General features: G+C 42.5%; 2 protein-coding genes across 11 annotated transcripts in view; both read left to right on the top strand.

Moving 5' to 3' along the window:
- Positions 1–59104, top strand: part of UNC13B (unc-13 homolog B) — a 138484-nt gene extending 79380 nt beyond the window's left edge. Inside the window, exons 1-33 of one of the 10 annotated variants that reach the window (XM_070431275.1) lie at positions 7231–7564; positions 16496–19018; positions 24840–24862; positions 27171–27217; positions 29463–29541; positions 31934–32008; positions 32516–32735; positions 35005–35232; positions 35846–35987; positions 37725–37894; positions 38350–38465; positions 38771–38934; positions 41603–41753; positions 44565–44633; positions 46007–46096; positions 46424–46552; positions 48017–48141; positions 48768–48853; positions 50085–50211; positions 50461–50557; positions 50779–50922; positions 51235–51312; positions 51827–51904; positions 52143–52231; positions 52474–52626; positions 52737–52860; positions 52969–53025; positions 53300–53380; positions 54317–54464; positions 55951–56007; positions 56924–57016; positions 57197–57356; positions 57521–59104. In XM_070431275.1, the coding sequence (XP_070287376.1) occupies positions 16732–19018; positions 24840–24862; positions 27171–27217; positions 29463–29541; positions 31934–32008; positions 32516–32735; positions 35005–35232; positions 35846–35987; positions 37725–37894; positions 38350–38465; positions 38771–38934; positions 41603–41753; positions 44565–44633; positions 46007–46096; positions 46424–46552; positions 48017–48141; positions 48768–48853; positions 50085–50211; positions 50461–50557; positions 50779–50922; positions 51235–51312; positions 51827–51904; positions 52143–52231; positions 52474–52626; positions 52737–52860; positions 52969–53025; positions 53300–53380; positions 54317–54464; positions 55951–56007; positions 56924–57016; positions 57197–57356; positions 57521–57806 (5973 nt within the window). In that variant the 5' untranslated portion in view covers positions 7231–7564; positions 16496–16731 and the 3' untranslated portion in view covers positions 57807–59104. Of the gene's footprint in view, positions 1–7230; positions 7565–16495; positions 19019–24839; positions 24863–27170; positions 27218–29462; positions 29542–31933; positions 32009–32515; positions 32736–35004; positions 35233–35845; positions 35988–37724; positions 37895–38349; positions 38466–38770; positions 38935–41602; positions 41754–44564; positions 44634–46006; positions 46097–46423; positions 46553–48013; positions 48142–48767; positions 48854–50084; positions 50212–50460; positions 50558–50778; positions 50923–51234; positions 51313–51826; positions 51905–52142; positions 52232–52473; positions 52627–52736; positions 53026–53299; positions 53381–54316; positions 54465–55950; positions 56008–56923; positions 57017–57196; positions 57357–57520 lie in introns of those variants that run through there. The other 9 variants (XM_070431273.1, XM_070431270.1, XM_070431272.1 and 6 more) reach the window with 9 other exon arrangements.
- Positions 59105–61835: 2731 nt separating this feature from the next.
- Positions 61836–142778, top strand: LOC139021080 (phospholipid-transporting ATPase FetA-like). Its single transcript, XM_070431269.1, has 30 exons — positions 61836–61875; positions 72810–72853; positions 73235–73279; positions 83226–83306; positions 85156–85214; positions 89902–90015; positions 91059–91157; positions 93276–93337; positions 96416–96488; positions 96808–96878; positions 97916–97998; positions 99138–99296; positions 101327–101415; positions 112469–112665; positions 117704–117912; positions 119715–119758; positions 122032–122197; positions 127386–127574; positions 128188–128303; positions 132000–132164; positions 132632–132743; positions 133941–134046; positions 134432–134579; positions 135105–135288; positions 136652–136875; positions 138583–138666; positions 140229–140474; positions 140650–140791; positions 141551–141681; positions 141782–142778. The coding sequence occupies exons 2-30, from the start codon at positions 72826–72828 to the stop codon at positions 141965–141967; spliced, it is 3612 nt and encodes a 1203-aa protein (XP_070287370.1). The 5' UTR covers positions 61836–61875; positions 72810–72825; the 3' UTR covers positions 141968–142778.
- Positions 142779–143814: the final 1036 nt, after the last annotated feature.

The raw sequence follows: 143814 nt of genomic DNA, 5'->3' as shown, positions 1-143814 counted from the left end.
AGGAAGGTAGCAGATACTGGCAGCAGACCTTAGTTCCAGCTGGCAGTATTTTCTGGACAAGTATCAGTAAGGAAAGGTACTTAATAAACTCTTATGGAATAAATCTGATTGATGCCTCAGCAAGCAAAGCAGCCCTTCTTTCTACTACTTTCTCTAACTCCTACTGCTTGTTTGACCATCCAACCAACGTGAACATTTGATACTGGCTGGGAAGGAACTTTTTGTCTGTGAGAGAAAATCCTTTTGCCAGAATTATCCAAAAGGAAGCAACTAACATAATTACTCCATTTTAAATGAAGCCAACTAATAAGTGGGAACCACTGGTTGCTGTTGGGGCTATTTGTAAGACATTTTCTTCTTATTTGAGAGGTAATAGGCCAGAGGGGAGATAGAAATAGATAACAGTTAAATATTTATATACTCCCACCACCCCCTCAGACACTTTCTTCAGTCTTTATTCTCATTTTTCTCTGTAGCATTCCATAGTGTTTTTTTTAAAAACTCCCTACTTATAACTTCCTATTTTCTTGGCTTCCATTATTCTAGATTCTCCCAATTTTCTTCTTTCTTCCTTTGTCTACCTCCTTTCCTTCCTGTCTCTGTTTCTTCTTTCTGCAATCTTCTCCTCAGGCATCTCTTTTAATCTCAAATCTGCTTCTCCCTCAGCCTCTAATCCAGAACATTTAACTGAGCATCCACTGTAAGGCCAGTACTGTGGGTGATCCTGGCTTGTGATAGGCAGCAATAGACTTCCAATTAGCCTTTCTAAGCAGATGATTCCATATCCATACTTCCAACCCTTCCCTTTGACCTTAGGCTCTATCCTTTATGTCTAGTTATCTACTAGTTATTTTTCACCACAATTTTCCAATGTTTGAAATTTCCCTTCTGGGTCTATTCCTCTTCCTTTGTTCTGTATTTGTATTAAAATCACCATCATTCTGCTAGTCACCCACTCAAAAGCTTGGTGTCATTCTTCCCGTCTCTCTCGCCTCCCACATTGGATCATTTGCCAGATATTGCTCTTTTTGTCTCTGTGACTTCTTTTATCTGTCTCATCTTCTCTGTTCCCCTCTTTACTGGTTAGATTATAGTATTAGCCTTCCAGGGGTTTCCTTGCTTTTATATTTTTCTTGGAATTCATTGAATATACCACTGCCAGGTTATCTTCCTGAAACAGAGCACTAGCCATGGCTATCAGTTATGCTCAGAGCTCAACTTAGATGTCACATCCTTTAAAGCCTTTCCCAGAGTCTCCAGGTAGAGATAGATACTCGTTTTTATATTTTTCTATAGCATTTCATATACAGTTCATTTTGGTGTTTATCATATTGTCCTAGAATTGGGTGAGCATGCCCTCAAGATTATGTATTTCTTAAAAGAATATAAATACTGTATGATTCCTTTTATATGAAGTTCAGAAATAGGCAAAAGTAATCTGTGGTGTCAGACTTCAGGATAGTGATTACCTTTGGCGGAGGGGGCTGATAGTGACTAGATATGAGCACAAGGGGGCTTCTGGAATTCTGATAACATTCTGTTCTTGATCTGTATTCTGTTTATACTGGTGTACTTTTGATTTGTGTACTTTTCTGTATGTATGTTATAATTCAATAAAAATTTTAAATAAATGCTAAATGAAAATAGCATGGAAATACAGAATAGGGACTGTGTCTATTTAACTTTATATCCCGATGCCTGGCACCTAGCAAGCTCACATAACAGATTGTGAGTGAATGAACAGAATGAAAATTTCTTCTCAAAAAAACTTTGATTTTTCTTTCCACTGGTAGTTAAGTTATAGTCTCAACGTTTTTAGCCTGATATCCATTACCACCCATGACTTGGCCCAACCTACTTCTCTAACCTTGTTAACCCTGAGGCTATATTGTATGGTCAGAAGAAGTTGGGCCTTGGAATCAGCCAGAGACTGATGTTGAAATATGGCTTCACCACTTACTAGCTGTGTTACCTTAGGCATAAACAAGTTATCCAGTCTCTTAGAAACTTAGTTTTCTCATTTCTAAATAGGATATCATTTTCTTCCATGATGGGATATAGGTTAAATAAGATAATATATGTAGAACAGGGCCTGGCATATTGATAGCATTCAGTAAATGTTAATTTTCTTTTCTTTCCAACACATACCTTCTTTTTTCTCTTTTTCATATTTTTGCTCATCCTGTATCATTTGCCTTGAATGAATTTTCTTCCCTTCAGTTTCCACATATCTAAATATTACTTATCCTCAGTATCAAGCTCAGATACCACTTCTTTCACAGAACCTTCCCTGATTCCCTTCCAAGCTAGCACCTTGAAAGCTGGAAATATTTTCCTCTCTCAAATTCTTACATTTCATCTGTGTCTCTTATGATACATGCATATTAGTCACTCACTCTAACCTTTAGGAGTTGCTGAAGGGCTGCTCTCTCACTCCAGGCCCAAAGAATAGATAGGCGCTCTAATTGGGCTGTAATGCTAGAGGCAGGATCCCTGTCAGTTGGAATAAACCAGGGCATGAGAAGGCAGGTTGAGAAAACTTCTTAGAGCCTTTGATATTCTTTTTAGTACCTCATCTTGGGAGAAATTCCTCTGTCCTGTCAAGGATGTGGAACAAGGGATCAAATTGCAAACTGCTTGACCTGTTTTTTGAATTGGTCTAGGTCTCTCTCCTGGCTCATGGAAGTTGAGTGCTTCCCTTTCTCCCCACCATGATTCCCTGTTACCCTGTCAGAAATGCCTACTAAGGATGGGTCTCCCTTAGGTCCTTTTCTCCCCCTTCTAACATTAGCTAGCTTCATATAACTCAGTGCCTCATACCAGATATTCTTGAGTATATGGAGGATACTATATGTTGGCTATGGACATATTTTGAAAAGCTTATAGAAACAGATCCTACACCAGGAGAATTGTCTAGATTTGGGTTTACAACTGAAGGAGATATTTGATCAATATTAAGCCAGTTAGAATATAGTCTCCTTATAGTACAGAAGGTTCACTTTCCCCATGAAATTTAAAATTTTTGATTCCCATTAGAGAATCCTTAGCATATGGGCCCTTGGCTTCCTCGGGTTATAGAAACTGGGGCAAGGCCAATGAATTTTATGGATTGGACTGGGATATGTATAAGCAGACACTAGTTCAGGATCAGCCTTAGTCCTAAATCTGGGAGCTGTGACTTTTGACCAGTTTTATGTGAGAGGAGGGGTAACTTGCAGACTGCTTTGATCATGAGTTTTTAATCATTTGACTTTGGGATGGAAATGGGGCCATAGCCTTTAGAGGTACAGGCTAGAAACGTAACTGAATAACCGGGCAGTCCTGAGGACTTTATCAGCTCTTTATGTTCAAGTTTTTGCTAATAGGGGTGGTGCTTGACCTGATTGTAGGACTGAAATTTGTCAGCAATTTGAGTCTCCTTAGGCCTACCTTGCAGCTTGTCAGGTCTGATTTAGGCTGTGTAGCAGCTATGTCTTAGCACATCAGTAAAGTCAGCCATCTCTGCCAGGCTCATCACTCCCCTAGGGTGGCATGTTCCTGAGGGAGGAAGGAGAATCATCTTCCATTGCCCATCATTCTCTGCTGCATATACTTTTTGAGTAGTTTATGGAGGGCATAATTCTACAGGGGAAAAAAAGATTTTTCTCATCCACCAGAACAAATCATTTTCCTCATGAAATAGGTCCCAGCTATGTGACCACATGTCAGCCTCTTCATGTTGCTTCTGGCTTCACTTAGTGGTAGGGAAGGAAAAGAGTCAAAGCTCACTCCTACATAAGTGGACTTGGGTTCCACCTATCATTTCCACCCCTATGTGTCATTGTCAACATTGGGAGATAAGGTAGGCACCTACTGGTCCTAACCCAGCCACTCTCTAGCAGTGACACCTGAAAAGGCAGGCCAGGTGCGGAGCAGGCACATTCTTTGCTTCCGGAACAGTTGTTTCTGGTCCCAGGGAGACTTTGTACGAGAGGGAAAATTGTGGTTGGTGAGTTCCTCCTCCAGTATCCTTGTGACACCACTCAAATCTTTAGCTGAGGATGAATTCTGTGCGCCAGGTGGTCTGACTAACCCATCCATTCGGTTCCCCTTTAGAGCTCCTGCAGCTCTGAACCTTCCCACAACTCTGTGTGAGTGTCAGTGTCTCATATTGAATTTCCATCTTGACTCATCTGTCTCTAGGCAAAGATCCTTGAAAAGATTTAAATTGGGAACCAGACCTTGAGATGCCTGTTCGGAGCATTTCACAGCTTCTGGATAAATGCTTTTTCCTTCTTAACCCAATCTGTCCTTCCAGTTCTGCCCAGCTACTGGTTTGAGGAAGCTTCCCAAGTGAGGTGGGTGCTTGTGCTATTTCTTACCTCAAAAAAAGCACCCCCATCCTTTTAGCCTGCCCAGGATTCCCAAGAGCCAGATCCGCTGTGACCAGGGGGCTGCATTGTCGCTCACACAGTTCAGGAAACATAAATCGTGTGTCTATCCCAAAAGGCTAGTCCACTGAGGAGGTCTGATAGTCCTATGGTCATAGGATGTCTGCTCCTCTGTGGGCCCTGTTGAATGGTGGCAGAAGGAGTCGTACTTGTTTACCAGAGCTTACACTGACTGCTATTCCCACTTTCCCACTTATTCTCCTTTTTGCTTTTGCTGAAATATGGGAAGGTGGAAATATACAAAGATAATTTATGGTCAAAGTCATGACTATAACTAGAGAGAGAAGATTTATTGTGCCTCATGTCCTAACCTAAACACATCTTTTGCTGCCTGAGCCTTTGTTTGTCTGGAAACCCCAAGCTGCTTAGAAGATGTCTGGGGAGGCAGATGAACAAGACAGGGTCACATTAGCCTCTGGTATAGCATCTAGAGGCCTCAGCCAGGTCCTGGAGCCACTGGCGATGAGGCAGAAAGAATTAGTTTTTTGGGGGGCATTGTCCTAGCTCTGAGGATCTTCCCCAGTCTTAAGGTTTAAACTTCTCCTCAGTCTAGGAAGCCCAGATGCAAATCTAGTAATGACAACCCTCTGTTCTGGGCTCTTTATGAGTGGCTGCAGGATTGAGGAGGGAATTCTGATTTAATCAGTCTTCCCTACATTTCTTGTTTTAAACCCTTTACCTTTTTCTCCAGGCTGAAGTATGGGAAGCTCCACAATAAATTGGCTGTGACTTCCACAGAAATTTGACAGTTTTCAAGGTTTCTTTTTTCCTTTCTGTATTTAGATGTGGCTGAAGTTGCACTGTCAATCCTTATCTCTTCTGTCATCCAGCCAACTCCTGACTGGGTTAGGAGGTATTTGCTCTGCTGTCAGCGTTGGCTGTATAATGAGGTCGATAGTTAAGAAATGTGTTGTTAGCATGTCTTGGAATCTAAATTTTCTTCCCTGGTTGAGGGGGAAGCGATGTTATTGGAAGAAGGCAGTAGGGAGGCAAATGTTGGCTCTGGAATAAACGCTTTCTCCTCAGGATCTTGGCTAAGCCAAGGAAATCATTCTTAATTTAAAAGCTTGTTTTATCTACCATATAGGGCTGCCTGTTCTGCAGTGACAGATTCTAGGGTGGCCCCCATAGACTGACTACCTAATTCCTGGATAATAGGGCTGTGCTCTGTTGTGGATTGTTATGAGGAATGTTGCAGGGCAGCAGAAGTAGCAAGACTGGAGAGCCTAGTTTGGGTGAATCAAACTTGCCCATCTGCGGGTTGCCTCAGAAAGAGTGGATCTTTTCTCATTACGACAGGCTCAGAGGAGGTAGACTAGACTAGGAGTGCTTCACTGGTTGGTTATTGGCTGATTGGAACTCTATACTGAGAATTTTTAAGTTCTCTGGCCTCAAACTGTGTTTCTCCTCTTCTGTGGTTGCAGATCAGAAAGGGTTGTCATGTATGTCATATATGTGGCTTATGTTTGTGGCTTATGTTCAGCATCATGTTGCAGTGAACACCTTGAGTGCTCTTTGAAGATAAGGACATTCAATTTTCTGATGAATACTAACCAGAATTGTTGAATTATTAGGAATTAGGGCCACGTGAGAGCCACCAGACTAGCAAGTCTCTAGGGAGTCAAGGATGCTACTGGCAAAGGACTGGGAAATTTGGGATCGTGATACCAGGGCAGCCGTGGGCAAACTACGGCCCGTTTGAAATGAATAAAACTAAAAAAAAAAAGACCGTACCCTTTTATGTAATGATGTTTACTTTGAATTTATATTAGTTCACACAAACACTCCATCCATGCTTTTGTCCCGGCCCTCCGGTCCAGTTTAAGAACCCATTGTGGCCCTCGAGTCAAAAAGTTGGCCCACCCCTGTACCAGGGCCTTGAACCTTAGACAGCTTTTGGTCAGTATGATATCACTTTAGGTTGCTTGGTTCCTAATTCTGGATTCTAAAACAGTCTGTGGTCGTGACTTTCGCAGTAGAGGGTCCATCTCAGCCCACCCAGTGTCACCTACTTTTCTCTAATCATCACCTTGGCATAGCCTAGAGACATTCTTGTTTTCTAGTTGCTTCTCTTGCTGTGGCTGCTCAGGAAGAACTGGACTAGGTATCTAGTCTGAGAACATGATTCTATTTGACGTTAACTGCACTTGGGTACTTTACCTATTCACCAAATGCAGACAGCAGATTATATTCATACAAAAATAAACAAACAAAACAAAAACCTTCCAATCAAACAATAAAACCTAGAGCTTGTCTCAGCAGAAGGGAAAACTCCCTTTGTATTATGCTCCGCAGCTTCTTGCTATGTTCTGTCTTTCCTCTGAAACTGGGAGCTCCTCAGAGTATAGGCCTCCTTCTGTGTCTTTATATCCTATAGCCCAGACATGAGAGAGGTGAATAGGCAGGGGAGAAGAAAGGAGGGGGGAGAAAAATGAAGGGAAGAAATGGGGGAGGGGAGAGAGTAAGATCTATATTTAGCGAGAGGGAGAGACACTCACACAGGGTGCGTGAGTGAGCTTGCTGGTGAGGTCTGTGTGTGTGTGAGTGTGCTGGGGAAGGGGGTGTGTGCTCCAGGAATGTGTGAGGAGGGCTGGTGCCCTATGGGAGGTTGCAGGCAGGAAGCAGCTGGAGAGGAGGAGGAGCAGCAGCAGGAGCAGGGGAGCTGCCCTGCTTTCTGTCTCAGTCTCAAAGCCCGGAATTGATTGAGTTAGAATTCCACATCCAGTTGAAGTTTGGCTGCTATTGCTGAAGCAGGCTGGTCGTCAGAATCCCCCTCAGCGGAGAGGTGTGGACCAGATTGGATTCCTAGATTTGTAGTCAGCAAGATTCTGCCCAGCCTTTCAATGAGAGGATTTCTCTGCTGGGCATTGTTCCTATCGTCAACTTTGCACTGTGGAGCCAGCCAGCTGGGTGCAACTGAGAATAACAGCTCCTTGGCTCTGTTTGTCGGTTGGGCAAACAGCCGTGCTGTGGCTTAGAAAGTTCATCCTGTGGCTTCTCTGTCAAACCAAGGAGTACTTCTGAATGGATTTCCTCTTACGGACAGCACTTGCATTCTAAAACTTGAGTATTTGTGGTTTTAATGTGTTGGTTTTTAAAATTTCCTTAACTCTTCTTTTGGTTGCAACAGCAAGGTAAGTGGTATCAAGTGTATGACTGACTCTGAATGATAAGCAGGGACAAAAGCAAAGCATTTGTGGGTGGGATAAGGAACAGCTACATTAATTATATAACTGAGCCAACTTGCCGGTGGGAGGTCATTATAATGAGTGAGAAATAGCATATTCAGCACTGAGGATAGAATCTTCACGTGTGCATGTTTATGTGCTGATAATCTGACCATCCATTCTTCCTTGGTACTCTTCTATACGTATATAAATAACCCATCTACCCCTCTGGATGTATGCATACGCGTATACAGATAATCTGTTTCTCCCTCTTGATACGTTCATATGTTTATAGCTAATCTGTTCATTCCTCTCTGTGTGTATATACATATAGACAACTCATTCATTCATCTTATATGAATATACACAAGCCATCTCTCCTTCCATGTGCATACACATATAGATAGCTGTCTCTTTATCTTATGCATGTTTGCACATAGTAACTTTCCTATTCTTGTGTATATTTCCTGTGCCTGTGTATATTTAAAACCTTTCCGTTTTCTGTATGCTGTCCTCCTGTCAAATGTATTAATTTTTTCCTTTCATGTGTGCATATGCCATATAAACAGAAAAGTCATCTTGAGTGTTTTTAGTCTTGAGTGTGTGTACACTTGCATAATAGATAATCTGTCCATTTGTGTCATGAATATGTGGTGAAAAGAGCACTAACTTTATAGACTGAAGACCCATTTTAAATCCTAGTCAAAGTGACCTTTTCTCTCCCACCTCACAGGGTTGTTGTGATGATAAAATAGGAACCATATAAACTGTAATACTAAACAAATATAATTCTACTATTGTTATGTGTCCCTCTAGTGTGAATTGTGTAGGATAGCACACCTTTGACCCAGCTCCATTGAGATTATGCTCTTATCTGTGAGACTAGGGGTAGCTTCTGTTGAAGTAATTAGGTTTATCCTATGGTTTTGCCCAGAGAATTGGGAAGAAGGAAGCTACAAAGTGTCTAGAAAGGGTCAGGTTGAGAGAGAGAAAAGGTCTCATCCTCTGCAGGTTGGGGTTTTAACATTTCATTCTTTGTGGCTTTGAAAAGGATTGAACCTGTCACAAAATGGAAATAAGCTGCTTCTAGCTGGTATCAAAGTGATCAGGTAAAAGGAGGAGTGAAAGAACAGAGCATTCTGCTGCCCCTGTGACGAGTCTGCTCTTTGCAGTGAGCATCTGCTGTCAGGTTTTTGAAGGCTCTCCAGAGTGTACTCTGCCCCATCCTTCTCGACCTGTGCTGTTCAACATGGTAGCTGTTGGCCACATGTGACTGTTGAATACTTGTAGGGTGGCTAATCTAAATTGACATGTGCTGTATATGTAAGATACATACCAGACTTCAAGGACTCAGTGTGAAAAAAGGAATGCAAATATCAAAATTAAGAAAAATGCTTTGATAGCCAAACAAAACTATTACTCCATAGGCTATATCACAATGTAGTATTCTCCTCCTAGCTGGTTTGGCTCAGTAGATTAGAGCATCGGCCTGAGGACTGAAAGGTCCTGGGTTTGATTCCAGTCAAGGGCACATGCCAGGGTTGCAGGCTCAATCCCCAGTAGGAGGCGTGCAGGAAGCAGCCAATCAATGATTCTCTCTCATCATTGATGTTTCTATCTCTCTCTCCCTTCCTCTCTGAAATCAATAAAAAATATATTTTAAAAAAACAACAACAATGTAGTATTCTCTAAAGGACTCTTCTAACATTTTCTAATTTTGTGTTTTGGTTCCTTTTACTCAGTGGCAAGATTTTTTTGTTGGTTTGTTTTGAGTATCCTATGTGCCAGGCACTGTTTTGGGTGCTAGGAAAATAGCAGTGAATAAAACAGAATGCCTGCTCTCATTCTAGGATGGAGAGGTGGGGGAGAGACCATGAATAAACAAGCAAACAAATATATGATCAATCAGGTGGTAATGAGGTAATAAGTTCTATGAAGAAACTATTGCAGAGTAAGGTGATAGATAATGTAGGATTTTTTTTGTGGGGGGTGGGGGCTGGTTCCTGCTCATGTGGTTTCTTCAGTCTGTTCACAAGAGCCATGAGGTAATAAGGAAAAAAGAGAGTGTGATAAGTGCTTAAGAAAATACTATTTTGACACATGTTAAAGATAGTAAGGCAGACTTTATTCAGGGGGATTACTACATTAGGGTATTGTAATAGAGCACAGAGATTGAGCCTAACTCTGAATACAAGGAAAAGTGGAAATTTATAGCCAAGAACAGGGGTGAGAGTAAGTGGAGACTCTGAGAATAGGAGAGTCTGGCTAAACTTATTTGACAGGATTTTTTGCTGGAGGTTGGCTAGGGTGGGAGATAAGGAATTTGGTCAGATATCAAAGGTGGGGAGTTTTCACTAAACTGACCGAGGAAGATTCTTGCTAAAATTGGACTAAACAGAGCCCAAGGACAGGGGCCTGGTTAGAAAGGGGACTCAGCAACCTGACTCGTTTGGTCAAAGGAGAGTCTTTGTCATGAGTATCAGAGTCTGGGTGCGTGTGTATTTATGGTTTGTTATACTCTTTGGTATAATAAACCTTGGTGCTGCTGAAAGGGAGGCCTGGGCAGGCCACAGACTCCCCAGTTCTCCTAACTAACTGTCACTCAGTCTTCATTCTGAGGTCCTCATATGCCAACTCCCTGAAGTCTGCCTCCTCTCTCGTGCTACTGAACATTACTCAAGGTTCTCTCTTGGATACAATGCTTGAGGTTTTCTTTCCTTTACAGTGTCTAACTTTTGGCCTATAAAGGGGGTTCCTCCTAAAGCTGGTGAGGAGGGATGATAAATCCTAGGAGCTACCATCCTTTGACCTTGCTCTGCATTTGATCGAGGGCAGTGATGGCGAACCTTTTGAGTTCGGCGTGTCAGCATTTTGAAAAACCCTAACTTAACTCTGGTGCCGTGTCACATATAGAAATTTTTTGATATTTGCAACCATAGTAAAACAAAGATTTATATTTTTGATATTTATTTTACATATTTAAATGCCATTTAACAAAGAAAAATCAACCAAAAAAATGAGTTCACGTGTCACCTCTGACATGCGTGTCATAGGTTCGCCATCACTGATCTAGGGCATTCTTTTATTCCATTTGATTAACCTCATGCTTCATACCTTGTGACCCTGATAATTTTTTCTGACAATATTCTCTGTAAGCATTGACTTTTTCTCAAAGGTTAGCATCCATTCCCATGGACCCCTACCTGCTGTGGCCCTAGAAATCCGTTCCTCCCCTTGGCCCTGGTCTAATAGCACATTTTGTTAGAATGTTGTCCCAATAGGCCAAGGTTGTGGGTTTGATCCCTAGTTAGGGCACATATAATAATCAATCAATGAACGCATAAGTAAAAATTTAAAAATTAATTTCTTCTACTATATTAGCCATATAACATAATTGGTAAATGGCCTGGGGATATATGACCCCTGGGGAGTAAGGGGGCTCAGAGCCTTCAGAGCTTCACACAAAGTGAGAGGCTGCTTGATATGCACAGAGTCCTGGCTGTTCCCAGTGGTTCCCCAGTAGTTTTCTCCAAGCCAGGATTTGGGTCAGAAGCAATTTTACAAGGAATATTCACATTTTAATCACATTTATTTGATAAGTCAGAAAGTAGTAAAAGAAGCAGCTCTTTCAGAAAACTGAAGGGCGTTTGCTCCTTGACTTTGAGTAGGCTGAAGCTGATGCAGTGAGCTTTAAGGGGTTTACTCCTTCCCATGGTACTTAGCGTTCTATCATTGAAGCTTTACTTCTTTTGATTAATTCATTTTGTTTTTAAAATATATATTTATTTATATTGCTTTCAGAGAGGAAAGGAGAGGGAGAGAGAGATAGAAACATCAATGATGAGAGAAAGTCATTGATTAGCTGCCTCCTTGCACACCCCACACTGGGAATCGAGCCCATAACCCGGCATGTGCCCTGACCAGGAATTGAACTGTGATCTCCTGTTCATAGGCTGACACTCAACTACTGAGCCACGCTAGCCGGCCTCATTTTGTTTTGATGTGTTCCCTTTTCAAACACAGATATTCCTTGAAAGGTGTGCTTTATTTTTCTTAGCCTTAGACATTCCTTAGGGAAAGATTGCAGAAAGGTATTATATTTGAGAGTATATGTGTAAGATTTGGAGAGTGGATAGGCCAACAGGATAGAGCAGAGTGATAGCACTGGATAGGTAATAGAGGAAACTAAGGGCCAGGTTTGAACTGGTTGGACCCCAAGGCTTCCTTATCCCATAAGCTCAAATATTACTTGTCTGTGGCCTTCCCTGTCCTTCCCTGTCCAGGTTTTACTGGGCCTCTCTCTGCCTTCACATTATTCATCCCTATAACTACATGCTTTTATTTACTTTTTTACACATTCTATTATAACATGTATCACTTTATTTTGTGATTGTCTATATGCCTATCTCTTGCTCCAAACCTTAATATATTAGAGAACAAGAACTATGCCTTATATCCCTGGCACATAGCTTAGTGCCTGGCACATTGATTGAATTGAATTAGAGATCAAATTGTCCTTCTCTTCCTTTGGCCCCTGTTATTTCATTCCTATGGACAGTAGTAGCAAAGAGAGGATGGGGAAGGAGATGGCCTTGAATTAGGCCTCCTGACCCTGAGGCTTGCCCCTTCAGTCCATCTGGGCTTTTGGTATCCTATTGGGTTCTGAGCAGAGTGGTTGATCCTCTGGGCATCACATTGGGCTCTGTCCCCTGCTTCAGAACTTAAATATCTGAATAACTGAGTGGATTTTGTGCCTTTAGGAAACCTGTATCCCCAGGAGGTGGTTTGCTTTTTTTAAAAAATTTCTTTATTGATTAAGGTTCAGGAGGTGATTTTTAAGTTCAGAGTTCATCCAGGCACAGTGACTACCAACGCAAAAGAAGTTGTGAAGGGTTTTGTTTGTTTGTTTAATATGGAAGCAAAGTTCTTTGTTTGGGGCTGGGAGAAGTTGCTATGGCAGCTGTAGTTGGAAATTTCCTATTTGTCAGTAACATAGGAAACCAAGCAGCTTTGCCTTCAGTTCTTTAGGAGGCCATAGGAAAGGGCTCTGAATACATGGCTGTGCCATTTGCCCCTGTGTGGCTGGCCAGCAAGTACTGTAGGCACTGAACTCTTGGAGGGCTCACCTGGCAAGATGTGCAGGAAGTTAGGCCAAGACTATCTATTCTAGAGTACTGATCTGAGGGGCAGGAGCAGATAGGCCCAAAGTTAACCTGGCCTGCACGGAAGCAATAGCAGGCGAGTCAGCTTCATTTTTGTTCCTGAGAAAATGCCTCATCTGGATGAAAGTGAGGCTGACTTGGAGGACCTGGAAATGAGTTCTGGGCCTTACAAGCATTAGAAAGGAAAAGCTTGCTTCCTGTAGCCATTGTCCCTTACTCATACTTTCAGTTTGCCTGAGGGAGGATGGCAAACCTCTTGTCACCGGAATGTTTTGCTCCTCCTTTTTCTTATCTTAAAGGCAAAAAAAAAAAAAACTTCTAGAAGGAAGCAAGACTACCAAAGGATGTCACTCTAATGGTCGGATTCCAGGCACTGCTGTAGATTGTTATTATAAGTGACTGGGAAAGGTAGGGGGCTGGGTCTGGAATAGAAGTCATGGTTCACTCTAATTATACTATTTAGATGGTTGCATGCTTGGCTTAGATATTAGTTTCACTGCTTCTTTGTCTCAGGGACTTGCCATGTCAGTAATAATAACACTGCAGTTCTTTATTGTTTACCAATTACCAGCTTCACATTTTAGCTTTATAACATTCCTACTTTCCCCTTTACAGATAACGAATCTAAGACACAGATAGGTCAAATGTTTAATCAAAGGTCACTGGTGAAGGAAGACCCAAACTTAAGTCTTCTGATTCTCAGTCTAGTAGCACTTGCTCATGGCATCATGTGGTTATGCACAGAGCTTTCATCTTGGTTCAGTAAGCAATCTTTCTCCTTGAGATAAACTTGAAAGGCTAATTACCAGCTCCAGCCCTTCTAGGGCCAGGGTGCTAATACCTTGCACAGTTGGGGAGAAAAGAAAGGAGTGGCTTTAGAAATGTAAATTTTGTACCTGTTGGAGGAGAAAAGGAGTAATTTTACAAGTCAGTACTAGAATTGAGGACTTTGCTGCTTAGGCAGCTGGACACTAAGCCCAAGACCCAGGAGTTCTTGTGAATATGGAGCATCTCCTCTCTCACACACAGACTAGATTGAGTTGGCCAGATTAGGGGTCTGGCTGACTCAGACCCTTGAGACGTTGGAGTAAAGCAATAATGCCTGCAAAGCAACTATTAGCTTGGCAGGTGTGGCCCAGTGGATGAGCAATCCACTCAGGAACCAGGAGGTCATGTTCGATTCTTGGTTGGGGCACATGTCTGGGTTATGGGCGTGATCCCCAGTAGGGGGCATGCAGGAGGCAGCCAATCAATGATTCTCTCTCACCATTGATGTTTCTATCTCTTTCTCTCTCTCCCTTTCTCTCTGAAATAAATAAAAATATATTTTAAAAAATTAAAAAGCCCTACCCGGTTTGGCTCAGTGGTTAGAGCATCTGCCTGCAGACCAAAAGGTCCCGGATTCGATTCCGGTCAAGGACACATACCTTGGTTGCAGGCTCCTCCCTGGCCCGAGCCAAGGTCCGGGCTCATGCAGGAGGCAACCGATCAATGTGTTTCTCTCACATCAATGTTTCTCTCTGTCTTTCCCTCTTTCTCCTACTCTCCCTAAAAATCAATGGAAAAATATCCTCGGGTGGGGATTAACCAAAATAAATAAGTAAGTAAAAAGAAAGGCAATAATTAGGTCTTTCAAATGCCTTAGCAGTGGTTCTCAACCTTCTGGCCCTTTAAATACAGTTCCTCATGTTGTGACCCAACCATAAAATTATTTTCGTTGCTACTTCATAACTGTAATGTTACTATTGTTATGAATGGTAATGTAAATATCTGATATGCAGGATGGTCTTAGGCGACCCCTGTGAAAGGGTCGTTCGACCACCAAAGGGGTCTCGACCCACAGGTTGAGAACCGCTGCCTTAGAGGCTGGGTAGAGTTCTTAGATGGGGAATTCCTAGATGAAGTAGAGTTTTTAGGTGAGCTAGAAAGGGAAGAAATGAAATGGGAATTAATCTAGTTTCTGTTTCTTGATTCTTGGCCTAGTTATTTCCAGTAAAAAGAGTCAGCTTCATCTTTATCCCAAATCTTGTGACTCATCCTTCTGGTTCTTCCTAGTCTGGGAGGCACAGTGCTTTTAACTTTTAGGCCCATAGACCATAGATGGCTGCCTTTCCTGAAAATGAATTGCAGTGGGAACTGCAAGTTTGTTTTCTTTTCTTTTTTTTAATTCTTACCCAAGGATATTTTTTTCACTGATTTTTCAGAGAGTGGAAGGGAGAGAGAGAGGAAGAGAGAGAGAGAAAGAGAAAGAGAGAGATTATTGGTTGCCCTCTGCTCACACCTTGACTTGGGCTGGGATCGAACCTGCAATGAGGTACATGCCCTTGACTGGGAATCGAACCCACAACCCTTTGGTCCAAGGGCCTGCACTCTAACCACTGAGCAAATCTGGCCAGGGCAGTCAGTTTGTTTTTTCACATGCTGTTTTCCATTTTGGGGGTTAACTTGAGTACTGGAAAAAGAATAGGAGGCAAGGGTTTAAAAGATTTAGAAATCCCGATCAAATCTAGAAATTGGGGAAACTATCTCTGGTTTTACCCTTCCCAGGATGACCCAGCAGAGCCAGAGTATTGGCAGTTCCATGTCTGCCTGGGCTCTCTGCTTTCCCCTTTGTACTTTCCACTCAGCTCCTTCCCTATATTGTACATTTCCAGTAAAAAGAGAATGGATGCCCACCTCACATAAGGCAATAGTCAATTTCAGCCTCTGTAGTACAGGTGCCAATAGCTTAGGTTGTAGGGGCAAGACTGGTGGCAGGACAGTCTTTTTGGAGAACAGCAAAGCACTGTGGAGCCCTCTGTGATATAATCAACTCTCCACCTGCCCTTCACAGGCCAATCAGAGTGCTAAACCAACCCTCTTGTTACTCAAGAAAATCACTTCCCCTGGTGTTCTAAAGAAGGCATTAGACCAGATGCTCTGTGGGCCAGGCGAGCCAAACCTGTGTATTGATTAGGCTGCACCAAGCCCTTAGAGACTATTAAATGGAGTTCAGAACTCCAGCTAAGCTTGAGCCTCTTTCATCCCCACCTGTGAGCCCATCATATATGTGCCTTTGGCCATCTGGCCCTCTAATCCAAACATGCTAAATGCCTCCTGAGTCTGGATAGTAAGTATGCCCACACTGTGCTACCTTATTCTAGAACTAGGTATAGAAAACATTTTTTCCCTTCCAAGTTTTAAATACTTGCCACAGTCCTTTCTCCAGTGAAGGGTTGCTGTCACTTTGTGCTATAAGTTCTTGTGAATATAGAGCATCAGCACGGGCAGGAGTGAACCTTGAGTAGCTGAGCCTTCACCAGAACAACCAACTAAGAAAAAAGAAAAATAACATTCTACATCTTGTCTTTGTCATTCATTCACTGTGTATGTGACTTGAGCTTTGGTAGTTAAGCATCTATTTGTTCATTCCTGAGCCAGACCCTTGTGTTGAATTTTATAAAGATTCAGTTACTCATTGACCTCACCCCCACCTACTTCCCAGGAGTTTGTCTCAATCCTTGTGCCTTTGGGTACTTACACAAGGGCTTGATTCAGTTTTATATCAATACTCTGATAAAAAGCCAAGGAAAGAGAACTGATTGCCTATAGCCTTTAAGACCAGCATGGGGAGACAAGTCAGGGTTGACTTCCAGTCTTAGAGGGTAATATTCTTATTCCTGCTTGACAGTTTGATTCAGGTTAAAAGTATCCTGCTGCTTTCTGACCTGAGTGCACTATTTTCCTTTTTCACTAGCTGCAGGATAAGAGTCAAGCCAGGATCCCAGGGGCATGTGCCAGGTTTGGAGACCACACATGGGACCAATCCAGGCAACACTGTGGGCTAAGCCCAAGGCATCAGCCAGCAATTATTGCTAGAAGTAGCCTGAAAAGAGCAGGACAGGGTATTGCCTTCCAAGACAATCTCTAGTAAGCAACCTGATCAGAAATAAGAGGAAGAAACAGAGAATCCCTCAAGCCCAGAGGGAGAAAATGAAGCGATTGTTGCAAGAGTCAGAGGAAGAAATCATGGTCACCTTGGGACCCTCCTCCAGGACTTCCCCAGATAAAGCTAAGGCAGAGACCATGTGTGGCATCAAGAGCAAGTCCTCAGGACCTGCTGAATCCTTACCAGAGGACAGCTCCTTGCCCCCTTGCTGTGGGTCAACAGCCTCAGCCATTAGTGGGGATAGAGAGGGGGGCCTGGCCCAGTGTAGCAGCTTTGGACAGGAGGCCAGCAGCCCGCTTCCTCTGGGCTCCACAGCCTGTGCCTCAGGGTCTGGCTCTCAGGACCTCTCATCTGCCAGCATTATCACCAGCTGTCAAGAACCCTCAGAAGGGAATCAAGCCAAGTTCCTTTTGTCCAGGGGCCAAGGCTGGAGCCTTCAACAACAAGAACCTTTGGGGGATGTAGTGGACTACATAATCAGAGAGCTGCAAGGCATCAGTCGTCTCCAAACTGAGATTGCTGAGCTGCAGCAGCACTTGAGCCAAGTCCAGGGTTCGGTGGATGAAGTCTCTAGCTGTGTAGACTCAGTTCTGAGTGGAATAGGCTCGCAGGTGGGCAGCAGCTCCCTTGCGAAGGTGTGTGCAGGAGGAAAGGCCCAGGAGCCCCAGGTGGAAAGGCTTCATGAGGAAGCCATTCTGTATCTGTATGGACTTCCTGAGCAAGATGGGGAAAATACCTTGGAGCTGGTGCACAGCTTCCTGGCCAAGCATGTCTGTGTCAATGGCATGCAGTGCAATAGGTACATCAAAGAGGCTTATAGGACAGGCAGTGCCCAGGCCCCCAGGCCCACTGTTGTGAAGCTTGCCCATGTAGAGCACAGAGACTTCATCCTGCAGAAATCCATACTCTTGCAAAGTGCAGGGGTCCGGATTGCCACCAAAGAAGAACCAACCTGGCTACAGTGCTTTGGGGAATGCAGTAAGTATTCCCCAAAGGAGTCTCTATCGTTTTTGCAGCAACAGCTTCAGGATCATAATTCAAGTTACTTAATCCCAGACAAACCAGTTCTTCATGTCGAAAGAGAAGATAGAGGACCCTTGAATGGAGCATATCAAATGAGGACCCAGAATCAGCTTAGAGAACCCTTGATCCCTGAGCAGCAAAGCCTTTGCTTCCCACCCAAGGACAATGTAGCAAAGCCAAGTGATTTGTCTAAACCAGAGGATGAAGTAAAAGGAACACCAGAAACATCCCAAGTCATCAGTGGCAGCTGTGGTGAACTGACACAGAGAGAGGCTTCTCTGTCTGCCCTTCGTCAGTTAGAGGAACCTTCCCTAGTGTTAATCTCAAAAGAGGAGGATTCTGGGAAATCCCAGGTTTTCACACCATGTAGTCAAGGACTTGAAGCATGTGAAGTAGCAAAAAGAGAAAACAACTACAGTGATAAACGTGAAGACAGCAGCTGCCTGTCACTGTCTGGGTTGCTGAAGACAGAGGACAAGCTCCTGGCCTGTGAAGCCGGACTTGATATTCTGAGCTCAAAGCAGCTAGAGGACCTTTTGACAGACAAGTCCAGAAGGTTTGCAACTATGAGCTGTGACAGCATGATGGAGCAAATTATCATAGGGCCCGAGACTCTCAGTGGCATGGTTCCTATTGACTTGAATGAAGAGGAGGAATGTGCTGCTCAAGTCCTTAAAGATGTCTTTGAAAAGTCCTCTTGTGGTGTGGGTGGCTCGCAGGAGGATGAAGATATAGAAATTAAGTTTTATACAAGTAAACTGGGCCGAGCAATTCACCACTTCCGTTCAGCTCTGCAGGGAGTGTTTCAGAAGCTGGAGAACAGTGGGTCAGTCAGTCCTGAGGACCTGGAAAGCAATGAGAGTTGTTCCCAGTCAGAGAACAGTGATAGACTTCTTGGGACAACGAGTTCAGGGGGTGCCCAGGATTTCTCTGTGGAGAGCCCTGGGAGCCAGGGGAGTGAGAGCTTGCTCAGTGTGGTCTCTGGCAGAGTGGGCATCTCCACACAGGGAGACCAAACCTCTCAGGATCCCGGCAACTTCTCTCTGGCTTCTCATAACTCACCTCTTGCATATTCATTGCCAGGTTTGACTCTGGCTCCGGGTCTGGAAAGTGAAACGTGTCCCAGGCCTGAATCTCCCAAGCAGGGCAGACTAAGCTTAGAGCAAGTGTGTGCAGAGACCATCTACCTCAACAAGTGCATCAACAATTTTAAAAATGTTCTAAGAGAGAAAAGACTGAGGCAGAAAAAGCTTTTGCATGATCTGGTCCAGAAGGCAAACCATCTCTCGGTAGAAGACATGCACCCAGGTATTCCGAGTCTCTATTTAATGGGGCTGCAGCTGGGTATGGGCTCTCTGTGGCCAGCATAAGACTTAGCGTGGTGGTGAGTTTCACAAGGTGAAGGGGGAGGTTCACAGCTTGAATCAGTGTAAATTACTTGAGTATAAATTTTAAACTAATCCTGTGGGAATTAGAGTGAAAGAGGGTTCTAAAAGCAACAGGAAAGAAGTTTCTGTCCCTAAGGAACTTCCTATATAGCAGTGGGGTGTGTGTGTGTGTGTATGTGTGTGTGTGTGGCTTTAGAAAGTACCTTTTCAAAAGAGGGAGGAACATTTGGGCAGAATTAGTTTGCAGCTTTAGAACTTTTAGGATATTCCAGAGTAAAGTAGGTGCAGAGTAAGAAGCAGGAGTGGAGGGTGAGGCATATTGACTCACAGGCACTAGAGGGGCTAACGCAATGCTACGTTGCATTTAAAAATTATTCTTATTTCTTGCTGAGATAAGATTGCCATTTCCCCAGCAGCTGATGGGGCTTCTGCACGTTGTAGGCCACTCTGGGAATTTCCGCTATCCCCACCTGCCTCCTTCCTGGTTCTGGACTTGACAACATAGAACCTTATTTACAACTTGGAACTGTCCAGAAACTGTTCATAGTGCTGACCTAAGGGCCTGACTCTGCCCTCCCCAGGCCATGTTTCCATTCTTCCATCTCCAGCTAAAGGCTGCTCACCTAAGAACCAGAAAATTGAATGGTTTTGACTACAAGGAATACGAGAACTTTTTCTAGGCAGTATGGAGATATGTAGCTTTAAAATTACCTCTCCCAGTCAAATTTAAATTGACCCAAAGAGCATACACTGCATTCATCCAGTTTTAAATATAAATGGAGTTGTCCTTTTATGCATATAACCTGATTAATCTTTCTAAAGCAAAATTAAAATTATGAAACATATTGTGTTGGTGAGGGAATAGGTACTCACACATTGCTCGTGGGATGGGACTGTAAATTGGTATAACCCAAGGAAGGCAGTTGGAAATTTATCAGAATTGTATGTACCCTTTGAGCCCCAATATCATTTCCAGGAATATACCCTGCAGGTATATTTTCACCTGTGAAAGGGATGTATGTTCTAGGTTGTTTCTGAAGCATTGTTTTTAATAGCAAAGATTGAACACAACCTAAAACTGGTCATTAAGAAAGACTGGTTAAATAACTTACTGGCATGTCCAAGCAATGGGCTACAGTAACATGTAGCTATAAAAAGAATAAGGTAGCTTTTTACTGAAATAGAAAGATATCTAAGATAAATTGACATGTGATTAAAACAAGGTACAGAACAGTATGTCTAAGATGTCCAAAGTTGTATAAATAGGAATGGGAAAGAGTACACATCCAAACCCATAGTGTCTGTTTGTATATGTATAGAATATGTAACAAAGATACAAAAAAAACTGATGCACAATTTCCTGTGGGAAAAGGTATTAGGTGAAAAACTAATGGGATGAGAAAATTCTTCATTAATATCTTTTAATATTCTTTTAGATTTTGAGTCCAGTGGTTGTAATATCAAGTCATAAAATTAAATTAAAAATAAAAATTTTAAATCATGTCACTTTCCTTTCAAATATCCCTAGGGCTGCTCCTTAGAGTTTATCCAAAAGTCTAAATTCCTTCTCTTAGCATTCCAGACCTCTACAACTAGTCTCTAGTTTGCATTTCCAGGCTATCTCCCATAGTCCCACTCTACTCCACCCTAAAGGAAACTTTGCTGTTGTTCAAATTTGCCTTGTACTTTCTGTTCTCAGTATATTCACTTATACATGCTTCCTTCTATCCTAAGGAGCTGTGTTCATCATATCAGCCTAGCAAAATGTACTCTATTTCCTTTCTGAATGGTATTTTATTGTATGTACATATACCACATTTTGTTTATCCACTAATTTATTGATGGGCACTTGGGTTACTTCCATCTTTTGGCTATTGTGAATAATGCTGCTATGAATATGAGTGTGCACATATTTGTTTGAGTTCTTGCTTTCATTTATTTGGGTATATACCCAGAAATGAATTGCTGGATTATATAGTAATTGATTTTTTGAGGCATGGCCATATTGTTTTCCAGTGGGCGTACCATCTTACATTCCCACCAACAGTGCACAAAGGTTCCACTTGATCCATATCCTTGCCAACATTTGTTACTTCCTGCTGGAGTGTTGGGTTTTTTGTTTGTTTGTTTGTTTTTTGTAATAGCCGTTATAACGAAGTAGAGTGCAAAAGTTTTAAGTGAAGTTTTGATGAAGTTCAATTTATCTATTTTTTCTTATATTGATTCTGCTTTTGGTTTCATAGCTAAGAAACCATTGTCTAATCCAAGGTCATAGAGATTTACTCTTATGTTTTTTTCTAAAGGTTTTATAGTGTTAGCTCTTACATTTAAGTGTATGGTCCAATTTGAGTTAATTTTTGTAGATTGTGTGAATAGGGGTGCAACTTCACTTGTTTGCATGTGGATATCTAGTTATCTCAGCCCCATTTTCTGGAAAAGACTGTTCTTTCCCCCATTGAATGGTCTTAGTACCCTTGTCAAAAATCAACTGACCATAAATGTAAGAGTTTGTTTCTGGATTCCAATTCTATTCCATTGATCTTTTGACTATCCTTATGCCTCAGTTCCTTCTTTTGGAAACACTTCCTTCACTGTTCTCAGTCTTGGTTCTCCCCCATCATTATTGACTGTTCCTCCTCATCTTTCCCAACCTTGTAGTATTCAGTCCTCACTACTTTTTTAAAAATTCATACTTGTTTCCTAGGTAATCTCTTCCAATCTTATGAGTTTCATAAGCATTTCCAGATTTATATATCTGGCCCAGAATCTTCATGAACACCAGATTCCACATCTACTTAACATCCCATTTGGATGAACATAGGCATTACATATTTGACATAACCCAAATCAAACTCCTGCTCCTGCTCCTCAAGTCCTTACCAAACCTGTTTTTGTGTACTTGTCCTTAACAGTAAATGGCAGCTCCATCTCTGCAGCTGCTTGTGCCCAAATCTACAGTCATTCATGACTTCTTTTCTCTCACAACTAACATACAATCAATTAATAAATTCTGCCTGCTTTATCTTTTTTTAAAAAATCCTGAATTTTACCACATTTCTGTCTTTACCACTGTCATCCTTGTCTAAGCCACCATTTTCTTTCATCTAGAATAGATGATTGCAGTAGTCTAACTGGTCTCCCTACTCCTACCCTTATTCTTCTACAGTCTGTTCTCCCCACAGCAGAGTAATGAGTCAGATCATATCACTTCTCTGCTCACAGCCTTCCAATGATTTTTCTGTCTCACTCAGAATGAAAGACACAGTGTTTATAAGGGCCTATAGAGCCCTATTGGAACCGGCACTCTCGCACACTTGCTTCGCACCAATTATGCTTGAACCTTAGGCTTTGCATTTACTGCATGTTCTCTGACTGGAATAATTTCCTCCTAGAATTCTGAATAGCTTCTGTACTCATTTCCTTCAGGTCTCTGCTTAGATGTCATTTTATCAATGAGGCCTTCCTATAACCTTTTGTGAAATTTTAATAGCACTGTAACATGATCACAGGGGACATTATCTTTGCCTCTAACCTGCAGTTTTTAGCAGAGCCCCTATCACACATGATATGGAACCAGAATGCCTGGTTTGAATTTGCCTTTTTCACTTGCTGTGACTTTAAGCAAGTTTTTTAAACCTCTCGGATCTTCAGTTTAACAAAAATGTTGAGATACTAATAGTATTTACCCAGGAGAGTTGTTATGAGAAATAAATGAACTTATTTAAATAAAATGCCAGTTACATAATATGTTCACATAGTGTTAGCTATTATCGTCATCTTCACCACCATTATTAATTGTCTGCTCCTCCTATTAGAGTAGAAATTCTCAAGATCAGGGAGTTTGTTTCATTCATTGCGGCATCGCTGGTGCCTAGCGTGCAGTATGTTCTCAGTAAGTATTTGTTGAAGAAAGGAATCCCCGCAATAACCCTGGAGGTAGCTGTTCTTATCTACGTATTACAGATTAGGAAATGCAGGCTTAAATAAATCAGTGCCTCAAGTCTTTTGACTCCCAAGTACAAGGAAGTTAAGATATATATATATATAAAATTCTTGCTCTCAAGAAATTAACAGCGTATAAAGGGAGACATTTGTACAGATAATTACAATGAAGCAGTACTAGCAACATACTGCTATAGAAGTGTGCATTTAAAAGTGTGGGTACCAAGGGCACGTGATGGAAAGGAAGATAAAGAAACTTTTACAGAGGCATTTAACATTTGACCTAAGTCTTAAGAATTAAGTCTGCATCTACCCAGTAGATGTGAGAGGGCAGATCAGGGGAGCCTTGATGGCCTTGTCAGCAGATTGGATTTTATTCTTTAGGCATACTGGGAAACTCCGGGAAGAACCAAAGGACACAAAGTAACTTTGACGTGGTAAAATGTATTTAAGATAGTGGAGGAGGACAGAAACCTTTCCAATTTGAGTCACATGGTCAATTAAAGTGTTCCTTGACTAATTGTCTTTTCAAAGGGAACAACAGAGTGCTAAAAAAAAACCTACCACACACACACAAAAAAACCAAAACAAAACAAAGGAAACAGCAATGGAGTGCTTTCCTAGAGGTAGGGAATAGATGTAGAGGAGACGTGTTCCCTCCGCCCCCAATCCAGGAAGTGTCTTTTTCATCTCACTCACCTTCCTGTAGCTGCACTGTTCTGGAGGATTCCAGTTCCTGAGTTGATTCTTCTGTCAGGTGACATGACCCATTTGGTCATCAGAATGGCTTGAAAAATTGGGAACATATGAATTAGTTTCTATGATTCTCCCTTCTACTTGTTATGTAACACCAGTGAGTCTTTAAAGGGAAGGGAAAAGAAAGTAGAGGGGAGCTAATGGGCCCAGGTGGTTGGACTTTCTGTAGAGAAGAAAGTCTATGTGTGGCCTATCTATGTGTGGCCTAGAAGCCAATGTAGTCTCTGAAGAATTACCTCTGAACTTTATACTTCCTCTATTGTGGCTTACTTGGATCCTTCTGGAAGCATTCATTTCCTTTGGAATATTGTTCTATATTTGATAAATAATCAGACCTGAGATTGAAGTCATAGTTTTATCATCCAGATCATGGTGACGTTGGTTAGGGCAGTGGTCAGTTGATAACCTCAGTCTATAGCCATTGAGCATCCTGGTTCTGGCCTTAACTCCAGGCCCTAACATGGCCTAGCTTACCTTAGATTCTGAGAAAATAGGCTAGGGCTTGCTGGGCAAATGCATGGCCAGCTCTGCTTTAAAATGGAAAGGGCTCAGCCACCAGGCCTTTGGGGTTTGAGGACTTACCCAGGTCCAGAGTGAGCTCATATACCTTCTGAGGAAGGAACAAACTCAGTCTGTGCTCAGCCAGCTCAGATGGCCTGTTGGAGTGGCCCTTGGCAACAGAGCTGGTCTGGTGGCCCTGGTGGCCCTGATCCTGCATGCAGGCTACTTTGGAAAGGGCAAAGGAGGTACATTCGTTATATCTACGAATGTACCTCCTGTAGGTCCTTTGTCTAGACTAGAATCCCCAGGCAGACTTTGTCCTTTGGTTTAAGTAGCCAAACCTGGTATGTCCTACATTATAAAAGCAGGGACCAGCAATATAAGATTCTGGGAGCTGGGCTTTGTGAACTGCCCAGTTCAGAGCACCTCTCCCTCTCCTCCATGTCCCTTGAGGGTTGCTGGCATTTTCTTTGGGTTCCCTGCTATAGGACTGAACCTACTAACCGCTCTGCCCTTTTTTTCTGCTCTTTCTCTCCTTGCAGAAGGAAAGCGAGGAGCCCTTCAGGTTGTGTGTCTGGCCTTTTGGGGCCTTTTTGTTGTCTATTCTCTACCCCTCTCTCCTGGCCCTGGGTGTTTGTGTGTGTGCGCCGAGTGTACATGATCTGTGCCTCTGAGCTTTGGCTGGGCAGATAGTCTGTTTTCCCTAAAAGCAGTGTGGGTGCATGCTCCGTGCTTGTGTGTGCTCCTGCAGACATCCCTGGAGCACGGTGTGAGAATCTGTGTGCCAGCATGGTGCACATTCAATGTGGCATGTGTGTGCTTATATTTGTACTCAGTTTGACTCCCCAGATTGCCCTCCTCCTCTCCTACTTTGTGTGTCCATTTTCTACTTGTTGCTGTGCCTGGCATATGCTGTAAACCCTCTCTGAGCCCAGCATGCATATACTCTTTGTATTTGAGAGCAGGTGTTGCTGCAGGCATTTTGTTCCTCTTGCCTGTGGCCCTAAGTGTGAATGTGCTTCTGAGCAGATTTGCTGGCCTCTTGTGAGCACAAGCTTCCATAGACCTATGATGTGGTTCCCTTATGCCATGTGAATGCATACTATACTAATGCTCTGTGCCTGCAAGCACTGGTTCTTGAAGACTGAGAGGGTTTTCTTTGTCTATGATTTGGGCCCTAGTGAACACTGAGTCCTCCCCAAAAGGGTGCGCACAGGTGCTATAGCCCTCTACAGAGCAGGATCCACACTCACCTTGTTTCCCTCAGGCACAAGTTATATCTACGAATGTACCTCCTGTAGGTCCTTTGTCTAGATCTCCTTTCACTCCCCTGACCCTCCTTCAGTGCCCTGTGTGTGCATGCTGTTTGCTGTGTCTGCAGGCTTCTGCAGACCCACTGTATCCCTAAGCACAAGAAATGTGTATGATCTGAGCCGGTGAACCCTGGCTCCCAAAGACTCTTTGTGACTTTGTTTCCTTAAGCCCAGTGCTTTCTGGCAAGCATTTAATTCTAGGTAGGACATAAAAATCTGCTCAGTACAGCAATTGTTTTTTCAAAGGGAATAGAAGTTCTGGTTGGTAGGACCTGGGGACTTAGGGATGGCCATCACTCACAAAACAACCTTAGGAGACTTGCTTCAGCCACTTCTGGCTGCCTTTTGGGTTTGGCCCTTTCTTTACCAGTATCCTACCCACAGGCCAGGGCAGGAGGCAGATAGGCTTGACGAGGGCACAGACAACCTGCGAAGAGTCCTAAATCCAAAGTTCATTTTGAGCTGACCTAAGGTAGTTCTTGCCAGCTTTTACATCATCCATTAACCTGTCATACCTCTCCCTTTTCTACTCTGTCTTGCCTCATTCAATCTATAACTTCTCACATCTTTAGCACTCCCCAAACTTCACCCCCTGTCCAGAGCAACTTACTTGTGCCTCCCTTGTACTGGAGCTCATGTGCTCCGGGATAGTTAGTGAGAGCCCAGGTCTCAGGTGGCAGGGTAGTTGGTGGTGGTGGAGGGGAACAAGGTAGGGCAGGAAGCCCCAGACCTACTCGCACTGGGTCCTTTGAGCCTAAACAGTATTTGCCATTGGTTCTCAGGAGAGCCCTGGCAGCTTTGGAACTCTGTACACTGCCTGAAGGATTTGCTTTGGGTATTTTGGTGCAGAAACCTTTAAAAATTGTTTTCAACCTGTTTCTTCCTTGAATTATTTGGTACCTCAATGTTCAACTTCTCATCAGAGAACTCATAAAATTTACCAGAGTGATAACCCAAGTGTCTAACTTGTCTTGGATACTCTGGTAATATAGAACTTATCAAATGTTGAGTGAACTCAGTGTCAATGAGTTCAGGCTTCAAGGAACCTAAGCCAAGTCAAGTCACAAGATGAGAGGAATTTAGAAAGACCAGGTTGACTGTGGCAGCCAAAGGAATTTAGTAATATAACTGGAAGAAGACCAGATTCTATATGAAGTTGTCTTTTTGCTTCAGTGAGGCCTGGAAGCCTAAATGGATCCTTTTCCCAGCTTTGGTTACTGTTACATATACTAATGGGTTGTGTGGGGGGGGGGATATAAATTCTGGCAGCTCTCACAGTCCCAGTAGACTTTAGCCCAAAGATTTCAGTGAGCTTGGTCTTGTATCCTTCCTATTCATCCGGGAGAGGGGAGATGAAGTACTGCTCATTTCAGCAGCCTGCTTGTTGCCTTTGGCTCATCAGGGCATTGGCCTAGACATCAGGCTAGCTATGTCACCACATGGTGTATGTGACCTACACTCCTCTGAGCCTCCTGCTTTACTGCTCACTGCCTTACCAAAGAAAGATGGCAGTCTCCTTTCTTTCCTAGGATCTAACTTTTTTTCTATCTGTTTTTAAAGATTCCAGATGATGGCGACTCCTCTTTGCCCCAGTGGCTCCCAGAAGGGTAAGTGTTTCTTGTAAGGTTTCCGTGGATCTTGTATAGACCCTAATGCTGCTTTTAGCTTTTCCCCTGGGAAGTAGGAGAAACAACTTCATACGCTTGATCCTTGGGAAGGAAGATGTTCCACTGTAGGGATTGATTGGTTCTCTGGGTCAGAGGAGAGAACTCTGCAAACTGATTACTGAGAGGCAGAAGAAGAGAGAGCTTTACCAAGTGGTTCCCTGGAGCAGGGGAGGGGGCTTGAGGGCTCCCCCATTCTTGCCTGTGGAATTTCTGATCCATTGCATAGGGGTGATTACTCTAGGTAGAAGATAGCAGTAGCTGATTAGATTTCTCCCTGGGCTCTGTCCTGCTTTAGCTGTTGTGAGTCACCTACTTGTTCCATTTCACTCTAGTCAAGACATAAGTAGCATCCCTTATGAGCTCTGTGTGTTCGTCTGTGCTTCTTATCTGGGAGTTTCAAACCCATGTGACTGCAGCAGAGAGTCATTTTAAACTGCTCAACTGCTGCTTGTTCTTAAGAGAGAAAATAATTTAAGTGCTTCTCTACCTCCACTTCCCCCACATGTACTGCCAATTCATTATTTGTCAGGATCTTTCTTCTCTCCCACAAAGACCTTCTGACATTAGAATTCTCAGTGGCTGCCTCCTCTCCCTCATGACCAGAGGAGAAAAAAGATCAGATCATAATTTTATCTATTACATTTTTATGTGCTCCTTTTCCTTGTGATTTGTCTTTTAAATCAAGAGTTAATCATGTGAATGAACCACCCTTCTTTCGTCAAAAACTCATCTATGTTGCAAAAAACTTCATGTCTTAAATGGTCTATATTATAGTTTTTAGAATTAGCCACAAACTCGTGGCACTAGTTGTTTCTTCAACAGCCCTTCTTCAGGGCTTTAGCTTTTTCCCTCTAATAATTGTAAAATACATACATGCCAATGGAACATACCCAAGCTATTTTTAAAGGGAACCATGCAATGATTTTCTAAATGCCTCCCTATTGTTGTCTTTCCTTCCTTCAGCTCAGTCCTTGGAAGCTGCCACAAGTTTAGAACTTCCCTGGGTCTGGTAGTCTCATTGAAAACAAAGTTCACTGCCTGTACTCAAGAAGCGACTTTATTAGAAATCAACATATCAGGTTGCCTGTTCCAACTCCTGGCCTTGACCCAAATTGTGGCTCCATTTAAAAAAAAATTTTTTGGGGCCTTTATTGCTGGCGGTACCTTCTTATTCTTCTGAGATATACCTCTTTTCAGACTAGTTGTGGTGTACAACCCAGCCACCCCACATTTCCCACCTCATTGCTCTCATTAAAACCAAGTGCATGAGTTCTTTTCATTGAGACTAAGAATGGCAGCTTCCAAAAGGTCAGTGAAATACTGTAGTTCATCCCCCTCATGTTATAGAAGTAATACCAAGACCCCAAAAGAGGAAGGAATTTTGGCAGAGGACATGTAGAGAGTTAGTAGAAGAGTTTGGGATAAAATCTGGCTTATCTCAATGTGAAAATGGTGTTCTTTGGAGAACATCCTTTGTATTTTTGTTGGATATTGTTATGGAAGAACAGACAAAGAACAATAAAGTTAATAAATATAGAAAAAATATAAAAATTTTAGAAATCTCCAGCTATAATTTTTTCTTGGTCCCTGTTGATATGTCCATAGGGATAGACCGGACACTCTGAGTTCTTTTCCTGTTTCCTTCCTAAATGGTCTTTTAGAAGTCTCCATCCCACCTCCCCTGCCTCCACTTTATGATGTGGGCTCCTTTTTCCATGGAGACCCTTTTTCCTCAGGATGGAGACGATCTCCTTGTACATGTCATTATTTGGTAGTCTTGCTCACCTAGGCAGCAGCTCTTCTGTAGAGCTATTCCTATGGGTTCTGTTCTAGCACAGGCCAAGAAAGGCTTATTTTGGGGGAGCAGTGTCTCTGGCCTGAATGTAGAGAATAGCCCTCTTAACCATCAGTTCCCATCTTGCCTTATGGAGCATAAGGTCCTTCAGATAAACAGAGTTGCCTGTCACTATGGGATAAAAGATCTCTAGGTCCTTGGCTAAAACCATAGAAGGAGACAGGTAAGTACACTCTGAGAGCAGATTCCATTGCTCATCATCCCATGGCTTTATTTCCCTCACTTCCTGTCTTCCTTACCCCCCTTGAAAGCACATCTTCCTCCGGGGAAAAGGTGAGCAAGGAAAATGGACAGGACTAAAGGTTCTGACATATTTTCTTCCCTCCTCAGGCCAGCAGGAGGTCTCTATGGCATTGACAGCATGCCAGATCTACGCAGAAAGAAGCCACTGCCACTTGTCAGCGATCTGGTGAGTGAAACTCTTGTGCAGGCTTAGGCTGTATCCTCGGGGTAGCCCCCATTGGACCTTGGCAAGCTATCAAAACTGGTAGTGGTCCATTTAGTGACAAGTATTGGTCTGAAGAGCAGTCATTTTTTAATTTTTATTGATTTCAGAGAGAGGAAGGGAGAGGGAGAGAGAGATAGAAAACTCAATGATAAGAGAAAATCATCTATTGGCTATCTCCTGCATGTCCCCTACTGGGGATCGAGCCCATAACCTGGGCATGTGCCCTGACCAGGAATTGAACCATGATCTCCTGGTTCATGGGTCGACACATCCACTGAGCCACACCAGCCTGGCAGAAGACCAATCATTTAAAGACTTACTGAGACTTAGTGATGGCTTCAGTGAGACTTTGTTTTACCTCACTCCCTATAGAACCTGAGGTTCTTCATGAGCTCAAGCTCCCACCTGGAACATTTAAGGCTTAGGCCCTCAAAGCTGGGCTCTGTGGTTATATTCTAGGTATCTAGTTCTTCTAGGTATCTCTATAGCCTTTTTTTGATGACTTAGAATGGAAACTGCCTCTAGCTCCAACCTAGATCATTGAGCTTGGCATGTGATGAGCATGGCTGGTACAACTTCTTGGAGGTCAAGTGGCAGTCTCCTCCCAAGACATAGACTTTCTAGACTATCTCTGTGCCCCTAGTTCTTCTTAGTGTCTGTCACTGAGAGGTAATGATAAAAATTTGTAGAATTGAATTGAAATGGGCTTAGGAGTTAAAGCTGATCTCAGGACCTCCAGGATGATCAGAAATTCTCATTTTGGGTTGTACGTCCTGAGGCAGGATTAGCTCAAGGAATTTTCCATAACAGAGTGGATAGTGGAGATAGAGTGGAGTACAGGCTCTCCCAGAGCTCTGAAACTAGATGTTCAGTAAGACTTTTACCCTTTTTCTTGTTACCATGTCTGCTCCTCTTTTCCTCTCCCTATTCAGTCTGTTTTTCTGTCCACCTCTTTTCTCGTTTCTCCTCCATTCTCTGCTATTTTTCCACCCACGAGTTTCTTTCTCTTTAGTTGGCTGAATGGAGCTGTCCTTTGCTATTTTCTCTTAATCATTTTTTCTTTCCTACTATTGTGTATCTTCTTGTTTCTTTTTTTCTTCCTTTCAAATGCACCTCTTCTCCCACCAACTCTTCATCAAGCTGGTTGGATGAAGATACGTTCTGATGCTATCTCTTCTTAATTACAGTCTTTCATTGTCTTCTTTCTCCCCTTTTTCCTCTTCTTTCTTTCTTTTCTCCCTATTTTTTCTCATTCTCTACTCCCTCTTGCCCACCACCTCCTCTTTGCTTAACTGTTTGGATAGCAGCGTCTCATTCAGTTCTTATTTTCCCTCCTCCATCTTTTAATCTTTCCTATATTTCACTTTCTGGCATAACTCTTCTAATAGAAGCTCTAGGCCTTACACCCAGGCTACCTGTTGAATTGAAGACAATTCCATTGGATAGAGGCAGAGAGTTTTGGAATGTGTTTCCTACATTGGATATAGAGAAGAACCTCTCAGTTGCCTCTGAAGGTGTTTTGTTTTTTTTTTGTTTTTTTAATGCCCTTGGGGTAGCTTTAACATCATGTTGTTCCTTTTTCTGCTTTCCTCTGCACAGGCAATGGTGAGTGTCTCCAGAGCCCCTTTCTAACCACTATTAAGAATCTATATTTCAAACCACCCGGCCCCTCCTAACTGTTCTTCCTGCTTAGACTAATATTTGTATTCTGTCTGCCCAGTGTCCACTACGTTAGGGAAACCATGTGCCTCTTCATGGGCTGCCCCTAATGCTTGGGCTTGGCATACATGAGGCCCCTCTATGCAAGGGACAGGCTAGCAGGGTGCAGCCCTAGTTCTCATACTTACCCCCTTGCCCTGCTTGATTTGGCTGAGGGTACATTGCCCCGTTTACTTTCGTAGTTCCCTGCTCATTTGAGCTGCTGACATCTAAAGCCACCTGGGGTTGTGTGGGCATGATGTGGTACCAGGGGATAGATGATAGCATGGAATCGTTCTCAGGGATGGCTCTTGAATGTAACTCTGACAGAGTTGTGTGTTTATTCTATTCTTAATGACCTACTTCCTACTGTAATTCTAAACTTTTCATTTTTCTTTGCCTTTCTATAAACAAGGGGTAAGATACCTTTGGATGATAGGTACCCTGAGAGAAGTGCTTTTCTAATATTGTTTGAACAGTCCTCTGAGGGCCTTGGGTTTTGGATCTTAACCTGGGATGCTGTTATCTATTACCCATGGGTAAAAATAGAAGACAGTAAGTTACAGTCAGTTTGCTTTGATCACTGAAACTCCCTTCCCAGGACTTTGCCAGTCCTTGGTGGGAGCGAGGACTGACAGTAGGTCTTCCCTTACAGTCATTGGTCCAGTCCCGGAAGGCAGGGATTACTTCTGCAATGGCTACCCGTACCTCTTTCAAGGATGAAGAGCTGGTAAGTGACCCCTGGGCTTTCATGAATCCACTGGCCTAAAGATCTAGCCATCCACTGGTGATCACCTCTGTAGCCGTACGAATTGAGAACTCAACAGTGTAGGGCATACGTCGTTAATGGAAAAGATAGATAGCACTGGGTCTCAGTCTTCCACACTGGGAAAGGCGAGGGACCAGACCAGGGGTAAGCCCAAGTCTCATGTGGGAGTATGGACCACTGAACTCGGGGTATTATAGTGGGTCTAGAACCCTATGTTTCCCAAGAAACCTTGAATGCTGGGGCAAGGCTCAGAATCAGTATTCAGGTCAGACCTGTCTTTCATGACCTGGAGCACACAACATATGGGGGCTTCTTTCTGCCAGGCTGGACTATGCACTGCATCATTCTAGAGCATCTTCTCTACTACCAGAGGGGAAACCATGGTCTTGATTGCCCTACAAGGTCTCATTCTGGTATCTCCCAGCAGAGACCTAAAGTCACTGGTGGGTAATGGTATGTATCTTTCAGAAATCCCATGTGTATAAGAAAACCCTGCAGGCCTTAATCTACCCCATCTCGTGCACCACACCCCACAACTTTGAGGTCTGGACTGCCACTACCCCGACCTACTGCTACGAGTGCGAAGGCCTGCTCTGGGGCATTGCCCGGCAGGGCATGCGCTGCAGCGAGTGTGGAGTCAAGTGCCATGAGAAGTGCCAGGACCTGCTCAACGCCGACTGCCTACAGCGTGAGTGCTCTTGTGGGATGAGGGGTGGGGAGCACGGGCGGCAGGGCCTCTCCAGAGTAATCTGTCAAACAAGAGCTAGGATGGCTGGACGTCATTCCTCCCGCCTACCTCATTCTGAAGCTCTTTCCTTTTCAGAGAATGTAGAGTCCTGAGTCAAGTGCATGGCCTTTCCAAATAACTGGTTTTGTAGCACTTTCTTAAGCACCTTTAGAAAGAATTCTTTGAGTTTTCTAAGGCCCTTTGGTGGAACTAGAATCTCTTCAGGATTCAGATGATCCCAGAGGCTGCACTTGAGTAGTGTACACACCACAGTGGCCACAGTTCCTAAATGACTAGAGCATGTTTAATTGGGGACCAAAACTAATGAGGAAAGAGAATTCTGTGAGAGGAACTCTCAGTGTTAGGCCTCAGAGAGAAACTTCCTGAAGTATAGACCGTAGGATCCAGGGAAGGCAGCATTTATTCCATGCTTATGGATGCAGCTTTTAAACAACAGGTCTTTGCATTAATTGCTAGCAGCCAAGTGGGCTGCTTGCCAGAAACCTTCTGAAATGCTGCTGTGTAGCAAGAGTGTCGATTTTCTCAAGGACCTTTCAGAAGTTCCAATCCAAGGGCGTAGCATGGCATAGGATGTGCTAAATGGATGCAGCCCAGGTCAATTTTCATTTATCAGCAATATCTTCTGCCTAAGGTTTCTGTGAAGCACATAGTGTAATGAAATGCCTTTTTATGGGCCTCCCCGGACAGAAAACCTGCTTGCCATCCTCCCACGGTTAGGATGCAGATGTTGGCCCCGCCCTTTTTTAATTTCTCTAGGTTTTGTAGTAAAGGCCTAAGCCTTTGGAGAATAGAGAGAGGTAAGAATCAGTCTGCAGGGCTGATAAAGCTGAAGGATGGTTTCTGAGAAGCCTAGTTAATGAACTATACTGGAGGAGTCTGTGTTCTTTCATAATTCTTAGGGCAGCAGGGAAAGTCTGCTAGTCTTCGAGATGAGTTGGCTGGGGTCACAGCTAGTGATGATGGCCCTTGCCATCCTGCCAAGATAATAATGATGATAGTAATAACAGTGACCATTTATTGAGTACCTGCTAGGTGCAAGCCATGGGGCTAGAATTCAGTGATGGTGAACCTTTTGAGCTCGGTGTGTCAGCATTTTGAAAAACCCTAACTTAACTCTGGTGCTGTGTCACATATAGAAATGTTTTGATATTTGCAACCATAGTAAAACAAAGATTTATATTTTTGATATTTAAATGCCATTTAACAAAGAAAAATCAACCAAAAAAATGAGTTCGAGTGTCACCTCTGACACGTGTGTCATGGGTTCGCCATTACTGGGCTAGATGCTTTATACATGTTGATGTAATGCTTCATAGAACCCTGAGAGAAAAGTGATGTTTTCTTCTCTTAAAAGAAACGCGTTTACTCAGCTAGGAGTACTGGAATCTGGATTTGAACCTAACTCTGTCTGTTACCTAACTCTGTCTGGCCATATTTTTCTCATCATACCAAACTATTTTCTGATTAAAGGCACTGGGGCATGGGACAGAACTTAACTGTGTGCTATGACCAGTTCTGGGGTCTATATCATGGTTTGGAAGTTGGATGAGATTGGTGGAGTTGTCATGCCCACCCACCACCCCTCCATGATAACTGTGATATCAATTGGTGATATTTGAGCCTTAGACTTGAAGAGTATCTTTCTCAACCACCATCCAGGTGGAAGAAAGATAAAACCAACTGCAGACTGAGCTACATTTTTTTGTTTCTTTTTTTTTTAATGAAAAATTCAACATATACCAAAATAGAATAATATAATAAACCCCCATAACATTTTTCAAGTTTTTGCTACCCTTTGAATTGCATTTTAAAAAAAATATATTTTATTGATTTCTTACAGAGAGGAAGGGAGAGGGATAGAGAGTTAGAAACATCGATGAGAGAGAAACATCAATCAGCTGCCTCCTGCACACTCCCCACTGGGTATGTGCCTGCAACCAAGGTACATGCCCTTGACCGGAATCAAACCTGGGACCCTTGAGTCCCCAGGCCGACGCTCTATCCATTGAGCCAAACGAGTCAGGGCTTGAATTGCATTTTAAACTTCAGCAGGCCTCATAAGTGATGAGCTTTTCCCAGAGATATCTCAGTCTTCCGAAGCTGCTTCCACTCCTCAGTGACCTCTCCCAGACTCCATTCCTCAACCTGACCCTTAATCTTATAGATGGCCTGCTAGTTATGTTACTTTCTGTCTCTGGCCATCCCTCAGGGGCTGCAGAAAAGAGCTGTAAACATGGAGCTGAGGACCGGACCCAGAACATTATCATGGCCATGAAGGACCGCATGAAGATCCGAGAGCGTAATAAGCCTGAGATCTTTGAAGTGATCCGGGATGTCTTCACTGTGAGCAAAGTTGCCCATGTGCAACAGATGAAAACAGTGAAGCAGAGTGTACTGGATGGCACCTCCAAATGGTCGGCCAAGATTACTATCACTGGTGAGTAGGCCTAAGTGTAAGGAGACAGGAAGCGCTAGGCTATGGAGAGGAGCCTAGGGAAGAAGTCACCTGAGTGTGAGGGAGCCAAAGGGCTGGGAAGAAAGAAGACAGAACTGAGGGAAAGGAAGAGGGCCTCATTATTCATCATTCCTCCTCTCCTAGGAGGCTGGGAGAGGTAAGACTGGCACCTGCAAACAATATGAGTGATAACTGAAGGATTTGGTAATAATCTGATATTATGGACTTGATTGACAATCTGATAATACAAGAGCTGGGGGTGGAGGAGAAGGGACTGGTAGGAGATCAGGAAATAGTTAACCAGGGACTAATTATATTAGCTGGGTGGATGTGGCTGAAGGGTGCATCTATCGGAGACAGTAAGGAACAGTTTAGGGGTAAGTGGTCAGTTGGGGTTTTGATGGGGAGCTGAGATTCTTGAACGAGGCTTTGAAGGAAAGACTGGTGGCTTGGGACAAAAGGTAGATCTGGAGGAGTTCCTGTGCAAGAAGCAGAGAGAGGCTTTTCAAAGATGGAGAATGTATGAGTCATGCTTTGGAGGATTTCTGACTTCTGGAGCATACTTTGAAGTCTCCTCTATGTATTTGGGTTGCAGTGGTGTGTGCTCAGGGCCTGCAAGCCAAGGACAAGACAGGATCCAGTGACCCTTATGTGACTGTGCAAGTGGGTAAAACCAAGAAGCGTACCAAGACCATTTTTGGGAATCTGAATCCTGTTTGGGAGGAGAAGTTCCATTTGTAAGTCACAGAGGTCTTTGTCTTACGTGGTACTATGTATATTTGGGGAGCAACACTAAATCCTGTTATTCTGGGCTTGGCCCCTAAGAGGGATGGGGCAGAGACAGTGGAGAAAACCCATTTCTCACATGCTTTATTTGGGCAGCAGCCATTTTTTTTTCTGGTTTTCTTCTTATGGACTGTTGTATCAGGGTTACTTTACCCAAACCCTATCTTAACTAGGGTTATTAACGGGGATCCTGGGCACTTCATACTGCTTTTTCTAGCATTAGAAAGATTTTATTACTGCTCAGTTACGGGACCGGGGACTGACCACCCTATTGTGTACCTCCCAGCACTACCACCATGCCTGGGAAAGGTTAGGCTATTCTGGGAAATGGGGAAGAAATGTCCTTGTCCTACAACTGGGTATTTCTGGCTTGAAGGAAGAAATAAGCAGTCTGGAGGAGTTTCCATTTAACCTAAAAGGGATCTGCTTTTCTTTCTGCCTCAGCTCCCTCCATTCCCACCCAACTCCCAACCCCACCAATTCTTTTCCTATTATCTCACTTTATTAGACTACTTCATAAGATAGTAAGAGATGGTTGTTGAAAGCTCTAGTCTGGGATTTGGACTAATGTCTGGAGAATCGAGATGCTTTGTCACACCCCTAAGGCCCAGGCCCAGGACTTGAAGTCTGGATGAGCTAAGCAGGCTGGCCATATAGACACCTTCTGTTGGCTCCTTGGAGAACTCATGTGAAAAGGGATTGATTGGGGTCTAGTAAAATCACTCTCCAATCCAGAGGCAGTAGTTACTGGGGGATCACTTGGTTTTTTGAGAATCTGAATGGTTCTTGCTTGAATCCTTCTTATGATTTATTCTAAATGAATTGACTCTGTTGTCAATTTTCCCACTTTTATCCATTTAGTAAACTATTCATCAAGCCCCTATTCTGTACAAGACACTGTACATGATATTTTGTATCTAAAAATGAATAAGGCAGTCTCTGGTTTCAAGAAGCTCATTGTTGATTTGTTTATTATTTTATAAGTACACCAGTAGTTATACTATTATATTTTAATGAACATGCAAAGATATTATGAGAACACAGAGAAAGGAGCAGCAAATTCTGTCAAGTGCAACTTTTGGGTGAGGCAACAGGACCCAGAAAGCAACTGTTTGGGAAAGAGGTAGAAGGGGCTGGGACCTGGGCAAATTCCCTTCTCCAGAGCAAACACCATAGAGGAAATGATCATTCAAGTGGGTATTAAAGAATGATAGAAGTTCACCAAGCACATACGTAGATACATGGAGGAGCTAGATAGAAAGTTAAGTAGATATGACAAGGTGGACATGCCATGAACATTAACACCTTTACTAACTCTGGAGAGGGAACTATCAGTTGCTTCCTAGGGCTCTGTAGCATCTGTCCAGCTGTTTTCCTCTGGGTGCTGTTGATATAGCTAGCTGCACAGGAAATCAGAATTATCTCTGATTACTCTTCTTTTCCCTCTTTTTTTTTTTTAAATCCCAAGGCAACAAGGACTGGATAATGGTATATAGAGCCACCCAGGCTGAGGAATGAAGAGCCATTTGCTGGGATAGCTTGGCTCCCGTGGAACTTTAGTACCACTGTTCTCTAACTCCTTCTCTGCCTCTGTAGGGCTTCAAGTGTAGTTGATGAAGCTTTGGGAGGGAATTGGAATGGGGGCTGCTGGGTCTGTCCCTAACAGAGCCTGCCTAATTCTGTCACAGTGAGTGCCACAACTCGTCTGACCGGATTAAGGTACGTGTGTGGGATGAGGATGATGACATCAAGTCGAGAGTAAAGCAGCGGCTAAAGCGAGAGTCTGATGATTTTCTTGGCCAAACCATCATCGAGGTTCGGACACTGAGTGGCGAGATGGATGTCTGGTACAACCTGGGTGAGGAAACAGCACCAGAGAAAGTTGGTGGGAAGGGAGAGAATGAATGAGGAACTTAGAGAAAATACTGTCTACCAAAACTACCACTCAATTGCTAAAGCATACCTCTATGCAGAACCTGCCTTCCCTGTAGAGAACCAACCATGGGTAAAGATGGGGGACAGAGGAGTGGGTGTGGCTTGAACTCGCTCTAGCTGGACATTCTCCAGATTTCAAGAATCCCTTTAATCTTCATACACATCCCAGTGCCTTTAGTTCCATATTCTTCTAATGGAATAAGAGGGTTCCTATTGGGAATATTTGGGGTGTTTGTGGACTATATGGTCACTCGAGTGAGTTCACCCTGTTAGGTGAACCCTGGGGTTAGTGCCTCCTTTTCATTGGGTTAAGCCAGAGTGGTAACTGTCCACGCTGTAGTTGCATTGGTGTCAATTTCCATCTTCTTTCCTTCCTAGAGAAGAGGACAGATAAATCAGCCGTCTCAGGAGCTATTCGACTGCAAATTAATGTGGAAATCAAGGGGGAGGAGAAGGTTGCCCCGTATCATGTGCAGTACACGTGTCTCCATGAGGTGAGCCAGCCCTTGGTAGATGGGGTGCTAGAAAGCAATGCTGGGAGGGGCCTTTGATAATGAATATGATTGCTAGATGGTTGAAGATTTGGAGCCTGTTTTTTATTTTATCCTTGGCTTACTGTGCTACTAGACAGCCCAGGTAACAGTCCCAGCCTCAGTTCTCTTTCACTAACAGCCTACTAGGGCCACAGGAGGAACTGAGCGATGACTTGAAGGACAGAATTTCTGAGAAACCCTGGACCTTACCACCAGATTTTTTTTAACTATATATTTAACTCCTTCCTTTGCTCTGTCTTCTGCAGAACCTTTTCCATTACCTCACAGACATTCAGGGCAATGGAGGAGTCCAGATCCCTGAGGCCCGAGGAGACGATGCCTGGAAGGTGTACTTTGATGAGACTGCCCAAGAAATTGTGGATGAATTTGCTATGCGCTATGGCATCGAATCCATATATCAGGCCATGACGTGAGACTCTCCTAGGGTTTTGGGATGTGGCTACTAACCCTTGGGGTGGCTAATGAAGGCACACTGCTAGGGTAGACAGTTCCTTAGGGTAATATGCAGTGATTCATTGCTTCCCTCTCTGAGCTAAGTCAGGTACGTGTATGCCCCAAGACAAAGAGGGTATATGTATAAAGGGAGTGTGTTTATCAATGACTCAGGAAGAAGGTACTTGTCTGTCTACCCCAGAGTTCAGACAGAAGGGGAAAGGGCATGGGAGGGTATGCAAAGATAAACCTAAACATCACAGGCCTGAGGAGATAGGGCATGTGTGCTCATCTATATGTGTGTGACAGACCAGCTTTCTTAGATTGGTGTGGATGTTGGAAAGGGCACTGAACTGTAGGGAAAGCAGCTGGAGTTGACCAGGACTCCTCCTATAATAGAATTCCCGTCTACTATGAGAAGTACGGTTTGTCTATTGGTGAGGCTGCACAGGAAGCAGCCCTAGGTAAGCAGAGGGTAACTGTTGCCCTGGCTGTGCTCATTTATTCTGAAATTTGTATTGAGTTCCTTCTGTGTGCCACACATTGTGCTAGGTGTTGAGAACACAAAGATGAGTAAGATGGGGCCTCTGTGCTTGGGGAACTTATTCTAGCAGGAGAGATGGACCAGAAAACAAGCAATTACAATACAGTGTGATAAGTGCTGTGATAGAAGTAATCCCAGGGTATTATGAGAGCATCTGCATTTTAGGGGAGGCCTGTGAAGGAGGCCATTAAAGAGTTGACACTTGAACTAAATCTTGAAATACAGAAAAGGAGGGAGGGCCCTTTTAGTAGGGCATTTACTGGGGTACTCAGATACTACAGAGCAAAGGACATTCAAGGAATTACAAGAAGTTCAGTATATAGACGAAGAGAAGAAATATGGTGAGCAATGAGGTTTAAGAATGGTCCTCTGACATTCTTATCTGTTCGCTCTCCCTAGATGATCTTATCCCAACCTGTGACCTCAACCATTACTTTTAGGATCAGGATTCCCAGGTCACTTTCTCCAGATCAGGCCTTTTCCTGAATTTCAGATCCATTTTCAGCTGCTTCCTGGGTATTCATTCCCACATAGGCATTGTAAATCCAGCCTGCCTAAATTCCAAATCAACACTGTCTTCACCCAATATGCTTATCTTCGTATATTCTCTATTTGAGTAAATGGTATGATTTTCTATGCAGTTGTCCAAAAAAATTTAGGAGTCAGCCTAAACTTTTACTTGCTACTGTATCTTTAACTCCCAACATCCAGTTTCTAAAACCTCTAGTTTCTATCTCCTAAAAATGTTTTTAATCTATCACTATTACTATAGCTCAACAATAATGATAATAAATAACTTGTATATAGCATTTCCTTATGTGTCAGGCGCTGGTCTAAGCATATTATAAATGTGAACTTATTTAATACTCATATCAACCCCATGAGGTAGGTATCATTATTAACCATTTTACAGATAAGAAAACTGAGACAGAGAGAACTTTAAGTAATTTATCCAAGGAGAGTGAATGGTGGGGGTGAGATTCAAACCCACAGTCTGACTCTAGAGTTTGTGCTCTTAACCTTTTTTCTGTTCTATTTAGTGCTTTATTGCTTCTTTTCTGAATTATTGCAATAACTCTCCAAGTGATCTTTCTGTCTTATTCTTATCTTTATCCTAGTCTTTTCTTTCCAATTTATCATCAAAGGGACCTTTCTGAAAGACTAATCCGATCACACTACACTTTTGTTTAAAAATTTACTTTAGCATTTAGGATAAACTCTTTTATTATCTATTCTCTACCTACTTCTCTTGCATTTCTTGGTATTCCTCTATCAGACACCTTAACAATAGCCAAACTGTTGTTTCCCAAATAAATCACTCTGTCATGAATATATTTGTTTTTTGTATGCTATTTCCCTTTGTGTATACATTTCTCCATTTGATTAATTCTTACTAATCCTTTAAGACTTGTTTTAACCATCTCTTCTTTGGGAAGCCTTTTTCTAATCCTTCCAGTCCTAAACCATTCTGATTTAGGTGATTTTTCCTGTATGTTTCTATGGTATTTCTGCATAGCACACCTTGAATTATTGACTTACTTTCTAATACTTTCTCTGCCTGGCTATCTCATCTTTGTGGGCTTTTAAAATCTTTACCCCAGGATATGTTTATTTTGATCTTTTTTTAGAGAGAGGAAGAGAGAGAGAGAGAGAGAGAGAGAGAGAGAGAGAGAGGAGAGAGAGAGAGAGAGAAAAAGGAAGGAAGGAAAAGAAAAAGGAAGAAAAAAAAGAGAGAGAGAGAGAAACATGGATTGCTTGCTTCCTGTATGAGCCCTGACTAGGAATCAAACCCACAACCTTTTGGTGTATGGGATGACACTCCAACCAACTGAGCCATCTGGCAAGGGCTGAGCTATTACATCTTTGGATTCTAGTACTTAGTACAGGGCCTGGCACACGGTAGGCATTTATTGAATGTGTATTTGAATAAATAAGCTATGAAGATCCTTTTATATCAAGGTGATTGGAAGCTTTATACACATGAAGATCCTTTTATATCAAGGTGATTGGAAGCTTTATACACATCAGTGAGATCTTTTAATTACTTGTCTTCCCCTGAAAGCCCTGAGGAGTCTTTGAGGCTGAGGGTGCTGTTTTTCAGGCACTTTGCATGTTTGTCATCCAAGTACATGTGTCCTGGTGTGCCAGCAGTGATGAGCACCTTACTCGCCAACATCAATGCCTACTATGCCCACACAACTGCCTCCACCAACGTCTCTGCATCTGATCGCTTTGCAGCCTCCAACTTTGGGGTGAGTATGATATAAAACATATCTACCCATTTGTTATCAATTAACAAAGTTTGATTTCTCATGGTCAATACTGTAGAGTTGGTTGATGAGCCAAAATTCAGATAGATGCCACCTAGATAGGTGAATTTGTTTCTTCATGAGTATGCAGACGATGCTGATAGACTATTCTTATTTCATTATGGATATGTTGACTTACTAATAGACTCTCCTCAGACACAGATAAATGAGAGAAAAAGAGCATCACTATGGTTTGGGGGCACACCTGGGCTCAGGTAGAACCTCTCTAGGCCAAGAGTGTGGCTGAATCGTCATGTTCGTTAGTCCTACAGGTCCACAAATGGATCTTTCTTTATATTACTCAGTCTCTCTCTGACAGATTCATACCACTTAAATTCATATGAGACTATTGCCTAAGCAAGGATATCAGTGTATACTCAGCCTATCACTTTTCTAGTGTCTGGACTGTTTTTTTCTATTCAGGGTGTGCCCTTTCCTATGTTAAGGTACTTGAGAAGTCAAATCTTTACTCAAAATGTCACCTGACATAACTTCAATATAAACTAGATGAAATATCTTTGACCCACCACAAAAATGACCTCTTTAGGCATAAAATCACTGATACCCCCAAATCCATTAGATCTGTTTATGGACCTAACAACTTTTTCTTGTTATTAAAGAGTCTTTCTATAGATGAATTAATATCATTGATTAAGCCTTTGTTTCATTCTGTTATATCCCATTATATATTGACTTAATATTCAAAGATATCTATATATATAAAAGGCCAATATGCTAAGTGTCCCTCCGACCGGTCGCTATGATGCACACTAACCACCAGAGGGCAGACGCTCAACATAGGAGCTGCTGTGACATGCACTGGCCATTTACAAAGAAACGGCACCATGGACCTGGTGTTGACAAAGCAACACTGGGCTTCCCCCAAGTGGGACACAGGCCCCGCCACCACCCCAGAGAGACAGCCCACCAAATTGCAGCCAATGCTGCTAAGACCCCATGGCACAAAATGCGGCCCATAGCCCAGCCCAGCCCAAAACAGTGGCTGTGGGCACCGGGTAATGACATCACATAGCAACATCCGGCTTCCTCTTCTTAGTGACTAGCCTCCTTAGAGTTTCTTCAGCCCAGGAACACATCTTGCTTTATAGCCAGGTGCAAACATTTTACACTTTAACCAAATGCCTGTGAAGCGTTTTCCCATGCCTCATCTCATTTGATCCTCACAGAAGTCCTGGAGTAGGTAGATAGGAGACTAGGTAGAATCCTGTTTTCTTTTCGTTAGCCGGAAAACAGAGATTTAGAAAGTTTAGAAACTTGATCCGACTGAAAAGAAGTAAGAAATGGTGGACCTTGAAAATGACTTCAGGTTTTCTCACTGCACAGAATATAGTCAAACACTGCTGCAGTTAAATGTTTTACCCTTTGTTCTCCCTGCGTGATCGACAATAATAATCTGCTTCGTGTTGATATTTACTGCTGTGTTACTGACAATTACCTGAAAGAGAAGTTGAGGTACTTCACTGGGCTGGAAAAAGTTTAGCTAAATCAGAAAGCAGGTCTAATTAAGCAAGTGTATCTATATATATAAAGCTCTCACTGGTGCCAATTACATGTGTGTGTTTTGATCTGTCATTATTGATTGTGAATTTGTTTGACATTTCTATTACTAGTATAGAGAAAGGGTGAATAGCAATATTAAAATATTTCTTCTAATTAATTTCTTTTCAATGTGCATGACTTTGTGCACTGGGCCTCTAATCCTATATAATAAAGAGCTAATATGCTAATTAGACCAGCAGTACGACCTTCTGGAATGACCTTCAGGAACGACCAGTGGGCGGCGGGTGGGGCTGAGATCGATTGCCCCGTAGAGGGTGGCGGCAGCTGGGGCTGCAAGGGCCAAGTCCCTTGCACGAATTTCGTGCATCAGGCCTCTAGTATAATATAATCAATATATGCATTCTAGGAGTGCTATGCCACAGCATATAGGCATGTGATTCCACATTTAATTATACCTTTCCTATAAAAATCAACTATGCCCTAACCGGTTTGGCTCAGTGGATAGAGCATCGACCTGCGGACTCACAAGTCCCAGGTTCGATTCTGGTCAAGGGCATGTACCTTGGTTGAGGGCACATCCCCAGTGGGGAGTGTGCAGGAGGCAGCTGATCGATGTTTCTAACTCTCTATTCCTCTCCCTTCCTCTCTGTAAAAAATCAACAAAATATATTTTTTAAAAATCAACTATTAAATTAGTATATGTTATATAAACTGAGGGAAATGATGTAGATGTGGTTTAAAGAGAAAGCCACTCAAGACTACCTGATCACCTTCCAAATACATCACTCTTTCTCCCTCCCATTGTTACTGCTGGGTTGTGACTAACTCGTCTGAGCTACCCCAAGATAAGTCAGGAGACCACAGACTAAGGAACAAGTTGGAGAATGTTTGGAGTTTCCCTTTATTTGACTAAGATGAGTTAGAGTTTCAAAGGGATGGAGGTGCACTCTCTGGTCATCTCCTATTGACTCTTGTACAGAAAGAGCAGTTTTCCCTCCCAGGGACTGCCTTCTTCTTGCCAGTGTGAAAAGATTGCCCAGTTTGAGACAGAGCTGCTAAGAGATGGAGCAGAGACCACTAATTTTATTTCTCCCTTACATGTTGTTATTCTCCTCATGAGGAGAGATGGATGTGATGTGTCCCCAGCCAGTATCTCCAGAGGTGGTTCAGTTTCTTTGTAGTTTTAGGAGCTCAGAAACAGATTATTTCTCTTTATTTGTTTCCCACTGTCAGAAAGAAAGATTTGTAAAACTACTGGACCAACTCCACAACTCCCTGAGAATTGACCTCTCTACATACAGGGTGAGTAAAGACATGGCTGTGGGGCTGGGTAAGAGATAATATTAGCTCAGTCTAGAGAGACTGTACGCCATTCTTGGCTATAAAGATTGAAGGCAAGCAAAATTGATCTGCATCATTGCACCCATGTGCATGGCCAATGCCACTGACACCTGTGGTTCTGCAAACTCCAAGGACCACGCAGTGTGTGATAGCAGTAGGTGTGGCTGTTTTTTAAAGACAGTGGCTTTCCAACCCCACTCACTTAACTCTACCAAATTGTCTGATGATATTCTCATTAGGGAGTCTCCTGAGGATAATCTCTTCCAGAAATGCCCCTTTAAAAATTAGATAATTATGTTTCCTTCTTGCATTATTCCATATTCTCCTCACTTTTCAGGGGAGGTGTGAGAATCCAGCTAAGGTTAGAGAGAGAGCAGCTCGGCTTGGGCAAGTAATTTGTAGCAGAAGTCATCTCATTCCTAGGATGGAGGGAGGAAATAGATATAGTAGGAGGGTGGGTACCTGGAATGGGCAGGACAGGGAAAGGGGCAGTTTTTCAATTCTTCCTAAGTTAAATCTTCTTAGAATGGATTCATTACTTGCTTTAAATTGCTGTGAATTTCCAGGACAGGCAATATATCCACATTAAAAAGTAAGTATAAAAATAACCTCAAAGTAAAAAAAAAATAAATGAGGTTTTAATGATCTGTACTTCTAGTGCCCTCCATTTGCACGAATAATGGAGAGTTGACTGTATATCTTATAGTTGGCATATAAGTAGCTATATGAAGGTTTAAATAAGTGGTTTTTAATATGGGGAGTGGCTCAACATCTCCCTTCAGCTGTCATTGGCAACTTCTTCCTAAAACTCATGTCAAAGGGGATGAAGTGAAGCACGGCCGGAACGTCCTAAGGAACTCACTCCAAAAGCAGTTCTGCTCAGAGCTCTGCCATCTGCTGGCTCCAGAACAGAGGAATAGCTGGAGCCCACTGTACAGGAAGTACAGGTCTTGGTCTGGAGTGTGGCTACACTTATATTCCAGGATATACAGTTAGAGTGTAACTTTTGAAGAACTCACTGTTTGGGTGTAAGAATCTTCACCCAAGAAAAGTGTGTGTGTGTGTGTCTGTGTGTGTGTTCATTTGTGCAAATGCACACACATTGCATGGGAAGTAGGGTTGCGGGGAGGAAGCATTGCTTTCTGGGCTGGGGATTATTAGCCCTTGCTTTTGGCAAAGGCCTATCTATCTCAGTATTACAGCTTTTTTGTCCATCTCAACTAGGAAAAAATCCAGTGGGTAGCAGTTAGGGAAGTTTTTTATTTAATTACTTCTGGAAGGGAAGGCTTTCATATTTCTCTATTCCTTTCTTGCATTTGCTTGATTTACAACAGAATAATTTCCCTGCTGGGAGTCCTGAGCGGCTCCAAGACTTAAAGTCCACAGTGGATTTGCTGACCAGCATCACTTTCTTCAGGATGAAGGTAAGAGATGAATTGGTCTGGGGATCTGGCCACAGGGATATGGAAAATAAGAATAATTTGGCACAGTGTGAGGCTACAGGAATCATCTCCTCTAAGCCCACATTTCCATACATTTGTTCCCTGGGTTACTTTGATGAACACAATGGATCAATAAGGATGGGCTTGGCAGTTTCCCCATCAGATATCTTGGCAATTTAAATTCAGGGCAAGGTCCAGGAACCCATGGAGGGATGAAGGAATCTGGACTAGTTTAGAGGTAGTTCTAGGAGAAGATCCCCACCCAGGTGAGCACAACCCTGGGCCCATATTCCTTTTCTTAATTGGCAGGTGCAAGAACTGCAGAGCCCTCCAAGAGCCAGCCAGGTGGTAAAAGATTGTGTGAAGGCCTGTTTGAACTCCACATATGAGTATATCTTCAACAACTGCCATGACTTGTACAGCCACCAGTATCAGCTGGTAAGAGGTTCAGGATCAGGTGGGACCAGCTGTCAGTGGCTCTTGGAGCCTCAGCTTTCCTTTGCTGTGGTCATGGTAGAAGGGAGTTCAGGACAAAGTCCCAATGTTCTTGAGGGTGAGTGAGTTTTGTAGGATTTGAACAATCTAGACCAGCGGTTCTCAACCTGTGGGTCGCGACCCCTTTGGTGGTTGAACGACCCTTTCACAGGGGTCGCCTAAGACCATCCTGCATATCAGATATTTACATTACCATTCATAACAGTAGCAACATTACAGTTATGAAGTAGCAACAAAAATAATTTTATGGTTGGGTCACAACATGAGGAACTGTATTTAAAGGGCCAGAAGGTTGAGAACCACTGATCTAGACCATGTGAGACATTTGTGGATGGACAGGGACCAGGTGTGACATAACTGAGTTGAACAACAGTGGGAACAGTAAGTTTTAGTTTAAGAAAATGAGTAAAATTTGAGCAGTTTCAGAGGGTAAATTTGCAGTCCATCCCAGAGTCATTTTTTCTCCCCCAAGATTAATTTTATTCTGACTCATGGATCCTTCTATGTTTCAATCTCCTTCTTTTAAGATCTACAGCTGTCTCTCTGAGCTACTGGCTAATAGAAATTTAACTTTTTCTTTGACCACTTCTCTCTGCACTGCATGGTCTTCTGAGATATATTGGTCAGCTGAATATCACAGCTGGACATGTCCTCTGAAAGGCTGCCCTATTTTGCCTATTTTATGCTGGCATCCTAACTTAGTGCCTGGTGACTTTGTATATTTTTCTTGATCTCTTCAATAGTATTTTTTTTTCTCATTTCGAGTTAATTTTTGTGAGTGGTAAAGGATAGGGATCCAATTTCATTCTTTTGCATGTGAATATCCAGTTTTCCCAACACCGTTTATTAAGGAGACTATCTTTTCCCCATTGGGTATTCTTGGCTTCCCAAGGCCTTTTCTTATTCAGCTAGGCAAGTAGCTTCCTAGATGCAGTTCTTCCTCATAAGGATATTCCAGGGGTTAAGGGAAGTCCTAAACCATTGGCAGTTAGGCCAACCTGCATGCTAGGTCTGTTCAGTAGCTCCTGCAAAACTTGAAGTAGCTTCTCGGAGCTGAGATGTGCATGTATGTGGTGTGGGTGGGGGCTGGGTTTCAGAGGAGGGCTGCTAGTGTGGGTCACATGCAACTAGACCTATTTAGTGAGACTGGAGGGGCTGCTTACTTTGGTCAAGGAGTCACAATACCCATAGCTTCTGAGGAAGTGGGGACCGGGACGAACTCTTTGTGTCCAAGGACCTCCCAGTAGTCACCTCTGACATATCAGGGGCAGTCCTGTGGAAGACAGACTCTAGGAAGGGTACTTGATTCTAGAGGAAGAAGCTTGGAGAGGGGAAAGAAAGAGGGAGATTAGAGACACTCTTTACATTCTACTCTGACTCTGTAACTATCTCTTCTGGAACAAGAAGCAGGAACTACCTGCCGAGGAACAAGGGCCCAGCATTCGGAACCTGGATTTCTGGCCCAAACTTATCACACTCATCGTGTCAATCATAGAGGAAGATAAGAATTCCTACACACTTGTTCTGAACCAGTGAGTATCACCCTACGTGGCCCTGTCTGGTTGGTGGTTGGTTTGTCCATCTGTCTAACAGCCTCTTTCTTTCCTGTCTCTGTATGTTTGCAGTGCCACCTCTTCTTCCTGTCCGTCCGTCTGTCCCTCTGTCCCTTGTATCTGTCTGGGTAGCTGTTTCTGGAGACAGGTGTGGAAACATAATGGGGGGCCCTGCCCAGACTGCACCAGCCTCCCTGGAGTGAGAGTCCTCTGGGAATAGGAGTCCCAGGGGATCCAGAGACCATGTGTGTATGTGTCTGTCTGCTGTGAATAAGTGGGCCACCTCATAGCCTACCTCTTACCCTTCCTCCTCCAGCTTATTTAGCTTGGACCTACTTTCCAACCCAAACCTTCTCCTCTGGGTCTTACTTCCTTGCCTTTTGGGCATCCTTTCCCTGGGCCCATTTTGCCTGAGGGAATTCTCTGCCCCCACTTGTCCTAGTACTGACCCCGAACCCCATTTTTCCACAGTGAGTCTACCCCTGTTTCCTAGGCTTCTCCTCTCTTCAATATGACCTCTGAGAACTGGGCACATTAGCCTTGGAATCAATAAAATCAAATAGTTCTTGCTTTGTTTTCTGATTGAGGCTTCTTCCATCATCCAGGTTTCCTCAGGAGCTGAATGTGGGAAAAGTCAGCGCAGAAGTGATGTGGCAACTTTTTGCCCAAGACATGAAATATGCACTGGAGGGTAAGGGTGTGCCCAAGGCAGTGGGCTGCAGGCCCCTTGTCCAAGCACCTGGTTTGCTTTCTCTTTCCTCTCCCAGCAACTGCAAGTTCAGGGTGAATGGCACAGTGAGAAATAGAGGGTTCAGGCATAGTGAGTGATAGGCCTCAGGAGGTCTTGGGTAGATAAAGCTTTAGCCAAATGAATAATGTAAATGGCTATAGGTTCATTCCTTCAGCTTGAGAACAAGTGCCTGCCTAAGACTTCCCAGCCCAGGAATCAGCTCCTCCCATCTGAGTGTTCACAAGTGGCTCACTTCCTAGAGAAGAGTCTTAGGAAATTTATCTTTACAGCATTAACGAATCATAGACCCTTAAATACATAAATAGGATTCTTTTCTCACACTGGGGGCTGCCTGGCCTGGCTTTCCTTGAAAGCTCTTCTATAAAGAGGGTAAATGATGAGAACCTGTGATTACGGCCAGTGCTCCAGACTCTGGGCAAGCTATGAGTGCTCTTTGTCCTAGATTTTCCAGGAGGCTTTGGAGATTCAGCTGGAAATTATGGACCCTTTCAAGTCCAAATGAGCATCCCATTTTTTGTAACATGATGAGCCTATTATCTGGCTGTGTATCCATGGTTTCCAAACTGACTATTCTTATTTGCAAACTTCTTTGAGAGTTCATTTTTCAGGGTCTCAGCTATGCTCTTGGACCCTTCGGTTTATATCAAGATTCTGTTGCACCATGGCTGCTCAATGCAGTTTCTGTCAGCTTGGGTCCACTTTGGTTTTCCCTGTCTCTGTGTATTGTCAGTGACCTATTCATGTCATGTACAACTGCTCATCTCTGCATTTTTTTTTTTAAATCCTCACCCGAGGATATTTTTCCATTGATTTTTTGTTTTTGTTTTTTTAGAGAGAGTGGAAGAGAGAGGGAAAGACAGAGAGAAATATCGATGTGAGAGAAACACATTAATTGGTTGCCTCCTGCATGCACCCTGACCAGGGCCCGAGGTGGGGAGGAGCCTGCAACCAAGGTACATGCCCTTAACTGGAATCGAACCCAGAACCCTTTGGTCCACAGGCCGACACTTTATCCAGTGAGCCAGGCTCTTAGAGAACAGAGCACTCCTGGTAGGGGGAACATGGCTATGAGGAGGTGGTTGGGAGGAGCTGCCTAACTGGATCAGCTGCCTTGAGAAAACTCAAGGCCTCTACTGCCAGGACCTGACCCAGCTTTCTTCCCTGTCACTAGAGCATGAGAAAGACCGGCTGTGTAAGAGTGCTGACTACATGAACCTACACTTCAAGGTGAAGTGGCTCCACAATGAATATGTGCGGGATCTGCCTGCCCTCCAGGGGCAGGTACCTGAGTACCCAGCGTGAGTCATCAAGTGGGCACTATGGAGGGAAGGGAAGAGGGACCCTCTGGCTTAGCGTAGGGGTGGGGCCAGTATCCTCAATTTGGTTCAGTAAGCCAGTCTTGAGACCTGTTCTGGGCACTGCTATAGAAAGAGAAAAGTGTCAAACCATGTCCTACTTTCTAGAAGATCCCAGTCTAGGGGAGCTGTCAGGCATATGGCATATGCCAACAACTAGCTCCAGGCCCCAATTATCTTTCCTGGCTGCAGGTGGTTTGAGCAGTTTGTCCTACAATGGCTGGATGAGAATGAGGATGTATCCCTGGAATTCCTACATGGGGCCCTGGAACGAGATAAGAAGGATGGGGTAAGTCAGGGGCTTGGGCTGCACAGGGTTGAGGCCAGCAGTTAGCTGTCAGCAAATGTTCCTGGGCTTTAGATAGATTGGCTGTTCCTGCCCTGAGGAGTCCATAAGGAGGGTGGTTGAGGGCCACTGAGCCGCCCCTACTGGGAAGAGCCCTTTTGAACCCTATGAACTTGGAGAAAGTAGACGCTGAAGATGCTGACCCTGTATGTGGCCTTCCTTAGTTCCAGCAGACATCAGAGCACGCACTCTTTTCCTGCTCTGTGGTGGACGTCTTCACACAGCTCAACCAGAGCTTTGAGATCATCCGAAAGCTGGAATGCCCCGACCCCAACATCCTTGCCCACTACATGAGGAGATTTACTAAGGTGACCAAGACCCTCCCTTCCCCCTCCCCTTACTACCACCACTCACAGCCTAGTCACAGGCCTGAGCTCAACCCTTCTTTGTGGTGGCCTTGAGGTGAAACCTGGGTTACCCCATTATCCTTTGTTTGTGACTAGGGTGAATAGATGGGTTTGTCTCAGTGCTGTTCTGGGGTTGAGAGGGAGCTTTGTCCTTTCTGTGAGATTCTACTTTACCTCTGTGTTGTATTGTTCTAGGATGAGGGGTGTGACCTCTCAGGCAAGATCCTTGTGGGGAGAGCTAAGGTTTCCTTCTTTCCTTTTTTCTTTTCTCAGACCATCAGGAAGGTGCTGATGCAGTATGCAGACATCTTGTCAAAGAACTTCCCAGCTTATTGCACAAAAGAGAAAATGGTGAGGATCCGGCCCTGGGACCCTTGAAGAAGGGAGTGGAAGCCACTTGAATCCTTCCTTTTGAAGCTATTCTTAGAGCTGAGGGTGGAGTAATGCTCCTGATTTCTGATTCCCAGCAGGGCTTCGCTTGATATTGTGCCACAGAATAAGAACTTGACTAGGAGTTCATCTGAGCTTCCATTTGGTTCTTTAGCCTCTACTAAGCTAGACTTTTGCTTAGTCTCTTTTTTAATAGTGTAAAAAATAAAAAGTTGAGCTATTCAAAGTGTTTTAAAGGATAACACCATGAACACCTGGGGCCCACCACCCAGCTTAAAAACAGAAACATTTGCTCTAGTCTTCATTCATAGAGAATTGTCTGAATTGGTTCCAGATCTCTTAGGGAGAGACACATGTAAAACCTGTTGTAATTTCCCTGTGGCTTTTGGAGTAGTGTGAGAAAGGGAGGAACCCTAGGCTGATGGGTCCTGTGCTAAACGAAGCCAAGACTTAGCAGCTCCATCTGTCCCCAAAGCCCTGCATCCTGATGAACAACATGCAGCAACTGAGGGTCCAGCTGGAGAAAATGTTTGAGGCCATGGGAGGCAAGGAGGTAGGTCTTAGGGGTTAGGGTTGCTGTACTTTCCCTTTGTTTAGCTTTTTGACCACAGAACTCTACACTTTCTTGACTGGGTGTAGGCCAGGAGTTTAGCTTGGGGTCTGGGCTGGCTTGGGCTGAGAGATTTGAGTAGGCATTGGGGTAAAGGCCCAAGGAGGGAGGAGTTGGGACACAGGATGGGAGACAAGGGTAATTGAACCAGCTTAGCCAAGCCCACCTCCTGTGGATATAGTTGGATTCTGAAGCTGCCGACAGTCTGAAGGAGCTGCAGGTGAAACTGAATACAGTTCTGGATGAGCTCAGCGTGGTGTTTGGAAACAGGTCAGTGGCCCCAAAACACATAGTCCTCAGAGCCAGATGTGGTTCCTGATGAATCTCAAAGCTCCTGCCCCACACCCATCCATCCAGCTGTAGGTGTGTGGATCTTCTGTCTCGTCCTATTGGCTCTCCCTGTTGGAAGCTGTACCACGAGTGTTCTGGAGTAGGATCGAATAGCTGGTGCTACTCCAGGGCCAATGTGTGTGTTTGGGAAGGAGAGGGTTGCACTATGGGCACATGTGTAGTTTCCAGGTGCGGATTGATGAGTGCATTAAACAAATGGCCGACATCCTGAGCCAGGTGCGGGGCCCAGGGAATGCATCCCCCAACGCCAGGGCCTCAGTGGCTCAGGATGCAGATAGCGTGCTCCGACCTCTCATGGACTTCCTGGATGGCAAGTGAGTACAGTACTCAGGACTGTCCTCTGGGACAAGCAAGGCAGAGGAGCCTCTTGGGGAGGGGGATTCTCATTCGCCCACCCAGCCTTACCTGTTGCCTGGGCCTGCAGCCTCACCCTCTTTGCCACTGTGTGTGAGAAGACGGTCCTGAAGCGTGTGCTGAAGGAGCTCTGGCGGGTGGTATTGAACACAATGGAAAGGATGATTGTTCTGCCCCCACTCACTGACCACACGGTAAGGACACTTCCCTTCAACTTCCTTCTGCTGTCTCCCTTGCCTCGCTCCACGCTTCCTGCTCGAGTTTGGAGTCTTCTGCTTTTGACTGATTCCCTCTCTGCCCAGGGCACTCAGCTGATCTTCACTGCTGCCAAGGAGCTGAGCCATCTTTCCAAACTCAAGGTACTCTAGATCAGCAGTCGCCAACCGGCGGTCCGCGGACCACTGGTGGTCCGTGAGGTCCAAAGGGCTGGCGACCGCTGCTCTAGATACGTGGAGACCTTCTGAGGCTGGTGGGGGGAGGGGATTGCCTGGAAGGAAGGAAGGAAATTTAAGCATTGGAGACTGAAGAGGAGGGAAAGGAGAGTGCCATGAAGCTGTGGGTTGGCAGGTAAGGGCAAGATTTTCATGATAGCCCAAAGCTGACCTGATGCTGTTGCTTTCTCTGTGGTTCCAGGACCACATGGTGCGAGAGGAAACACGGAGCCTCACTCCAAAGCAGTGTGCTGTCCTCGACCTCGCCCTGGACACCATCAAGGTGGAGACCTCCCCTGCCTCCAGACAGTCCTACTACCACACCCTCTTGGCCCTGGCATTGCACTCTGCCAGACTAGGCGTCCCTCAGGCTCCTGTCACCCACATCAGAAGAGAGTGGTTTTAATGTCTGTTTCTTTCTCTGCTATGTCTGTTTTCCTACTTGGGAGCAACCAAAAAGGCACCTCCTGTGTGGTCTAGAGTGACTCACCATGGACCTAGAATACTTACTTATTCCTGGGTTCTGAATCGCACACATTCAGTTTACTTAGCTCTTCATTGCCATTCCTGAATATTTTCCACTGGGAATTAATCTTCCAGATCCTAATACCCCAGATCTGGCTAACATTCCCCTCTTTCACTTTCATATAAAGTCATTTGGGTTTTCAAAGGATTTTTTTTTCTACTACCCACTTATTTATTCAATGAGACAACATGCACCAGACACTGTACTGTGAGTGATACAGAAAGAATCAAGATGGTTCCTAGCCTCAAGGTGGTTATAATGGTTATAAGGCAGGTATATGAGAACTGGGATTCAGGGCACTTGGGAGAGGTAGGTCATAGGTATAAAGTTCTCTAAGAATTCAGAGGAGATAAAAGAGCACTTCTGTCTACTCTCTGCCTGAAATGCTTCTATCTCATATCTTTGCTGTCCAGATAGATCCGTCCTTCAAAACCAAAATCTAGTAACATGGCCATCCTCCCCGCCCCCCCCCCCCCCCCCCCCCCCCCCGCCTCCTACCAAAGACCCAAATAATACTCTTTCCCTGGGAGATGTGACTCCTGATCTTGTTGTTTACTGGGTGACTTATTGTTCTCACTATCCTCTTCCGACATCTTTGTTGAACCTCAGGTGTCATTTCTCTGAGGACAGTGTTGGGGAACTGCCTCTCTGTAAGCGCATGAGGCAGTAGCAAGTACTCTTTTTGCTTTTCAGCAATACTTTCATGCAGGAGGCAATGGGCTGAAGAAAACCTTCCTGGAGAAGAGCCCAGATCTGCAGTCCCTACGCTATGCACTATCTCTGTACACACAGACCACAGATACACTCATCAAAACCTTTGTGCGTTCACAGACTGCCCAGGGTAAGACTAAGGGCTTTGGGTCACTGCCTCCCTTTCCTGATCTTTCTCTGCCCCTATGGAGCTGGTGTCCTCTAGCTCTTAGATCTCTCTAACAGGTACTTCTTCATAGATGCCTTCAAACTCAGACCCCAGGGTTTCTTGAAGAACCCTAATACTTATCCCCACCTCATACTCAGGACCAGACAGGAGAATCACAGGGACCTGGAAAATGTGCCTGAGATTATTTTTCCTAGACATTGCCTGTCCAGTGCATGTTTATTGAGCTCAAGTGGTATACCTTGTTTGGTAGGGAAAAATCTGTGAGCAAGTCTAGTGAACGAGTGATTGAGGCACTCACTCATGAGGACTCATTGCTTTGGGAACCTTTGTTGGAAGTTGTCCTGGGCATAGAAAGCAAAAGACTTTCCAGATTCTCCAGCATGGACAACAAGAAGAGAGGCAGCCATAGGAGAGTTGAAGAAAGGGTGCAGATCACATACATAGCTGAGCTCCAGCCTCCTGGGTGATGCTAATGCACAGGGGACCCAGGCAGCTGGTTTTCTCCTAGTGACATCCAGTCCTCAGAACCCCTCCCTGCCTCCAGTCAGGCCTATCCATAACAAAACACATCTGCATAAACATGGCTAAATTCTGACCTTGACCTTGGAGAAGGGCCCTCCCAGGAAGGACCTTCAGGTGCATTTATTATTGTTTGTTCCAGGGAAACCTGGGCATGCTTCCTGGGGCAGTGAAGCTGGTGGAGGAGGGATTGGGAAGGCTTGGGCCTTACTGAGCTGTGGATCTGGAGTATAAAGCTGACCTGAAGGGGAAGAGGAGTCTAAGCAGTTAGACTGGACTTGATGGAAGGTGAAAAGATACACAAGACGTGCAGTACTACATTTTTCACATCTGTTCTTATTTCAAGTCTAGGGTGGGAAGAAGAGGAAGCAAAAGAAGTTATGAACCTTGCTTAAGGGGACAAAGAAAACCTTTACAGAGCTGAGTACATGTAAAGATCCATAACATTAGGGAGGATCTGAGTTAATCCAGAAAGGCTTTTGAAACAAAACAAAACAAAACAAAACACAAAACAACTTTGAGCTTTAAGCTAAATATAAAGATGAGCAGAAGCTGGAATAGACAGATATGAGGTAAGAGTAGGAGTGAGGACTGCAGGGAGGATCTGAGTTTATATGTATATTTTTCTACCCTTTGCTTTATTTACTTAAGAGCCTAGGAAATTAGAGCCCACAGCCTTTCTTTTGGGCTTAGATACCTTCACTCTCTTATGATTTGATTGATCTTTGACCCATGATGTCTGATTTGGAGTATTCAGGCACTGACCCCAGCTTTGTTACTTCTCTCTCCATCCTGCCCCATCTCTGTGCTCCCTCAGAATATGTGTAGAGCTGCTCTGAATGGCTGTTAACTCCTTAGACCACTAACTGATTCTTCTTTCTCTGTCCTACTGCTGCTACTACCTCTTGACTTTCCTGTCCTCACTCAGTGCATGATGGGAAAGGTATTAGGTTTACTGCTAATGAGGACATTCGGCCGGAAAAGGGTATGTTATAAACCATGCAGATATGAACCTAACATTGTCTAACACTGTCACCCGTGAACTAACATGAGCTGCTTATTTTTGGAGTGGAGAAACTAGGTGTCAAAGTTCAGAAGCTCTATCCCAAGTCTCAGAGATGGGCATTGTATTCATACAGTCTGGGATGGGGTTAGCAATAGTCTGTCCTCAGAATTATCCCTTCCCTCCACCTTAGGACAAAGAAGTTTTATCTGGGTTCAGGGTACTGGTGTTTTTCAAAATAGAGTAAGGCCTCTGCTAAGGGGGAACCTGCTAATGGGCCAGACATTGAGACGGGGGAGCTGTTTGTGGAGAGGTACCAATTTGAGTAGGGTAAAGTCTTTCTGAGCAGAGCAGCCTCCCAAGCAGGGGCCTCCAGGAATCCAGGGGTAGGTGGGAGGTTACTGCTTTTGGCTAAAAGCGACCTACGTTGTTCCATTAAGACCATGGGATGGACATAGTTTCTAAAGACACAGGGTGGCAGCACTCTCCTTCTCCAACATCTGCAGCCTAGGAAATAGGAGAGGTTTGAGGAACCTGAGAGATTCCTGGCGCATTTTTATTTTCTTTATTTATTTATTTTAATTCTTTATTACTTAAGGTATTACAAATGTGTCCTCGTCCCCCCCCCATTAAACCCCCATCCTCCCCCCCACCCCCAGTGCATTTCTAAAAGAAGTTTTGCATAATATCTTGTCAGCCTAACTTGTATTTTAATACACAGCCTCATTCTTTATCCCCTTTTATTCACTTCTCCCATGCTTACTTCCCCATGGCTATTGTGGGTGATTGCTTCTCACTTGAGGGTATAGGGTGGTGGCCTCCTAACTCCTGTTTTATCTGGAACAATTAGGCCTAAAATCTTCTTCAGTGGAGGATCATGTGTCCATCTGTCCCTCAGGGTCTGGTGTGGATGATCCTGTTGGAGAAGTCTCTATTCAGGTGGACTTGTTTACACATCCTGGAACTGGAGAGCACAAGGTCACAGTGAAAGGTGAGTGGCACGGACTTACAGGTCTCACACCTTTTCTTGCTCAGTGGCCTCATCAGTCAAAAGCAGAGCCTGTTAAACCCAGGCCTGCAGCTTGGCCCTCTTCTACGGGGAGTGCCACCTGGGGCTCAAGACCTGGGAACACTTGGTGCAGTCCCTCACAAGTTCCCCTTGTTTGGGCAGTGGTGGCTGCTAATGACCTCAGGTGGCAGACAGCGGGGATGTTCCGACCCTTTGTGGAAGTGACCATGGTTGGCCCACATCAAAGTGATAAGAAGAGGAAGTTCACAACCAAGTCAAAAAGCAACAACTGGGCCCCCAAGTACAATGAGACATTTCACTTGTAAGTTATGGGATGGGGATTTGCAGGACTGTGGGATGGGGGTGAACTGGGAGGTAAGGCTTGAGCGGGGAGAGGAGGGATGGGCTGAATGGCAGCTGGGGTGAATTCAGTTGAAGATCCCCTCATTTCTGGCCTCCTACCTTCCACTTACCCTGTGATCACAGCCTCCTGGGAAATGAAGAGGGGCCAGAAGCCTATGAATTGCAAATCTGTGTGAAGGATTACTGCTTTGCCCGGGAGGATCGTGTTCTAGGCCTGGCTGTGATGCCTCTGAGGGATGTGGCAGCCAAGGGCAGCTGTGCCTGCTGGTGCCCCTTGGGCCGGAAGATCCACATGGATGAGACAGGCATGACCATCCTCCGGATTCTGTCTCAGAGGAGCAATGACGAAGTGGCTCGAGAGTTTGTGAAGCTCAAATCGGAGTCTCGTTCCTTGGAGGAGGGGAGCTGAGCACCTGAGCTCCTGTGCCAACCAGATGGCACCAGTTCCACAAATCAGGGCCAGTGGGAGTTACTATGTAGCCAGCTTAGGTCCTCATAGTTAAGAGGCTGACTTCTTCAGTTAAAGAAATTTAAGGAAATTTTGGGGTGATGGGAGTTTGGCTTTTCACAGAAAGGGTCATGAATCCCTGACCAGTAGGTCTGTGGTGCTAGGGGTTACTGCATAGGGAGATTTTCCATAAAGAGAGAGGGACAGACATTTCTGAAAGTGTCACCCATTCTTGGTAGACACACCTCCACCCCACACCCCATGTCTACCCCTCTCCCTACCGCACCTTATCCAGTTGGACCCCTGTGTACCAATCACTAGAAGAACAAGTTTAGAGGGCCAGGAGCTTGTGCCTGGCTAGCTAAGTAGTCAGTTGAGCCTATAGGTATCACTGAGCCCTGTAGTCTGGATTGAAGTATAGCCAGGGCTGGAGCACACAGAATAGAATTCACACTGTCCCTTGAGCAGAATCCACTGGTTTTGTGTGCCTCCAGTGAGAAAAAGGCTTTGAAACTGAACAAGATACCTCTAGAAATGAGCTCTGTTAATCCCTTACCCAGTTCATATCTGTCGTGAACAGGAGCAGGTTCATATGGTGCTTCAGAGCCTTGAGCAGAATATTCTTTGGAACCCAAGTACCAGAGGCTACTTTCCCAGGAGTCCCTCTACCTCACTCCTGTAGGAAGGGAAGTGATGCTTCAGGACATGAGAGGCTGTTCTTGTGTGTATGCATCTGAGGACTAGTTGAAGGATCCAGGAGAAAGAACTATATTTCCTTCTTGGGTAGGCCCCGAACAAAGCCAAAATTTTTTGGAAATTAGTCTAGAAGGAGTTCTCCTCACTTATGGTCACTGCCTTCTGGCTGTCCTCCCCCTTGTAGAAAGAATCTAGCCTTTGACTTCACTCCTGTCATTAGGTCATCTGTGTCCCCCTCATAGATAGTCAGCCCCCTGGAAGAAACTTGGCCTATGATCCCTCTATACAGACTGGATGGAGGAGGGCCTCAACACTCCCTGGGAGGTTAGAGACAAACTCTTGCAAGGGGTCATGTGGGCTTCCCAGGCCTTTGCTCACTGATATCCTTGGGAGCAGCTTCCTGGACTTCCTTCCTGGACTTTCTGAGGACTCTGCATTGACCACAGCTGTACTGGTCATTACATTAAACAAGAAATGAAGCATATTTGCTGTTGTTAATTATTGTATGTGCCATTGTTACAGGAGATTATTGGCTAGTCTGTAATAAATTATCTTATAGCAGCCTTTGGGGTCTTGTAATTCTGCTAACGTGTGGAAAGTGGCAGAAATGACTATCCTATATAATGGCATATTTTGGACTAGTGGACTTTGCTGCTCTTCCCACCCCCTCCCCAAACCTACATCTCACTCACTCCTGCCCCTGCAAGTGGTGGATAAGCACCAAGCAGTAAAGCAGCCAGTGTGCTAGTATCTTGGCCTTAACCTGAGGCCAAACAGTCCAGTTAACAAAAGCATGAGACCCAGGGCATAAGCTTCCTGCAAAAGGCCCAGAAAATAGGAGATGACATGTGTGAAAACTAGTCCATGCTCTATCTTTCCTTTTCTAGAATCACGGGGCTTTTCTTCTAGGACAGACACAGCCTGGGCCATAAGGACAAGGCAAGGGCCTCCTGGGGAGAGATGTGTCTCCAGCGGTTGGGGAGGGTTGAGGCTGTGTGTGCAGGACAGAGGTGTAGGCCTAGGAGTGCACAGTGGCCTTTCATACAGGGAAATTTAAGGATAAAGTCTACTCCCAACAGGGAAGAAACAAGGTAAAAGTGAGGACTCCTGGCATGGGAATCAGAGAAAGTGCTCACCTACTCTCAACTTGCACTGGTCACCACTTACAGAGTGGCACCCAAAGGGCACCCATTTATCCATTTACCTCATAGAGCAGGCCCCCAGCGAAGGCACATTAACTCAGGGAGTTATGTCTACTTTTCCAGCATTATCCAAATTCTCTGAAAAGGGGGCTAACTAGAGCCTCCCAGTTTCTTATTTCCAATTGCTTGCTAAATAAATCCTTACAATTCAGTTGCCCAGTCATTTTAAACTTCTTCCTTTCCCAAACCAGTTGCCTATCATTTTTGCCTCAAACTTACCTTTTGGGCTTTTGTTTTGTTTTGTGAAGCCCAAATTTATTTCTATTTAAAAATGCTGAAGAGACTTTAAAAAGGCCCAAAAGCCCAAAGGCGTCCAGGTTTAATTTAAGATCATCCTGACTTGGTGTCTGTCTGTTTCTCCTTTGATCCTCCTTAATGAGACACATCGGTAATTCTAGTCGGATTGTGGTGACATCTTGTGACTCCCAGTATCGGTCATAAATGGCCATCAGGTTATGAACGGTGAGAAACGTAATACCAGAAATAATCACGAGACGTCTGCAGATTTTACTTGAATATCCTTTCTGAATTATTCATCGCCACCAGGCCCAATGATGATCAATTTGAGTAGCGGACATCATGATGAGTGTCACCTGCAAAGACTGGTATTAAATGCAGCTCTTTCAGAAAGAAACCAGCAAACACCCTTCAAGATGAAACACCTCAAACTTACCTTTTGCATTCATTGTCTCACTCAGTTACAATACCACAAGTGGCCCGGCGGGTATGGCTCAGTGGTTGAACATCGACCTATGAACCAGGAGGTTACGGTTCAATTCCTGGTCAGGGTACATGCCCAGGTTGTGGGCTTCATCCCCAGTAGGGGGCATGCAGGAGGAGGCTGATCAATGATTCTCATTATTGATGTTTCTATCTCCCTCTCCTTCCTCTCTGAAATCAATAAAAATATATTTTTTTAAATATATTTTATTGATTTTTTACAGAGAGGAAGGGAGAGAGATAGAGAGCTAGAAACATCGATGAGAGAGAAACATCGATCAGCTGCCTCCTGCACATCTCCCACTGGGGATGCGCCCGCAACCCAGGTACATGCCCTTGACCGGAATCGAACCCGGGACCCTTCAGTCCGCAGGCCGACGCTCTATCCACCGAGCCAAACCGGTTTCGGCTAAAAATATATTTTAAAAACAAAAATCCACAATACCACATGTGGAGTAGTGGCTTGTAGTTCTTATCGGATTACTGCTGATCATCTGCCTCCATTCTGCCCCTGCCCTCTTCACACACTTTGGTCTCTTTCCTGTTAAAGCTATTCAGTAGTTACCTATCATAGTCTTTAGGCTGAAATTCCAAGACCCTTCAGGACAAGGGCAGGCACCCCTCACCGTCCTGTGGCTATTTTTTTTTTTTTTAATATATTTTATTGATTTTTTACAGAGAGGAAGGGAGAGAGATAGAGAGTTAGAAACATTGATGATAGAGAAACATCGATCAGCTGCCTCCTGCACATCTCCTACTGGGGATGTGCCTGCAACCCAGGTACATGCCCTTGACCAGAATCGAACCCGGGACTTTTCAGTCCGCAGGCTGATGCTCTATCCACTGAGCCAAACCGGTTTCGGCCGTCCTGTGGCTATTCTAAAGCACTTTCTTTGCAGTGGGGAAGGGGGGGAGGCTCCCCCATGCTCCCCTCCCCTCCCCTGCCGCTCCACCCCCCACACCCCCCCCCATCCCCCCACCCCCCCACGCCACACACACACTGCACTCCTATCCCTTACTGGAATATCCGCAGCCTTTTCCACTGCCTTCTGGGTTCTGACATCCTGACTTCCTTTAGGACCCAGCCAGTCCTGGACACCCTCCCCACAGTACTCTACATTGTTATAATTTACTCGGTCTGCCTGCTCCCCATCAGCCTGAATCTATCCAAAGGCGGGGTCTGAGTATTTCATCTCCCTTCCCCATCTGCTAGTACTGAGAGGATGCCTAGGTACTTCAAAGCCAGGCCTGCAGGGCTCCTTTGGAAAGCCAGTGAGCGAGGGGGCGTGGTCGGAGGCGGGCTTGTGGGGGGGGGGGCGTGGTCGGGGCGGGGCCTTGGGGCTCCGCAGCGCGCCTGCGCAGGAAGGTGCGTTAAGATGGACGTCGCTGGAATGGACGTTTGCGTGGCGACGGTGAGCAAGAGGAGCCCGAAGATGGCTCTGGAGAGGAGGTTATGGCTTTCTCCTTCCCAACGTTGAAGATTATCCCCAAACTACCCGACGTCCGTCCCCCTCTGTGCCCTTTTCAGTACCTGCCCGTCCCCGGACTGTAGTAAATCGTTCTCCCAGTCCTCGCGGTTACTTCCCTTCCCTCTACTTGAATCTACGGGTTTTCCAGAGACTCTAGGTCAGTGGTTCTCAACCTTGGCTGCACATCAGAATCACTTGGGAATCTTTTTAAAATCCTGATTTCTGGGCCTCATCCTCCGGAAATTCTGTTTCTTTGTTATGGGATGGGGCCACAATATTAGTAACAAAGAAACAGACTTTCCGGAGGATGAGGCCCAGAAATGAGGATTTTAAACAGATTCCCAGGTGATTCTAATGTGCAGCCAAGGTTGAGAACCACTGGTCTAGGGGAAATGTCCAGATGCCTAGCAAAGGGGATCTTTATCCCACATATGCCGCCCACGGGGCACCCATTTATCCAGTCACCTCACAGAGCCGGCCCCCAGCTAAGAAGGCACATTAACTCAGGGAGTTTAGTCTGCTTCTCCAGCACTGTCCAAATCCTCTGAGAAGGCATAGATCTTATACCATATTTGACTTGAAAGTGGTACATGTGTTGTAATTTCCTTCTCATAGGGCAGGGGACCTACTTCATAGGAAAAGTCAAACTCTGGCTACTCATGGTGAATAGGCTTGCAGATTTGACTTAGTAGCCAATTTTTTAAAAAACAGATAATTACGTCTTAAAATGCAGATTTTTAGCTTTCTGAAAAAATTGAAGGATCTGTTAACTCTTAGCTCACATTCTCACAAAGTGACAGGTGGTTGGAGCTGAGAAGCAACTGGTAAGTTAGTTTACTGCAGCTCATTATAGACTCCATTGCTCCTTATTTTCTGATTTGTACTAAGCTTTACAATTATTTGCCTGTTACTGGTAGGCATTTGTGTTTGTGACCCCTGATGTAGGACTTAATTTCTGAATGGATACTTTGAGCTCTTGATGGAAACTGATATACAAAGAGGCTGGAGTTGTGTTTAGGTTGTCCTTTGGTTTCTGTAATGCTCTGATTAGGACCAGAGATCATCCTAGTCACTAAAACCCAAGGTGAAATCTGAACTAAAGTCGTTTTTATTTATTTTTTTATTTTTATTTTTAATTTTTTTTTTTTACAGAGAGGAAGGGAGAGGGATAGAGAGTTAGAAACATCGATGAGAGAGAAACATCGATCAGCTGCCTCCTGCAAACCCCCTACTGGGGATGTGCCCACAACCAAGGTACATGCCCTTGACCGGAATCGAACCTGGGACCCTTCAGTCTGCAGGCCGACGCTCTATCCACTGAGCCAAACTGGTTAGGGCCGTTTGTTTTTAAATAAGAGAATTCAACCAAAATATCTGTAGGTTGTTCCCTGGTACATTTGATCTTGAAGAAATCCACCGTGTTAACTCCTCTCTGATGAGGTCAGGGCAAAGTATTGTTCCTTTTTGAATACTTGGTTATAAAAAGGGCCGGGCTCTGGTCTATTCTGAAAGTGATGTCTCAGCAGTGCTGTCTATGTGCCCAAACACACAGATGGTAACCCTCTTCTCTGAGGAATAGCAGGTCTCTGATGTCAAGAGTGGGAGAGTTCTGCAGGTTGTATCTAATCAGAAATAGAACAGGACCTTTCACAGTGGACTTTTAAAGAAGGAAAAATCATTTCTTTGAGCATAAGTGTATGACCCACCTACTCATTGTGAATATTTAGGTTAGCTCCCCGAATGAATCTGCCATACCCAGAAGCAGAATGGTAAAGCTGAAGAAATAACACGGAATAGTGGAGGTGGCATAATGCTGTGAATACTGACCTCAGCTCTGCTACATACTAGTCAGGGATCCTTGATCGTTAATTTCTCAGAGGCTGTTTTGTGCATCTAGTAAATAGAGCAATAATTCCTGCCATGTTTACCTCAGAGGGATCAAATGGGCTCATTAAATGTGAAAGCACTTTGAAAACTACATTTTCTCTAAGTGTATAAGGCATTATTATTATTAATGACATTCTGGGTGCTGATTAACTTTCAAGGTGTTTGTCTTGCTGCTTCCAGGTTCAAAATCAAGGAATATTTTGCTGAGTACATCCTATGTTTCAGGTGCTCATCTAGGCATGGAGCCTAGCATTGAACAAAACAAAAACCCCTGTATAAATTTAGGAGTGAGTCATTAGCATATTGAATGTCTACTAAGTACCCAGTGCAGTATAATAGCATGGTATAGTAGGAAGAATCTAGATTATGGATAAGTCTGCCTCTAATATAGCTGTGAGAGACTCTCCCTGTGTGAGACTGAACTTCCCCATCTGTAAAATAAAGAGGTTATACAGGGTAAACTCTAAGGTTCATTCCAGATAAAATGCGTTTCTTCAGAGATTCTAATTGCTAAAGTTCCTTACCCATAAGGAGTTAGTGTACTGCTGGGATGATCAGACTAAGAAAACTGAACAGTGATAGAACTTCAAGGACAACAGAGTGCTAATGTCACACTAGCTTCTGCACAATGGTGGTTACAATAGGATTTCTCTGTAGGTAATGGAGCATATAAAAAGATTTCCTGGACGACCAGCTAGACCCAGATGGCTGGGAAGCCTTGGATTAGAGGAAAGGAAGGACACTCTATTGTAGATATTGGAAATTGAATTAAGTGAAGTGCAAAGGAGAAGGACATGCCATTCATTGTTGTCCTAGTATCTAAGGCAGAATCCTTGCAGAAAAACGATTGCATTCAAATATGTTTAACTGAAGAGAGTTTAACCAAGGGCTATTTACAGAGGTACAGTCAGTATTAAAAATAACTAGAATTGAATGGTGAAACACAACAGTGGCAAATCAGTAGCACTCCTCAGCCTGGAGGGAAAGAGGAGAGAATGTTGTTACCCAGAGCCTAGCTAGAGCTATAGTCCGAAAGAGCTATGGCCATAGTGCTAAGCAGCCACTCTAAGAATTTAACAAGGCAGAGATGCAGAAAAACAAATGCCCTAACCTTTCTTCCTGTCCTCCAGTCTTCAGCTAGTACTTCCCATTGGTAAAACCCAACAGAAGCCCCGGGACAAGGTAGTCTGGGTGATGTAATTCACAGAGGTCAGCTTCCCAGAATAGCACAGAGGGAGTTAAGCAGGAGGAGACAGCAAACACAATATCAAGGGAAGGAAAAGTCACCACTATGCACTTTTCCCTCTCTGTTTAAATTCAAAATCTACTCTAAGACTTAGTCTCCTTAGCTGTGAAGTGAGGATAGTAAAGCCTTTGTCCCAAGGTGATTGTGAGGATTCAGATATGAGATATGAAGGTGCCCAGCACAAGGCCTGATACATATTAGAGGCTCAATATATTTTAGTCCCTTTCTTCCTTTCTGAACATGCCTAAATGACTCCTTGACTGAAATACATTTTCCAGTCAAGGTCTCAAAGTGTGGTTGGAACTGAGTTAATGACGTTAGAATAGTAGGAGGTGAAGTCACAGCATGTAGGTCCCTCTGGCCTATTGTAATGACTGGCTTTTAACAGGAGTAAGGTAAGAAGTCATTGGAAAGTTCTTCAGGATAGTATGACTTCTGACATCAGGGTTCCTATCATTCACTTGTGTGTTCATTCAAAAATATTTATTTAGAACATACCACATGCTAGGCACTGTTTTAGGCACTGGAGATGCATTGATATATAGTTCCTACCCTTGAAGACAATGTGGTCTTATGAAGGAGACAGACAATTTCAATTTCAGATACAAATGTTAAGATAGGAGTGAACATAGATTGTACCACGGGAGCTCATAGTAAGGACACCTGACCCATCCTTAAAAGGCATCCGAGCCCTAACTGGTTTGGCTCAGTGGATAGAGCGTCAGCCTGCGGACTGAAGGGTCCCGGGTTCGATTCTGGTCAGGGGCATGTACCTTGGTTGCGGGCACATCCCTAGTGGGAGGTGTGCAGGAGGCAGCTGATTGGTGTTTCTCTCTCGTCGTTGTTTCTGGCTCTCTATCCCTCTCCCTTCCTCTCTGTAAAAAACAAAATATTTTTTAAAAAGGCATCTGAAGAAGACAATGTAAGCTTAATATTACCCAATAGCACTTAACCAGGTCTAAACAGAAGAAAATGGAGTTCTAGCATTTGGAGTAGTATGTGCACTTGGAATAAATAAATAAAAAGGTGGTGGTGTGCTGGGAATTATAGGTATTTTATATTTACTGGACAGTTGACTTTGAGCAGGAGGATGGTGAGCAATAAGACTAGTAAAGTAGGCACGGACATGCTCCCAGGAACAAGCTGGAATTACAACTGAAATACAGAAAGGCTTCCTGAATAATCAATGGAAAACTCAACAGGGGAGAACCCTGATACCCAAGGACCAAAGGTGGAGACCGCATAGAGACTGGTAGGAGGGCAGAGGCATGAAAGGGCTGGCCGTGCACCCACAGACGGCAACTGAAGTCCCAGAGAGATATCTCAGCTGGGGAGATGAGGCGGGTGCTACTGAGAACTCTGGAATCTAATCCTGAAGCTGGGCTCCCCAGCAGAGAGCACCAAACTGAGGAGGGTACCCACATAACATCTAGCTGTGAAAAGCAGTGGGATACTGTCTGCCAGGGAGTGGCAGCTGGAAGTTCGGGCACCCTCTTAAAGGACCAGTGCACAAAAATTCCCTGTGTAGCCACCCACCTTGTGCTCTGGCAGGGGGAGGGTAAAGTGGACTGGAGCTGTGAGAGCAGAACCCAGGACTGGGGACTCGGGGAATAGAGCTCAGAAAGCAGACACTCCAAGTTTCCTGAGCTGAGTCATTCCCTCACACAACAGAGGACATCTTTCCCACATAGACATCTGCCTTGCCTGGGAGAAGACAGTGGACACATCCTATTGGAAAACACCTTGCCCTGAGGCCACTTAAGAGATTATAAATAACAGCCTCGAGGTAGAAGCAACTGCCCCACCCTATTGAAAAAAAACACTTGCCATACCTGAGGACGATTGCCTGGGGGCAGTTCAAGTCGGAATCCTATTAGTCTGTAGACAGAGGCAATCTCTGGAGGCTTTGAGTCTTTGCCTGATCCAATTAGTCAGAAACATCCTTTAACACTGTCCTGCACTAGAGATTGAGCGGTATAGAACAGTGATGGCGAACCTATGGCACACATGTCAGAGGTGACACGCAAACTCATTTTTTTGGTTGATTTTTCTTTGTTAAATGGCATTTAAATATATAAAATAAATATCAAAAACACAAGTCTTTGTTTTACTATGGTTGCAAATATCAAAAAATTTCTATATGTGACACGGCACCAGAGTTAAGTTAGGGTTTTTCAAAATGCTGACACACCGAGCTCAAAAGGTTTGCCATCACTGGTATAGGGGATCTACCTAAAACATCACAAACCCAAACAGATAACCAAAATGAAACAAAAACCCCCAAATGAAAGAACCAGCAAATTCTCCAGAAGAAGAGATAAATGAAGCAGAGATAAGAAATTTATCTGAAACAGAGTTCAGAGTAATGATGTTAAAAATGCTCAACAGTATGAAAAAAGATATAGTAACTATGAAAAAAGAACAGTCTGAGATAAAGAATGAAATAACACAAATAACACATTGGAAGGAATACTCAGCAGATTAGGGGAAGCTGAGGATCGAATCAGTGAATTAGAAGACAGTTGGAAATATCATTCATTTAGAGAACCAAAAAGAAAAAAAATAATTAAAAAACAGGAGGACAGCTTAAGGGAGCTGTGGGACAATGTGAAACATAACAATATTAGAATAGTAGGTGTGTCAGAAGAGGCAGAAAGGGAGAAAGGAATAGAGAAGGTGTTTGAAGAAATAATGGTAGAAAATTTCCCTAACCTGGTAAAGGAAAAAGTCACACAAGTTTAGGAGGCACAGAGAACCCCAAACAAGAAGATCCCAAACAGACTCACACCCAGACACATCATAATTAAAATGCCAAAAATTAAAGACAGAATCTTAAAGGCAGCAAGAGAAAAGAAAACTGTTACCTACAAAGGAGTTCCCATAAGGCTGACACCTGACTTCTCATCAGAAACTCTACAGGCCAGAAGGGAATGGCATGAAGTACTCAAGTTAATGGAAAGCAAGGTTCTGAGACCAAGATTACTATAGCCAGCAAGGCTGTCATTCAAAATAGATAATTAAATAAAGAGCTTCCCAGACCCCCCACCCCCCAAAAATTGCTAAAGGAGTTCATCACCACCAAGCCAGCATTACAAGAAATGCTAAAGGGATTGCTGTAAGGGATTGCTGAGAAGAAACAGAGAGAAACCTAGCCATACAGAATTAAAATGGCTATAAATAAGTCTCAATAATAACCCTAAATGTAAATGGATTAAATGCTCCAATCAAAAGGTGTAGGGTAGCTGAATGGATACAAAATTATGACCCAACTATATGCTGTCTACAAGAGATCCACCTCAAAACAAAAGACACACACAGGATGAAAGTGAAGGGATAGAAAAATTTTTCCATGCAAATGGAAAAGAAAAATAAAAGCTGGAATAGCAATACTCATATCTGACAAAATAGACTTTAAAAGCATCATGCTAAGCGAAATAACCCAGTCAGAGAAAGATAAATATCATATGATCTCACTCATTTGTGGAATATAATGAACAACATAAACTGATGAACAAAAATAGAGCCAGAGGTGGGGAGGGAATATACTAGAATATAATAGAAGTAATCCTGTTATTTGCAGATTTTTAATATTCCCTACAACTTTTGTGATATCATACTGTTAGTACAGTTTGGTAATATTATACTTAAAATCTTTTTTTTCTTGAAATATTAAGGTTTTTTGCATGTAACATTATTATATTTAAAATAGTTTTTCTTGAAATTAAAAAAAAAAGAACTGAAGAAAAAAAGACGAGTAAAGTAAGCAGAAGCCAGGTTATGAAGGGGGAATTTAGACTTTCTCCTGAAGGCAGAGGTAGATTTTTAAGCAAAAAGACAGTATTTTAGAGAGATCACTCTGGGTAGGTAATAATGAAGTTATTTGAAGTGGGGTTGTAGTGGAAGGTGAAAAGGTACAAAATGAGACGAAAAGGCTAAAGATGGTAGCCTGAACTTAGGGAGAAACTTTAGGGATAGAGGGAAGTAGATGACTATTCCAAGTTAACTCTCTATTAATGAAGGAGAATGTACAGAATTTCATGATTCATTACCAGTGGGAGAGTGAAAGAGCATTGTCAAAGATAACAGATTTCTGGCTTGGGCACGTAGGTAAATCGTAGGACTAGTAACTGATGTTAAAGATCAGAAATATAAAAGCACAGATTTTTGGGTGTATGAGAGGTGGGAAAAGAGATGTTGATTTCAGTTTTGTAAATGTAATTTTTTTTATTGTGATAAAATACACATTAAACTTTGCCATTTTACCATTTTAAAGTGTACAGTTCAGTGACATTACGTATATTCACAGTCTTGTGCAACCATCACTACCTAGTTCCAGAATGCTTTCATCACCCCAAAAGGAAACCCTAAGTAGCCCCATTAAGTAGTCACTCATCAGTACTCATCAGTACTAAGCAGATTTTGAGGCATTTATGTGACATCCAAATATAGATGTTAAGTAGACATTTGGATATGTAGTACTGAAACCCAGGGTAAAATGTTAGGCTCAAATTACAGATTTTTGAATCATTAGCATGCAGATAGGGAGCTCTTAACCTGGGGCCACCACTGATATATATATATAGTAATTGAAATCATGGGGGTGATTAACAAAACTCAGAAAAAATGACCAGTGAGGGGGGGGAAAAAAAAAGAATGAGGATGAAACCACAGATAACATTAAAGAGGTTCAACGGGTGTTATCTTGAGTACAAGACATAAAATTCATGTCTGCCTCAAGATAAGTAAAGGCTTTTAAAGGGCAATGGTATTTCCTACTTGTTAGTTTTACCTCACTTGGTTGCCTCTGCCCAACACATATTTCACAAATTCATTCATTTGTACTCTTAAATAAATTATCTCCTTAGTTTACTAGTCATACCTTTTTTCTTACTTAGTCTTCGGCCATTAGGTTGGTGGGGTAAGTATCATTACAAGTCAACAATAGAGTTAGCTAAGTTGTCAACAAGTGTGTGTGTATCTTGTGGATAAAGCAGCAGTTCTCGAAGTATGGGACTAGAACCAACAGCATCAGCATCACCTGAATTTGTAAGAAGTGTAAACTCTTGAACCCCACCACAAGAATGAGAACTCTGGGGTTGGGACCCAGCCTGTCAGGCGATTCTGACGCATTCTAAAGTTTGAAAACAACTGTGCTAGACTTCCTGGCCAATGTTTTCAGTCTATAAATAAACCCGGGGTTCCTGGTTCTGTCTTTATCTTTTATATAATAAAATCTGGATGGCAACATTTTGCAATGTCTGATGAATTAATTATTCATGAAAAAGTTGTCTTGGAACATTCTTATCCATCTGTGACCTTTGCCATTCTGAATTATAGATACAAATATTATTTCCTGCATATTATTTTCTTCTTTTGATGTGCAGTAGTCATCTTCAACAATATACATTCTAAACTGTCCACTTACTAAAATGCTGTGAAAAGGAAATAGTTATTTCTGTAAACACCCTTTCTTACCCATCTTGTTCTTTGTTTTGGAATCTCCCGGTCTTATGCTGAGTCATATCCTTGGCTTTGGGGAGTATGAAATGAACCTCACTGAAATTGCATCCTTTTCTCTTCTCTTGAATCCAGAACCAATCATGGCCTTGCTTAGAGATGCCGTAATTATATACAAATCTCTTAGGTTTAGTAGCCATAGTCATGAAGAAACTAGAAGCTACAGACTGAATTTGGAAATAATTGATCTTGGTCATCAAGGTCAATTGAGGAAAGTTTTCAGCTTTTGCTAATCCAAAGGATAAGCCAGGTAATGCAGTGTTCTAATTGTCTCTATCTTTCCAAGAAGTTTGTACCATAATTGAGGCCATGGATGATGTTTTATTTATTTTTGCATCTTTGACCATGTCGCAACAATCCATACTAGGCCAGTGATGGCGAACCTATGACACGCGTGTCACCTCTGAACTCATTTTTTTGGTTGATTTTTCTTTGTTAAATGGCATTTAAATATATAAAATAAATATAAAAAATATAAGTCTTTGATTTACAATGGTTGCAAATATAAAAAAGTTTCTATATGTGACACGGCACCAGAGTTAAGTTAGGGTTTTTCAAATTGCTGACACGCCGAGCTCAAAAGGTTCGCCATCACTGTAGTAGGCACTCAATAAACACTTGCCAAATTTAATTCAGAAGTTAGATAAAGATTTTAATTGTGGCTCTACCTCTAAGCCACTTCGAGTTAATTGACCTCTGATTTCCTCATCTCTAAAACAGATCTAATAAGTTTTGCTCTGTCTACTTCCCAGTGTCTTTATAAGAATTTAAAGATAGAATATATATGAAGTACTCTTTAAAAGTCTAGAGAGCTCTGTAAAGGTGAAATTACATAACAATTTTGACTCAGATGCTCTCCACCTTAGAGGAATAATTGGTTCATTCTGCATGCTCCAAAACTCTGAATTGTGGAGCAATAACTCAGCACAGTGAGCTGGAAGTCAGGAGATCCTTATTCTAGTTCTGATTTTCTTTAAATTCTTTGGCTCTTAGTTTCCTTTGATCTCAAATGAGGAAGCAGAGATCAGATTGGTTCCCAACCTTGGCAACACATTGGAATCACGTGATGCTGAAAAATACTGATGCCTGGAAGCCACTCCCATATATTTAATTTAATTGGTCTGGGGAAAATTCTGGGCCTTGAGATTTTTTAAAATTTCCTGTGTGCAGCCAAGGTTTTGCATTTTTTAAATCAGCAAAACCATGCAGTTAGATAAAATCTTACACAAAAATCCAGGCTACAACATACATACCAGTGGAGCTTCTGCAGTTGCTGTTTTAGGACATTAAGCTCCAACTGCCAATCCCTTTTTCTTGTGTCCCATTTTAGAATTCATGCTTCATGGAGCACTGTTAGAAAGCCATTGTAACAGACAATTTTCAAAATCGTTTACAGGTCCAAAACAATGTTAGGACCTTATGCTTTCTCATGAGAGCTATGTTCTGTGTTTTTCTTAACACCAATTTGATCAATTGTCAGACTGATTATTATGGAGTTAGCTTTCCATTTACTTCCTTCTGATTACCCTAACTCTTTTGCCTCAAGATGATGATGAGTCTAAAATTCTTGCTGCCACCCTCCCCAGAGAGTCTGATCCCATTCATCCAGGGAGGGAGTCAGGTGTCTATGTTTTCCACAAGGACTTTTCATGTCTCTTTGAAACAGTTGGTCTATGGACCACACCTTTGGGAAAGATTGCTCTAAGAGTTTTGGGTCAAAAGTAAATAAGGGATGCTGAAGTGTTGGGACAGATTAATGGATTTCCCCCTGAGCTCAGTGCCTGATCTATCAAAGAGGAGCATCTGGGTATTTAAGACTTTAAATTGTACTCCTTCTTATTTGACCGTAGTTCTCAGTTACTGCCCTAAAAACCCACTTCACAACCATCTCTTCATCTGTGGCCAAGTCTATAAAGAGATGATATAGAGCAGTCAGGCAAGCAGGGGTTCAAATCTACCACTGTAACTACCACGTTCTGATTGTATGATCCTGAGTAAATCACTTAATCTTAAGCCTCAGGGTATATATTTGTAAAAAATATAAGTAAAAATAAAAAAGAAGAAGGGGGGGAGGACCACCCTCTTTCTAGGCCCAGGTGTTAGTGAAAATTACACAAGATTAAATGTGTAAAGCACATAGTACACAGTAAATTTTGATAAACGGTAGATATTATTATATCAGCAGGACCTGGACTAACTGACAAGGAGTTTTTTGTTTTATACTTAGGTGGTGTTTCCCTGAGATGAGATACATAAAACTTTATATTTCAGGTAAGTGCTCAGCTCATATCCGCTGAGATATCCAGAGTTCACCAATCAATAATAGTATTTGTTTAGTACTACACTGTCCAATGTTCCACCCACAAAGCCAAAAAATTGACCGCGTGTGCTCTCAGAGCATTCATTAAAGGATTGAATGAAGCTCACCAAGAAACTTTTAACAATTTTGGATCTCTAAGAAATTTCTTAGTGCAAAACACAGGCTTGAATTCCCTCTGGATGGGCTTAAGACTGTGTGTGTGTGTGTGTGTGTGTGTGTAAAGGTGTGAAGAAAAAATTTATAATGTTGAACTTGAGATTATTATCTAAGTGGTTCTTACCATTGGTGATATTACTTCACATTTGAGAGTAATGTTTGAATGTTCTTTTTAGAGGGAAGTGAGAGAAACATTCTACCTGAAGACTTGAGGCAGACAGGTAAGTGATTTAATTTTCAAGTTGTTTAAAACAGAAAGCTATGATAACAATGGTGGAAATAGGTTTTTTAAAATATATTTTTATATTTTTTATTTTTTAAAAAATATACTTTTATTAATTTCAGAGAGGAAGGGAGAGGGAGAGAGAGATAGAAACCTCAATGATGAGGGAGAATAATTGATCAGCTGCCTCCTGCACACCTCCTAGTGGGGATGGAGCCCACAGCCCCGGCATGTGCCCTTGACTGGAATTGAACCCAGGACCCTTCAGTCCGCTCTATCCACTGAACCAAACCAGCTAAGGCTCAATTCTTTTGGATATGTACCCACAAAAGGAATTGCTTGATTATATGGTAATTCTATTTTTAATTTTTAGAGGAACCACCATACTGTCTTCCGTAACAGCGGTACCATTTTACATTTTCACCAACAATGCTTAGATGCTTAATATATATTTACAGAGTGAGTGGTGAAAAGTTTTGATGTTGAAAATATGTCCATTCTCCAAATTAATCTACAATTTGAAGGACTTCAATCTAAAAGTCGCACAGGAATTTTTAGGACATGACAAATTGATTTCAATATTCTTTAGGAGAAAATGTAAGGGTAGCATAAAATTTTTAAAGAAGGACAAGGAGATTTATCCTACTAGATATCAAAACATAACCATGAACAATGATTACCTCTGGAGAGAGAAGTGGGAAAAAGGGATGTGGTGAATATTGTGAAAAGAATCCCTAACTTAAAACAAAATTCAAGTTGTGGCACATTCTATAAAACAACTGTCCAGTAACCTTCAAAAGTATTAAGATAACAAAAAAAAAAAAAGGAAGGAATGAGGAACAGTCTCATGTTGGAGGAAATATACAACTAAATACAATGTGGGATCCTGTAATTTTTAAAAAGTACATTAGTGGAAAGAATTGGTTAAAAAATAAATAGTTTATGCACTTCAGTTAATGGTATTATGCCAAGGTTAACTTCTTAGTCTGTTAATGGTTCTATGGTTCTATAAGATGTTCACATAAGAGTAAGATGGGGGACAGGTATATGGAAATTCTCTATGCTATTTTTGGAAATCTTCTGAAAATTAAAAATTATCTCAAAATAAAACATTTTTTAAAATGTAGTGACCCAAATTGTACCGACTCTTTCAATAAGGGTATTTTAAAAATTACTTTTCCGAGTAATACAGGACAGTATTTCCTATACAGTTGATATAGTCTCTTTAATTTTTAGGTCTTTTGTTATATATTGAATAGATACAAAGTTTATAACATGTGTAAATTGTAAAGGGCAACAATAAGATGAGCACAAGTGTGGCTGGAAGCTCTCAGCTTGCTTTTCTCAATCCCTTCCCTCCTCCCTCTCCCTGACTTCTATTCTGAATTCTATGTTTTTCATTCTCTTGCTTCTTACAGGCTTACTATGAAAATATGTATCCCTAATGATATAGTTTTGCATGATCCTTATGAAAATGGATTAGTACTGTCCATCTTTTTTTTCAGTTTGTTTTTTCGTAAATATTATATTCCTGCCTGAGATTTAACAGCGTTAATGTGTATAACTCTAGTTCACTCTTCACTATTACATAGCTTTCATTGTATGAACATACCACAAGTTATTTTTCTATTCACCATTAATAGCTATTTGGTTGGTTTCAAGTTTTGCTGTTACGATCAGTGCTACTGCACAACATCCTTGTATATGCCATTTTGTGAGAGTTTCCCTAGAGCAGTGGTCGGCAAACTCATTAGTCAACAGAGTCAAATATCAACAGTACAACGATTGAAATTTCTTTTGAGAGCCAAAGTTTTTAAACTTAAACTATATAGATAGGTACATTGTTATTAACTTAATTAGGGTACTCCTAAGCTGGCCTTTGCTAAAAACGTCCTCAATCTGATTGAGGTACGTTCCCTGAGGTCGACCCCTTCCAACTTTCCCATCCACACTCGTCTTGTATACTTGTTTCGTCTATCTCCTTTCGTTCACCCTCTTTGTATGTCCAAACCATCTCAACATACCTTTCTCAATCCTCGACACTACATCTTCTTTCACTCAACACCGTTCCCTAAAATTAACTTAATAAACTTTACTTAAAGTTTTAAGTCTTAGTTAAACTATAGGTACATTGAATAAAACTTGATATCATACTTAATAACGATATTATTTATTGATAAAATTAAATTCTTTACAATTTACTTTACAATATCCATAAAATTAAATCATGACAATGACTGACAAACACTAATGTGAACAAGTGGCCTTGCATCTCCTTGGAAAGTTTGGGTAAGTCAGGTTTGTCTGTTGTTGTTTTTAATTTTAGGCATGATTCCAGGTTCTCATCAATAAGACGACTTCTCAATTTACTCTTGATAAGGTTCATGCTTGAAAATGATTGTTCGCATAAATATGTAGACCCGAATAAGGAAAGAACAGCAAACGCTAGTTTTTTCAGTTGATTATATGAGTCAGGAATACTATTCCAGGTGTTAAAAATCAACATATCTTCCTTCTCCAGGTCTTCCAAAGCAGACCACTTGTACTGTGAACTAAGTTCACATTTGTTTTTCTCCAATATTTCTTTATCAGCACAAAGACGTTCAAATTTCAAGCTCCACAGTTCTTTGTTTTTTAAATCCAGCAATTGCATTTCAAAGTTGCCAATGTCAATATAATAATAAAGCCACCAACACAAAATAATTTCTATTCTTAAATTGATGACAAAAATACCTGTAGGATTTGCAGCTGGTTGTAAAAATACAGGTAATTTTATGTTTTGAGTAGGTACTTTTGTCACCTGCGTGCGATTTGCGGACGCGACTAGCACTAACCTCTGCACATGAGATTGCTGACTGACTGGCTCACTCAATTCGTTCATGAACCTCGCGCACCTGCCTCCCCCGCGGTGTACGCGTCTCCCGTCACCCGACCGACCGACACCCCCCACTTCTTCTAATGCCACTTCTTCAAAATAGACTCGCCCAGGCAGAAAACCGACTTCTGTGCATGGGCCACGAAGTTTCAATAACACTGTACGTGCGCGCCCACACGTGGTATTTTGTGGAAGAGCCACACTCAAGAAGCCAAAGAGCCGCATGTGGCTCATGAGCTGCGGTTTGCCGACCACTGTCCTAGAGTATATACCTAAAAATGGACTTATAGGGTAAATGCTCCATCAACTTTACTAGGTAAGACCAAATTGTTTTCCAAAGTGGTTATCTGATTTTTAATATCATCAACAATATGTAAGTGTTCTGGACATTCCATTTTCTCTCCAACACAATATTATTAAGACTTTAAATATTGGTCGGGCTGGAAAGATGGCGGCATAGGTAAACACCGGAGACTGCTGCCGCAAACAACCACTTCAAAAATACAACTAAAAGACGGAACGGACATCACCCAGAACCACAGGAAAGCTGGCTGAGGAGAGACTCTTCAACTAGAAAGAAAGACAGCAGCGTCCCGGGGCTCAGAGGAGGCGCAGTGTGGAAAATTTAAAGGTGCGGAGGTGCACTCGAAAAGCGGGCTGGTGGCTGAGGGCGCGGTTGTCGTTTTCGGTCTGGAGTGAGTCTCAGACTTTGGGCTCCAGATATGGGCGAGTCTCTAGGGACTCAGACTCAGACGGGAGAAGCGGGATTGTCTGGCATCAGTTGGAACCTAAGGGCAGCTTTCTCTCCGAAGTTTGCAGCGGCTGCCAGGGTTCTGTGAAGCAGAGCCTCTGGGAACGGGACTGAGAGCAGCCATAACTGCTCCCTCCGCCCGCCCTGCTGATCCCCTGCGACCCACCCCGCCCAAGCCCTGTGCAGAGCCATTTGCCGGATAGCCTCAGGCAAAGGCTAGATTAGCACCTCCCCAGAGGACAGAAGTTTTCCCGGGCAGACACAGGTGATTCTCACAGCCAGTCGGTTTGGTGGGCAAATCCCTCTAGTATTAACTACAACAATCAAGGCTTAACTAGAACAAGACTGCGCACAAAGACCACAAAGGGGTGCACCAAGAAAGCATAAAAAATGCGGAGACAAAAAAACATGACAGAAATGGAGGATATGGAGCTAAAAAACGCAATTTTGAGGGCTTGCAATAAACTTGTTGAGAGCCTCACGAAAACTAATGAGACCCTCGATGCTACGATAAAGAAACTAGAAATTAAGCATACACGGACTGAAATAAAGAATATTATACCCAATAGCAGACCAGAGGAGTGCAAGAATCAAGTCAAAGATTTGAAATGCGAAGAAGCAAAAAACACCCAACCGGTAAAGCAAAATGAAAAAAGAATCCGAAAATACGAAGATAGTGTAAGGAGCCTCTGGGACACCTTCAAGCGCACTAATATCAGAATAATAGGGGTGCCAGAAGATGAGAGACAGCAAGATATTGAAAACCTATTTGAAGAAATAATGGCAGAAAACTTCCCCCACCTGGTGAAAGAAATGGACTTACAGGTCCAAGAAGCGCAGAGAACCCCAAACAAAAGGAATCCAAAGAGGACCACACCAAGACACATCATCATTAAAATGCCAAGAGCAAAAGACAAAGAGAGAATCTTAAAAGCAGCAAGAGAAAAAAAGTCAGTTACCTACAAGGGCGTACCCATACGACTGTCAGCTGATTTCTCAACAGAAACCATGCAGGCCAGAAGAAAGTGGCAAGAAATATTCAAAGTGATGAATGCCAAGAACCTACAACCAAGACTACTTTATCCAGCAAAGCTATCATTCAGAATTGAAGGTCAGATAAAGAGCTTCACAGATAAGGAAAAGCTAAAGGACTTCATCACCACTAAACCAGTATTATACAAAATGCTGAAAGGTATCCTTTAAGAAGAGGAAGAAGAAAAAGGTAAAGATACAAATAGTGAACAACAAACATGCATCTATCAACAAGTGAATCTAAGAATCAAGTGAATAAATAATCTGATGTACAGAATGAACTGGTGATTACAATGAATCAGGGACATAGAAAGGAAATGGACTGACTATTCTTGGGGGGGAAAGGGGAATGGGAGATGGGGGAAGAGACTGGACAAAAATCGTGCACCTATGGATGAGGACAGTGGGTGGGGAGTGAGGGCGTAGGGTGGGGCGGGAACTGGGAGGAGGGGAGTTATGGGGAAAAAAAGAGGAACAAATGTAATCTGAACAATAAAGATTTAATAAAATTAAAAAAAAAGCAAACAGCTAGCTTTCGAAGGATAAAACAAAATAAACTGATAAAAAAAAAAGACTTTAAATATTTTGCCAATCTGGCAGGCATATATATTAAAATTATAAAGCCTTGCCATTTATTGATTGACTTCTTTGTGCCAAGCAAAGTGGCAGACATTTGCATACCTTATTTAATTTTATCCTCTCTCAACTCTTCCTCTCAACCCCATAATGGGAACTAATGCCATTCTTAGTGTGTAACACATAATTACCCCTCAACCTCTCTCTGAAAAATTTATTTCTTAGTGGGTCTTTCTCTTTCACGTAGCTGCCTAATTTTTTATTTCCTGTTTTATTATTTATTTTATTTTATTTTTTTAACTAAATCTTTATTGTTCAGATTATTACAGTTGTTCCTTTTTTTCCCCCCATAGCTCCCCTCCACCCAGTTCCCACCCCACCCTCCGCCCTCACCCCCCGCCCCAATGTCCTCATCCATAGGTGCATGATTTTCGTCCAGTCTCTTCCCGCATACCCACACCCCTTTCCCCCCCAAGAATAGTCAGTCCACTCCCTTTCTATGCCCCTGATTATATTATAATCACAGTTTATTCTGTTCATCAGATTATTTATTCACTTGATTTTTAGATTCACTTGTTGATAGATGTATATTTATTGTTCATAATTTGTATCTTTACCTTTTTCTTCTTCTTCCTCTTCTTAAAGGATACCTTTCAGCATTTCATATAATACTGGTTTGGTGGTGATGAACTCCTTTAGCTCTTCCTGATCTGTGAAGCTCTTTATCTGACCTTCAATTCTGAATGATAGCTTTGCTGGATAAAGTAGTCTTGGTTGTAGGTTCTTGGCATTCATCACTTTGAATATTTCTTGCCACTTTCTTCTGGCCTGCAAAGTTTCAGTTGAGAAATCAGCTGACATTCCTATGGGTACTCCCTTGTAGGTAACTGACTTTTTTTCTCTTGCTGCTTTTAAGATTCTCTCTTTGTCTTTTGCTCTTGGCATTTTAATGATGATGTGTCTTGGTGTGGTCCTCTTTGGATTCCTTTTGTTTGGGGTTCTCTGCGCTTCCTGGACTTGTAAGTCTATTTCTTTCACCAGGTAGGGGAAGTTTTCTGTCATTATTTCTTCAAATAGGTTTTCTTTTTTTTTTTTTTTTAATATATTTTATTGATTTTTTACAGAGAGGAAGGGAGAGAGATAGAGAGTTAGAAACATCGATGAGAGAGAAGCATCAACCAGCTGTCTCCTGCACATCTCCCACTGGGGATGTGCCCGCAATCCAGGTACATGCCCTTGACCGGAATCAAACCTGGGACCCTTAAGTCCGCAGGCCGACGCTCTATCCACTGAGCCAAACCGGTTTCGGCTCAAATAGATTTTCAATATCTTGCTCTCTCTCTTCTTCTGGCACCCCTATAATTCGGATGTTGGTACGTTTGAAGCTGTCCCAGAGGCTCCTTACACTATCTTCCTATTTTTGGATTCTTTTTTCATTTTGCTATTCCGGTTGGGTGTTTTTTGCTTCTTCGTATTTCATATCTTTGATTTGATTCTTGCAATCCTCTAGTCTGCTGTTGGAACTCTGCATAATATCCTTTATTTCAGTCAGTGTATGCTTAATTTCTAGTTGGTCCTTTTTCATAACCTTGAAGGTCTCACTAGATTTCTTGAGTGTCTCACTACATTTATCGGCGGTCTCACCACTCTTTTTGAGGATCTTACTAAATTTATCGGCGGTTTCTAGAAAGTTCTTGAAAAACCTTAAAAGTGTGGTTTTGAACTCTATAGCCAGTAGTTTGCTTTCCTCCATTTCTGTCATTTGTGACCTGTTTCTTTGTTTCCGCATTTTGGTTGCTTCCCTGTGTTGGTAGAGTAGCTTTCTGTGCTAGGTGTCCTATAGGGCCCAGTGGCTCAGCCTCCCCAATTACCTGAGGTGGACACTCTTGGTGCACCCCCTTGTGGGCTTTGTGCACAGTCTCGTTGTAGTTAAGCCTTGATTGTTGTAGGTAGCACTGGGAGGAATTGACCTCCAGGCCAATTGGCTGTGAGAATCAGCTGTGTCTGCAGTGGGAGAACTTCTGTGCTGGAGACACCCTTCTGGGGCAAGACTTGCTTTAGTGGGGGCTTTGGTGCTCACTGAGTCTGCCCCTTGAGTGTGTCCCTTATGGATCTGAGGAGCTGCAATCTGGGTGGTCCCACTCTGACCACCGGGCACACTGGCTCCTGGATCTCTAAGGAGGTGCTAATCTAGCCTCTGCCTGAGGGTACCCTGCAGGAGCTCAGCTGTGAAGCAATACAAGTTGCCATGGGGCCTTGGGCCAGCTGCAAGTTTGTTAGGTAATTTTCAGATTGCAAAGGGCCAGGCCTTTCATATGCAAAAGCCGGCGCATAGCTTGGGTGGGGCGGGGCCCCAGGGGATCAACAGGGCGGAGCAAGAAGCTATTGCTGCCCTCAGAGGCCCTGCTTCTCAGTGTCCCGGCAATCGCTGCAAGCACCTCCGAGAGAAATCTGCCCTCGAGTCCGAGCGATGCCAGATAGTCCAGTTTCTCCCGTATGAATCTGGGTCCCCAGAGACTCGCCCGGAACTGGAGCTCAGAGCTTGAGACTCCCTGCCGATTGAAAAAGACAACCGTGTCCTCAGCCTCCAGCTCTCTCCGCACGTGCGTCTCCATACCTCTGTACTTTACTTCCGCACTGCACCCCCTCAGAGTCTCGGTATGCTTTTCTCTTTCCTTCTAGTTGTAGAATTTCCACTCAGCCAGCCTTCCTGTGGTTCTGGATGATGTCCGTTCTATCTTTTAATTGTATTCTTGAAGTGGTTTTGCTAAGCAGCAATCTCCGGTGTTTACCTATGCCGCCATCTTGGTTTTCATCTATTTCCTGTTTTTTTAAAAAAATTATCTTTTTAGATGAAATTTGAGGCATGAAATAGTTAGTAACTTACCCCAAATCACATTATCATTATTTAGTATCCAACTTTGATATAAAACCAGTTCTCTGGCTCCTAATCCTCTTCCCTCTGTTTCTTCCCTTCCCCCCCCACACACACATCCCATTTCTTATATTCCTTCCCTCACATTCTTTCTTCCTTCTTCTGAGATTAAATGTACTTTCCAGTCGGCTGCTATGTAATGTGATATGCCTGCAAAGAATGTCACAAGATTGGGTGAGTGTCTGATTCCAGTCAAACAGTCATTACTCATGTGCCCACTGGCTTAGTGCCTTCTAACCATTTCACATTCCAAGCTGTGCTACTGTGTGGATTTGGCCCGACTGCCCCCTCAAAACTGCTTGATGGCCCTGCAGGGATTGGAGAGAATCCAGAGCTTCAGGACATCCCATCCTTGGCTCTCCTTTCTCAGCAGCAGTAGGAACCCCAAGCCTACCTAGGGGGTATAGGCAGCTAAGAGTAGGACTGGATGCTTAGAGAATGGTGATATTAGAACTACTGACATTGGGTAAGAGAACACTGATTCTATCGACAGAAGAAATCGGAACCTTGGGTTCGGGTACAAAACTTGTAGCTAACAAGCACAAGTGAATTTTATTTGGCCTGCACAGTGTTTAATTTTCTTTTTCGTATTTGGATACTTTTATAGAAGGCATGCACTCACCAATTTGTCACAAAACCCAGCGCTTTGTTTTCTGCTGTTTCACACCTAACTGCTGTTAACTCCCTGACTCCTGAAGTTATTTGATGCAACTGTATCCTTAATGAAGTCACTTGGGATTCACAGAGAGCAGAACTGGGATCTCATTCTCATTCCAAAGTGATCATAGTTGTCCAGAGTTTTGTTGTTGTTTTCTGATGGTTGAATATCTCTTGTTTTCCCGGGAATCCCTTTTACTTGGACTTTACACTTCCCTCAAGTGATTCCCACCCCCCACCCCCACCCCCCATCTAATCTTGTTTGGGATGATTAAGATGAAAATGCCTGTAAAGTTTTCTAGTCTTGGCTTATCCACATTTAGTGAATTAGGAGACCTGAAAAAAATCGATTAACTAAAATATACTTTATTGGCCTTTTCTGAATTGGGTGAAGGATGGAGAGAAAGAAGGGATTTTTCTGTGTAGCAAACTCATGGGATTTGATAAATTATAACTTTTAAAAGGTTAAGGAACATGACTCTCATATATATAAAATGAACAGGTATCAAAGATTTTATTAAACTCATTAATTTATGAGGAAGCAAGTAAGATGTTAAGACCTCTTGAAGTGAAAATATAGGAGCTAAGCATTTATAGGCAATGTAATAAAGAAATGTTAAGATAAGATTACTGAATTATACACAAAACTATTAAAGTCCTAAAGTCCATAAATCATAACCTTTGGAGTTATATTTTTTCACCAGACTTAAATATTTGTATCTCTACTGAATAAATATATATATAGGTTAACCTCTGCCCTACGGAGTTATAGTATAGTCCAGTCAGTAGAAAACTAATCAAAGGTGTAATCCCAGAATTACACTGAAAGATCACCTAATTTCTTTTACCTGTTTCCAAGGTTCAGATAATTTGTCTGACAGATTGTAGTCATCAGTTTACACTTAATTGCCAGGAATTGAAATCTGTTTCCCAAGCTTTGAAAATATAACTTTATGTTGAGGACATATGAAATGAATTCTAAAATTTAGCATGTCAATCTTAGAGGTAGATTATTTTCAATTTCAGAGATCAAGTTCCTTGTTACTAAAGAACATGTTTAAGTGAAATGTTATTGGCATGAGAAATTCTCATTCTAAATCTTTTTATTTCCTTTATAGAAATTCTATCAAATTATAGTTGGTACTACTTTGCAATGTCTGTATGTGAAAGCCGGAGTGAGGAAAGACAAAGTGGTGGAGGTAGGTGAACTCAGCTTAGATATCTAAGTCTGCATGTCATTATTATTGCCTCTAAAAAATGTGTGCTTGCATATAACAGATAAACAGACTAGCCAGTCTACCAGTCAAACTACTAATCTACTAAACAGCTGACCAGTAGAGAAAATATGCTTTACAAAAGTAAATACTTTGTACTTACTAGTATAAGGTCTACTGTTTTGACATCTGAGAATTCTAACTGGAGTAGTTACAATCTCTCATCTTTTGTACTTTCATTTGGAAGTTCACCAGGAAAGCATGTTTCTTTTCCTCTCCCCATCCTTCACAACTGCCTCCTGCTAAAAAGAAGTGGTCAATGTGAAAAGAAATTGCCAAGGCAGATAAGGTTAAGCTTTGCTGCCTATTTGTGGCCACAGCACATGGCTATGGCTATGGTGTCAGGAAGTATTTTCATTTACTTCCATGCTTTCCTTCGGTGAAGCCAAGAACTAAGGGGCACTGGGGTAATCACACCCAAGCCAGCTTTCAGAGTGAAACTGCCTGACATGGGAAAAGGTAAATTTTTTAACATAAAATTTTGAAAAAGCAAGCCAGAATGTAGTTATATACTTCAGCTTTCTTTTGGGGAATAGAGAAGGTGCAGATAATGAAATTAGGTCACTGATTTAAGGCCCCACTTATCTTCTGTACTTTCTGTCATTGTGCAGTTGTCTGATTCCTGGAGGAGCCCATTCTAAGGGCACAGGCCTGAGTTACAGAAAGAAGTCCATTCCAAGGCACAGGCCCTAGATTCAGGAAGAAAAAGTCAGTGAAGTCCCAACCAATGGAAAACCAGGCAGTTCTCTCCTATTCTCATAGCTGCTAAAGGAGAAAGGGCTGAGGAAAATAAACGAACTGACCAATTTCTCCTGCGTGTTCTTACGAACAGAATAATAGGTAGAGAGCAGAATATTGTAGCGAGTAGTAAATTCAAGGCAAATGAATGTAGTAATCATCCATAAAGACTGATTTATTTATTCAACAAATATTTATTGGTCACAAAATGAATGCCAATGACCATGTTACCTGCTGGCAATACAGTGAGATGCTACTTCAATCCACTAAGATGGTTAGAATAAAAAGCAGGCACTAACAAGTGTTGGCAAGGATGCGGAGAAATGAGAACCCTCATACATTGTTCAGGGAATGTAAAATAATGCAATTATAAAATAATGCAACTGCTGTGAAAAACTGTTTGGCAGTTCCTCATAAAATTAAACATCGAATTGGCATATGACCCGGCAATTCTACTCCTAGGTATATACCCAAGAGAAATGAAAACATGGCCACACAAAAACTTGCACATGAATGTTTATAACAGCCTTGTCCTGTTGCCTTCAGAAAACTGAAACTCTTGAGTGTTTTATTTTTATTGTATTTCTTGATTCTTTTTTAAAAAATTCTCATCTGGGGATATGTTGTTATTGATTTTAGAGAGAGAGAAGGAGAGGGAGAGGGATGGGGGAGAGAGAGAAAGAGAGAGAGAGAGAGAGAGAGAGAGAGAGAGAGAGAGAGAAACATTGGTGTGAGAAAGAAACATCAATTGGTTGCCTCCTGTAAGTGCCCCTACTGGGGATTGAACCCACAACCTGGGTATGTGCCCTAACCAAGAATCAAACACGTGTCCTTCAGTGCACAGGACAATGCTCCAACCATCTGAGCCACACTGGCCAGGGCTTTCTTGATTCTTTGAATAAAGAGACAAAAATCCCATTTTTAAACAGATATCCTCAGCAAGAAAGTGTGAGGTAATGAGTCTTCGCTAGCAGCCAGCATCCCAGACTGATCTACAGAGAAGCATCCTTCTCATCATTTCTCTCCTCTTTCTTAGAACAAGAGAGATATCTGCAAGCCAACAATGAGGAATTCAACAGTATGTTTGGATATCCAGTGAGTATCAGGTCTCTGACTATTTCAGAAGGGTGCTGAAATTTCCCTCTAATATTCCCCTTTGTTGGTGGGGCAGGAACTTCATTGTAGATGTTCTGCTTTCTTTCACATTCCTATACATTGTGCAGTGAAGGCTCAGAACCAAAATTAATCCAGTGACCTAGGCTCAGGAATAATATATCTAATATTTTGGGTTTTATATATAACTCCTAGAAAAGAAATACTTGTTGCTTTTTCTAACACAGATGAAAGCATAGTTCCATAATTTTCTTTTTTCATTTAGACATCTATTATAATACAGATAGATCTACCTAATTCATTTAATAGCAGCATAGTTTTCCATTATATTGATACTAGAGGCCCAGTGCACAAAATTCATACATGGGTAGGGTCCCTAGGCCTGGCCTGCAATCAGGTTCCCTGCCTCCCAGCCTCCCCGCCTCCTCCTTCCTTGCTCCACCCCGCCTTAGCCACTGGTTGCCTGCCATGTTCCGTGCCACCCCCCTGGTGGTCAGCATATGTCATAGCAAGCAATCGAACTCCCAGTCTCCTGGTCATACTCACCAGGGGACAATTTGCATATTAGCCTTTTATTATATAGGACTAGAGGCCCGGTGCACAAAAATTTGTGCACTGGACGGGGAGGGGGGTAAGGGGGTGTCCCTCAGCCTCACTTGTGCCCTTTCACAGTCTGGGAACCCTCGGGAGATAACCACCTGCTGGCTTAGGCCTGCTCCCCGGGTGGCAGATGGCAGGCCCGATCCCTGGGTGCCTGCCCCGCCTCCCCAGGTCGCGCACACAGCAGGGCCGATCCGGGGGTTGGGGCGCTGCCCTGGGTTGCGCACACGGCAGGGTCGATCCGGGGGTTGGGGCGCCGCCCCGGGTCGCGCACACGGCAGGGTCGATCCGGGGTTTGGGGCGCTGCCCCGGGTCACGCACATGGCAGGGTCGATCCGGGGGTTGGGGCGCTGCCCTGGGTCGCGCACACGGCAGGGTCGATCCGGGGGTTGGGGCGCTGCCCTGGGTCGGGTCGCACATGGGATGCCCCGGGTCAGGTCGCACACGGGACTCCCTGGGCGGGTCACACACAGACACCTGCCACCCTGGGTCGCAGATAGCAGGCCCGGATGGTGGCAGGGCAGGCGGGATGGCGCTGTCCCGCCCTGCCTGCAGTATACAAATTAGCCACCATCTTTGTTGGTTAATTTGCATATCGCGCTGATTAGCCAATGGGAGGCATAGCGAAGGTATGGTCAATTACCATGTTTGTCTATTATTAGATAGGATACCTTAATTTATTTTACCAGTTTTCTATTGATGAACATTTAAAATGTCTTCATCACCCTGGCCATTGTGGCTCAGTGATTAGAATGTTGGCCCACAGACTGAAGGATCACTGGTTTGATTCTCAGTCAAAGGCACATACCTGGGTTTCAGGTTCATTCCCCAGCCATAGTTGGGGTATGTCCAGGAGGCAACCAATAGTTAATGAATAAATAAACAGAGTTGACTGATTCCATTTCCTTGACCCTACCCAGTGTTCATTTTCCTCCTATTTCTCTAATTTCTTCCATTCCTACCCCTTTTCCTCTTCCCAGCCCCTAAATACTGATTTCCATTATGTACTTGGCCTTCTGTTCTCTTTTATTGCCCCATTTAGCCATCAATCAAATACCCTGTCCAAATAAATAAAGAGCCCAAACCAAATTCCACCACCTCTATCATGCTTAAATTTTATCACATGTGCCAGAATAACTAAACACTGAGAAAGTTCAGAGTTAAGCAGATGTTCTACATTTTTGAGATATTGCTTCTGACTTGACATTTAAGAGTAGAACAAAACACTCTAGTTGCCAAGTTAGTAAAGAAGTACTGATACTTCTATCTTGAGACAGAATCAGCATGGCTTTTGTCTTCATTTGCTAAACCAATGCTACCCAAATGAAATACATTAATTAGCTTTAAAAATCAATTGAATAATCAATAGTGACAGCCAGCTGCTTCAGTAAGGCAAAAGATGAAATGGTCTTTGGGTCCAAGTATCAGAGCCATCTGGACTTAGACACCAAAAATCCAAGGTATCTTATCTTATCTAATAAAAGAGAAACATGCAAAAAAAAAAAAGAGAGAGAAACATGCAAATTGACCGTATCTTTGCTACACTCACAAGCCACGCCCACCAGCCAATCAGAGCGACTATATGCAAATTAACCCAACCAAGATGGCAGCTGGCAGCCACGGAGCTGGAGCAAGCAGGAGACTTGGTTGCCCCAGTGATGGAGGAAGCCAAGCTTCCCACCTGCCCTGGCCAGCTGTCGGCTCCACTCAAGGCAACAAAGTTTCAGTTATAGAAGATAAATAAACCCCAGATACCTGCTTCCAGCCAGCCTCCACTGAGAGCTTGGGTGGCTGGGGGGCTTGGCCAGCCTGCAAACAGCCATCAGCCCCTCACCCAGACTGGCCAGGCACCCCAGCAGGACCCCCCTCCCTGAAGGGGGTGTGGCCAGCCTGAAAACGGCCCTTAGACCCTCACCCAGGCTGGCCAGGCACACCAGCGGGACCCCCACCCTGATCTGGGACACCCTTCATGGCAAACCAGCCAGCCCCCACCCATGCACCAGGCCTCTATCCTATATAATAAAAGGGTAATATGCAAATTGACCCTAACAGCAGAATTACTGGTCACTATGACACACACTGACCACCAGGGGGCAGATGCTCAATGCAGGAGCTGCCCCCTGGTGATCAGTGCGCTCCCACAAGGGGAGCTCTGCTCAGCCACAAGCCAGGCTGACAGCTGCCAGTACAGCGGTGGTGGTGGGAGCCTCTCCCGCCTCCTCAGCAGTGCTAAGGATGTCCGACTGCAGCTTAGGCCTGCTCCCCGCTGGTAAGTGGACATCCCCCGAGGGCTCCCGGGCTGCCAGAGAGATGTCTGACTGCCAGCTTAGGCCCAATCCCCCAGGGAGTGGGCCTAAGCCAGCAGGTGGACATCCCCTGAGGGGTCCCAGACTTCAAGAGGGCACAGGCTGGGCTGAGGGACCCCGCTGAGTACACAAATTTTTGTGCACCGGGCCTCTAGTAATCGTAATCAAAGAAAACTATTTCTATGTTATAATAACATACTCTCAGGACTAGGATGGCCCTTATAGATCATTTAGTTAGAACTCCATGCAAGACAAATTTCTGAGCTTCTTGGGAATAGATCTTGTTTAGTTGTTTTTCAGCTTCTACTAGTATAGCCCAACATAGGGCTGTGAACAGAGCAAGCCTTGAGAAATGTATTGTTCAATTGATTGTTAATTGGAGAAATTATGAAGAAAATAAAGAAAAACACTAAGGAAACCTTAGTTTTGGCTTGGATCTCTAGACTCCTAAATGCTAAGCTATTTGACCAGTTTCTCTTCCCTTGGGAAATAGACCTTGGGCAAGTCTTGGCTGGGTAGCCTATCTAGCCTTCCTGGGCAAGGTTTAGCCTCGGGACTGAATGATTTTGGTTCTCCAAAAGGACGCTGATGTCTTCCCAAGGCAGGGCCCAGCAAGATTCCTCATACTTGAGTAGTATCTGTACTCCAGGCCTGTAGGTGGGTTTATTCTTTTCTTTAGGCTTTATAGATGGAGGAGGTGGAGGAGAAGCCCTTTTTTGTAGGGAATTACTTGGTCTCATTCTTCTGCTTTTCTTGAGCGCTTAGATTCAAGCTCTGACATCTTAGATCAAATGATTATAGACTCAAAGATAAAAAGAAAGATGGTTCTGTCAACATCTTCAGATTGGGACTGAAGAGGTAGCAAGTTCCCATTTTCACTTAGCAAAACAACAGCTTAGATGTAGGCCAAAACTATTCAAACTCTCTCAGGACAATTGAGGGGCAGATGATTTTCTAATGCTAACAGCAACCAATGTCGGAACCTTCAGTGGGCTAGGGGTGAAAGACAGTAATTTGCTTTTGGCATTGACATCCTTCAGCAATGAAACCAGCATGTAAAGACACACCAAAATGAGTTTTCCAGACTAAGAAAACCTTCATTAGAGAACTCTGGAGTGGAGCAAACACAAATAACTTGCCTATTTAGAAGTGAGGAGGACCTTAGAGGCCAGAGGGTAAGATGAAATGGAAGGATTTATGATTCTAAGAAGAAAATGTATTTGGATGGCTACACAAGTGGACTGAATCTCAGGGGACAGCACGATCCCAAGTCTGCAACTTTTTGTCCCAGCCTACCTGACAGAAAGTGATCTTTGGCAAATAACTTCGGCAATTTACTCATCCTCAAAAGGTGATCATATAGTATTCCCTCATAGGGTTGTTTTGAGGATTAAATAAGTTGCTACATATAAAATGATTAGAACACTGCCTTGCAGGTAATAAATATTCACTAAGTGTATGTTTTCATTGTTGATTTTATCATTTTCAATAGTGTCAATAAACAAAGAATTCTCTCCAGTGCAGAAATACGTTCTGCCTCCCCCAAAAATCCGATATTGATGAGCCTCGACAACTTTGCATCTCTAGACCACTCTAGGCCTCAAAGAAAACATTGCAGGAGGGGAAGACAAATACTCTTTTCCTTCCTTTGGTAGGGGATTGTGGCTTTTTACCATTTCAGAATGGCCTTGGTCCTTTTTGTTAAGCCTGGGAGGTGGGAGTCTTTTGTTTCTCTAATTGTGCTTGTTTTCTTTTACTCACAGAACAATACCATCAAGACCTCAAAATATAATATCTTTAACTTCTTGCCCTTGAACCTATTTGAACAGTTCCAGAGACTCGCCAATGCATATTTTCTCGTTTTGCTAATCCTACAGGTATTGCCTTTGGGACCTTTTCCACAGAACATTTTATCAACCTCTCTGGGGTCAGGTTGTATAATCCACCCTTCTCATCCCTAAACTGAGAAATGCCCTCTCTCATTAGGTAACAGGCAAGTGGATGGCTGGGATCTCGGGCCAGGCCTCTAGAGTAGCTTTGGTCAGGATTAGCCAGGATGAAACAAGCCTCTCCAGGAGGAAGGAAACAAGGTCACTGGATCCCAAGGAATGGGGGCTCCTCATTATGGCTGCATGGCCACAGTTCAGCCTGACCGTAAGAGGCTAAAGACTCTTCACCCCAACCACAGCTACATCCCTCTTCCTCCTTCTTGTCCCAGCCTACCCGACAGAAAGTTAAAATGCAGGCATGCTGCCGAAGGAGCATGGTCTAGAACAGCCGTGGGCAAACTACGGCCCGCGGCCGGGTCCGGCCCGTTTGAAATGAATAAAACTAAAAAAAAAAAAAAGACCGTACCCTTTTATGTAATAATGTTTACTTTGAATTTATATTAGTTCACACAAACACTCCATCCATACTTTTGTTCCGGCCCTCCGGTCCAGTTTAAGAACCCATTGTGGCCCTCAAGTCAAAAAGTTTGCCCACCCCTGGTCTAGAACATAAGAATATCAGCATAGAGCAAGGAAGTAGGACAGGGTGGGCCCAAATTAGGAGAGAGGGAGGATCATCTCATTTTCCTTGTGCTGAAGAAGTGTGGGAGGTTCTGTGGTTTTCCCATGTCCATTCTTACCCACCTATCCCCAGCACCCTCATTTTCACAGGAGAAATGGCCCTTAGCCATCAAAACAAATGTGGTAGAGTTCAGGACACATAGGTAGCAACTTAGAGTCTCTTCTTTTTTCCTTAGTCCTTGGGAGATGTTTACTTATATTTGGGGATTATATGAAGGCTGCAAACTGAAAAGCAACCAGGATAGTTGAATTCATTACGAACCTATGGAGATGAAAGTGGTGTTGTGGGAAGGGAAGTATATTGTCCTTTAAGCTTTCTGACCCAAGTTTCTCTCCCTTCCCTCTCACAGTTGATTCCCCAAATCTCCTCCTTGGCCTGGTACACAACTGTGATACCTCTGATAGTGGTGCTGTCCATAACAGCAGTGAAAGATGCCATCGATGACCTGGTAACGTGGCTTTCTAGGCCTTCAGTTCCTCACCACCTAGTCAGACTGGGGGGGCAAGAAGGACTCCCCAGAACTAGCTAGTGCTAAGAAGAAGCACTGAATGGAGAGAGGAATATGTAATTTTCATAGGCCCAGGATTGGTGGTCTATGCATGGCCAGAAAGAGGCAATGCAAGGCTATTCTCTGTCTTCCTATTACGACCACTCAGCCCCTTTTCCAGGCTTCCTTCCATTTCCTTTTTAATAACTCGCCTCTTCTTTCACTCCCCTCTTAGCTTTCTCTGGGTTTGCTCTCATCCTTTCTCCATTCGCTCTTCTCTTGTTTTTATATCTATCTTCCCTTCATCCTTCGGTCTCCTCCTCCCTCTTTTTCCTGTTCTCATCTTCCCTTTGCACATTTCATTTCTCCTCTCCAACTCTCCCTATTTCCCTTTCCAACTTTCAAACTTTTTTGTGTGTGTTTTTTTTGTGTTTTGTTGTTAATCCTCACTTTTAGGGAGAGTGGAAGAGAGAGGGAAAGACAGAGAAACATTGATGTGAGAGAAACTCATCTATTGGTTGCCTCCTACACAAGTCCCGACCAGGGCTCGGGCCAGGGAGGAGGCTGCAACCAGGGTACTTGCCCTTGACCAAATCGAAACCGGGACCCTTTGGTCTGCAGGCTGACGCTCTATCTGCTGAGCCAAACCTGCTAAGGCTCAAATTATTTTTTTAATATATTTTTATTGATTTCAGAGAGGAAGGGAGAGAAAGAGAAAGATAGAAACATCAATGATGAGAATCACTGATCGGCTGCCTCCTGTACACCCTATACTGGGAATCGAGCCTGCAACCCAGGCATGTGCCCTGACTAGGAATTGAATTGTGACCTCCAGGTCAACCACTGAGCCACACTGGCTGGGCTCCCTTTCTGACTTTCAATGCTATTAAGTATGCACCGCCAGGAACCCTCTGATTTGAGAAAGCCTTATGACTCTTCCTGTCCTTGGGGGTAGAAACTGGCTCCCAGTGAGTGCTGCATAGCTTCCTCTTCGCAGCAGGTCCTGCATAGAAGGGTGAGGGTGAGGACCCAGTACCATGCCTACTAGTGGGATTTGGGAAGCCAGTGCTATTGACCTGCTTGCATCTTCCATAAGAGAGTTCTGATTTTACCAGAATAGATATTTAGAGCAAAGTTTGAGAGAAGGATGTTTCTCCAGCTCTTTAACTCTGTAACTCTTTAAACCCAGAATCAGCACATGGTTTAAATTTCAATTGTAACTCAAGTCACAATGTAAAAATGGTACTTTATTTTTCTATAACTAAACTCAATATTGCTGATAACAACCACCCTACCCTTTTTAAAGAACAAAACACTTAACTTGCCAATTCAGAATAACCCATTTACTTCTGGTTTAGAACTCAATCTCTTTAGGATAAATATTCTGACCAATTCAGGATTCTCTCTGCCTCCTTCCCAGTCCTACCCTTTTCTCAGGGAGAAATCTCAACTGAAAGGAGGGGATTCATGTGACTCCTAGCACCAGGACATACCCTGTATTTGTCCCCCTTCTATTTGGTCTTTGCATAGATGACTGAGCAGAGCTGCTATTGAAAAAGTTTATGGAGTTCTTATTCATCCACTGTAGGCTTCTGAATGTGGACCATGGTTGGGGATGGGATGGGAGTATGCTTAAGGATAATTAGCTTTCCCTGCACCTACCAAGAAGTATGAGACTCTCATCCTGCCCATGTTTTTGCATTCTCTCCTCTGTGGCCTTTGATATAAGTTGTTTGTTCTCATCCCCTGGGCTTTGGCTTTTGATCTTTAAAGCCAAGATTTTCTCTCTTTCTTCTCCCTTGGTTCTTTTTCAGAATTCCCTTTTCAGCTTCTCAAAGACAATCAGCCTCTTGGCCTGTGGTGGGTTTTTTTTAATGTTTTTTTTATTGATTTTTAGAGAGAGAGGAAGGGAGAGGGATAGAGAAAGCGTCGATGAGATAATTGTGGAATGACTTTGGGGGGTCGAGGAAAATTTCAAAGAGGGTGAACTATATTGGATAATATTTCAAAATATTAAGTTTCTACGTGCCATTTGCTCAATTCTATTACCTGAACTTTTTTTTTTTTGTATAATTTTAGAAAAGGCACCAAAATGACAATCAGGTCAACAACCGTTCTGTTCTGGTCCTGATGAATGGCAGGTAAGTCCTTCCACTCCGAAGCTAGTTTAGTCAGGACCGGCTCTGGGGGAGGGTTGGCCTTGTGAACACTTGATGTCCTGGGGACTTTGGAAAGGTAGTTCAGGACAGTAAAAAGAACCTCAGATTGGACATAAGAAGAATTTGTTTCTATGTCTAGCATACCCTGAACGCACCAAATGACCTCAGACCTTTCTGGACCTCACATTTCTTATCTATAAAGTAGAGATCATATTCTCTACCTTAGAGGATGTTTATGACAATAAAAATGAAATAATATATATTACAGCAATTAATAAATTATGACATGGTATTAGTGTGCCAGTGGTTATTATTAGTGCAGAGGTCAGCATGGAGACATCTGTCTTTAGAACCTCAGTGGATTTTAAGATGGTTTATTGGCCATTCTTTCTGTAGCCTTTGGCCAGACCATCTTTTTGTTAACAATCTAAAGAAAGTATTGGCATTGACCCCACTGCTGTGGTGTTTGGTCACAGCTATCTCAAGTGTTAGGTCAATGTTTCTATTTGGTGGGGTGTTGCAAAATTTGAGCAATTCACTTATGGCAGGAATGGAGAGAGGCAGGAATAATTCCTATAGAAAGCAAAATATGAAAACTGTCATAAGAGGTACAAAAATTATTATAAGAATTAATAAAAATGAGCAATCATAGCTGGTTAAAGGAATCAAGGAAGACTTTTGGGAGGAGCTGATGTTTGTGCTAGGCTTTAAGAGAAGGGGAAGAATTCAACAAATAGAGATTGTATGAGAGGAAAAGTGACCAGTGGGTGCAGAAAGTATTGGCATTCTTATGTTGCTTTATATAGGAATTATTCCTGCCTCTCTCCATTCCTGCCATAAGTGAATTGCTCAAATTTTGCAACACGCCACCAAATATAAACATTGACCTAACACTTGAGATAGCTATGACCAAACACCACAGCGATGGGGTCAATGTCAATGCAAAGAAATACAACCCTGAAGGAATTCATGATTGAGGTCCAGTCTTTTTTCACATAGGCCTTATAGAACACCCAGTAACTATAGTTTTAATCAGATAATTCTATGATGTGAAGTTCTTGGAGATCTAATCCTTTTATTTATTGTGGTTGCTGATCCTTACTCAAGGTGGATTATCTCCTCAAGTGTTTTGATCTATTGAAGCCTTTCATAAGTACCACCAAAAAAGGCAGTAGTGAGTCAAAAGAACATTTTAGAAGAACATAGAGATAAAGAGAAAAGACAAAAGTGAGTGTTGTAGAAATTTGCAAGGCTAGGGAGTTACTGATCAAATGAAGTAATTTGAGCACTTGGGTTTTGTAAGATTTTTGAAGAATTTGTCAGAGAGTGGTGTTGTGGTGGGAGTTCACTAGCAGGGCCCCGACTTGACTTAGTCTCCCCGTGAGTGTCTAATTAATTGAACATTGGCAGTGAGGCTGGTTGTTGAAACAGTCTATATTCCAAAAGTAGCTTTCTTCAGAGCACATGGGTCTGAGCAGAGCGGTTACTATAAAAGTTTGTCTGTTTTGCAAGTTGTGATTTCTGTTGTTTTCATTTCTCAATAGTTTTGGTTAAAGCACATCCTAGTGGAACTTTCTTTATGGGCAATCTAAGTGGCCTGAGTTCAGGTGGTATCCCTCCCAGGGTTTTTTTGTTTGCTTTTGCCAAGTAACTCATGGGTATCACCTATTCCCATACTTCATGAGAGTACAGATTCTCAGGGGAGTCCTCCACTCCCTGGCCCCAACCCTCCAGGGTAAAATAGACAAACTTTCTTGCCAATGAGTTGATTTTTTTTTTTAGACCACCTTTTTTCTAATGGTGTTGCCCTTTCCAGAGTCTTGGCTTTATGAGGGGTTCTTAGTTCCAGCTCTCTGCCTCTAAGGATCCTAAGGCTTAATCTCTTGGCCGTTTAGGGGGCTAAAGTAAAACTCAAGTTCCTAATTATTAATCCTGACTGGCAATCCCCTCCCCCACTCAGGGCAAGAACAGCTTCAGAAAATACTTCTGTTCTGAATTTCAGTCCTGTCTTTTTTCCTGGCTCTTCACTTTGTGTTAAATATAGCTTTGCTTTTGAAAAAATGTTGGCTTTATTTTATCTAGCACTTCTAAGTATTTGTGTTAGGAAAAGTACCCGAGTGTTATGGAACGTCAGGAGGTACCATTCACATAAAACAGAACAAATATGAATGATCTCCTCTGCCGTCCAAGCAATGCCTTCTCTATCTATATGACCACATTTGCTAAACCAAAAGGTAGAATGAAATGCTTGGAAATTAAAAATGTACTTATGGCACAATAAGACTGAATATTTTAAATTGGGAGGGGATACCTCCCCGTCTCCTGAATTTGGGACACATGGTTGTTATAATATCCAGGAACAAAGTAGTAATAGTTTGACAGCTCCTTGTATAACAAAATATAAATTTTTGTTTTAAAAACATATATAACAATACATAATACAAATGTAATATAAATACACATGATACAACATTTAAAATTTTTATTTTAAAAACATACATTTAAAAGGTTATATGTGTAAGCTTTTATCTACAGGAGAAGCCCGAATGCTGTAGTGCTGTGTTGTACTGGTGAAAATCATGGCAGACAGAATGCCAGAGAACTGGCAAAAATGAATGTTGACTCAAGACAAAATAAAACACTCACATGTTTTTCTCCAAAGCTTACAGCTACTACCCTTTAGTACTATCCCCCTGATTTGAAAATTAGGAACAAAATAAATAAACATATTGAGATTTATCTGCATAGAGATGATACTTGAAACCAAAGGAAAAAGGTTCAAGGATCTATAAATAATGATTTTGTAACGACATAATGATTATGTTTATACTATAATAATAAAAGAAAGTTGAATTTTAATAAGATTTAAAGAAATATAACCCTGGAATTTGAAGAAAAAATTGGGTCACATTCTTGATTGTAGCAGTGATGCATCACAAACTGATTTGGTCGTCCTCTGAGCCTTGAGTTCATCTTAGCTTTTTTTTTTTTCTTTGATTGTCAAAGCAGAACTTTGGGGGGGATTCTCAGAGCAGGTATTCAAGGGTTATTTTCTTATAGGATGGAGAAGAAAAAATGGATGAATATCCAAGTGGGAGATATAATAAAATTAGAAAATAATCAGCCTGTCACAGTGAGTACCTCCTTGGGCTTTTTCTTTTTCTCTTTTGGCTTGAGTGTACAAGGGAACCCTTTTAGCACTTCTGCTGCCACTGCTTTAGGGGACTTCCATCTGCCTCGCTTTGCCTGCAGAGATCAACAGTTCCTGTGATTAGAAGCTTGTTCTCGTCCCCTCTCACCATAGCTACAGACAATGTGAGACTAGTTCTGGAGAGGGGTATATGGTAGCAGTGATGGGTCCTAGACAAAGAGGGTAACTGCTCTTGTCACACTGGAATGTTAAAAGTCCGCCTTCCTGCTTTCCTTATTTTCTCTGACTTTTCTAACCACAGGCTGATATACTATTACTCTCTAGCAGTGAGCCCTACAGTATGACATACATAGAAACAGCAGAACTGGATGGGTAAGTGTTCCCTCCTAATGTCCATTAAAGTGATTGAGGCAGCTTAGAGTGATTTTTCACTGAGGGAGAACATGATGCCAAGAACGAATTGTATTCTCATGTGGAAGTACTAAAGAGGCTAGAAATATCCAGCTAAGAGAAGATAGGAGGCCAGACTCTTGGGACCTCAAGTCTAAGGCTAAGCTCTTGACAGCATTAACTGAGCATTCACTGGGTACAGAATCTGGGCAAATAAACTTCATATTCTCCATCTCTAAACTGGAGACACTGTCTGGCTGTATTTAATAATGCTGAGTGACAGAAAAGAGGTTAACAGAACTTTAAATTTTCAGAATAGAGTTCCAAAGTTTCCGGGCCAGTAGGAGATAACTATTTACTGATAAAACACCATGTTCTATTAAGGATTTAAGGTAGAAATTTATTAGCATACAAAAGCTAAGGTCTTAGGATGATAGAGGCCCTCTTCAGAGAGCCTGCCCTATAGAGTTTTGAATGGATCTGCATTCTCACAACTATTCCTCTTGGTGTCCACAAGCTTTTTGAAATATGGCTTCTATTTTTGCTTCTGTCTCTGTGCATTCCTATATCAGCACATGGTTAATTGGGATCCCCTCAGGAGTTCTGTAAATATTTATGAAGTGATGAGTTTGTTTACTTGAAGGTGTGTGCAGGTTTTAACAGGGCATGCCCCTTATTCTTGAAGGGAGCAGGTGCCTCCTCCACATTGTTTTGTGATGTTTCTTCAGCTACTCTAGAGCATCTATTCAGCAAGATCTTGTGGGTTGTTTAAAAGAATCGTGGTGTATTGCAGTGAGAGAGGGGAGAGGGTGTGCTAAAAATAGCTTCCTTGTAGAGCCCTTTCACCTCAATACTGTCATTGAGAGAGAATAGTAGGAGTGACTTACAGCTCAAACCTATAGCCCAAGTTCTGTTGGCAATATCTATTTTCTAAAACTCCATGAAGAAGTAGGAGAAACTGGACCTATACTGCTGTTGTGTATGTGTCCTGTATGCTGGTTCTGTGTGCTTTACTCTAGTGAAACCAACCTGAAAGTGAAGCAGGCCATCCAGGTTACCAGTGAAATGGAAAATGACTTGAATCAGCTTTCTGCCTTTAATGGTAAGTTAGCATATAGGTTTGCCTGCCAAAATTTTTATCAGTATAGGAATAGTTAAATAAAGTTTTTATATTCATACAGTGAATTCTATATCACTTTTTATAAACAATATTCAAGTTGATATTTATTGACATGGAAAAATATTTGTATCACTAGAGGCTCAGTGCACGAAATTCATGCACTGGTGGGGGGGAAAGGGGGGGCATCCCTCAGCCTGGCCTGCGCCCTCTCGCAGTCCGGGAGCCCTTGGGGGATGTCTCACTGCCACGGAGGCAGGAGAGGCTCCCGCCACCACTGCTGCACTCGCCAACCATGAGCCCGGCTTCTGGGCTTCTGGCTGAGCAGTGCTCCCCCTGTGGGAGCGCACTGACCACCAGAGGGAAGCTCCTGCGTTGAACGTCTGCCCCCTGGTGGTCAGTGTGCATCATAGCAACAGTCGTTCTGTTGTTTGGTCAATTTGCATTTTAGCCTTTTATTATATAGGAATAGGATACTCATAAATGGAAAAATATTACAATAGATTGTGCTTAGTATATATAGCATAAACTTGTTTTCTGAGACATTTATGTTTATGAGTACATGTGTAGAAAAAAGTTGAAGGATGTACTTCAAAAGGTTAATAGCACTTATCTCTAGGCAATTGGTGAATTTTATTTCTCCTTTCTCCTTTTAATATTATATACATATTTACAAAAGGCATGTTTTTGCTTTACTAATCAGGAACAAGTCAAATTATTTTCATTTTGAAAATACTAGGTTTGCTTTTTTGTTGTTTTTTTTTTAGGTTTGCTTTAAGTTAAGTAGTTTAAAATTTTTTTTTCAGATTTAGAGCTCATATGATCTAGCAGTACTGATAGTGATAAGTTATCATGTGGGTTTTTCTCAGCTGTGACTCTCTCTGGATAACCATGTCACAAACAGAATTACTCTTCTCTGATGCCCAGAAACCATTGTCTGCCTTTCTAAGGGGAGCTGGTGAGAAATGGGCAGCATCTGAAATGGGGAGAGGATAGGATAAAGATTGTATGTATTTGGAAAGAGGGATGTTCTTTCCTCTTTTATGTTAAGCCTCCTTCTATCCTATTAGGAAAATCCTAGTTATAGAACCAGCACTCTTACTCCTTTTTTTTTTTTTTTTCAGGAGAAGTGAGGTGTGATGCTCCCAATAACAAGTTGGGCAGATTCACAGGAGTACTCACTTATAAGGGGAAAAACTACCTCCTGGACCTTGATAAGCTGCTGCTCCGAGGATGCGTCATCAGGAATACAGATTGGTGCTATGGCTTAGTGATTTATACTGGTACGTCTCCCTGGAGCCACAGTTAGACCCCAGCCTGCTGGATGTAGATATAGTACTCAGGTATATATCAGAACACTATGACTTTGAGACAGATAGAAAGGGAGGTGGATGGATGGATGGATAGATAGATTTAAAAAGAAAAGTTTTTTCTTAGGGAAAAAAAGACTTTTTCCCCCAAACAATGAGTTGCCCACATATCAGCTCTGCTTTTGTTAGAGGAAGGCTTTGTGCTCCAAATCATAACTGGACACAAGAGAAGGGATGCATAGAGAAGTACACATAGAATTGGCCTATGAAAGGGGAACTTGTAAAAGGGGAGTGTATACGTGTAGATTACTCCCATGAGGAGAGAATAAACACAGTGCTCATTATGGAGAAGAATGTAAACTCTTATGTGAAGGGTTCATGCCAAAGAAAAGGCACATGTGGATCATTAGCAGTGGCCTCTCTTGAGATGTCATTTAGGATCATAATCCCTTATACTTAATGAAGGATTTTCTTGGGTTATGATATGGTTCAGGAAAATGGAGAAACCTTCTGTGCTACTATATGCCCTCGGTGACAGTGGGTATTGCTGACAACAACCATAGTAAGATAGCATTCTGAAGGTAGCATCAAGGAACATTTACCACAGTGAGTTCTATTCAACTCAGAGCTCCCCTTCTGGAGAATTTACTCCTAGACTGGGGATCCTAGATGCCTCACTTCTGTGGAAAATAATGGGATCCAAGCCCTAGAGAGAAGCTTAAGAGTCCAGGGAGGCCTTGGTGGAACTGTCTTCATTGATTCTTGACCTATAAGTGGCAGCTTCTAGTCTACCTAGTCCCAAACTCAAAAGATTTAAAGTAGGCTTATTTTTTTCACTGTACTTAAGCAGCTACCCACACATATTGCTATGCATAAAAAGCTCATTTTCAGCAAAATATTTTTTCCCTTAAAGCAACAGCAGTGAAGTTGCCAACCAGCACAAATCTAGTTAAGGCTTCTCTCTGACTCTTGGTTGCATGGTAGTGAAAAATCTCTGGGGATTTGGGAAGTTCAGAACAGAGGAGTACTGATGCCACCTAGGGCCTCTCAAGGTATGCAGGGCAGAATTGGATTGCTGTTCCTGCTACATGATGTGTAAGTTCTACTGTGATCTCCACAGTCCTCCTGAAACCTGGGGCATTCTTTCTAAGAAGCCTTGGAAGATACTGTCCCTTGAGGCTTTCAGTCTCTCAGCCAACTTCTCATTAGTTCAAGACCTTCAAGGAATGCTTAAGAGGAAAGAACGGCATAGCTTATGTACTGCATCAGTTTGTCCACATACCAGGGAAGTTTCAGCTCCCTCATATGTAAACATTGATGGAATTCCTTCATTAGAGTAAGTATAAGACTAATAATCAGATGGTAAAAGGCCAGAGAAATTGCTACTTATACTTTCTTCTAAACCTCTTATGTTTTCTCTGCAACCATATCTCTCTAGTCAGAAATATCTAATTCTAGTGCGTGTGGTCATTAAAAGCTTTTTACTTCTGCTTACTATCTGCCCTGTCATGAAGAAATATGGATTTTCTGTCTCAGCTCCAAAGAAGTCTCAGATCTCCAGCTTCCACCTCAGAAGACGTTGCCTTTTCCTTTTTCCCTTTCTCAATTAGAAACTAAATAAAACTTGGTCCAACGGTGGGTTTTCTGAAAATAAAAATCTTATCAGAAAATCCCCTTTCTAAGCTATGTAAACCAGGTGGTAATGAGAGAGAAGCTGTGGCTTCTATTCTGACTCAGCTTATCTGTGAAAGATTACATGTCTAAGGCGCTGCAATGAGAGGGTCAGCATTGCTGCACTTTGCAGAAATACTTGGAGTTATTCTTAGATACAAATTTTCTATTCTGTGAGGTACTGCACCAACTATGAGCCTTACTACAGGGCTTTATCCCTGGCACTGAAAAGAGGTTTGATTAGATGATCATAAAGGCACATTCCAACCCAATTTCAAGCCTCTGGGTATATTCAGTAATTCTAAGAGCTGCTGTTTCCCTATTTCAATTAGGGCCAGACACCAAATTAATGCAAAACAGTGGAAAAACCTCTTTTAAACGGACACACATAGATCATCTCATGAATGTCCTTGTGCTCTGGGTAAGTTTAAGACTTTTTTGCATTTCTTTATGAATAGACATACTTCCTTTGCTTCCGTGGGAGTAGCTGGTATTTCCAACTTGGGATTTAGTTCTTTGAAAGTCTCAAGCAATATTTGGGACCCCCACATACTAATGTCTGAAGTAGAAAAGAACAGAGCCAATTGATAAGGAATTCTCTAGTATATAACTGTGTTGTGGAGGATAGTCATGATTTATTTAAAATGGATCAAGGGCCTTGTTTTAGAAATTAAGATGTGTTTTTGTTTTCTCATAACCAGTCTTACTCATGACCATTTTAATAAAATCTTACGTGGCTAATAGAACCCCTTAGTTGAACTGATGATTTTCAAACTCTTAGATGAATCTAAGGCAGGGGTGGGGAACTTTTTTCTGCCAAGTGCCATTTGGATATTTATAGCATCATTCGTGGGCCATACAAAATTATCAGCTTAAAAATTAGCCTGCTATATTTGGTCAGACATTTAATTAACTCACCCCTAATGCCTTGGCAGGGCCAGTCCAAATGATTTTGTGGGCCTTAGGCAGCGTGCTGGCTGGATATTCCCCACCCCTGGTCTGGTGGCTGCTGCAGGGGGAAGAGAGGTGATCAGTTAAATTTTGTCCTGGTTTCCTCATTCTGAAGGTCCTGCTTCAAAAAGAGCAGCTTCACATTTATCTGTTCTATAAGACTTCGTTAGAAAATAGAGGATTCTGCAGCTAAGAAATTAAATTTGAAAAGCACGACAGTAGAAAATAATCAGCCTTGATTGAAGACTAATTAATCAATTACTTTATTTCCATGCTACATATACAGATTGCCTTTATTCTTGTCAGATATAGACAGATTAATGAAGAAATTCTCTGCATAACCAGGCAGTTCTAGTGCTGCCTATACTTCATTATATGACTCTTCGTTTTTAATTTTACTCTATTGCTTAGACTCTGAAAATTCAAAAATGCCTTTACTTTTTGTATACTTCTCATAAATATCTGAATTATATAACTACCTGCCCTCCATTATTTATTATGGGAAATATCACATTTCTTTTTCTAAATCCTTTGAATTTAGTAAATAAGTTTTAGAAAATTAGGAAAGTTTATTCAGCTTTGAGACCAAAAACTCATATTCATTATCTTTCTATTGCTGTTTACATAGCTTTCAGCAGTTGAAACAAAGTGACATTTTCTGGTTTCTTAATGAGGAAGACAATCACAATTGAGAAATTAGAAAGGCGATGTAGGCAAATATGCCTTTGATAATATAAGAAACATATATCATTAGACATTTAACAAGGTCATTTAGCCTAGGATTGTCTTCAAAACAGACTGTCTTCCATATGCATAGGAAGTTTCAACTACTTGTTTACCTGTCTTAAGCGTAGTGATAATAATTTATACCTGTAGAGGTATTTTAACATTTTTAGAATATTTTCATATTACTCACTAACCACAGCCTTACTACATCCATGAACAATAAGCACATGAAGAAGTGTTTTACTTATTTGACAAACATGCAAATTGAGACACAGTAAAGATAAATATAATAAATAAAATCCCACAGAAAAATAATGGCGAAGACAGGTCTATCTATGACTCATCAAGTCATCAAGTCATCTTTACTGAGGATTTATTATATAGCCAATGCATGCCAGGTGTGGTGAGAATCATAAGGATGTATAAGACCTAGGACTAGGCCTCAAGTGTTTAAGTTCACGTTTGGGGGGAGGGGAGGGCATCAATATGTGCCAGATACTTTACATACATAATTTTATTTAATAGTCACATCTATCTACCTAGGCATAACTCTTCAGGGTCAATGCGATTTTCGCTATATTTGCTGTCTCCTTGAGGAGTCAAAATTAAAACACATAACAAGTCCTGTTTAACATGGCAGATTGACCACATGAGAAGAACATATAAAATGAACAGGACGGGATGCGGGCTACTAGTCAGGATAGTTCATTTTAAAACTGCCCATAGCCCAGCTGGCCTGCTCAGTGGTTGAGCGTCGACCTATGAACAGGAGGTCATGGTTCGATTCCTGGTTAGGGCACATGCCTGGGTTTCGGTGTTGATCCCCAGTATGGGGCATGCAGGAGGCAACCAATCAATGATTCTCTCTCATCATTGATGTTTCTGTCTCTCTCTCCTTCTCCCTTCCTCTCTGAAATCAATTAAAAAAAAATTTTTTTAACTGCCCATATAAAACAACATGGGCAACAATTGGCCCTCTGTACCATCCTGTCACATCTATCACATAAATATAGCAATAAGAAATGTATTTACCTTCCAGTCCCAAACAAAGTGCTATCTTCTGAGATGGGTGTCATTACTTCCAAGTAAAACCCACTTTATTTTAAACTTGAGGGCTCAAGTTTTCCTGCAAGCTCCTTGTGTAACCTAGGGTGCACCCTGTCAAACAATACATACTGCCTACCTTCACAGCACTCATGGTTCCATCCTCCCACTCAGGGTAGTGGCCTGTTGGGGAAACAAAATTAACCAAAGGAAACAAAACCAACCAAAGCAACACACTCCTCTTTTACTCATATTTTTAAGTGGACTAGAGAGAAATCAGGAACACAGGAGGAGGATAAGGATGAGCAAATAGAATAACTGACCTCAGAATAAACACATTGTATTTCAGGAAATAGAAAAGAACTTTCAAACAATCTTATTATTCTTAGAAGAAGCAATTGCATGAATAAAATAAGAATAGTTGGCTAGCCCTAGCCAGTTTGGCTCAGTGGATAGAGTGTCAGCCTGCAGACCAAAGAGTCCTGGGTTCAATTCTAGTCAAGGGCACATACCTCGGTTGCAGGCTCCTCCCCAGCCCAGGCCCTGGTCGGGACTTGTGCAGGAGGCAACCAATCAATGTGTTTTTCTCACATGGATGTTTCTCTCTGTCTTTCCTTCTCTCTTCCACTCTCTCTCTAAAAATTAATGGAAAAATGTCCTTGGGTGAGGATTAAAAAAAAAAAGAATAGTTTGCTAGAAATAAGGGGGAAAAAGCAATCAGTGAACAACAACAAAAATGAATTTTGAAAAGTAAAAATTGCTGAAATTAAAAAGCCAAGAAATGGGCTGAAATAAAGAGTCCAAGAACTATCCTAGACCATAAAACAAAAAGACAAAGAGATAGAATATATGAGGTAAATACTTTTTTATTTTTATATATTTTTAAATATATTTTTATTGATTTCAGAGAGAGGAGGGGAGAGAGAGAGAGATAGAAACATCACTGATGAGAAAGAATCATTGTTCAGCTGCCTCCTACACTGGAGATCGAGCCCACAACCCTGGCATGTGCCCCGACGGGGAATCAAACCTTGACCTCCTGGTTCATAGGTCGACACTCAACCACTGAACCAGGCTGGCTGGGTGAAATAAGTACTTTTTTGAATGGCGGGCCAAACCAGGTGCCTCCAATTTATCTATCAGGAGTACCAGAAAGATACTAATAATTTTTTATGATACGACTCCTCCTTCCTTTGCCCTAGGGCTTCATTCTTTAATAAAAACTGTTATTTTGCATATTTCTAGCACTGTGCAAAACAAATGTGTACCGGTATAATTGTTATTTTATATTAACTTTATACATATGATTGACTTACCTTAAAAAAAGTTTTATGATTTTAGTTACTTAGGCCTTTTGGTTATATCATTTGTGACAGAATACTGTGAAGCTAAAGTCATTGCTAAGCTCTGAATGGAAATAACATGCTCAAGAAAAATTGATTGCCTCTACTTTATTATGTGCTCAAAATAGATAATTAAAAGTACTAAGCATTGTACTTGGGGTTAAGTATTGTTGCTTTAATTTGGTATATTTGTTTATTGAAAGCAAAACAAAGGTGGAATGTTGAAGAGAAAGAAATATTAAGATGTTTTTAAATACTCTGTATTGCTACTGTTTGGGAATGTACCCAGTTTGAGGTCCAAAAATAAATTTTTAATGAAATAAAAAATAAGTAAAGTAGCCGCCTGCACCAAGATCTTCTCTACTCTATTAAACTGTTTTATTTTCCTCACAGTACTTACCACTAATTAAATTCTATTTTCCCATTTCTTAACTCTTCTGCTGTCCACCTATCTCCACAGGGTTGTAAACTCTCTGAGAGTAAGGACATTCTCTTTTTTCGCCACTGTGTTCTCAGTCCCTAGAACTATGTCTGACACATACTAGGAACTTCATTTTTATTTGTTGAATTTTTGGAAATAGTGAATATCTGAACTACCAAATTAATGAGCCTCTAAGGCAGAAATTGTCTCATATTCATCTCCATATTCCTGGGAGTGCCTTGCATAAAGTAGTGCTCAGGAAATATCTTTGAATGGTTATTAAATGAAGATATGTCCTCGAATTAGCTAGGTTCTTATCAGCTTAGCAGTTTTGTTTATGTGGTATTTTTGCCGGGTCATTGTAAATGTAGTTAGATATAATGCAGTCTCATTTCTCGAAGCTGAAGCAGTAATCCTTCCTGATTTAAACACTTTTTCCCATTTTTGGAAATGTTTCTTAGGGGAAAACCTGGCAGATACCAGAAGTATGTTTATAGCAAAGCGGCTTCCTGATAAACCCACAGCTGAGCTGGGGTTTAACCCCTTTCCCTCTCCCCAATGACCACAGCTCACAGTGATAATGCTTTCTGCACCCTAGTCTGTTAAGTAGGAGCGTGTTTGTGGGGCAAAGAAGCAGAGTGGTTGAAATTAGAATGATGCCAGGAATTCAGGATATACTTGTGGGGTAAGGCACAATGAAAAGCACAGATGTGGAGTGTTCTTTGCCAGTGGCCCTTAACATCCAAATGAAAATATGCTCAATATCTATAGATTCTATTACATTTTGAAAATGAAATATATTTTTAATAATATATATTTTTATTGATTTCAGAGAGGAAGAGAGAGGGAGAGAGAGATAGAAACATCAATGATGAGAGAGAATCATTGATCGGCTGACTCCTGCATGCCCCACACAAGGGATCGAACCCACAACCCGGGCATGTGCCCTGACTGGGAATCAAACCATGACCTCCTGGTTCATAGGTTGTTCAATTCTGAGCCACATCAGCTGGGCTGAAAATGAAATGTATTTTAATAAAAACTGCCTTTTTATTATTCAAAAATAAAAAAAGAAGAAAAGCACAGATGTGAAAGGCCAAAGAAAGAAGGAGTACTTTCTTTTTACAGCCTGCCTGTGAAGCCTGGGAGCCCCACGGTGACAGTGATGGCTTTAGTCACCTTTGTCAAGAGTGACAAAACTGAGTGTAATTTCAGGCTTTGCTGGAACCACTTTTTGCTAAGTGAGAGGCTATCAGTACTTCTGGGGTCTGACTGGCCATTCTTGTTCCTTCCTATAGAAAGGGAGCAAAATGAAACACTAAGAGATAAGTACCAACAAACTCCATCACAATAAGAAACTCAGAACATCTACAGGATTTAGAAAGCTTCAGGATAGCAGGAAAAGCTGAAGGAATGAGGGAAGAGCCAAATGTGTCCTACCCATGCGGGGCCTCATGCTGATGGGGAAGCCCTGCCCTCTGGGGCTTGGTCTGGTAGTGGTGCTTTTCCTTTCTAGTGGCCTAATCTGAGCAGAAAGATCTGGTTCTGGGGAACTCAGTCTAACAATGGAGGCAGGGCACATCACTGGAAACCATGGGTAATTCTGTTATCCAGGCAATAGGGATGGAGCAAGGGTGTTAAGGTCACCTTATAATCTTCAACTGCTTTGGAGGGTTTAAAATTATTTATTCTAATGTATAATAAATAAATTATAAATAAATTTATATTTGTAAATATAATAATTTGTTCTAATCATTTTACCTTCCCCATTTTTCCCAATGGAGCTGATGAAGTAGGCCTAACAAAGTGGCAGGTAGAGGAATATAGTCTCAGATTTCATATTGGCCACATAGACTATCCAAAAAGGAAGGCAAAGCCAGTAGAACTCATCACTGAGTTTTGATCTGCACCATGAGGATACCCTTGCTTTCTTAAGACTCATTGAAGAGAAGGGTGAATCTGGCCAGCGTGGCTCAGTGGTTGAGTGTCAACCTGTGAACCAGGAGATCAGTGTTGAATTCCCAGTCAGGGCACATACCTGGGTTTCAAGCTCTCATCCCAGTAGGGGGCATACAAGAAGCAGCTGATCAGTGATTCTCATCATTGATGTTTCTATCCCTCTCTCCCTTCCTCTCTGAAATCAATAAAAAAAAAATTTTTTTTTTTTAAAGAGAGAGAAGGATGAGGAAGTGGGAGTAAGATTGAGAAGGAAGGGCTGTATGGTCTTCACCTTTAGCTCAGAGCTGAACTACTCAGTATGACTCTGCATTAGGCTTGGAATAAAGGCAGTTTTTCTTCTGTTTTATCTCAATCCTCCTCTGTTTTGTTCTCTCCATCCATTACCCATCTCTCAAATCTCATATATTAAATGATTTCAAGGATTTATTGCTAATTTTATGTGGTTATGTCTTTAAATAATATCCTTTAAAGATATATATTAAACTGTTTACAGGTAAAGTTATATAATGTAAGAAATTTGCTTAAAACAAAAAGGAGGGCAGGAGAAAAAGAGGTTTGGCTAAAATAAGACTGTCCATGAGGTAATAATTATTGAAACTGGGTAATGGGTACATAGGGGTTCATTGTACTATTTATTACATTTTCAGTCTTACTTATTAGATTTGAGACAGAGAAAGGGAGAGAGAGACATCAATTTGTTGTTCCACTTACTTATTCATTCATTGTATGAATTGTTGCTTCTTGTATATGACATGACTGGGAATCCAACCCACAACCTTGTTGCATCAGGACCATGCTCTAACCAGCTGAGCTACCTGACCAGGGCTTATTGTATTATTTATATACCTTAATATGTATTTGAAATTTTTTATAATAAAAAGTTTTTTAAAATTTCTTTTTCTGAGAATGGTCCCAGTTAGACCTGCTCCTCCTGCCTTTCTCCTCTTGTCTTCAAATACTTTCCCATCAGTGATTAAAAGATGAGACCTCTGATCATCTGGCAGTGGGCATGGGTTATTTTCAGGTCGTCACACTTTGTGCCAAAGGGCACAGGTTTGAAGATCATTCAGTAGACTTAGACATGTTCACAATGTCATTCATATATTCTCTAGAGGCATGAGGGCATGCAATGCTGGTAGAATATAAAATTGTATAACCAATTTGGAAATGTTTGATAGTTTCTTTTTTTTAATTGATTTGAGAGAGAGAGGAAGGGGCAGAGAGAAACACTGATTTGTTGATCCACTTATTTATGCATTATTGGTTGCTTCTTTTATGTGCCCTGACAGAGATTGAACCCTCCAATCAACTGAGCCAGTCGGCCAGGACCTGCTTAGTAGTTTCTTAAAAAGTTAAATGTAAATATATTATAGGACTCAGCAATTTCACTCCTAGATATTTACAAAGGAAATAAAAACAAATGTCCATGCAAATGTTCACAAATGTTCAATGCAGTTTTGTTTGTAATAGTCAAAAGCTGGAAACACCCAAATGTCCAATAAAAAATAAATTAGTGAACAAATTATGTGATATCCATACAATAGAATACTACTCAGCAATAAAAAGAAATAAACAATTGCTGAATGAAAGAAGCCAGACAAGAAAAGAGTACTTATATATAAAAGACTAAGTGACCAACCATATTTCTGTCCGACCATCTGACCAACTGGCTGGTACATATGGTGCACCCTGGCAATTTATTTATTTATTTATTTTTATTTTTTAAAATATATTTTATTGATTTTTTACAGAGAGGAATGGAGAGAGATAGAGAGTTAGAAACATCGATGAGAGAGAAACATCGATCAGCTGCCTCCTGCACATCTCCTACTGGGGATGTGCCTGCAACCCAGGTACATGCCCTTGACCGGAATCGAACCTGGGACCTTTCAGTCCGCAGGCCGATGCTCTATCCACTGAGCCAAACCGGTTTCGGCAACACCCTGGCAATTTAAAAATAAATGTTGACTCATGCATGTGCAATACATATAAAGCTCTCGCTGGCGCCAATCGCACGCATGTATTTCGATCTGTCATTGTCCATCGTGAATTTGGTTGACACTTCTATTATAGAGAAAGGGCAAGTCGCAATATTAAAATATTTCTTGTAATTAATTTCCTTTCAATGTGCATGAATCCGTGCACCAGGCCACTAGTATACTGTATTATTCCATTTATATAATTTTACCTTTTTCAGCTTTATTAAGATACTAGAGGCCTAGCACGCACAATCGCGTGGCCCCACACACACACCTGCCACACTCGCAGCCGGGCCTGCCTCACCGTGCCCTCCTGCTGGCCACCCCACCCGCCCATCAGCCACCAGCCTTGCTGTGATCAGAGCCTGTGGGCTGCGGGGGAGGGCCTGAGAGGTGCTCCATGCACCTCATGGTGACCGGTCATTTGATTGTTTTGGTTGTGACACCTCTTCGCCTTTTATTATTATGACAATTGACATATAACATTGTGTAAGTTTAAGGTATACCACATAATGATTTTATATATGTATATATTGTGAAATGATTATCATAGTAAGGTCAGTTAACACATCAAAGTTATGATTTTTTTTGTGGTAAGAACTTTTAAGATCTACTCTCTTAGCAACTTTTAAATATACAATGATTGTTAATTATAGTCACCATACTGTACATTATATTCCTAAGGGGTTTGTACCCTTTGACTACCCTCTCCATTCCCCCTCAACTAGCCCTGGCCTCTGGCATCTACCAATCTGCTCTCTGTTTTTATGAGTTTATATTTTTTAGATTTCATAGATAAGTGAAATTATACAGTATTTGTCTTTGTCTGATTTATTTTACTTAGCATAATGCCCTCAAGGTTTATCCATGTTGTCACAAATGGCAGAATGTACTTCTTTTATAGCTGAATAATATTCCATTGTATGTGTATATATAACACCACATTTTCTTTATCCATTCATCTATTGATAGACACTTAGGTTGTTTGCATGTCTTTTTTTAGCCCACAGGCTGACACTCTATCCACTGAGCCAAACCCACCACGGCTTGTTTGCATGTGTTGGCTATTGTAAATAATGCTGCAATGAACATGGGGGTATAAATATCTCTTTTCATTGTTGCTAATCCTCACCTGAGGATATTTTTTCCATTGCTTTTAAGAGGAGTAGAAGGGAGGGATAGGAGGGAGGAGAGAGAGAGAGAAGTATGAGAGACAGATTGATTGTTTGCCTCCCCACAAACGAGGCTAGGGATCAAACCTGCAACCCAGGTGTATGCCCTAGACCGGGAATTAAAACTTCGACCCTTCTGTATGTGAGCTGACACTCTAAACAGGGGTCCTCAAACTACGGCCCGCGGGCCACATGCAAATATAAATATTGTATTTGTTCCCGTTTTGTTTTTTTACTTCAAAATAAGATATGTGCAGTGTGCATAGGAATTTGTTCATAGTTTTCTTTTAAACTATAGTCCGGCCCTCCAACGTTCTGAGGGACAGTGAACTGGCCCCCTGTTTAAAAAGTTTGAGGACCCCTGCTCTAAACACTGAGCCAGGTGGGCCAGGGTAGGGGGTGGAAGTGCTGCTTTTGTGCCAGTGCCATACTGTTTTGATTACTATAGCTTTGTAATACAGTTTGAAGTCGGGAAGTTGTAATGCTCTGTTTTTCTTTGTCAAGATTGCCTTGGCTATTTTGAATCTTTCATGGTTCCATACAAATTTTAGGATTGGTTTTCTATTTCCATAAAAATTATAATCGTGATGGGAATTTCATCGAATTATAGATAGCTTTGAGTAGTATGGACATTTTAACAATGTTAGTGCTTCCAATCTATGAACATGGCATATCTTTCCATTTATTTGCGTTTTCTTCCATTTTTTCAGTAATGTGTATATCCCACTTGGTCATGGTATATGATTCTTTAATGTGCTGTTGAATTTGATTTGCTACTATTTTGTTGAGAAGTTTTGCATCTCTGTTCATCAGGAATAGTGGCCTGTAGCTTTCTTTTCTTGTAGTGTCCTTGTCTGGATTTGGTGTCAGGGTAATGCTGGCCTTGTAACGGAGTCCGGGGTTATCTCCTCTCCTCCAAAGTTCTTTTCTAAACATAGTTCTCAAATTTAACTTATTTCTTTGCTTCCATGCTCCTCCATGCCTTTCTCTCTCAACTTAATGGCAAGAAAATTGCTGTTATCTAGAACTATACTCTTGGGTAAGAAGGTGTCATCTTTAATCTCAATTTTGCCTCCAGGCAAAATTCATTTGGAAAGAATTATTGGGACTTGTGTGTTTAAGATCATAATCTTACCTCTTCCTCTTTACTTTCTAAAAGTAATAGGCTTTTTCAATCCTTCGATGACCCAAATTTCTCCCTATTTTCTTCATTTCTGCTTATAAATTGGCAGTTATTTCCCTAGTTCAGCTCTTTCTTTGATACCTTGTCAAAGGCAGTGAACACACACTAATATAGGCTCAGCAGGTCTGTCTTCAAGTTTTACCAAATTCTTTATTAATGTGATTGCCATATTTAAGCCTTTTATAACAGTTTCTTACCACCCACCTACTCACAACTGCTAAGCCAGTGCCACGCATTCTAGACTTTTGTTAAAGCAGCATTTCACTTCAGTAACGGAGTGGTAGGAGGTTGGGTTCTGGGACTGGTTCAAACCTATGTCTCTTAGATAGGTTTGCTGAATGACTTTAGACAAAATAGTTTCCCACTCTTAATATCAAGTTCCTCATCTATTATTAAAAGAAGAGTATTATAAATATTACATAAAATAATATATGTAAAGTGCTTAGCACAGTTCCTGGCACTTAAAAATTATTTAATATATTTTAGTTATCATATCCCTTCAAAACCCCAAGGATAGCTCCTGCTGGGCTTTCTTTTCTGTCCTGTGTACAACTGCCTACAGCACTGCCCCCGTGTGCTCCCCCACCCTTCAAGAAGAGGGCTTTGTTGAGATATAAGGCTTCAAAGGGCAGAACTGAAGTAGCATATGCCTTGGATGAAATGTTAATTCTTTTTTTGTTTGTTTGTTTTTTCTAGATTTTCCTGTTTTTAGGCTGCATGTGTTTTATCCTAGCAATTGGGCATAGCATTTGGGAGAGCAAGAGAGGCTACTACTTCCAGGATGTTCTGCCATGGAAAGACTATGTCTCTTCATCATTTGTCTCTGCCATGCTCATATTCTGGTCCTACTTCATTATTCTCAACACCATGGTGCCTATTTCACTCTATGTCAGGTAGGCTTCTTTGATCACTTTGGGTTATAGGTGGAGGAACTGACTCATAATCCTGATGAATTCCCTAACTACAGTGTGAACTTTTAGAAAGCATAGACTGTGCTCTTTAACCCACGACTTTCCACAGTGCCTGGTGTACAAAACACTCTGAGAAATATCTAGAGATTGCATAAGTGTTTTCTATATCCAGAATACTGTATGGGTTATACAAAAAGAAATTCGTCCTGCCCTCAAATAACTTACAATGTAAGTGACTGAATTAGACATACAAGCACATGAAATAACTAGAAAAAAAATACACACAAATTGTGTGATGCTAAAACGTAAACCAGGCTGCCCCTAGTTTATCAGTGAGATAGAGTCCAAACATTCATTTGTAAATCAGTTATTCAAAACTCAGAATCCGTTTTCCCACAGAAACAATGTGGGAAATGGTAGACAAGTATAATTGTGACCTAAGTTCTGCTTCCTTAAAGTTGGAGAAGAGAAGAAGAAGGATGTCTCCTCTCCCCTTTTCATTAGCACCGTGGACAAAAATTGAAATAGTTAAAATAAGTATTTACTCTGATTTCCATTTTTCTATTTTCAACATTTCCTCTCACATACACACATCTCACACACATTTTCTCATCCTTCTTCCCAGATTTCCTAAAACCTGCACTGTGGCACTCCAACCTGAAAAGCACCCTTCATAATTAAATTATCTTATTAAATTACAAATATTTGTTGAGCACTTTATGAGCCACATACTGTATTAGATGCTAGAGAAACAAACATTAACAACAAGACAGCCCTTTAAATAAACTTACAGCATAGCCATGAAAACAGATACTTAAATAAATAATTATGGTACAATATAAAAAATTATGTAATAGAAATACATATGTGAATGCTATGGGAGCCTTGGAAAGGAATGGATTAGTTCTGCCTAGAAAGACTTAGGTGTTTACAGAAAAAGATAATAAATTCATAATTGAGAAAAGAATAAAATTCACCAAGCAGAAAATAGGAAAAGAGTATTGCAAGCAGAAATATCAGCATGTAAAAAGTTTTGGAGATCTTTCTTAAAGCTTGATCTGGTTGTAGAACAATGAACAATCTAAACTAAGATGTTAGATGGTAGTTTAGGATCAGATCCAGGGAAGACTTAATTGTCAAGCCAAGGAGTTTGGATTTCATCCTAAAAGCAGCAAAGATCTTTCTAAGGAAAGAAATAATGAGATTAAATGTTTTTGTTTAGACAGATTGTGGCTGCTATTGTGGCTGGTATGGTGAAGGAAGGGGGGGTTGGGTCACAACAAATGAAAAGAGTAAAAAATGTGGGTCTGAGCACCTCCTCCCTCAAACAAACAAACAAAATCCATGTTGTTCAGTGCACCTCAGACAGGGCTACTACTGAAGCAATCTAACCCATATTAAGTATGAATGATCATAGGAAGAAGGAGGATGTCTCCTCTGCCCTTTTCATTAGCACCGTGGACAAAAATTGAAATAGTTAAAATAAGTATTTACTCTGATTTCCATTTTTCTATTTTCAACATTTGATAGTTTTCACTGTTTTAAAATGAAGATGCTTTATGTTAACCATAAAGAGTCCCTAAGGCATGTTATTTTTCTCTTATTCTCATATCCACTCTGTTACCTCTGAATGTGACAAAGGCAGAAGGGAAAAGTCAGATAAAATGAAAAGAAGGCAATTAGGGGAGAAGCTACCCCACAGGTCAGCTGTTCCTGCCTGGAAACTTATCAGAGGGTCAGCTCCTATAGGCTGTTTCCAATTTTCTTTCTTTTTTTTTTAAATTAAATCTTTATTGTTCAGATTATTACAGTTGTTCCTCTTTTTTCCCCCCATAGCTCCCCTCCACCCAATTCCCACCCCACCCTCTGCCCTTACCACCCCCCCCCACTGTCCACATCCATAGGTGTACGATTTTTGTCCAGTCTCTTCCCGCATCCCCCACACTCCTTCCCCCCCGCCAAGAATAGTCAGTCCACTCCCTTTGTATGCCCCTGATTCTATTATAATCACCAGTTCATTCTGTTCATCAGATTATTTATTCACTTGATTCTTAGATTCACTTGTTGATAGATGCGTATTTGTTGTTCATAATTTGTATCTTTACCTTTTTCTTCTTCTTCCTCTTCTTAAAGGATACCTTTCAGCATTTCATATAATACTGGTTTGGTGGTGATGAACGCCTTTAGCTTTTCCTTATCTGTGAAGCTCTTTATCTGACCTTCAATTCTGAATGATAGCTTTGCTGGATAAAGTACTCTTGGTTGTAGGTTCTTGGTATTCATCACTTTGAATATTTCTTGCCACTCCCTTCTGGCCTGCAAAGTTTCTGTTGAGAAATCAGCTGACGGTCATATGGGTGCTCCCTTGTAGGTAACTGACTGTCTTTCTCTTGCTGCTTTTAAGATTCTCTCTTTGTCTTTTGCTCTTGGCATTTTAATGATGATGTGTCTTGGTGTGGTCCTGTTTGGATTCCTTTTGTTTGGGGTTCTCTGCGCTTCCTGGACTTGTAAGTCTATTTCTTTCACCAAGTAGGGGTAGTTTTCTGTCATTATTTCTTCAAATAGGTTTTCAATATCTTGCTCTCTCTCTTCTTCTGGCACCCCTATAATTCGGATGTTGGTATGCTTGAAGCTGTCCCAGAGGCTCCTTACACTACCTTCATATTTTTGGATTCTTTTTTCATTTTGCTTTTCCGGTTGGGTGTTTTTTGCTTCTTCATATTTCAGATCTTTGACTTGATTCTTGCGATCCTCTGGTCTAGTGTTGGAAGTCTGTATAATATTCTTTATTTCAGTCAGTGTATGCTTAATTTCTAGTTGGTTCTTTTTCACAACCTCGAGGGCCTCACTAGACTTACTGAGGATCTCATTAAATTTATCGGCGGTCTCACTAGATTTCTTGAGTGTCTCACTAAGTTTATTGGCGGTTTCTAGAAAATTCTTGAAAAACCTTAAAAGTGTGGTTTTGAACACTATATCCAGTAGTTTGCTTTCCTCCATTTCTGTCATTTGTGACCTGTTTCTTTGTCTCCACATTTTGGCTGCTTCCCTATGTTGGTAGAGTGGCTTCGTGTGCTAGGTGTCCTATAGGGCCCAGTGGCTCAGCCTCCCCAATTACCTGAGGTGGACACTCTTGGTGCACCCCCTTGTGGGCTTTGTGCACAGTCTTATTGTAGTTAAGCCTTGATTGTTGTAGGTATCACTGGGAGGAATTGACCTCCAGGCCAATTGGCTGTGAGAATCAGCTGTGTCTGCAGTGGGAGAACTTCTGTGCTGGAGACACCCTTCGGGGGCAAGACTTGCTTCAGTGGGGCTTTGGTGCTCACTGAGTCTGCCCCTGAGTGTGTCCCTTATGATCTGAGGAGTTGTAATCTGGATGGTCCCACTCTGACCACTGGGTACACTGGCTCCTGGATCTCTAAGGAGGTGCTAATCTAGCCTCTGCCTGAGGCTACCCAGCAGGAGCTCAGCTGTGAAGGAATGCAAGCTGCTGTGGGGCCTTGGGCCAGCTGCAGTTGGTTATGTGCTGGAGACACCCTTCGGGGGCAAGACTTGCTTCAGTGGGGCTTTGGTGCTCACTGAGTCTGCCCCTGAGTGTGTCCCTTATGATCTGAGGAGTTGTAATCTGGATGGTCCCACTCTGACCACTGGGTACACTGGCTCCTGGATCTCTAAGGAGGTGCTAATCTAGCCTCTGCCTGAGGCTACCCAGCAGGAGCTCAGCTGTGAAGGAATGCAAGCTGCTGTGGGGCCTTGGGCCAGCTGCAGTTGGTTAGGTAATTTTCAGATTGTAAAGGGCCAGGCCTTTCATATGCAAAAGCCGGCACACAGCTTGGGTGGGGCGGGGTCCCAGGGGATCAACAGGGCGGAGCAAGCAGCTATGGCTGCTCCTCAGTCCTACCCTAAGAAGCCCCGCTTCTCAGTGTCCCTGTAATCGCTGCAAGCACCTCTGAGAAAGCTGCCCTCGAGGTCCGACCAATGCCAGACAGTCTAGCCCAGGGGTGGGCAAACTTTTTGACTCGAGGGCCACAATGGGTTCTTAAACTGGACCGGAGGGCCGGAACAAAAGCATGGATGGAGTGTTTGTGTGAACTAATATAAATTCAAAGTAAACATCATTACATAAAAGGGTACGGTCTTTTTATTTCAATAGTTTTATTCATTTCAAACGGGCCGGATCTGGCCCGCGGGCCGTAGTTTGCCCACGGCTGGTCTAGCCTCTCTTCCCGGAACTGGAGTTCAGAGCAGTTGGGAGCTTGAGACTCCCTCCCGATTGAAAAAGACAACCGTGTCCTCAGCTGCCAGCCCTTTCTGCGTGTGCCTCCATACCTCTGCACTTTACTTCCACACTGCACCTCCTCTGAGTCTCAGTGTGCTTTTCTCTTTCCTTCTAGTTGTAGAATTTCCACTCAGCCAGCCTTCCTGTAGTTCTGGATGATGTCTGTTTTGTCTTTTAGTTGTATTTTTGAATTTGTTGTGGGAGGCAGCAATTTCCGGTGTTTACCTATGCCACCATCTTGGTTTCTCCTGTTTCCAATTTTCATTGATCCTTCCCTCCTTCTTTCTGAACAACAAAGCTCTGAGTGTCAAGTTTCTCTCTCTCCCTCACCAATGGGTTTACATGACAGCAGCAATAGTCATCTAATGAAGCCTAAGCCTTCTATAAATTAGCTCTTGCAAGCCTTGCATGACTGCAGAAGTTCAAAATTTGTGACTTTTTCTAGGTATGTTTTGGAAGAAGAAAGAGTGAAAAGGGAAATGCCCAGCAAAAGTAATCAAGTATCTCTGGATCCAGATGGTAATGCCTTGTGTGATAATGGTCAAAGTCAGAATTACAATGGGTTGGCTGGTGGCAAGGGTCCTGTGATCCAAGATTGATTGTAAATTCCCAAGGAAGATGCTCTGATATGATTTTCAGATGCTGGCCCTGGCCTACCACAGGACTAGTAAGGAAACCAGGATAATGTATTTGTTTGTCCTACTCTGATCCAGGACCCTTCTTTTCTTGCTTTCTCCTTAGTGTTGAGATAATAAGATTGGGCAACAGTTTCTATATCAACTGCGATCAGAAGATGTTTTATGCACCAAAGAACACACCAGCACAGGCTTGTACCACCACTCTTAATGAGGAGCTCGGCCAGGTCAAATATGTGTTCTCAGACAAAACAGGGACCCTGACTAGGAACATCATGGTTTTCAACAAGTGTTCCATTAATGGGAGACTATATGGTATGCATGTCTTCTTGTTTTTCCTGAGTCCTAGAGAACTACTTTACAGATTGTTTTCAAGAATAATCAAGCTCTAAATTCACATTTGCCTCTTATTCTCATAGCCTTCTCTATTCACTAGATAAAATGTAAAGATCACTTAGCCCATTCAGTTCTATTCAAAAGTATTTAATTAGTACCTTGTAGATGCAAACCATCATGTTAGACATTGGAAATATCAAGATATACAAACTTATTCTCTATCCCAAGGAATTTCTGATTTCTTGGAATGTTAGTTCACTCTCATATTAAATCAGATAGAGAAATCAGCATATTACTGAAGCTGCTAATTTCTGGATTTTCCCTTAGGCCAATAAACAATCTTGAGAGAAGCCATCAAAGTGTAGTCAGAGTTTGCTCAGTATCTTCCATGCCCCATTCCTCATTTATTTCATGCCTTAATCATAAGCTTGTTTTTATGTGAACATTCATGCCCAGTGCACTAACTAGCAGAGATAGGCAATCACATCTAAAAAGCTAGAGCCTGTGTGATGTCTTCTGGGATTATGAAAAAACTTTGAAACTAGAGAGATGTGGTAGGTGCACGATATTGTGAATGCACTAAATGCCCCTGAATTGTACACTTTGAAATGATTATTTGTGTGTTACATGAATTTCTCCTCAACTAAAAAATAATTAAAATTTTTAAATTTAAAAGAAAGCTAGCACTCTAATATTTCTTATTACCCCTCTCAAACAAGGTTTATTTTCGAATGAATTGATTTGGGTGAGGATCTTATTCTCTGGCTTATTGTAAGACCATACCATATACTAGATAAGGTTGAAAAGGATCATGGGTGTTTCTGTGCTTGGCCTCAGAACGTCACCCACCCCCATTCTGTCTGTACTATCGACTGACCTAGATCCTAAACATTCTAGTTCTATTTTCAAATCTCTCCTAGGTAACTTTTCTGATTGGAGGGCTTCCTGAGGTATGAAGTCTCTCTTAGATCCAGTGACTAACTTCCAGCCTCACCTCACTCTCATTTAAGGAAGAAGAGTTGGGACCCAAGCAGATACCTTCTTCTTACTCTTGGCTTGAGGAAGGAAGCTTCCTGTAGCACTGAGGACTAGGTGGCCTGAGTGGATTCCAGGCAGCTTGACTGCAAGTCTAGGATGATAGAATCAAAAGAAAAAAGCTTTTAAAAATCCTCCTTTAAATTACCATATAACCCAGTCACTTCATTCCTAGGTATATACCCCAAAAAATTGAAAACAGAATTCAACCAGATAGATATATGTTAGTGTTCATTACAGTACTATGCATAATAGCCCAATAGTAGAAACAACTCCTGTGTGCATAAACAGATGATGGAAAACAAATTGTGGTATATCCATACAATGGAATGTTAGTCATAAAAAGTAAAGTCAACAATAAAAAAAGGTAATGAAGTTCTGACACATGGTACAACATGGATGGTCTTTAAAACATTATGCTGAATGAAATAAGCCAGACACAAAAGGAAATATTGTATGATTCTTTGTAATATATAGAATAGGCAAATTTATAGAAAGTACATTAGAAGTTACCTAGGTCTGGGAATGGGGAGGAATGGGGAGATTCTGTGTAGGATGCTGGAAAAGTTTTGGATATATAATGGTGATTGTTGCACAACATTATGAATGTAATTAATGCCACTGAATTGTACACTAAAAGTGTTTAAAATGGCATATTTTATGTTATATATATTTTACCACAAAGAAACCATTAAACTGTTATTTAAAACCCTTGTCAAGTCTCTGCTCTTTTTACTTGCTAACAGGTGCTGTCTATGACAGGTTTGGACAGAGGGTGGAAATCTCTGAGGTGAGTGATTACACTTCCCTGTGACAATGCATATGGGAACTGAGTGAGGCCTTCGTATATAATAGCATCTTAACACAAGTTGGGAGCCCCTTAGTCCCTGAAATATTAAAGCTTTTATTGGCCCCATAATATTAGAAAGCATTATATAAATGACCTATGTTTATTTGAGGAGATTTGGGTTTGTGTTTTAAAATGAAAATGGCTTTATGGGGGGGGGGGGGCAGTATTTCTGTTAAAAAAAAATCTTTGCTCAATTTAAAAAAATTTCAAACAATACAGAAATCTCTGAAGAAGAAAGTTAAGATCATTTAATCCAGTTTAGGTAACCAATGTAACATATGCTTTCCTATGTATACACATATATATAAATCTAGATATGATAGATAGATAGATAGATAGATAAGAAGAAAGAGAGAAAGGGAGGAAAGGAGAAAAGATCATAGCATACAGGCTATTTTCAGCCTCTTTCTATTCACTTAACACTATATTGTGGTCCTCTTTCCACGTCATTAAAGCCTGCATCGTCATTTTGAATGAGTGTTGTATCCAATTGTATTGATATACCTTGATTTAACAAGACCTATTTTTATTCCATTTTGTTTTGCTATTATAAATAGCATTGTGGTAAACACCCGATGCACACATTTTTGTCTCTTCTGATAAATATGTCATTGGAATAAAGTCTTAGAAGTGAAATTGGTTGATCAAAGGGTAGCCACATTTTAATATTACCATATTGCCCTTCAGATAGATACATCAAAATATAATCAAAATATAATATATGAAAATTCCTTTTCCCCCCTATCTTTGTCAATACTGGCTATTAACAGTGTTTTAATATTTAGAAATTTAATTGGTGAGAAATGATATCTCATTTAATTTACCTTTCTTTGATTACTAATCAGGTTGAACCATTTTTATGTTTATTTTCCTTCCCGATCAGATTATTACCCATTTCAAGTTATTTTGTGAACTGCCTGTTCACGTACTAATGCAGATCAGCCTCATGCCTGCCTCTTCAGTTTATCTCTCATCACTCACCAGCTTCTAATTTTAAAGAATGTGCCAGTACAAGAACCCAATTCTAGAAGAGCCTCAGAAGATGCTATATAATGATTTATCTTAAATTACTGAACCCACAAACTTCCCAGAGTTTATAACTGTGGTTGGCCAGGTCTAGGGCTTGGCATTGGACCTGACCATATTTCCTTACTGCAATGACAAAACTCTTTCTATATGGGATATAGAAAAAAAGCTCCTATAGCTCACTACAAACTCCCCTTACCCCAACATAGCATCAGCAGGACAACTGTGTCTGTCTGTACTTGACATATTGGATCCCAGCCCAAGTAGTACCACAACTACAAAGAACTGGAGAAATATCCTTGAGAGTTCTAGTATGGACTGGAGAAATCTGTTAATATCACACTCCAGGAGATGAAAGAGCCTCAGGGTCAAATTAAACCAGGAAAAAAAAAAATGTTTACCCAAGGTGGCTACCAGCAGCCTCGCTGAAATGGAGAATGAGAGGCATGTCTATCTATAGGAACCAAGGTCATAGCCAGGAAAATGGTAATTAATATTAAGTCCAAAGACTGAAGCAAAGTCAAGGACCATGTGGGTTAGAAGCAGAAAGGAGTCAGGTATGCTGGCAAGTCAAGTAAAATGGTTTAAAATGAAATCTGAAACAAGTGGTATGTACTGGAGTCCTTGCAATGCAGGCTTGCCTCTATCTTGCAGTATTCTTCTCTAGCGCCCTTGTGGAGTTAAATCAGAATAATGTAACACAGTGATATCACTGACCTGATACCATAGTGATATCAGAACTCAGTTCTATTCCCAGCTCCCCAAATCAGGCAGAGGACAGCCACAGACAACACTTTTTCCAGATACCATTTACTGGAAAAAGTGCACAGTTATCCCCTCCTGTCCTCAGGTTTGACTATCATGGATTTGGGACTTGGAAGAGTAGAGACTGAAGCTGGCCATTGATCATTCGGGGTAGCTGGGGGAGAAAGGGAGTAAGAAGGGTCTGCCAAGCAGTGCTCAGCTTGTCTCCTGTGGGATGAATCTTCCTGGCCCAAATGAATGGGTGGTCCAGGTCAGAGCTAAAAAGGCCTTTGGAACCAGCACAGGGTCTCCTCCATTTATCTTGCTTTTCTCTTCCCATCTTCCTAAGCGTTCTTATCACGTTACAGAAATTGCTCCCAAATTGACCTTTTACAAAGTGTCAAGCTGCTGCTGAGAAGTTTGTTCTGGCTTATGTGTTCCAGAAAACAGAAAAGGTCAGCTTCAGCTACAACGAACTGGCTGATCCTAAGTTTTCATTTTATGACAAGACGTTGGTGGATGCAGTAAAAAGGGGAGATCCTTGGGTGCACTTGTTTTTCCGCTCACTCGCATTGTGTCATACTGTCATGGCAGAGGAGAAAGTGGAAGGTGAGAAGGGGCCCAAGGCCTCATGAACTGAGAATATGTAATAGAGTCTAGGCTGGTTGCAGGTGGGGGTGGTTCGTTATCTTTCTTAGTCTAAGAAAGAACTTTCTTTTTTAATGTTTATTATTATTATTTTTAATCCTCACCTGAAGATATTTTTTCCATTGCTTTTATTTTTTTTTAAATTAAATCTTTATTGTTCAGATTATTACAGTTGCTCCTCTTTTTTCCCCCCATAACTCCCCTCCACCCAGTTCCCACCCCGCCCTCCACCTTCACCCCCCCCCCCACTGTCCTCACCCATAGGTGCACGATTTTTGTCCAGTCTCTTCCCGCATCCCCACACCCCTTCCCCCCCAAGAATAGTCAGTCCACTCCCTTTCTATGCCCCTGATTCTATTATAATCACCAGTTTATTCTGTTCATCAGATTATTTATTCACTTGATTTTTAGATTCACTTGTTGATAGATGTGTATTTGTTGTTCATAATTTGTATCTTTACCTTTTTCTTCTTCTTCCTCTTCTTTTTTTTTAATATTTTTAAAATATATTTTATTGATTTTTTACAGAGAGGAAGGGAGAGAGATAGAGAGTTAGAAACATCGATGAGAGAGAAACATCGATCAGCTGCCTCCTGCACATCTCCTACTGGGGATGTGCCCGCAACCCAGGTACATGCCCTTGACCGGAATCAAACCTGGGACCTTTCAGTCTGCAGGCCGACGCTCTGTCCACTGAGCCAAACCAGTTTCGGCTCTTCTTCCTCTTCTTAAAGGATACCTTTCAGCATTTCATATAATACTGGTTTGGTGGTGATGAACTTCTTTAGCTTTTCCTTATCTGTGAAGCTCTTTATCTGACCTTCAATTCTGAATGATAGCTTTGCTGGATAAAGTAATCATGGTTGTAGGTTCTTGGTATTCATCACTTTGAATATTTCTTGCCACTCCCTTCTGGCCTGCAAAGTTTCTGTTGAGAAATCAGCTGACAGTCATATGGGTGCTCCCTTGTAGGTAACTGACTGTCTTTCTCTTGCTGCTTTTAAGATTCTCTCTTTGTCTTTTGCTCTTGGCATTTTAATGATGATGTGTCTTGGTGTGGTCCTCTTTGGATTCCTTTTGTTTGGGGTTCTCTGCACTTCCTGGACTTGTAAGTCTATTTCTTTCACCAGGTAGGGGTAGTTTTCTCATTATTTCTTCAAATAGGTTTTCAATATCTTGCTCTCTCTCTTCTTCTGGCACCCCTATAATTCGGATGTTGGTATGCTTGAAGCTGTCCCAGAGGCTCCTTACACTATCTTCGTATTTTTGGATTCTTTTTTCATTTTGCTTTTCCGGTTGGGTGTTTTTTGCTTCTTCGTATTTCAAATCTTTGACATGATTCTTGCGATCCTCTAGTCTGCTGTTGGAACTCTGCATAATATCCTTTATTTCAGTCAGTGTATGCTTAATTTCTAGTTGGTCCTTTTTCATAACCTCGAGGGTCTCACTAGATTTCTTGAGGGTCTCACTACATTTATCGGCGGTCTCACCACTCTTTTTGAGGGTCTTACTAAATTTATCGGCGGTTTCTAGGAAGTTCTTGAAAAACTTTAAAAGTATGGTTTTGAACTCTATATCCAGTAGTTTGCTTTCCTCCATTTCTGTCATTTGTGACCTGTTTCTTTGTCTCCGCGTTTTTTATGCTTCCCTATGTTGGTAGAGTGGCTTCATGTGCTAGGTGTCCTATAGGGCCCAGTGGCTCAGCCTCCCCAATTAACTGAGGTGGACACTCTTGGTGCACCCCCTTGTGGGCTTTGTGCACAGTCTTGTTGTAGTTAAGCCTTGATTGTTGTAGGTATCACTGGGAGGAATTGACCTCCAGGCCAATTGGCTGTGAGAATCAGCTGTGTCTACGGTAGGAGAACTTCTGTGCTGAAGACACCCTTATGAGACAAGACTTGCTTCAGTGGGGCTTTGGTGCTCACTGAGTCTGCCCCCTGAGTGTGTCCCTTATGGGTCTGAGGAGTTGCAATCTGGATGGTCCCACTATGACCAGTAGGTACACGGGTTCTTGGATCTCTAAGGAGGTGCTAATTTAACCTCTGCCTGAGGCTACCCAGCAGGAGCTACGAGGAGATCTGCAGATTCCCCTTCCTTGTTCGGGGCTTGGAGGTGCCCAAATGAGGCCCAGCTGTGAAGCAATGCAAGCTGCTGTGGGGCCTTGGCCCTTCTCTTGGAAGTTCTGGGTCTGTCTGGCCCAGCTGCAGTTTGTTAGGTAATTTTCAGATTGCAAAGGGCCATGGCATTCATATGCAAAAGCCTCTGCAGCAGCTTGGGTGGGGCAGGGTCTCAGGGGATCAACAGGGCAGAGCAAGCTGCTATGGCTGATCCTCAGCCTTGCCCTAAGAGGCCGGGCATCTCAGTGTCCAGGTAATCGCTGCAAGCACCTTTGAGAGAAAGCCGCCCTCGAGTTCCGAGTTCTGCCCACTGCCAGACAGTCCAGTTTCTCCCCGTATGAGTCTAGGTCCCCAGAGAGGCACCCGGAACTGGAGTTCAGAGCAGTCGGGGGCTTGTGACTCCCTCCCAATTCAAAAAGACAGCCCTTGACACGTGTGCCTCTGTACCTCTGCACTCCACCTCCGCACCTCCTCTGAGTCTCAGTGTGCTTTTCTCTTTCCTTCTAGTTGTAGAATTTCCACTCAGCCAGCCTTCCTGTGGTTCTGGATGATGTCCGTTTTGTCTTTTAGTTGTATTTTTGAATTTGTTGTGGGAGGCAGCAATTTCCGGTGTTTACCTATGCCGCCATCTTTGTTCTCTCCTTTCCATTGCTTTTAAAAGAGAGTGGGAGGGAAGGGGGAGAGAGAGAGAGAAACAGAGAGAGAGAGAGAGGTGAGAGAGACACATCAATTAATTACCATTTACATGCACCCCGACCGGGGTCAGGGATTGAACCCATGACCGTACAATGCACAGACCAATGCTCTGACCACTAAGCAATACCAGTCAGGGCTAAGAAAGAACTTTCTAATAGGAAGTCTTACCCAGCAATGGAATGGATAGTCAAGATAAGTAGTGAGCTCTTAGTCACTGGAGATATTCAAGTAGAAAACAATCTCTTGGTCTTAAAGAAGATTCAATCATTGGATAGGGGTCAGACTAGGGAGCTTCTGATCTTGAGAATATGTGATATTCTGTCATAGAGTCCATCTGAATTGTCCCCAAGATCAGTCCCACTGTCTCTGACAAGACTTCCTGAAAGGTGAATAGAATTGTCCTTTTGTTACTTCATAATTTAAAGGTGTCACCCTACCAGTTTGGCTCAGTGGATAGAGCGTCGGCCTGCGGACTCAAGGGTCCCAGGTTCAATTCCGGCCAAGGGCATGTACCTTAGTTGTGGGCACATACCCAATAGGGAGTGTGCAGGAAACAGCTGATTGATGTTTCTCTCTCATCGATGTTTCTAACTCTCTATCCCTCTCCCTTTCTCTCTGTAAAAAATCAATAAAATATATTTTAAAAAATAAAAAAAAAATAAAGGTATTCCCACATATCCTAGTTTCTTTAGTAATGAAATACAGGGTGGGGCAACAGTAGATGTGGATATGTGAAACACAGTTTATTCTTGTTTATCATTTATTATTGTATTATTTTCTATACAAACAACTATAAACCTACTTTTGCTCCACCCTGTATAACTATATTATCCAGGAATTTACACAAACCTTTTTTAGAAACAATGAGAAATGACCAATGAAGAAGACTTTTTTCGCCAAAACCGGTTTGGCTCAGTGGATAGAGCTTTGGCCTGCGGACTGAAAGGTCCCAGGTTCGATTCCGGTCAAGGGCATGTACCTGGGTTGCGGGCACATCCCCAGTAGGAGATATGCAGGAGGCAGCTGATCAATGTTTCTCTCTCATCGATATTTCTAACTCTCTATCTCCCTTCCTCTCTGTAAAAAATCAATAAAATATATTTTTTTAAAAAGGAGACTTTTTTCTTAACAAAAAAGAACTTAAGCAACTGAATAAATCACATCCTTTAAAGTTAATATACTCTTTATATAATACTTCTACTTGATTACTTTACAGTTTTAGAAATTGTTTTCATTTATATTATCTCCTACAATCTTTACAACAGCCCTCTGAGGTAAGCAGAAAATGAAAAATGAACCTAGTTTTCAAGGAAACTGAAGCTAAAAGAAATTAAAGGACTTTTCTAAAACCCTATAAGAATGGCAGAGATGAGATAGGAACCCAAATTTCACATCTCCTGACCCCATGAGCTCCCACCCCACCTCTCCAGGTCTCACATTCCAAAAGCTGCTATTGCTTGAAGCATATTTGGACTTTGTTTACTATACCTTGAATGACAAGGAAATACACTAGAAAATAGTCTTATTGTCCCAAAGATATATCTTATGGCTGACCTGAAATTATACTCCCCACCTACCTCATTCACAAGTATAAGACTGATTATGAATAACTGTTTTTAAAAATTAAATTGTCCTTCAGAAGATAAGTAATCCAAAATATATCTCAGGTTGTAGTGAAAGAGGAACTAAAAGAGGAATCAAGAGATATCTTGAGTAATATCAGATTGAAAGACTAATTGGACAAAGTAAGTCAGTTAGCTTCCCAAGGTGAGAGTTTCAAAGATGACAATACTCATTCATATATATTTTTAAATTGTTTATTAAACCATCAATATTATTACCCTCTAGCAGTATTTATTTAAAGTTTGGCCAGTCTTATGTAGGAGCACTTTATGCGGCACCATCTGCATGAAACTCAGGAGATCTGTTGAAAATTCTATTTCTTGGGTCCTTCTCTGAGATTTTGTGATTCTGGATTAGTAAGTTTGGGTAGGTCAAGGAACTTGCATTTTTAACAAGCCCCCTAGGCCATCTTTATCCACTAAAGATGGAAAATAACTACCTATGTCTTTGTTCATCTGTATACGTTGCATGTACCATGTACCTCTGTAATACTAACTCACGTCTGTGAAATGAGTTGAAAATATTGGAAAGAAAACAATTTGACTTGTTCTATACGACCTGGCCTTTTTGGGCCAAACTATGAGGAATTTTTAAAGAAAAATGCCCCTTCTTGGGCGCCATCTTTATGTAAACCATTTGGAAGACAGTGTTACTTGTGGGTGGACTTCAGTTGCACCTCTCTGGGCTTTGGCTGCTCTCTTCTCTCCTGCCAGGTGAGCTGGTATACCAGGCTCAGTCCCCAGATGAAGGTGCCTTGGTTACTGCTGCCAGGAACTTTGGCTTTGTGTTGCGTTCCCGTTCGCCTGAGACAATCACGGTAGTCGAAATGGGAAAAACCATAATCTACCACCTGCTGGCTATTTTGGACTTCAGCAATGTGCGCAAGAGGATGTCTGTTATTGGTAGGTGGCCCTCCCAGTAGGTCCTCTCTCCTCATTTGTCTTTCATATACTTTTACACATTGAGTCTCTCTTTACACATACGTGTTTTCTCCCACCCACATGCCTTCTCACAGGTACTATGCCTCAAATACTAAGGCATAGCCATTTCCACTTTCTCTGTTACATATCTTTATATTTAAACACAAAGGGGGCTTGCTACCATATACAAGGGCCCTTCTTTAGTGTTCCTGGTAATGCCTTGTAAAAAACCCTTAAAACTAAGATAAAAACAGAGAATAAATCCATAAAGACTGGACTTGGAGTAAGAGATGGGGGCAGAAATATAGGGGAAATTTATACTTTCTTTTGCTCAATTAGTTCGGGTCATTCTTCATCCTTGGTCATTACTAGGTGTGAGCCTTAGTATGGAACTCAGACTTGGGAAGCTAAATGTGCATCTGCATCAGTCTTCCACAGGTGATATTTAACCCATAGAAGAACTGGTTCCATAAAGTGCTCTCTCATTCTCACCAGCCTTCACCACATCACTTACCCTGCTATCCCTCAGTGGCCCAGACAAGTTCTTCTCACAGTGGGCCTATATGGTTACTTTGCTTGATTTGCTTATTCTTAGTGAAGACACCTGAAGATCGGATAATGTTGTTCTGCAAGGGAGCAGACACCATCCTTTGTCAGCTGCTTCTTCCATCCTGTACACCCCTCAGAGATGTGACCATGGAACATTTAGATGTAAGTGTGTAGGTTGTAGGGGAGGGAAGCTGAGGGTGGTTCTGTGTACCTGGATATGTATCCACATGTGTCCCTCTGTTGTGTTTCTATATGGGTGTATATTAGTGTCTGTGTCTCTTTAATTGATGGAAGAATAAAAACTACCTCAATCTGTGGGATTCTCACTGACCACATTGTCCAGGAGATGGATGGCACAGGATCCCAGGAGCATAACAAGATTATGTCGGTGGGACCACTTACCACAATCAGAATAGTTCTAATTCCTGGCTTTGGAGGTCTCATGGTCAGACCTAGAATTTGCTTCAGAATAGGTCTGCTGGTGTGGGAGGCCCCATCCCACCAGCCATGATGAGATCTGATTGTTTTTAGGATATGGAGCAGAAAGCACTAGGCCTGAGCTGTTTAGGGGACTGTTTGATACCATCATCTGTTGACTACAGAATTAGAATCCCCAAGGCTACCTCCCCTCTACCTACCCCACTCCACATCCACCCTCTTGGATTTGAGATATGTCAGTGTGCTGGCACTAGAAAGGAAAACGAGATCCATATTCTCTGGGGTTTCTACCCTTCTACCTGGATATATACCAGGTTGGGGAATAGGAGAGGGAATGGGATGAGGAAAAGGTAAATCAGAAAAAAATATTTTAAAGAGGCAATATATTAGAGAAAATGCTATTTAGGCCATTTTGGCTTGACTCTATATTAACACATAGTCAGAAGTCAGAAAAAATGGCCAATAAGCACATGAAAGATATTTAGTGTCATTAGCCATCAAAAAATGCAAATCAAAACCATCACTGGGGTAGGTGAAATAACAAAGATGACCAGACAATAATAAGTATTGACAAGAACATAGAGAAATTTTAACCTTCACACATTGCTTATGGGAATATAAAATAATGGAGCCATTTTGGAAAACAGTCTGGAAGTTCTTGATAATATTATATGATCCAGCAATTCCACTGCTAGGCATATTTCCAAGAGAAATAAAAGTATACATCCAAACAGAAACTTATACACAGATGTTCATAGCAGCATTATTCACAATAGCAAAAAAGTAGAAACACCCCAAATGCCCATCAGTGGATGAGTGGATAAACAAAATGTGGTGTATCCATACAATGAATTATTTAGGCACAAAAAGAAATGACATAGCCCTGGCCATTGTGACTCTCCGTTGGAGCATTGTCCCATACACTGAAATGTTGCAGGTTTGATCCCAGTCAGGGTACATACAGGAGGCAACCAATTGATCTTTCTTTTACATTGTTTCTCTCTCTTTTCCTTCCTCTCCCTCTAAAATCAATATATATGTCCTCATATGAGGATTTTAAAAAAGGAGGCGGTGGGGAATGACATACTCATACATGCTACAATGTGAATGAACCTTGAAAGCATGGTGCAAGAAGCCAGTCACAAAAGGCCACATGTTGTATGATTTCATTTATATAAAATGTGCAGAATAGGCAATGTGTAGAGACAGAAAGTAAATTAGTGGTTGCCGGGTTTGGAGGAAAGGGAATGAGAATGATGCTAACGGGGTTTCTTTCGGGGGTGATGGAAATGTTCTGGAGTTAGATTAATGATGGTTGCACAACTTTATGGATAAGTTTTTTTAAAAAACTTGAATTGTATAATTCAAAAGACTGAGTTTTATGTTATCTACATTATATCTCAAGTGTTTTTAAAGTTGGTTAAGCCCAGCTGGTGTGGCTCAGTGGTTGAGCATCGACTCATGAACCAAGAAGCCACTGGTTCGATTCCTAGTCAGGGGGCGTGCAGGAGGCAGCCCATCAATGATGTTTGTCTCTCATCAATGTTTCTATCTCTGTATCCCTCTCCTTTCCCTCTTGCTCTAAAACTCAATAAAAAACATATTTAAAAAAAATAAAAGTTGGCTAAGTATCCCACACAGGATGGTTTTTATGTCTTACACTGGTTCCAAGAGGCCACAGTATTTTTTATGGGCTTGTCTGAAAACTCTTATCTTTTAACCTTCCAGAACACACGAATTAGGTTATCTTCTTAGCATTTCCACAGACTTGCTTCAGAGGGGGTCATAAAATGGTTTCAGATCTTTTTACCTGTTTCCTATACCAACTTAACAGAAACCCATATTTGAGCCTGACTACATTACAATCTATTAACCACTGAAGATAAACCTATGAGTTAAGCTGCAAAAACATACACATGCAGAAGCATAGTTCTAGGACCTCTAGGACAGGGATCAGCAAACAGGCCATACAAAAATAAGTGGCAGTCAGGATTTTGCCCCAGAGCCCTAGTTTGCCCACCAGAAGAGAAAAGTAAAACAGAAGGGATAATAAGAAATACTGTTGACATTGACACGGGCTGCTAAATTATTTGTTGAAGGGTAAATCTGTCAGTGTCCCTAGCCATTTTGGCTCAGTGGATAGAGCATTGGCCTGTGGTCTGAAGTGTCCTGGATTCAATTCCGGTCAAGGGCACATGCCCAGGTTGTGGGCTTGATCCCTGGTGGGGCGTGTACAAGAGGCAGCTGATCAATGATTCTCTCTTATCATAGATGTTCCTCCCTCCCTCCCTCTTTCTCTGAAATCAATAAAAAATACATATTTTAAAAAAATAACCTGTCAGTATATTGTTAAGCTTGCCAACTCCTGTTCTCAGTATCCTATGCAAAATCAGTTTCTGCCATATTTTTTCCTTGTTAAGAAGTTTCTAAGATCTTCTCTCAGACTTCTGTTTCATAGCTTCACCTGCCAACAGTACAGAGGTTTAAAAGATGGCATTCCTTACATATACTGCCTTATGTTAATTTCACCTGATAGCTAACATCAAGCACTACTACGGAGTTACACCAAGAACTAAGAGCAAAATATCAAGATGATAAATTCTATTTCTCTTTGCTCTTATAATGCAAAAGTGAATTGTTTTGAAGCTCACTGTAACAGTGATCATGTAGAATTGTTATTCATGTGCAATTCTCAATACACAAAATCTGCTTCTGACCCACCCTCAGTTGAGTTCTACCCTACACCACCCACATTCTCACACAGCCCTCCTTGTGACCAGGAGTATACTTCTGCAAGACAGCAAGCTATGGTTAGGATATATCTCAGTGGCCATGGAGCAAAAAGATGCTATTTCACCCAGAAAACACTTCAGCAGTGGCCTCACTAACATTGCTGAGTCAACCAGCTATAGACAAATACATAATATGTGTGCTATTTGAGATGTTTATTGAATACTTGATGAAGGAAGTCAGAGACAGGAAAATAAAATGAATGTATGCTTGTTGAAAATAGAAATACCTTTGGGGTTTTTTTATAACAACGTTTTTCTTTTTACTCCATTTTCATATTATAAACATCATTAACTTCTCTGTAGGGGCTGAATTTTACAAGAAATAAATCTAGAAGGCTTGGTTTTTCCTATGGTTACACGGCAAACTAGCTAATTACAGATAGAAGCTAAAACTTTCTGTCAGTATTCTCAAACTTTACCCCCTGCTAGTACTGCTGGCCCAGTCCCTAAGACATTTTTCTGAGAAAGCTCAGCAGTTGCTTTCTGGTTAGGGTAGGTACTTGCCCCATGGTACTAACCATTAAACCCTATTTTGCAGACAGACGGGGCCTGTGGCGTCAGTCTGCCGCTCCCTGGACTTAGCCCTAACCCAGCCCAGGTCCACTCAGTGCACATACGTGTCTTCCAGGAATTTGCCAGTGAAGGCCTGCGCACCCTCGTTGTGGCCTACCGAGAGCTGGACAAGTCGTTCTTCCGCGCCTGGTTCAGGAAACACAGTGAAATCTGCTTTTGTTTGGAGGACCGGGAAAGTAAAATATCAAGTATCTATGAAGAGGTTGAAAAAGACTTGATGGTTAGTGGGAGGAAGCCAGGGGCAGACAACGGGGGATGGCGGTCAGCCAACTGAGCAAGGGCTCTGAGAGTGGCTGCCAGCAAAGCAATCGCTCAGGCTCTCTCTGGAGACTGGAGGCTGAATCCAAGCTAATTCAGAATATCCTGGAAGCATGCTGTGAATCCAGGGAGAAGTGAAAGTCTGTTGAGAAACAAATGGTTTAGAAGTGGCACACAGCATGTATGACTGGGGCCAGTCTTTTCCCTCTTTGGTCCCTAATACTCTGTGTTTCCAAATTTGATTTCAGCATGTGGTTGAAAAGCTACATCTGTTGAAAGGTGGAGTGTGCTGAGTTTTGTAGTATTGGGTTCCTCATGCCAGGACAGGGCCAGCTCACTACAGAGGATGCTGAAGTGCCCACTGAACTGTTGGGTAGCACTAAATGCTGACTCTCCTTTTTCTTCACTCGTTGCTATCTCTGTTCGAAGCTCTTAGGGGCCACAGCCATAGAAGATAAGCTGCAAGATGAAGTACCTCAGACCATCAAAACGCTGAACAAAGCCAAAATTAAAATCTGGGTTTTAACTGGAGATAAGCAAGGTAAAAGGGAGTACCTCACATGACCAATCATGTCCCCTATCCACCTTAGCCATTTCTTCCTGTTGTTGTTTTTTATTCATTTATTTGAAAAATACCTTATAACCCAGGTCAAGTCCATTAGGACAATTCCAGTCTTACATACAATTTGCTAACTCCATACTTTATGCTAGTTGCTGTATTAGGCAGAGGACACAGCTGTCTGTCATCCAGGAGCTCACAAGCTAAAAATTCTAGAGTTGTCTTTGACTGTACCCTCTCTGTTGTTCCAAAGATTCATTCTCTCACCGTGTCTCATCAGTTCCTCTGAAAATCCTCTTGGCTATATCACCACCCTAGTTCGGCCTTTGAATCCTGCTGGCTGAACTTCTGCAAAAACTTCTGAACTGGTCTCTGTTTCTTGCCCTTATTCATTTTAGTAGAACCTGCAAACAACCTAAAACATTCTACTTTTATGATGTTACTCCTCTGCTCATGTCCCTACAGTGGCTCGACATGGTAGTTGGACTCGACTGTCTGGCCCTGCAGACCTTGATAATCTGTTGCCTACACATCCTTAATCTCCATCCTAATGCGACCATTATCTCCAATATGTCCCAAAACAAACGAATTTTCCTCTAGCGCCTCTGTTGGAATTGTTTCCCCATTTGAAATGTTTTTCTTCCCCTAGACAAGTCTTATTCATCCTCAAAGCCTTTCTCCAAGGAAGTTTTTCTGACCATTGCAACTCTCCTCTGACTATTAATACCACTTTCAGCCAGGGTTCAGGACTTAATTTTTTTCTTTAGTATGAATTTATTCTGAGTTTCAAATTTCTTGATGTAAAGGAAAGACTACAACCTAAATATCTCAGTCTCTCATAAAATCCAGCATAGAAATGTGCACAGTTCTGTATCCTGATTGCCTGGAGAAGTGGATACAAACTGCAGTTGCTTTAAGAAACGGGAAGGCTTTGTAGAAAAGGCTAAGCCAGAATAATTCTAGTTATCAATAAGTAACTCACAAGTCTCTACCTAAAGTAGACAGTCTTCTGTGTATGTTTGAGTATGGTCTCCACTGACTCGTGAAAAGTGCACTTTGCATCCACGGCAAATGTGGACCAATGGGCTCTGTGGCCCACTGTTAGTGTCTGTGTGACTGTATACTGTGAAAACACCCTGTTCTAGTGAAAGTGTGACCTGTGTTCCCCCTTCCCTGCAGAGACTGCTGTGAACATTGCCTATGCCTGTAACCTATTTGAGGATGACATGGATGGGCTGCTTTACGTGGAAGGCAAGGATAATGAGACTGTTGAAAAGGAACTCAGGTATAGATGAGAGAGCTGCCACAGCCTGTCCCTGGAGTTCCCAGGAGTTCCCACCCACCTCCTCACCCACTATGACCCCCACACTACCAGGAGGAATAGAAGAGAAATGGAGGAAGGGAAAAACAAAAAACCTAAAATATTTGAGAGAATTTTGTGACTAAGCATTAGGGTTCAAGAGGCTGAAGTGTGGGGTAGGGTGGGGAGGAGAAGTGTGGTGTGTGAATGGTCAGGGACCTAAGGCAGTGGCAGGTCTCAAGTCGGACGTCCTGGCTGGTGCTTCTCAGAGGCTCTATGTCCATCTTGCCCACTTTCACTCTGGGGCACATTTTCCTTCCTAAGTTCTGGGGCTTCAGGTCAGACACTGACCACTCCTCTTGGTTTTCAGGTCAGCGTTGTACAAGATGAAACCTGGTTCTCTACTGGATTCAGACCCAATAAACAGTTACCTTGCCACGAAGCCCAAAATGCCCTTCAGGATACCTGAGGAGGAGCCCAGTGGCAACTATGGCTTGATCATCCATGGCTACAGTCTGGTGGGCAACACAGAGCCACCGCTCTGTTCTCTTCCCCCAAGGAACTTGTTTCCTGGGTCCAGCCCACTTCAGGGAAATTTCAAGACCCATGAGTCACCCCATTCCCCCTCCTTTCAGGTGCCCTTGCCTGACAAGCACCTTTCCCAAGCCTTTTCTAGGCAGGAATAACGAGGGGGGGAAGCCAAGAGCACACGCCTTCCTTATCCAAATTCTTTACTACTGATGTGGCCTGTCACTGAGCAGGATGGGGGAAGTGAGCAGAACCAGGTCCTCCAAAAAAACATTTGGCTTTATAGCCCAGTCAACTGATTAGACCCAGTGAGACCCTGACTGGTTTCCTGCTGGAGGCAGGGTCAGATGTGAGGGTGCCTAGAACCCTTGGGAGTAGAGCACCTTGGAAACAGGTGTGCCTGACCTCTCTCTGTAGTACAGGAGAGTATGGAGGGGAGGGGAGGGGCCTAGAAAGGTCCTGTCCTGAGAACCTTTTTGGGCAGCCTGAAATGTGTGTGTGCCCTGGTGCTGCAGGCCTGTGCTCTAGAAGGGAACCTGGAGTTGGAACTGCTGCGAGCAGCATGCATGTGCAAGGGGGTGATCTGCTGCCGGATGACACCCCTTCAGAAGGCCCAGGTGGTGGAGCTGGTGAAGAAGTACAAGAAGGTGGTGACACTGGCCATCGGGGATGGGGCCAATGACGTCAGCATGATCAAAGGCATGTGAGCCCCCAGGCTTGCCCTTTCCTTCCTCTATTGGCAAAACTGATCTGGGTGACACTGTGTTACTGGCTCACACTCCTGTATATCATATATATTGTACATTGGTACTGCTTTTCAATTACATTCATGCTCCTCTATACCTGCATTCCCATTTATTTACACATATATACATCAGCCCATACCCAGAGGTATGTATGCACATTTAGATTCATTTCCTTAACATTTATACACATATAGATACACACAGCTCCCACAAGAAACCATGCATATATACACAGAACAGGCTATGCTACTACCACACTATCTTTCTGAGATGGCATCAAAGCCCACAGAAAGGACCCCTGGACAGAAGTCATAATCTGTTCCTTTTCTGAGGGCTTTAGGCCTGAGCAAAGTTAGGCTGAAGACAGGCCGCCCAACCATGGAATTAACTGTGAGGCCCAATGCAGGGATCTTTTCCGCCCTAAGGCAGTGTTCTAGAGAGCTTGCCCTGACTCCTCTGGCTGGAAGAGAATAGCAGACTCACTGATACTTGGGACCAACAGAAACAGATGGCTGAAACTGGTTTTAGTTTCAGCTGAATGTTGTTAGCCTCCAGCAGCTTGTAGTTCTGTGAGATATGGACAACATCTTGAGGTATTCCAGTCCAGCCTCCCTCCATACAGGAAACACTAGCAGATATTCCACTAGGAAGTGTTCTTTCTCTCTCCCCCAGTTTCTAGAATGTATCTGTTTTTTTAGGACCTTAGAGTTTTTAATTATCCATTAAGCAATGCAATAGTTCTGTGCAAGAAAAATCAATGAATTTACCTACACTACAACAGACTAATTAAAAAGTTTTAGGAACTTCCATGTTATCTTCTTTATCCAGAAAAAGTCACCTTAGACTTCCTGAAGAACAGTAACAAAGTAATAGATCACTTATTCCTCCCAACAGTTGGATTTTAGCTGCTTAGATAAATTCAGATAATTAAATATTGTGTTAGATTGGCATCCATCCTGCATTTCTAATTGATTTAAGTGGCTTCACGAGATATGAAGAAATGTTTACCTCAACATCTGTACAGTAAGACAGAGCCCAGATGGCTACAGTAGGTGCAAAAACCATTCAAGACCATTTCTAAAACTAGACATGGCAGGCCTTCATGAGCAGCAGCACCCAAAACAGTGCAGATGAAGGAGCTGTTCTCTGACCTGGGGGGCAGCCCGCTAAGGAGAAAAGGCTCCCCTAAGTGCCATTGTGAGCTGCGTCTAACTGTTTTCCAAATGTGAAATAAGGGATTTGTGCCACACGACCTCAGCCTTCCTTTTACACTTTCACCTTCTGTGACTGAGAAGCTTCTGGGGCTTCTTTTGCAGCTGCCCACATTGGGGTCGGTATCAGTGGCCAGGAGGGAATGCAGGCCGTGCTCAACAGCGACTTCACCTTCTCCCAGTTCCACTACCTCCAGCGTCTACTCTTGGTCCACGGCCGCTGGTCCTATAATCGCATGTGCAAGTTTCTCAGCTACTTCTTTTACAAAAACTTCACCTTCACTCTGCTGCACTTCTGGTATTCCTTCTACAACGGGTTCTCTGCACAGGTAGGAGGTCAGGTGGTATTTCCCACTTTGGAAAACGGGTCTGCTCTGTCATCCCCACTTCAGCCAGCTGGGACTTTTTCTCCCCCAGAGACCTAATGTCTGACATGCTGCCATCCATCTGTAAAGCTCCTCACCCGTGCCCATCCCATCTCCGAACCCTACACTTCACCTGAGATTTCCCAGCCCTGATTTATCTGGCCTGGCTCTGATGTGGCCTTGACTCCTACCTTCAGAATTCTCCCATAAGATATTTTCAACTTTTTCCTGACAGAGACCTAGAGTTTCCAAACATATGTGTAATGGGAGTTTTTTCTTTCTTCCTTCCTATTTTTTTAAGCATTCAAAGTAATCTTTATGGAACAGGCTAAGCCTCAAGAGGCCAGCAGGCTGGTTATGGTGTTCACCTATAGCCATACTTGGAAACATAGCTTCCCTTTATTTCTCCTTCCCCAACCCAAGAACCCCCTCCAAAAAATCCCACACACTATTTTTGTTCTAATGATTTTTTTAAACTATAAGAGACAGTTTATTTAGAACGTCTCAGAGGTAGCAGTAGTGAGCCATAGAAGAAATGGGTTCAGGATCAAGTTATAGAGACAAAAGAAGGGCTCTTGGAGCACCTGGGGAGGAGAGGGGAGGGGCAGGGCTTGGGTGTGCTCCAGAGAGAGAGCCCCACTGGGTCCTCCATTCTGAGGGCTTTTATCTGGAGGTAGATTCATCAGCTTTCCAGGTGTGTCTCCTCAGCATCATGGTCTCCACTGATTGGTCATCACCAGAGCAGAGGGGGGGGTCATTAGTCATGCAGCTGGTCCTGATGTCAGCCATGGCATCTGGTTTTGCTGCTTTTCTGGCTCTGAAACTGAAACACAGCTAAAGGCTAGATGTCATCTCCAGGGGTTAATAGTTAAGGGAGTGTATGTGCAAGGGCTTGTAGTTTTGCCTGTTGCTAGGCACCATCTACACCTGGCATTTCTACTCAGGAGTTTCTCAAAGATTCCCAAGAGAAACAACCTCCAGAATAATTCTCTTGGGAGATCCCTACTACCTCTGTTGCCTTAGGCTCCAGGAGAAAAGGACTAGTCAGCAGACAGAAGTAGACTTGTGTACCTGCAGTGTTTAACAAAGCAGGTCTGGTTTGTGGGAGGTGTAGGTATGTGCATGTACGTGTTGCTGCTGACCTCTTGTGGCTAGTAAGGAAAGGAGCCCTCTCTAGGCCCTAGGATGGAGCACCTAGATAGGGAAAGTCAGTAGGTTATCCTGCTTGCCAATGTTAGAAAGTGTCCAGTGTTATAGAAGCTACTGAATGCCATAAAGCAGATAAAGAAAAAAGCCCAAAGGTTTACATTCCTGAGGGGTATAACTAGCATTCCCTAGTACTCTCTGGATCCTTTCTGTGCAGGGAGGAGGCAGTGCAGGTCATGGTAGGGTTGGTCCAAATCAACCTCATAAGGTTGGCCACAAACAAGCTTGATATAGCCTTGCCTCAGTCTGGTAGCCAGAGTTCTAGGTAGAGTAGGACCAATAGAGACTGGAGTCAGCCATCTCAGATTTCTGAAATTCAAATCTTACTCTAAATTAGTGATGGATAATTGGGGGGGGGGGGGGCGCGCCGAGGCGTGGCGAGAAAGGGCTGCCTGTGACCTGGGAGGTGGAGCTGGGACTTTGGAGAAGAGTAGAATCTAAGAAATCTCCTTGGTATCCTTCCAGACAGTTTATGATACCTGGTTTATCACTTTCTACAACCTGGTCTACACCTGCCTCCCTGTCTTGGGCTTGAGTCTATTTGACCAGGTAAGACTGGCAGCAAACCTTTAGTCAGAGATGAAGCCCCTGGGCCCTTGAGGAATATTCCCAAGAGTGAGGAGGACAGAAAGAGCTGGGCTCTACAAAACCAAGTGTAAATGGAATAATTTCCAGAGCAAGGAAGGGGGCTCATCACTGGAGAGGTATCATGGGGTAGAGAATCCTCCACATAGATTAATCATCAGTTTTAGAAATCCAAGCTTTCTTGTGTCCATTTTATCTTTGTAGAGAGTAACATGAAAATTGTGCTGTACAATAATTTGAGTATGTACCAAAGTAGTGAAAGGAAATAGAGTCATTGGGGCAGGACTAGCTAAAGCAAGGGACTTTAAGAGAGGAGAGACCCATACAGAGATAAGGAGATAAGCCAATGCAGGGAGGCCTAGATGAGGGTTCTTGAAGGCTAAGCATGGAAGTATGGGTATGATACCTTTGAATTATAGGAAGTCAGCCCAAGGGAGCCATCTGTCCCTGTCAGAAATATCCTGGGCATTGGAGGTCCTGGTGCCCTACCTCTCTCTCTTCTTCTACCTCAACCTCCAGTCTTGGGCACATGGAATAGAAAAGGAGTCTCCAAAGAGAAATAAAGTAGCTGAAAGAGGACATCATGGGAGCATGGTTCCCAATCTCCAGCAGGGTAGGAAGGAAAATTCTCCATGACGTAGCTGCCAGCCTCAGAGCAGCAAGAGGGATGAGTTGGGTCACTCAGCAGTCCTAACTAGCGTCAGTGGTCTAATTCTAGGGATCCACACCTCTCAAAACAAGCCCCAAGCTTTGTTACCCAGAGTTTCAGATTTAGGAGAAGAGGATGATCCAATGTCATCCATGTAGAGAATCCTCTTACCTGAGTCACCAGTAGCCATGGGAAGGTGAGAGGCATCACAGAACATGGATACCTCCAATCAACTCTCTGGTCCCCGTTGGCTTCCCCCTCTCCTCCCACTGGAACACTTAAAACTGGGGACTCGTATCCCAACTGCCTCCCCCACCCCAAGATCCAATCCTCCCTTCCAGCTATCCCAATCCTAATTGTCTCCTTTCTTAAAGTCCCCAATCCTCAGTGCCTCTAGGTCAGTGATGGCGAACCTATGACACGCTTGTCAGAGGTGACATGCGAACTCATTTTTTTGGTTGATTTTTCTTTGTTAAATGGCATTTAAATATATAAAATAAATACAAAAAATGTAAGTCTTTGTTTTACTATGGTTGCAAATATCAAAAAATTTCTATATGTGACACGGCACCAGAGTTAAGTTAGGGTTTTTCAAAATGCTGACACACTGAGCTCAAAAGGTTCGCCATCACTGCTCTAGGTCCTTCCCACCATCTTGACCTTCTCCTAGCTTTCTTCCACCACCTAGATCCTTGCCTAGAGAGTAGGACTTCAAGCAGTGTCTGTGGTCACTGATCTGTCCTCTGGTCCCACTTCTCAAGTAATCCATGAGGAAGCTCCTAGGCAGCTGGCAGCAGTTTCAGTGTGGGGAGAAGCCTCTACTCTGATGGAGATGGGACCTTCCTGAGCCTTCCTCCTTACCTTCTGGTGTTTCCAGGATGTGAATGAAACATGGAGCCTACGCTTCCCAGAGCTGTATGAGCCAGGCCAACTCAACCTCTATTTCAACAAGAAGGAATTTTTGAAGTGTTTAGTACATGGGATCTACAGTTCCTTCGTGCTGTTCTTTATACCTATGGGTACCATTTTCAACTCAGTGCGCAGTGATGGGAAGGAAATCTCTGACTACCAATCCTTCTCCCTGATAGTGCAGACCTCCTTGCTTTGGGTGGTCACAATGCAGGTGTGGACGGTAGTGGTGGGGGTAAGGGCATTGGATGGGGAGACTGTCTGGAAGAGAGGGAGGGAAGCAAGGAGGGAAGGTGGGAAGGGAGAATCCTCTATTATAGAATTGGAGAATGGAAGTGGTTGATAGGTCCCAGGTTATAGAATATTGCACATAAGAGGGTGTTTTTCAGATTGTCCTGGAGACAACCTACTGGACGATGATAAACCACTTATTCACCTGGGGTAGCCTGGGTTTCTACTTTTGCATCTTACTCTTCCTGTACAGTGATGATGGCTTGTGCGTAATATTACCCAATATCTTCCAATTCCTAGGTAAGGCTCTGTCCAGTGTGTGGCAAGGGGAGGGGGGAGGTTAATAAATGTCTATTGAGAAGCTATTACTCTGTGCTAGGCTCCGTGGGGATAGATAGGAACAAGACATGGCCGTTGCCCTAAAAGGACTCAGAATCTAGCTAGAGGAAATATTTTACCTTATAGAGTTTTAAGACATTTTTAATTTCTTATCTAATTTGATCTTTACAAGCATCCTCTGAGGTAGTCAGAGCAAGAATTATTAGCACCATTTTAGAGACTGAAGGTTTTTAAATTTTAAATGACTCAAATCTAGGTCTCCTGGTTCCCAGTCCAGTATTCTTTTCACTGTGGCATCCTGCCTTATTGTCTCCCATGTTAATTTCCCTTCTTTCCTCTTCACTCTGATGAGGACAGGGAGAGTACATATGTAGATGTAGCTGGCTCCCACTTCTATCAAGCCATTCATTCCCCCTCCAAAAGTCCTCTATCCCACTTTTGTGTCCAGTCCAACGCTCTATGATTCCTATAACCAACCTCCACCTCTCCTGTCCTGCCCAGCCTTTAGAGGGAGACAAAGGCATGTGGATTCACAGTGACTTTGGCTGTAAAAAGGACCTCAGTGCAATTCTTTTGCATTTATATTATTTCTGAGGAGACTAAACTGTCACCAAATCAATAACTTCCTTCTTTGGACTGCAGAGGTATCTAAGTTCTGGCTGACAGCCCCTTCCTCTATGCTCTGGTTCAGCCTTTCCCCTCCTGGCTCATTGTTTGCAGGTGTGGCAAAGAACACTCTGAATGTGCCACAACTGTGGCTGAGTATTGTCCTCAGCGTGGTCCTCTGTGTGCTGCCAGCCCTTGGGTACCAGTTTCTCAAACCACTATTATGGCCCTTAAGTGTGGATAAGGTGAGTGAAACAGGGAATCTACTGAGATATAATTCAATTCATGACCCTCTTTGCCTTTTCCTCTGTGGATAAAAACCCTGTCCCCCTGCTCTGGCTATAGGTTTTTGACACAATTCATGGCTTGAGACATCCACTGACATACCCAGTCCGGAGTAAACTGAAAATGACAGGCTCTCGACGTTCTGCCTACGCATTCTCCCATAAACAGGGCTTTGGGCCCCTCATCACTTCTGGCATGTTTATGAAGTCCAAGTGGCCCAGGAAAACCATTGCTCATAAAAAGTAGAGAGCTTTAGGGAAACCCCAAAGGAGTCAGTCATTGCTCTTCCTCCCTTGTTTTCACCCAGCTTAGTGAGGAGGCTTAGTTACCCCGGGAAAGCAGCATAAACCTGCGCCTCCACTCTCCCTCCAGGGCTCAGCCCCTTCACCCCCTAGCAGGCTGTGCCCAGGTAAGGCAAAGAAATGTAAAGAAAGAGCCCCCAGATATCCGTCAGAGTTGCAGCATTTCAAGAAAAAGTGACTTTAGGCCTCCCTTCTATCAACCCTTCTAAGTTTTAGTCCAGACAAGCAAATGTGGAAGTAGTGGGCAAAAAGGGGCAGTGTGAGGAAGGGAAGAAAAAAATAGAACCTAAGAACCTGACTCGGGGTCCTGTTTTCCATACTCAGAACAACCATTAACCTTGCTAGAGCCCCACACAAACAGTCCCATCCAGGCACCCTGCTCAGGTTTGTCTGGGGGATTTAGGAAGAGTCTTTTATTGGCCTTGGGTAGCAAAAGGAGGAGACATCTGTGAAAATAATGGTCATAAGAAGCTGAAGGAGAGTATCTGGACCAAAAGAAAAGAAGTGGTTCTTGCCTTAAAGACAGCTCAAAATTTTGCCTTCTTCTCTCTTTGATGCCTTTAACCCAAAAACTGATACCTTTTTGGGCCTCAGAATTGGGAGGAAGAAATTGCAGAGGATTAAATCTTTTCTTGAGGGGGTGTAGCCATAATTGGTGAACGTTTGTCTTTATTCCATAAAATTATTTTGAGAAGAAATTGTATTTACTTGGGAAATTGTTTGTAAAAATGTTGGTGGAGCAATAAATTGCTTATTTTGGAGTGGAGAGATTTGTATGGTCTGTTGGGGCCCCAGGGACAATAACATAGTCCAAGCAATATCATTAAGCCACAGACCCCACCACCCTCCCCCTTCAAATTAAACCAGCATTTCCCTTTCCCCCTTTTTCTCTCCTTTTTAAAACTCCATGCCACTCTTCTGCCCCCTGCTGCTAAACTCTTTCTTGACCTCAGTATGACCACAATATTTAACCATATAGCTCTGTCCTCTTATCACACCTTAAATGTTGATTCCCAAAGCTCAGCACTAGGTTCCCTGCTCATCGTTCTCTTACACTTTTCCTGAGTGATTTTATCCAAACTCATGATACATTTACCAACAAAAAGATTCTCAATTCTCTCTCGATCCAAGATCTCTCTTCTGAAATCCAGATCCATTTACTAAACTGACTCTGAAACCCTTCATGTAGTTGAATCTCAGGAAACTCACACTCAACCCACCAACCTGTAATTACCATTTCCCCCCAAGATTTCATCCCAGGATGCTACCACCATCATTCCAGTCACCCAAGGCAGAATAATAGGAATCATCCTATAGTCTTCCTCTCCAGGGGTCCTCAAACTATGGCCCGCGGGCCACATGCAAATACAAATATTGTATTTGTTCCCGTTTTGTTTTTTTTACTTCAAAATAAGATATGTGCAGTGTGCATAGGAATTTGTTCATAGTTTTTTTTTAAACTATGGTCCAGCCCTCCAACGGTCTGAGGGACAGTGAACTGGCCCCCTGTTTAAAAAGTTTGAGGGCCCCTGCCTAGTCTGATGTCTAATAAGTCATGAGATCGTGTGAATTCTGCATCTTTATTATGTCTTGTTTTCCGTTCCCTCCATTATTACTACCATTGCCCTGGTTCAGACTTTAATCATCTCTCACCTGGATTGCTGCATAAACTCTCCCAACCCATCTTCCTGGCTTTCTCCTATCCAGAGCATCCCCAGAGTAATCTGTCTGAAAGGCAAACTTAATCATGTCAAACCCCAGCTTTGCATCTGTTGAGGGCTTCCCAGGTCT

Source organism: Myotis yumanensis, unplaced genomic scaffold (assembly GCF_028538775.1).
Source record: "Myotis yumanensis isolate MYYU_CA2020_CCGP unplaced genomic scaffold, mMyoYum1.0.hap1 SCAF_12, whole genome shotgun sequence".
In the NCBI taxonomy this organism is placed as follows: Eukaryota; Metazoa; Chordata; class Mammalia; order Chiroptera; family Vespertilionidae; genus Myotis; species Myotis yumanensis.
The sequence above is the reverse complement of the archived record's forward strand: the minus strand, read 5'-3'. Positions and strand labels throughout refer to the sequence as shown.

Excerpts from the sequence above, each read along its gene's own strand:
- LOC139021080 (XM_070431269.1), top strand. The coding sequence starts at position 72,826 with ATGAGATACATAAAACTTTATATTTCAG. Across the intron at positions 101,416-112,468 it reads TGAATGTCCTTGTGCTCTGG|ATTTTCCTGTTTTTAGGCTG; the intron begins GTAAGTTTAAGA and ends TGTTTTTTCTAG. Across the intron at positions 141,682-141,781 it reads GGCCCTTAAGTGTGGATAAG|GTTTTTGACACAATTCATGG; the intron begins GTGAGTGAAACA and ends CTCTGGCTATAG.